Raw genomic sequence first — 133,047 nt, 5'->3', positions numbered from 1 at the left:
CTCAACCAAACACATGATATCAGATATGATACCTCAAACTCATACCAGCTTAACCCGATTCTTCATTCCAACCCGATATCACTCTTCGAACCAAACGACCCCTAATAGTTATTTGGCAAATTAATATTGAAGTGTAACATAGGTTTTAAATTAAATAAATTCATAACTAATTTGTCTTTGTTTTTTTGACCATGTCTTATGAGCTCTTTTTTCATGACTATAATCGGGACAATTGACAGTGAATTTATATTTTCGGTGGAGTTCTCGTTTGTGATAACAGTGTTACCACCATATTTTCATCTTTATAACAATCTCGTCAAGGCTAGATGTTAAATTAAAATTTAATTGTATTGATATGAATACGACTAGGGCTGTTATTCGGTCCGGGCGAGCCGAGTTTCGAGCCGGGTATAATTTGAGCAGAGTTTTATTTAATCGAGCCGAGCCGGCTCGTTTAAGAAAACGAGCCTAAATCTTTACTCGAACTCGACTCGTTAATTTATTTTCACGAGTTGAGTCGAGCTAGCTCGTTTAGCTAAACGAGCCAATTTCAACGAGTCGGGCGAGGCAGCTCCTTTAATTTAACACTAAATCGAGCCTAAAACGCTACCCGAATCCGACTCGTTAATTTTCACGAGTCGAGTCAAGGCAGCTCGTTTAACGAAACGAGCCAAAACCTCTGCCCGAACTCGAGCTCGTTTAACTAAACCAGCCGAGCCGAGCCCATCAAAACGAGTTCGAACCGGGCGAGCTCGCGAGCTGCCCGGATCAAATTACAACACTAAATACGACTAATATATAACATGGACTCATAGTTGCTCAGTTGTTTATACATCTATATCTCTTATCTCTTAGTTGCTCAGTTGTTGATAACAATTTGTGTATAGGTCGTAATTATAAGTTGAGTGAGAGGATGGGAGAAAGATGAAAGAGATATAAGGAGGGGGAGGCTGGTCTCATAGGATATTTGATATTGAAAAGAGAATGTGTATTTAATTAGTTGTTTTTAGTTGATTTCATGGTTGTTTTTAGTTGATTTCGTGGTTGCTTTCTTGATATTAGTAAGGCTCCGTAGGGTACTCATTTTCACATTTGCAACAACTTGCAACTTATTATGCAAATAACTATAATTTTTAACAGTTTTTTTCAAAATTGTTTTTGTGGTTGCATATGTGGTTGCTGCAGTTGCTGATATGGTTGCATATGCAACCACCGTATTTTTGCAAATATTTTCAAGAATGTATTATTTTTGCAATTTATTTTAAAAAATGACAGTATTTTTGCGAAAAATCGTTTAGACTTGGGTATTTATGAAAAAATCGTTGATAATTAAATTAGAGTTTTTTCCTAAATTAAATTGCTTGAGTTTTAAAAATTAAAACAAATAATTTTGTTGACAATGTAATTTTAGTCGTATAATCATTACACTACAAAGTTAAAACAAAATTATGATATATGTGAAAAAAATTCGTAATAGGACCAATTGCTAAGTAAAGAACTTATATGATAGTAACCAAATTTTGATAACCTGATATTTGCTATATTCTACTGAAAGGGGTTTCAAACATTATATGGATTTAATTGAATTGTTTCATAAATTAAAATATTTGAGTTTTAAAAATTAAAATGCATATATTTGTTAGCGATTTAACTTTATTGGTAGGATAGCTTTTACATTGCAAAATTCAAACCTAGAAGGTTTTTCATAATAATACAAGTGATAATTATAAAATCCTGACCAATATTGAAATCTTTTCTTAACAGTATAATATTTATAAAATTCTAATAAATAAAAAAATCTATTCTTAATAGTATAATGATTTATCAAAATGAATAATTTAATTAGCGAGGTGATTAGATAATGTCATCTTACAAAATTCTAATAGACGTCTTCTCATAATGATATATTATATAAAATCCTGATGAGTGTGAAAGTCTTCTCGCAATAGTATAATAATAATGATTATTATTAAATAAAAACTTATACGTCACGTGAACCAAATATATATACGATTTGAATTTATTGAATTTTTCATAAATTAAATTGTATGACTTTTAATTAAAATGAATAATATAATTAGTGATTTAACTATGTTGGCGGAATAACTGTTTCGTTACAAAATCCTAAGCACGGTGGAAGTCATTTTATAATAGCATAATATTGACTTATTTAATTATATAATCCTGATCAATATTAAAGTCTAATAATTAAAAAATCATCATCAATACGAAAATCATTTCATAATAGTATAATGATTATTATTAAATTAAGAAAAATTATATACAAAATCCTAATCACTATGGAGGTCTTTCATAATATTATAATAATAATTATAAAATCCTAGCTAATATTGAAGTATTTAATTATAAAATCATAATCAATATGAAAGTATTTTCATAATAATATAATACAATTATAAAATCTTAATCAATTTTTCATAATAGTATAATGATTATTATTATTAAATTAATAAAATTATATGCTCACAAATTTCTAATAACTATAAAAGTCATCTTTAGTTTTAATATCATAATCAATCTATGAATGTTATAAAATCCTTATTAATATATGTCTTTCAATCAGTGTTGTAAAAAGCGGGAATCAGACTTAGTCGGTGAATGCACCGTCTAGCGATTAATCGGATAATCGGGGATTAATCGGATCATTAATCATAATTAATTTAATATTATTTTTAAAATTATACATATCAATATAATTATATATACTATAAATTTATAGTCTTATAAAATCAAAAGATTAATGATTTTTTATAACACAAAACATGTCTTTATATATATATACAAGTCTAGTCATCTCATATTTAAATTTGAATTTGATTGAATCTGCGAAAGAAAATATTGCAGATTTTTGTAATTAGACTTTAGGGGCTAATATTGAAAGAGTAAGAGGTAATAAAAACAACTTTTACTTCTGTTATTTGTCGTTTCCATGCCTTTTGTTTTATTAGAAATTAAAATTTTATTTTTTACTTTTTATTTTGCATTTTTTTAAATTCACCGATTTTTGACCGACTTTTTCCCATTAATCCCGTCTTTTAACTGATTAATCCCGATTTTGAGAAAAAACGATTTTTTTTACCGATTAATGCTTAATCGAGACGGTGGTCGACCAAACAGTGATTAATCGGCGATAAATCCGGATTAATCGCTGACTTTTAGAACACTGCTTTCAATGGAAATATAATACTTTTAATAGAAGTATTATAATAATAATTAAATATAATATAAGATAACCAAATTTTGGTACTTTGGTATTTCAGATGTTTGACTGAAATGTGATTTCGCTTATTAATAAATGGTATGTATTTAAAACTTAGTATGTGTAAATTCATATAAATAATGTGGAAATTGTCCTATGAGACCAAGACAACATATTGGAAGGCATGCCTGTAAACGGATCGGATTTAGATCGGATCAAGCTAAATTCATATCCTAATCCATTTAATTTTATCGGATTCAGTCCGGATCGAATCAAAAGTCGGATATTTTACAAGTAAATCCATATCCGGTCCATTTGGATCGTAGATAATAGGATTGGAGATCCGATCCACTAAAAATTACGGAATATATTTTTTCATTGTGGACAATGTTTTAACTTCCATACAAAAAAAAAATGATATTTTCAAGCTATATTAATTCATGAATTTTAACGTAACAAACACAAAAAAAAATAATAATGAAGCAATAAAATAAAGTCTGTAACTTCATGTTATTAAGAAAAATGCAAGTGAAAAACTTTGTTGGTTGTTCGTGTAAAACCTTTAACATAGAATGTATCAAGTAAATAGAAAAATAATAAATAAGTTGTTTAATACTTTTAGAGTAAGCAAATTATAGTCTGCTCTTCTGTTTATAAAGACTAAAATCAATAAATATGTCTTAAATACTGAACCAGTCATTGAGGAGGTGTTAAGTGGAGAGGGATAATAAGAGTGAGAGCCAGGTCAAGACTTAGGAGCGACTGATCGGTTATAAAAAAATATGATTTAGGATTCTGCCTTGTATTTTTAGAATTTTTTTTTATATATAATATTTATTAATATAATATAATATATTATAATACAATATAATATAATATATTATAATACAATATAATATATAATATAGTTAAGTATGAATCGGATCAGATCGATTTGGCCATATTTATATTCATTTTTTATCGGGTCGGATTATTATTGGATCGGACTATTAGCAGATCGGATTTTTTTAATAAGGATTCATATCCATTTATTTAACCACTGATGAGATTGAACCCAGGGCCGGTGCTATTTGAAGGCCATTTAGGCGATCGCCTAAGGCCCCCGTCCGTAAGAGGCCCCAAAATTTATATTAGTATGTAATTATGTATATGCAAGAAAAATAATATTTATAGAAAAATTAAAAAAAGATTAAAATTACTATTTAAATTTTGTAGAAAAAAGATTGTGTGATCATTTTTTATCAAAAAATAATTAAAATACTAATATTAGCAGTATTAATTCTATTTTGTCCTCTGTACTGACTTAATAAATACTTGACCTGAATTTAAAATTTAAAAATATATAAATGATTGTTCTATGTGATGTAACCTAATTATATTGATTATATATGGTTAACATAAATTCTACTTCTAACCTGATTTTTAAGAACATGAATTATAGTTGTTAAAAAAAATTAGAGATTTTATTTTCAGTTTTCACTTCGGTTTATTTATTTTATAAGTTTTGATTTTAATAACATAATTATTTTCATTATTAGAAATTATCTAAATATTTAATAAAATTATCTCCAATTTATTTTACTTTATACATCTTATTTATTAATTTAAAAAAAACTTAATATTTATTAAACAATTAACATCAAAACCCTAGAATTAAATTTTGAATACTAAAATATAATAATTAAATAAAAATTCTTTTTTTGAAATGGAATCCCAAATAAATTATATAAATATTATATAATCAATTTAGTTTTAATATATATAGTATTTAATTGTGTTTGCTTCTGATTTCAATAAAATTATATATGTTTATTTAGAATAAATTGTTTATTTTATTCGTGCCTAATTTTAATATATTATTTAAATCGTTTTTATATTTCAAATTATAAATAAAAATATTAATTTTATATACTACTAGACATAATCAATAAAATTAATAGTTTAAGATATTATATATAATAATGTGTTGCGCGTGATTTTATGTTTGTAATATTTAAATATTGTAAAAATTTATATTTATATTATTAATAAAATATTAGATTTTTTGAAAAAATAGGCCTCACTTTTATAATTGGCCTAAGGCTTGAGCCGGCCCTGATTGGACCGGATCGGATCCGATGTCCGATCCATTTACAAGCTTATTAGAGGGTAGATCCGTGCATTTATATGGGCTTCATCTTTATATCCACGACAAAGCCTGGTTAACTAAATTCGAAGCCCGTAAAATATGGCACGAACTAGCCTTGTCCCCGCCAATTATGATCTGGGCTGCTCAGCAACCAAACCTGGACTACGGTTTAGTTAACTGATATAAAACGGTCTATATCAGTTAAATTGCAATTTATATATTTCAGATTTACTCTTTTTATACGAATTCAAATTATATTCATTATAACCTAGTCGAATCTGAATTCTAATTATTATCATTTGAATTCGTTTTTGGCCCTGCGAGTGTGTGTCAGAATGGAATACAATTTTTTTCAAGCCAAATTAACCGAGAATTCTTCTAGAACAACGTCGCCATAATTTTGACGGAATATGAGGAATGAGGATTCATCTCCTCTTTGTCGTGTAATCTCTTGCCACAAACAAAATTATCACATCCAAATAACTTTTAAAAGTTTTTAAAACAATTGAACATAATTCTTGTGTGATTTAAAACATTGATATATTTTATAAACTTCAAAAAATTGGCGGTACGTCTTTATAACCTTTTTGTGTGCTACTCTTCAACTTAACGAGCAATACTTTTCGGACAAAATAAAATATTTCAAGTAAGGATTGGTAATTGATCTTGAAATTTATATATTATAAAAATAAATAAAATTAACTTTTTTTTGAGAATAAATAAAATTAAATTAAAAATATTCATGAAAAGATTACGGTGTAACATACCATTATGACCTCAATACACAAAAACACGTATATACAACAAACATTAAATAGCTTATATAACGCGGAAAAAGGGTTAAAAAAAACAGGAGTAAGCATTAGATCCGGTGCCGATGTATCTTATGCAAAACAAGTCGATTACTTTCCAAGTGTCATGTCACCCGTGAGACTTTGTTGGTGAAGTATCAGTCGGCAAGAATGTTTAAACATTATTTCTAGCATCCATATTTTAATCATGTTGGTCAACAAGTAATTATCGTGTATATTATATAAAATTTATGTACATACGTTAGTAACTATTAACTAAACTTGATTTGTTGTCTTCTAATCAATCATCTAATGTATACTTAATCTTTCACAAGTTGTGTATAAAGACACAAGGACATGATGCATGGAACCCATCACTAAAGACATTGATCTTAGTTTGATTTTAGTATAGAACATGGCTAATTATATACAACTACACTTGCATTTTTCTAATCGTTGTTAAGAGTATAGAACCAAAATGAAAGTAGGTCAAAATCGTTTTATTATGGATCCTTGAGGGTCTATAATACGACTTTTTATCCGTTTTATGGAATTTAGTTGTAGCTAGCTTAGCTATATAAATATGAAGGAATCATTAGTTACGAGGGACTTTGCTAGAGAAATTTGTTCATGTGTATGTTCTAAAACGGCCCCGGCCGCTAAGAACATATGTAATATTGACAGCATTGAAGATAAAATATAAAGAGTATATAGAGAAGTAACATTTCTAATAAGAGATGATATTTTGTCTTAAGCTATTACTAATATAAGCAAATTAGTAATTTCTAACCAACATAAACAATTAGCAAATAATGTTATATAAATATTTTATAATCATAACAATTAACAAATAATAGCTTTAACCATAGCAACAACAAAATAATACTTTTATCAGTTTAATATTTTTAGCTATTAATTAAAAACATAAAGTTTTAGTTTTTCTTCGGTCCTAATCATGTTTTATATCTCTCACAATCTGATTTTTGAGACACACATATTTTATTTTTATGGATTTTGATCGTATATTTTTTAGATAAAAAATATTTAGGCATAAAAATTGACATTTCTCTAATAATAATCCTTATCATACAATGAAACTACATGTTAAAAATTAAAAAAGTTAATATTAAAATTGAGAGATCTAATTTTCAAATAAGTGCAGTGGATAGATAAACATATAATCGGTGGTCGCTTGGTGAATGTGGAGACCATGTACACATAATCAAATGTGAGTTTTCAAACTAACAAGTCTCATCCTTCTAATTAATTAATCGGTTTAGCTAACAAGTTAGCGACATAGTAACAATAAAATAAAAAAGATTAGTCACGTAGATCTTGGCATCTATTGCTCAAAATTGAAAATTTCAAATCCCACACCCACCAATGATAATTGTTCTCAAGAATGACAAACGGACAGAGAGAGACATCAATACTTTGTTGGATTTAAAAATGGACATCACTCGAATTCGTGATTATATAATGCATGCACACGATTAGATAATACATACACATAACTCGGGCAGAAAAGATAAAAGTTCTAAGTAGGAAAACTTACAGTTGCATACAGAGCTCGGTTTGCATGTATAGCATCAGCTGAATTTTACGTGAATATAGGTGACTTTTATTTTTATAAGTAAATAAATCAAGTTGAATTTTCTAATTAAATTGAACGAAAAATTATTTTTAGAGATTGTTTTGGTAAATTATGAGTCGTCTGATTAAAGAAAAATTGAGCCGGGTTTGAATTTGAGCTAAATATTAACTTTAATATGGAGTAATAATTAATGGTGTGCACCTGCGTGAGCAAACAATCTATTATCTGGTCCAACTGCACTGTATAAAATTCAACGTCGAACACTTTAAACCTTAAAGCTTTATTTGACGAAATATATGAACAGCGAATTTCAAGTACTTTCGTACTGTTATAACATAGCAGCGCAGTATTGAACTATCGAAGTTGTGTAATTTTTCTTCAGACTGCGTGGATATATACAATAACTGAAATCATCTCGATCTATCGGATAAAATAAATTGCAACTTTTTCAGTCTGGCACACTTTATAGGTTTATCACACTGTTGGATCAATCACATGAAAGTAACTCGTTCTCTAATGACACAGGAAATTAAGTTTGTACAGTAATGTTTTAATTAGTAATATTACATGAACATGAAACTCGTTGAACAATTTCTTGTTGAACCATTTTCCTAAACTATTTGACCACGGAAGTAGTGAAGGGACTAAGCTCGGGGAGAAGTTGTAGACTTGTAGTTACTTCTGGCAAGCAGAAACACTTTTAAAAATTAGAGAATGCTAACTTTTTTCTCAGAGTTTCTAATTTTTTTTTTAAATATTTTTTAATTTATTTACTTCTCATTTTTATTCTGCTTCTTTAATTTAAGCAAGAAGTGACTTCACTTTTAAAATTCCAATCACAGAAGAGGCTAAAGTTGAGCTTCCGGCTTTCGGCTTTGAAATATAGTAAACATATTTTAATGCATACATCAAAGTCATTTACAGGTTTATCCTGCATGGACTTGAAGTACATGACAGTTGCATGAGCTGACCATAAAGAGGACCCAAGAGTACTAGGAATACAACCAAAACCTGATAGCGACCACATAAAACACTGGAATAACTACACTGCAAGATCCAAACCAGACTACACTTGACCTTCCAAAGCCCCCCAGTCCATGACCTTTTCCTCTCCCCCCATAGATTCTCCTCACTACCTTTCATGCATTCTATTTTACATGTATTTTTCTATGCTTCTCTCCCCACTATAAATACACTCTTACCCTCTAACCTCAACTTACCAGAACTTCTCACCTTGTATATTTCTTTTAATGGAGCAATACTCACACTACTTGATGTGGATGAAGCACAGCAAGCAGTACCACCACATTCTCAATTCTTCACATTTTCGGGGTTCTTCGATGAAGTCATGGGAGGAGCAGGCTTTTGTGGAGGACTCACAAGGGCCTCTTGGGGGGTTCATTTGGCCTCCCAGGTCTTATTCTTGTAGCTTCTGTAAACGAGAGTTTAGGTCAGCTCAAGCTCTTGGTGGGCACATGAATGTCCACAGAAGAGATAGAGCTAGGTTAAAGCAGAGTAGCAATACCACAAATGGGTCCCAAGAAACCTCGGATTCTAACCCTAGCAACTTTGCTTCCTCGGCTCCTGCTAAGGCCAGTTCTTGTAAAGAAATTACAAATCTACCCCTCTTTCCAGAAGAGTCTAGAGTTGAAGGGCATGTGGAAACAAAGTTGTGTGTTGGCTTGAACTTTGGTGGTGGTGGTGATGGGAAGAAGCGGAAGAGAGAGGCTGTGATGCTGCCGTTTTTGTTGAAAGCTTGCTCGAATGAGAAGGAGATTGATCTTGAGCTGAGGCTTGGGGATTCGTCAGTAGTGAATTAAGTAGCTAGCTAGGGTCAAGACAATAAATTTTAGTATTGTACCTGTCAAGTGATGTTAAATCTTGATAAGAGAAGCAGGAAGATCTAATTGTTTCATGTACTTTGTGTACGTACTCGTCTGACCGGAATTTATACGATCCGGTGTACTAACACAACTACTGAATTGCTCATGAAGAGATTATTAGTCTTATAATATTTGCTAATGTTGACGATAGATTAATTTGTTCGGATTGAATTTGGTATGTAGTTCATGATAGACTTTTACTTTTACGAGTTTATGTGCAAGGTTTGTTGATTAACTTGGTCAAGTTTGTCGGAATTAAAAAAAGAGTATTTAGCACCGTACCTAACTCTAATATCAATGATTTAGTAGGGCTAAAGGGTCCAAGTATATTTGGTTCTTTGTTAGGAAGAAATGCAAAGAATTTTTTCTAATAATAATAAAAATTGTGAACAAATATTAGTCACGGGTACCGGTTAACAGATTAAGCATAGCAAATTAAACAAATATTTCTCCGGTATCGGTTAACTAATTAGTCGTATACATCGGTCGGAAAAAAAGAGTGATGCACTATAAAAGTTCTTACAATAAGCTAATTTTTTGTTGGATGACACTTAGCTCCATGCATCAAAAACTTAGAACTAAAATATCCAGCGGAAAAGAACAGCAAATATTTAAGATCAAGCCGTTTGACAGAAAAAACATCGAACACTTGGGCCGTCTAGCAAAAGAAAACAGCTAATATTATGTCATGACATTTGTATGTAAAAAACTCGGACCCGTGAACTATTTAGAGCCTGAACTTCGTTTCTCACCATAACAGTCAACGTTTGGTTTTCAAATGGGAGTAGCAACATATATATGATATGGTTATGATCGATGTTCACATAGTAGCAACATTTTCCCATCTGCAATAATTCCATTGTTTTGATGGCAGAGTTGCTGCACAGCTAACTGGCTAGCCAAGCCTGCCACAATAAACAACTCGACCGATTACATATCGAATATACGGGGTATGTTATATGTATACTTGAGCTTGACAAGATAGATCAATGTACATAGGAACACATATTTAGAAAATCTGAGAGAACTAAGCTACTACTAGACATTGAGTTCTGTGTGGTACATGCATGCATGCAGAGTGAAGCTTCTGCTTCACTGCGGCCTGCAGGCACTCCACCTAACCTTCTTCAATTGCACATCAAATGAAAACCCGGTTCAATTCGTCGATCTATTAAACCGAAAGCGATTGTATAATCGTGACATACCTGAGCCTGACATTTCTCACTAATATCCACAGAGCTCATAGTAATTTATATGCATCTCAGGTCCACAATATATATTCTTCTTCACCTACTTGTCATTATGCACTTTTACCAGTTCCGGTTCAGACTGCAGGCCAAACCCCTTGTTACCATTACATTAATACTCCAGCCTTTTGGACAATTTCGGATCCTCTGGTTTTTTAAATGTATAAACAAGTCGATTACATAATGAATATCTAGGGTTTGTTATGTATGTATGAGCTTGACATGATAGATCAATGTACATAGGATTGCATTTTTGGATAATTTTAGGGAATTAGCTAGACCAGGCAATGAATTCTGTGTGGTGCATGCATGCAGATGAATATACAAGTTTGCAACTGTAGTAGAGTAATGAATTCTCTTTTATGTGCACAGTATGTCTATTTAGCTCTGTATTGATTAACTGCGTTCTGGGTTTGTGACAGAAATGACATTATGTATTAGGATCAGTAGGACTAATTCCTCACAACTAATATACTATACACTAGTACTATACCACTTTAACATGCATTCTTCTTCACCTTAATTACTTGTCAAACAGCCGCTTTGCCCACATGATATTATTAAATTGCACCAATTCATGGAGTGTGAGAGCTGTCCCAGCGGAAACGGGACCTTGTCTTAATCCAAAAGTCACCGGTTCGATCCTCACCACCTCCCGGTCAACTTGAAGTATATACTTATCTACAATCTTCTCTCTTGAGAAAGAAAAATGGTACTCTATAAAATATGTTGGCACACCAATAATTTACTAAAAATTAACTATAATGAAAATAGATCAGCACCAAACCTAGCTAAAACAGTAGACTTAATTAGAGGGGGTTGAAGATAATTACCACCGGTTCTTGACATGTTGCAGGGAACACGGCAATTAAATGTGTTTTGGCAGCGTTACTCTAGCTATATATCTTGTTTTGGTATTTATATATGGGAGGCAATTAAATGTGTTTTGGCAGCGTTACTCTAGCTATATATCTTGTTTTGGTATTTATATATGGGAGGGATATAGATGTAACATGGTATTTTTGGCTTATTGGGTAATGCAGAGGAACCAGATCAAGATCATGTGTATAAATTATAGTAGTAATTAAAGTGATGGAGACGACCCGAAGAGCTTCTGATTCACATGTTAAAAAAGGAGAGGCACTGATAATATCCAGAAGATCGGCAGAGGTGTATTTACAGTTTGTCAAGTTAATTTTTATGTACAGAGGTATTACGGGTGGATGCAGAGACACAGAAGATGTCATTTTCTGGGTGTTTATGCGCCATCAGTCCACTCTGTGTAATTATTTAATGTAGTTTGCAGGCTCCCTTACGAAAGTAACCAGCTTGAACGTAAAATTTTCAAAATTAACCAGCCTACGTTCAACTTTTCAAAACTAACCCGTCTAAGGTACTGTTTGGTGTTGCTGTTGCAGACAGCAACAGCAGCTTTTTGCTGAAAAGCAGGTGAAAAACTGTTTGGTAAATTTAAAAGCAGCTTTTCTGAACAGCAGTTTTTAGCTGAAAAGCTGCTATTAGAAAAAGCAGGTCCTCCCATGCTTTTGGAAAAAGCTGCTTTTCAGCTTTTGCAGAATGCTATTATAGATTTCATTATAAAATGTCACCAAAATCATTATTTTTTTTATATTATAACTCAAAACAAGTAAATATCAAAAAAATTACCAAACAGTTATCTGATTTCTACAACAGCACTTATTTTACCAGCACTTTTTCTGACAGCACAGCTATTTTTAACAGCACTCCCAAACAGACCCTAATTCATTAGAACTCGGGCGACCCGAGCTGAAATTTTGCCACAGTATGGGTAGCCCCTCACAGGGGCGACCCTTACTGTATATTGTCACAGTATGGGTAGCCCTTCACAAGGGCGACCCATACTACTATATTTTTTTTTAAAATTTTGATATAATTGTATTACAATACGCCATTTAATGTTATTGTATTATATATTTCAGCTTTTATTTAAAATCAAATTTTAATTGTTTTGTGAAATTAATATAATTAATAAAATGAAATAATATATATCTTAGCACTAAACTTTACAAATTATGTACTCATTAATTTAATAATAAAATAAAAATAAAATAATATTTTTTTTGTTAATTAGACCAATTTTTGACTAAACATTACAAATTATCTACTCATTATTTTTAAAATCTGAAAGTTGCATATTAAAATAAAGTTGATAATTTTTTTATTATTTTTCTCAATTATTTGATACATGTGTAAAGTTCAGTCAAAATAAAGTCAATTACACTGGTTTCGAGAAAGATCAAGACTGTGTATCTGTGTTTTAGTGTTATGTCATTTATTATGTTATGTTAGGTTTACTTTATCGTCCTTATGAATTTGAATGCTTGAATCATTATACAACATTATGAGATAAGAAAGAAGCTTAGCACAAGTACTGCATAATAACGTAACAATCGATCTACTACACTCAGAGTACATAATCAGATCAAGAAATAAAAACGTACGAGTACATGGTCAGGTACATAAGCATAAACAAACTAGATACGAGGAAAAGCCTACTTTTTCTTATGCCCGAAGATGTGGCTTCCAGTGTGACATCTTCGACCTTTTCCCTTCGCAGCTCTAAGTGGCTGCTGTCGATGCTCATCCTCAGGTTGCTCCTCGGCCTCGGAGTGCCCTGGTACTGCTGTGGTGGGGAGAGCCCAAGGACTACTCTCACCAGTGTACGAAGCAAAAGTGGACATATGTATAGGAGTGGGAGTGGACCTCACTGGTGGCGGTGCGAATGGAAACGCGGGTGCCCCGAATATGTAGGACTGGCTACCAAATGACGGCACCGGGGCCTGTGGCGGAGGTGTGGTGTACTGATCCCTCAGGAAAGACATGTCAGGACAATAAACATCTGCATCCTGGAAGTGGTATGACTCCTCCTGTGGCTGACCTCCGACTATATGCTCACCCTCAGTCGACATGTTCTCGTCATCCTCTAATCTGACCGTAAACCCACCTGGACCACCCTCGTAGTCATCCCCTGCATATGTAGATAGCGGGACCGTCGACTTGGGCCAGGAGTCCCATCCATCCGCCCTAGAAGTACCCTCTACATCCCCAACCGACGAAGAAGAAGTGCCAACCAGGTGTGACCAGCCTCCCCTATCTGAGCTACTACTGCCCACATGAGTGTAGTACGTGCCTGGCTCCGGCTCAACTGGTGTAACTGGTGGCCGTCCTCTGTGTCTGGGAGGGTTTCTTGGACCCCTAAAACGTCCTAACAACCCCTGTAGAATTCTCTGTGCCCGACCAACATCCAAGGTAGCAGGGTCAATGGCACTCTCCATATCTAGAAGCTGATCATCCTGTTAACAGCCATGTGAAGACATAATCAGATGAAGAATAGTTATAACAAAACATATAGAAATAAGCTAGCATAATAATGGAAGGAAGTTAAAAGAACAGTTAGAAGGGAGTTTACCAGTGCCTGTGTGGCGCCCTGTGTGCCATGAAAAGCCTCTGCAGTCCTCCAAAAGACGGGGTTTACCATGTATCTGCGTGTCACTGCAAGAAACCAAGGCATGTATGCGGCAGTGCAACCCTCGCCAAGCATGGGTGGGGGAGATGTAAGAGCTCGGTCAATGGACCTATCCCATAGACGAGTGTAAGACTCCCTGGCGCCCTCCCAGTTAATGGACTCGTTGACCGTGTCGTGCAGGTCACTATGATTCGCACGTGGAGAGGATGTGGGTATGTCCTGCACGAACCCGAACTGCCTCGTCACCCTATCAGTATAACACCACTCAACATAGGCCATGTACATCAAAGGCGTAGGAGCAGTCCAACGCAGGTACAATCCATACTCAGGCTGATGCTCGTCATCTAAATCTGCATACGGCCTCCACCGAAAATTTGCCTCAATCATGTTATCCAGCTCGTACCGGGTGATACGACAGTGACCGTGCGGCACCTCAGTACGGGTAAACGGCCCTGTCCACCTACAACAAAATGTTTATATTATACGTGTGAACTAGTACATGTGCACAAACTGGAGGATATACAAACTTATTGCGATGACGAGAAGAGTAATATATTACAAACCTTATCGCAAGTGGGTAGGTGATCAGGGGTGTGGCCGTGTGTCGGGGAGCTAATGTAGGGAACCGCTCGTATATCCACACCTAGTATGAAGGTACATACATATATGTGCACATCAAAATATATATGAAGAAAAACGTGATAAATAAAATGATAGTAAATGCGTACCTGTACTAACGTGGCGTAGCCAATGAAGCCGACTGCGACTTTATGGGTGGAATCGCACATCTTCCTATAAAGGTATGCAAGAACAACACTCCCCCAGCTATAACCATCCAGGCTCTGCAAGTCACGTAGAATCCAAAAGAGGTTGAGATTCACATAGTTCCCGCTGCCATCAGGAAACAACGATCCAATAACACACAGTAGGTGTGCCCTGATGTGAAAGATAGTCTGCGCATCAAAATCCTCCGCAGATGAGTCCAACCGGGCACAGTTGCCAAAGTTACTGACCAACCAACCGATCCTCAAGCAGTTTTTCCTCACATCACCCTGCTCGGAAGTCAGTCCAAGAAGATCGCGTACCATGTCCTTCCTCTGGCGAGCTGTGGTGGTGAAGCCATGTAGAATAAATGGCCGGCTAGTGGTCCGTAAACCGAGAATGTGATGAACATCCTCCAGTGTGATGGTGGCCTCCCCGAAAGGTAGGTGGAAAGTGTGCGTCTCTGGACGCCACCTCTCGATAAAAGCTGTGATCAAGCCCCTGTCATGCTTGACCTGCCCCAACTTGAACACCCACTCAAAACCCGTGTCATTAATAGCATCCATTATCGCCTGAGGCGGCCTGGTTTCATCAACTACATTCCAGTACTCACCGAAGTTCGTCCTGACTCTAAGATCAGGAAGTGCCTGCCACAATTAAAAATACAGGTACCTGTCAGCAGTTTATAGCGAAGCAAACATTAACTTTTAATAAATAGCAGTCCATCAGGTCATTACCGTACTACTGTTCCACACAAAAGTGGACCTATGCGAGTCCTGCAATGTCAACAAATTGCCGTTGACCGGGCCGGGATGATAAGCTGCAGGATCCATCTGTGCCAACAAATTTCAGATATATTTATAATTCGAATTCAAAGCTTTTAATTTTAGTTCGAATTTCCTATTTATTTTAATTCTCTTAATTTCATAAATATTTTAATTCTCTTAATTTCATATATATCTTATTTTATAAAAAATTTAATATAATTCAAATTATTTATTAATATAATTCAAATTTTTATTAATATAGTTCGAATTTTTTATTTTAATTCGAATATTTTGTTTTATTTCGATTTTTTAATATAATTTTGTTTTATGCTAATAATATTAATATAAATCGAATTTTAATATAATTTCATCAAAAATTTAATTCTCTTCATTTCAAATATATTTTATTTTATGCTATTATTATATTTTTAATTCGAATATTTTATTTTATGGTATTAATATATTTTATTCGAATATTTTATTACGAATATTAATATAAGTCGAATATCTTTTTTATATTAATATTATTTTAATAATTTTTCACATTTAATGTTTTTTTTCCTACGAATATAAATTAAGTTTAAATTATATTATGTTTTGCTCAATTTTATTAATTTCGATTACTAATCATATTTCTAAATCTAAAAAGCGCATTACCCTTATATTAAAATATATTTTTTGTTTCCAACTAAATTAAATTTCTACCTACAAAATCTAAAATTCCAACATATTTCAAATGATTTTTATTTCAAATTTTACATATAATTCGAATTAATTTTTTTATACTCTTCATATTTTGATTTTATTTCGAATATTATATTATATTTTTTGTTTCTAACTAAATTAAATTGCTACCTACAAAATCTAACAAGCACAAAATCTAAAATTCCAACATATTAAATCTATAAATTAGCCTTAATTTCAATTATAAATCTTAAAAATATTTAACAAATTTAAAAATCAAAATGTAATAACAAATCTCAAGCCACAATCATGAAACTAACCGGATCTTATAACATACAACTCAAGTTAATCAAACAACAAATTAATCCAAATCAAGTCATTATATATATATACACTAATTTAGAGAGGATCAAGATAGTACCTTAAATAAGATTTCAGATTTGATTTGATATTAAGCCGCGCTAAATCTCGATTGTGAGCCTCGGGCGACCTCTATTTTCTCCCTCTTCTCCCTCTTTTCTCTTCTTCTCTTTTTCTTTTACTTCGGCCGAGTGAATGTTGTGTGTGTTTTGTGGCTGAATGGCTGGGGTTTTGTGTGGAAAAGGCAGGACAAGTGGTCGCCCGTGATAGGGCCGACCACGTCACCGTCTAACAGCAGGGGTCGCCCGTGTGTAGGGCGACCTGCACACTAGAAAAAACGAATGGGGGTCGCCCGTGTGTAGGGCGACCAGTACACGGGAAGATTTTCAACTTGGGTCGCCCGAGTTCTATTGATTTAGGCTGGTTAGTTTTGAAAAGTTGAACGTAGGCTGGTTAGTTTTGAAAACTTTACGTTCAAGCTGGTTACTTTCGTAAGGGAGCCGTAGTTTGCAAGATGTGACAGAGCAGTGATCAAATTCGAGACAGTAATTTTAGTTGATTCAGATTATTGAATATAATCTTTTTGTGTGATCATTAATATAATAGACTCGATCCTAATATAACATAAACAAACAATATTCGAAAGTTATTGAGTTTCATCCAATATGAGTTGCGTTTCTTGTAGACCAAGTTTAATATCGTTAGATTAATAGAGGTGTATTGGATTGAGATTTTAAAGATTTTTTTTCATTTATTAAATCTGAGGATATTTGATTGGGATTGTTTGAAATCCATTAAAATCTTGGGGTATTCAATTCGGATTTTAAATTATGCTACAAAATCTGATGGTATTCAATTAGAATTTTAAATTATCCTTTAAAATCCGATGGTATTCAAATATTGATGGATTTTTTTGGATTTCATAAAATGATGGATTTCGTGACATTCTTCGGTATATTTTAAGTTTTTTGAAATCCCACCAAAATACATGAGATTTTGAAACATTGTGCTTAAATCCTATCAACTCTGCGATATTTTATCAAGAATCCATACAAAATCAAAATCACATACAATCCATTAAAATCCGTAAGCTAAAAAAAATCATTTAAAATCACAATCGAATACACCCTTCTAAGATTGAATCAAACTATAGATCTACACGACATGTGATATTTGTTTTTTAACTAAAAAATTACTAGATATCTTCAAAGTGTAGGGTATTGTATATGTACAAGATCATAATCAACTGTTCTCCTAAATTTTCTCCTTTTAGTAACTTTCAAATTTTTGAGAGATAAACAGGGGATTGATGAATAAGTGCAAAACAATTGCGGAAGGAGTCTAATAATTGACTACATCTCACCCATTCCGGAATCGAATGCATAGTTTAGAACGACATCTTGACCACTATTACGATATCTCTTACACTCGTTAAATGAGTTAATTGAGTGTATTTGTGTAGTGCATTTTATTAGGAATAGGCAACTAGTATTAGACGCAAATCTACATTTTTTAGGTGCCAATCTTGTAGATGTACCGTGGACATTAAATTACCATCATGATTCATGTCATGAAATTCAATCCTTTTTTCCTTGCTGCTAGCCCATACTTTGGTGCGAGCCCCGTGTATATCTTGACTGGTTGAGCCCATCACGTTTCATTTGTTGCTATTATCATATTTCATAGGAATGTCGATGAAATTAAATGTGCTTCTAAATTTCCTTCTCTTAATTAATTCCAAGTTTCTGAGAGATCAACACGGGGTAGATAAATAACTTCAAAACAACTATGGAAAAAAGTCAAGTAAATGACTAAATCTCACGTATTTGCAGAACAACCAAAACATTGTTCTCGAACTACCATTCCATGATAATAGTCGGAAATAAAGAGAACTTTCTTCCATATTTTGGACCTTAGCTACCTGGAACAATAGGCTACTGCTGAAACACGGAAAAATTGAAATATTAGATCAAAACACTCTGTATGGATGGTATGAACTGCCTAAACAAGAATTCTTGAACAGCGAACAACCAATTCATATATTCACGACCAAGAAAAAAAGTACTGGATTTTCTTTTTATAAAAAAAGGGCGAAGGGTTTGGCAACAAGCAAACGGCTACAGAAAAGTGGGCCTTTTCCATCAACAGAACAAGAGACGACTTATGGATATACATGATGAGAGATAAGAGATTGAGGTACCATTTAAAATATATAATCAACCGATATATCCAATACCATCAAAACAAAATGTCTTACACGTCAAATAAATCTACTTATCTATACTATACTATAATAAGCCAACATGGGTATAATTTGTAGTCCAAGATTTTAGTTATATTTTTTAGTTTGGTACTCTCCTTTTGGTACTACAAGTCTACAAATGTGGAGTCCATTAGTATTATATTGTTAAACAGTTTCAAATACTAAAAACACTCATAACAATACATTATCATATAATATTTCATTAAAAAAATTATAATGATGTTATAAATAAAAGTATAAATATACAATTTTGAATATGTTTTTTTAACAAGAACCTTCATATAGATCTTTTTAATTTTAACGTGTTCTATTTCAATATAAACACGAACCATTACATAACTCTTTCTAACTCTAATCTTAAAAGTTATTGTCATAAAAAAAACTAAGATTACAAAATTATGTTTGAAGTTCGATTGATTAGACTACTGAATCTTTCAAAGGTATTACACGATCGGCTATGTTTGGAAAAGATTTGAATTTTCTCATTTTTTTTTATTTTTAAATCTACGTGTACTAAATTCAGATTAAATGTACCAATATATATAGGCACTTGCTCAAATGAGAACTTTGAGAACTTTTCTAATTTATCAATATCTCATTCATTTGAAAGGCCCCGCCAGGGGCACCTTCACAAAAAATGTATATAATTAAGGTCTCCACCTAGCTAGCCGGAAAAAAAAAAATCACTGATGACGTGGCAGTGGACTTTTTTTCTTGAATTTTTTTTTGACTAGTTAGGGAGAGACTAGTTTTATATACACTTTTTATATTAGGTACCCACTAGTTTGATGTTTAGATTAGTCAAAATATGATAAATTAAGGAAGTTCTCACGGTTCTCATTTTAAGAAGTTCTCACTAGAGTAACCCTCTATATATATATATATATCATATAGGAGGAAGATCCTAAGAAAACCCAGCTTATCAAGAAAACCGAGAAACCCACTTAATCACCGTTGATTTTATAAATTGTAATTTATCTAGAAAAATTAATCAAATCTAATTAATAAGGATAGTATGGTAATCTTCTACCTATATTTAATGCATTCAATCAATACTGTGTATTTAATGCATATAATCAATACATTTCCTTCTCCGAAAAGATTTGTACCAAATCTTACTTTGGTATTCACACTACAGCAATCAAACTTCTATATACTGATTATAATTTTAAAATATACACATTATTTGACTAACATAAATAATAAGTTATGCAATTAATTGATTTCCTTTTCTATATTATTCGTATCCTAATCAATCCGCCAGGCATTTAGTGTGTCTTAAATTTGAATTTCAAATTTTAAATTTCAAAAGATTCACCTTTATTTAGGTATTTATTTTTATCTATGATTTTCTGACGTAGGAAGTTTCTTTAAGTGTTCTTTTAGATATTATTATATTTTGTATCAAGATTCTTTTAAAAATTCGACTATATATTATTCGATTATATTTGAGCAAACATTTCACAATAATATAAATTTATTAAAATATCAATTTAAAGATTCTACTATATATTATTCTACAAATGTGAGTGAACATTTATCGGAATCTCATAATATTATAATATTTCAATGTTCAACTAAGTGTTCACGTGTCTTTTAATCTTTATTATTTTGTTGTATTCAACCAAACATTTTAAAGAATCTCCATATAAAAAAGGGTATCTTTAATAAAATCATAATCTAATTATTCTTTTTAATCTATAATAATAATAATAATAATAATTTAACATTACTTTAATGATTGAGCGAAAAAAATGATAATGAAATTAATATTTAGAGTAATGTATAAGTGAACATCTACTAGAATCTCAACATACTATTATGAGATAGATATAATTTTAAAATATACACATTTTTTGACTAACATAAATAATAAGTTATACAATTAATTGATTTCCTTTTCTATATTATTCGTATCTCAATCAATTAGACAGAGCATTTAGTGTGTCTTAAATTTGAATTTCAAAATTTGAATTTCAAAATTTGAATTTCAAAAGATTCACCTTTATTTAGGTATTTATTTTTATCTATAATTTTTTGACGTAGGAGGTTTCTTTAAGTGTTCCTTTAGATATTATTATAATTTTGTATGAGGATTCTTTTAAAAATTCGACTATATATTATTCGATTATATTTGAGCAAACATTTCACAATAATATAAATTTATTAAAATATCAATTTAAAGATTCTACTATATATTATTCTACAAATGTGAGTGAACATTTATCGGAATCTCATAATATTATCATATTTCAATGTTCAACTAAGTGTTCACGTGTCTTTTAATCTTTATTATTTTGTTGTATTCAACCAAACATTTTAAAGAATCTCCATATAAAAAAAGGGTATCTTTAATAAAATCATAATCTAATTATTCTTTTTAATCTATAATAATAATAATAATAATTTAACATTACTTTAATGATTGAGCGAAAAAAATGATAATGAAATTAATATTTAGAGTAATGTATAAGTGAACATCTACTAGAATCTCAACATACTATTATGAGATAGATATAATTTTAAAATATACACATTTTTTGACTAACATAAATAATAAGTTATGCAATTAATTGATTTCCTTTTCTATATTATTCGTATCTCAATCAATTAGCCAGAGCATTTAGTGTGTCTTAAATTTGAATTTCAAAATTTGAATTTCAAAAGATTCACCTTTATTTAGGTATTTATTTTTATCTATAATTTTTTGACGTAGGAGGTTTCTTTAAGTGTTCCTTTAGATATTATTATAATTTTGTATGAGGATTCTTTTAAAAATTCGACTATATATTATTCGATTATATTTGAGCAAACATTTCACAATAATATAAATTTATTAAAATATCAATTTAAAGATTCTACTATATATTATTCTACAAATGTGAGTGAACATTTATCGGAATCTCATAATATTATGATATTTTCATGTTCAACTAAGTGTTCACGTGTCTTTTAATCTTTATTATTTTGTTGTATTCAACCAAACATTTTAAAGAATCTCCATATAAAAAAAGGGTATCTTTAATAAAATCATAATCTAATTATTCTTTTTAATCTATAATAATAATAATAATAATTTAACATTACTTTAATGATTGAGCGAAAAAAATGATAATGAAATTAATATTTAGAGTAATGTATAAGTGAACATCTACTAGAATCTCAACATACTATTATGAGATAGATATAATTTTAAAATATACACATTTTTTGACTAACATAAATAATAAGTTATGCAATTAATTGATTTCCTTTTCTATATTATTCGTATCTCAATCAATGAGCCAGAGCATTTAGTGTGTCTTAAATTTGAATTTCAAAATTTGAATTTCAAAAGATTCACCTTTATTTAGGTATTTATTTTTATCTATAATTTTTTGACGTAGGAGGTTTCTTTAAGTGTTCCTTTAGATATTATTATAATGTTGTATGAGGATTCTTTTAAAAATTCGACTATATATTATTCGATTATATTTGAGCAAACATTTCACAATAATATAAATTTATTAAAATATCAATTTAACTATTCTACTATATATTATTCTACAAATTCGAGTGAACATTTATCGGAATCTCATAATATTATGATATTTTCATGTTCAACTAAGTGTTCACGTGTCTTTTAATCTTTATTATTTTGTTGTATTCAACCAAACATTTTTAAGAATCTTCATATAAAAAAATGGTATCTTTAATAAAATCATAATCTAATTATTCTTTTTAATCTGTAATAAAAATAATAATTTAATATTACTTTAATGATTGAGCGAAAAAAAATGATAATGAAATTAATATTTAGAGTAATGTATAAGTGAACATCTACTAGAATCTCAACATACTATTATGAGATAGATAGATTTAAGTAAAATTATAACTAAATTGGAAGTTGTTAGGTGTTCCGTTTATTGATCATATATAATATGTGTTCTTTTTAAATAAAAAAATAATTAAATTAACATAATTTATTTAATTAAGTGATAATTAATTAAGATTCTACTAATTAATATTATAATATTAATATTACAAATTTACTAAAAATTGTATACAATGACTTAAGTTATAATTTTACTTACTTCTATCTCATAACAGTATGTAGAGATTCTTGTAGATGTTCACTTGTACATTACTCTGAATATTTATTTCATATTAGAAAGTACAATTTGATCATGATTTTATTAAAGATATCATTTTTTTATATGAAGATTCTTTAAAATGTTTGGTTGAATATAATAAAATATTAAATATTAAAATACACGTGAACACTTAGTTAAATATTAAAATATTATAATATTATGAGATTCCGATAGATGTTCACTCAAATTTGTAGAATAGTGATCTATATTGTGATATTTGATGATATCAATCAAATCTAGTATATATGAAATCTTTTTGTAACATAAAAATACATTAAATTAATGACATTAATTTCATATTTGACGAGATCTTCCTCTTAAAGAATCTTTCAGTAAAATATTTCCTTAGTTACTTGATGTGGGTTGATGTGGGTTGGTCCTTCCAAGTTTAATTGACCAAATTTAATTTTTTCTAAATTAATATTTTTTGTCAACAAATTTATAGTACAAGCAAAATAAAAAAACACCTAATAAAAATTTCATTATACTTTTTAAATGTATAAAATTACTGAATTCGATTTTTTAAATGTATAAGATCTAATTGAATTCCTTTAGATGTTTATATTCATAATAATAAAATATAACTAGATTCCATTAACTATTTTATGCAGATTTTTGAAAAAAATAAAAGATATTGAGTTGTACAAGATATCATAAATAAAAGGTATGCAAATATTTGAATAAGATTCCGTCCAAGATTGTCTAGATTTTTGATTCGGGTAGAATTTGATTGATATTAGATTGACATTATTGAGTTGACATTATTGAGTTGTGCAGCATACCAAGAATAGAAGATATGCTGATATATAAATAAGATTATGTCCAAGATTGCCCCTCTAAATTTTAAATTAAATTTATTATTCTATTTTATAATCAACGGCATCTAAGAGGGTTTCTCGGTTTTCTTGATAACTGAGTTTTCTCTGGAACCTCACTCTATATATATATATATATATATATATATATATATATATATATATATATATATATATATATATATATATATATATATATATATATATATATATATATATATAATATAGTCAGTTGAATAATAAAATTTAATTAAAATTCAATCCATTAATACTAAAATACTAATAAAATGATGTCAAAATTTAAATTATAAATAATAAATTACGAACTATATACCCGCTCGTGCTTCGCACGGGTTAAAGGCTAGTATATATAATAAGACAACCAAGGGCAAAAATTGTCAAGAAAATGGTCGTGAAAAGTCGAATATACCCGTACTTATCTCATAATTACAGGAAAGCCATCAATTAATGCATTTATTACATTTAAACTATCAAATACTATTGAATAATTATATTCCTTTGTTATGTTAATTGTATTTATTACATTCATTACTCACTCATTTATAATAGCGTCATTATTTAATTAATTTTGACACATGGTTATATAGTCCTGATTAATTAATTTGCGCAAAAAATTTCTTTTCGAATTAGAATTATGTCATTAAACTCTACAATGCTCACTCCTATGTGTGTGACCTAAAATAGATCATAAAAAGAGGGTGAAAGAGTTCATCCATATACCGTTGATCAGTAAATAATTTAGTGATTCTGAATTGCACATTAAATTTATTTAGCTTAATAAGCCTATTGAGAATAAGTACTTAGACTTGAGAAATACAAGAATCAGAACGAGATGTATCAAACTTCACAAATATAGCCAAGTTTTGTGAAAGTGGCCAAAAGTTAGACTCAAAATCAAGTTACGTGTCATGCAAATAATGTAAAAATCAATTAGGAGATGATCTATCTTTGAATATCGACTGAGTAATTTCGTAACACCAAATCTAATAAATGAATGATAGATAAATAATCGTCATAAAAATTTCTTAAAGAAGCATGTAATATATAGATATGTTTTCATTAATAATGGAGCAATAGATGATCAATTAAAGGTGATGAATGTATCATCCAGTATGACAAACTGTAAGTATATACTAAGGAGTTTAAAATTAATACCGACTATGCATGTTCCCTAGATAAAGTTCAATTAATGATCATCTATCATATGATTATATCAAATCAATTTGACCTAATTTTAACTATCGAATTTCGATTAAATAATCTACAGGACAAATTAATCTCAGTATAAACGTCTCGTATACAAATTATGTTGTGTTAGTTCAAGTTGAATAAAAATATTATTAACATTATTAGTTGATTTTTAAAATAAACTTATATATATATAATTATAAATCAAATATATTATAAAAAAATTAAATTAAAATCAAAATACATAATTTTAATATAAATATTTATTATAAACTACGAGCCCGTGCCTCGCACGGGCTTTTATGCTAGTTTTACATAATGTCCTATAGATTCAATTTCGCCAACCAATTTTAGCAACCCTGTTGGAGATTCTCTTAGAGGATCTCCATATAGAATCCTTAGCTAAAAATCGTTAATAAATTATATAAATAAAAAATTGAGAGATATTTACAAAATTTTCAATTTTAATGGTATACACCCTTTGTCTATAAATACACCAATTTACTCATATTGACTATATTTATCGAATCTCTACAAACCTGTTAAAAATGTGTGAGAATAATATATACTCCCTCCGTCCCAGTCAATAGTATACATTGGGAGACGGGGGCGTGACACGGATTTTATAGCTTCAATAAAACATAGTTCTGCAGCTTATTTTTAAGATTTTCCTTTTCTGTATAAAAATATAACATTTATATTTTTATACAAAAAAAGAGAATCTTAAAAATAATTTGTTGAAATATGTTTTATAAGAGGCTTAAAATGCGTGTCGAGACAATTGACTGGACAGAAGGAGTATCATTTAATACCATGTTAAAGTTATATATTCAAAACATAATCAATACTATCAAAGTATAATATTTTATAATTTCAACACAAATTTTACAGAATGTCCAATGATGTAATATAGGCAACCAAAGCTAAACTTATCGAAGAAGTTGTCATATATACTTTAAGAGTTGCTCCAACTTTAAAATATTATGAGCCCGTTTGGGCTAACTTAAAAAAAATGACTTTTTGTTTAAAAAAAGTGGAGTAGAAGTGAAAAGTAAATAAGTGAATAAGTTAATAAATGAATAAGTTAATAGAGTTTTTGGAAAAGAATCAGAAACTCTGAGAGAAAAGTTAAGATTCTCAGTTTCTTAAAAGTGTTATACTTATATACACAAACGGGTCAAGAAAAACGGGAGTCAGAAGTAGCTCCGCCTTTTACTACCCAAACAGCCACTATACTTCATATATTTTCGATACGACGAATTCTGAGATAAAATTTTAGAACTAAACACAAAAATGATATGTCTCATATATGTTTCTTTTGTCCATCTCATTTATTTATTTGCATTGTTCGACATGCATTTTTTTTTTTTGAAATTGAGAATAAATCTCACAAATATGAACCGACAATTCACCGTGATAATTCTTTCATTCAAGAAAGCTTATTATCTAACCGTCGGACATGCAAGATGACCGGGGAAATTTAGACAATAAAACTTTAATGTCCGAAAAGAAAAACCCGTCTTCTTCCAAGAATCCTGAAAAATAAAACAAAGGAAACAAAAAATATAAGTCAATATATAACAATTATATATTATATATATTATAAAAAAATATATCCAATGATTAATTATTAATAAAATCACGTGTATATGCATGCGGTGTTTAAAATATTCACACAATTATGATAACTCATAATTGAGACAATTAAACTCTTAATTAAGGCACAATTAATAAAATATTAACGCCCTTAATTAAGACACAATTAACGCCCTCAAATAAGCCATTTTAACATGCATATAAAACATAGTTTCGTAATTGTTTTTGAAAATTTTCTTTTCTGTATACAATTTTAGATAGAAAATTTTTATTCAGAAAATATAAAAGTTCAAAATAATTTATAAGTTAGTTATAAGTGAGAAATAATTTTTAATTTATGTGTTTGGATAAATTTTTTGATATTCACAAATTATCGGGGTATAAAAATTATTAATATAATAATAAATTATTATATATCTTTTAAAATGGTCTTCTATATTTTTGCAAAATCAAAATTCAAAAATAAAAATAACTCGCTAGAAAAATTTAGGATTTTCAAATTTCCAAACTCTGACTTACAAGTCAGAAATTGACTTATACATCTTCCATGCAAACGATACAAATAAATTGTTTCCGACTTACAAATCCGAAAGCCGCTTTAGAAAAAACAAGCGAAAACCCTCATGATAAAATGGCTCCAAACAGCCCATATCACTCTAGGTATAACTTTATTTTATTCTATAGCTGAGATACGTTTTTTACATAATCAAAAACGGGAGTTGATTTCCTGACAGAAAAAAAAAAAAAAAAAACGGGAGTTAATTTGATAATACATGAAAGCTTAACTAGCATTCGATGAGCTAAAAGATTTTGATAAACTAAAAGGCCAGGCCCAATTACTATGATGGCAGCCCAATCTTGACAAGTCAATTAGGTAAAGTTGTAGAGTTCATAAATATAACTTCAAGTTGCATATTCATTATGTTATGAAAGCCCATTTCTCTTTATTGTTGTATTACTGTATCTTGAGGACTTTATTTCAAGTTCTGTTGGTCATAAAATTCAATATTTTTTATTGTGTATTTTTTTTCTTTGAGTAATTTCCTTTCCATCATAGACCATACAGACACCGTTAAACTACCATTTCTATTTTATTTTCTGACTTATTAAAACTTTTGTTTAGTAGACACAAGAGGATGGTTGCAAAACTACCCACCAATATATGGTGAGGTTCAGAATGACTTGAGCCCATCTATAGTTGACTCTTTTTTTCTGACCCAGGACCAGTCGACCAGAGGATGGACCACATTCTCTATGAAATTGCCATCTCAAAACATATCATGGCTTCCTGTTGACTGGATAACCCATATTCAGTGTATTTTATGATTTGACCTGTGCAGTTAGGGATGGGCATTCACCCCGCCCCGCTCGACCCCGATCCGATCCCCGCCCCGTTCGGGTCGGGGATTCGGGGAATTTTTCGGGGGCGGGGCGGGGATCGGGGAAAGTTTTAAAAAAAATTCGGGGATCGGGGCGGGGTCGGGGATTGATGTCTCCCCGCCCCGATCCCCGACCCCGATTGTGTATATATATAAATAATAATATATTTATATATATTATACTAAATATATTATTAAAAATAGATAAATTTTTTAATATAATAAAAATTAGAAAATGATCTTTATTTTTATTGATTGATTATAAATATATTGTAATATAATATATTTTAAATTGTCATTTATTTATATTATAAATCAATTTTAATATGATTTGATATTGAAAATATAAAATAATAATATTTTATTAGTATATTAGGAGTTAGTAGTTTGTTTGTTTATTAAAAAGTATATTATATATTATAAAGTTATAATTTTTTTATTAAAAACTAAAATTCCCCGAATCCCCGCGGGATCCCCGTTCCCCGTTCGGGGCGGGGATCGGAGAGGAAAATAATCCCCGTTCGGGGTTCGGGGCGGGGGCGGGGATGGGTATTCAATTCGGGGATCGGGGTCGGGGATAGCACTCCCCGCCCCCGAAGTGCCCCGTGCCCATCCCTATGTGCAGTGGGTCTTTTATTACTTCCTCCTTCTCATTTTAATAGTCCTATTTTAACTTTCAACGATCAAATTAATCAATTTTTTATCAACCATATAGAACAAATTTATTATTATTTTAAAAAAGTAAAAATTATGTTTTATAATATATTGTATGTACACTAGAATAATATAATTTTTTTTATTTTTTAAAATTATACTATATGCATAAATTTCAATCAACATTTGGTCAATTTGACCATTCAAAAGTCAAACTGGACAGTTAAAATGGGAAGGAGGGAGTAGCTCTCTCCCTCCGTCCCTTTTTAGTTGTCGCATTTCTTTATCGGTCAATTTGACTAACTTTTTACTAGAGATTATAAGTCACTCTTTCATTATTTTTAAAATCTGAAAATTACATCTTAAAATAGATTATAAGTTATTTCCAATGACATATTTTATTATTTTATCAATTGATAAAATATTAATAAATTACGATCAAACTTTGGTCAATTTGACCGGCACAAAACCAAATGTGACAACTAAAAAAAGACGGAGGGAGTAAGAGATTTATAAGAAAAAATTTAGTGCAAGAAGAGTCGCCTCCCATCTTTTGTTTTTTCCTTTTTCAAGTTAGTTGAGATGCTTTTATTGGTTTTTATCTAATAAAAAGTCCTATTTTTTTGTTTTCTTTCATTTTCGCTGATTTTATTTCAATAAATCCAATATTTTGGATGTCCGTGTGTCTCTATTTTTTGGAGTGGTTGTTTTGTGTCTCCTTTTGATTTTGTTATGTTTTTGTTTAATTATGATTGAGTGTATATGATGTTGGATTTCGATTCTATTGCTGTTTTTAGATATTTGGAAAGTCAGCGTCAAATTTGAGCCATGGATAATTTTGGAAATAGCTCACCTCTCATGTTCATCCATCAGCGGTTTACACTTTGGGCAATATCCGTCGTATAATAATTTTTATGTGATAGGTCAATTGTGATGTTTTGTGGGATGGTGTTGCAATTTGGGTCGCTTAAAATATTATTAGCTCATTTTAACTTTAAAAAATTTAAAATTTAAATGTTAAATGATTAGGAAACAAATCATCTAATTATTTTTATAGTTTGTTTTCCAATCTGGTTGTATCGGCAGCTGGAAATTTTATCCTTATTTTATTCAGGTTAATGGAAAGTGTTTTTCTTTTTGGAAATTTTTTTATTAAAAATTGGTTTGGATATCGGAAATATTCAAGAAATCATCTTAAATACTTGAAAATAAATAATTTTAGCTATATTAGAGATATGAATTATGTATCAAAATATTAAAAGTAATATAGCATGATATTATAAATTGATTCAATTAATTATATTCGTGTGGATATATAAACTTTATTATTGGTGTTAAAGTTATGATGGAAACATGGCATGTGTTAATTTATTTTATCTATTTTAAATGATAAAATTATAAAAGTAATCAAGAACTTTCCTGTACCGAATTTAAAACTAAAAAAGTACGGTTTGTTTCATTCCAACATCTATTAAATTTTTTAAAAAGATGATTTCGATTTCAATCCGGAAATAATTATAAAATATGAATTTATCAGAGACGTTAATCACAAAATAGTGGATTTGAAGTATTAAATGCTTTGGTAATTACTATATATTTAAGTTTGGGGCCGAACCATGTAATAAACAGATCGGATGATTAAAACAATATTTAAGATATGACATGCATAATTATATATTGTTTTTATTAGAAATTATATTTTACTCAAATAACCTTTTTATTTTTTATATTAATTAATATAATGTAGAGACAATAATATTATATATTTGAGTAGAATATAAATAAATTACTAGATTAGTTCGTAATCTATTACAGTAATATGTTTATTTTTTTATTATTAAAAAATAAATTGATAACTCACATGTAATAAATATTTGATAATATTTTAAAGACAACGTTAACAAGAAAATCGGTAGTATATTTTTACGAAAAGTTATAATTAATTTTCATTCTTATAACCTTTTGAGAATTGATGTGTTACCTAAAACTATTATAATACATTAGTAATTTTAAATATATATATATATATATATATATATATATATAGAGAGAGAGAGAGAGAGAGAGAGAGAGAGAGAGTTGGGCTCCTTAGAGTCTTGTTTTTTTGGAGGACTTGGAGACCTTATCCAACACCGTAGGATTAGAAGCAAATAAACAGCAGATCTGCAGTACACGTGTCTTGCACTTTCTACTAAAAAAAACATAATTAAAACGTATAGAGTACCGTATAGAGACACGATCATAATCCTGTAGGATACGCCTTGAATTTTACAGTTATCAGTACTATTGTCCTCCCAAAATTACTTCCTCATTACTATCCAAATCACCGAAGCTTTGTAGACGGCATAGAAGAAGAACAAGGGCAACATCACATTGTAAGCGTCATATAAACCGTGACCCAGCGTAGCAAATTTGGTTGAACAAGAAGAATGAGTTCAGGTATGTTGCTACACAAATTAATCAACTGAATCGGATTGACTAAGATTGTTTTCTTGTTCCTCGTGCTTAATATTGCCGAGATGTTGGTTGCATGTAATTTTAATTGAATAAAATCTCCCTGGTTAAGCAAATTGTTCTTGGCGAAATTGTCAAATTGTTTAGGGGTTTTGTTGTTTACAGAGCTTTGTCAATGTAGACATTGTGCAGAACAGGTCCACAAAGCGAATGCTAGTGTTCTTTGTGTTAGTTTTCTAGTTGATGGCTCTTTGTTGAACAAACCGAGTTCAAAATGCCGATTTTCACCAAATGTACGGCGACTTACCACAACGTTTGGTAAGTGAATTTATGTTCTTTTAATAACATGTTTATACTTTGCAATCCGGTTGAACTCACTTCTCCCATGTGTGTTGTAGTGATTCTCATTTTTTCCGACTTGTGCCTCAACTAATATTTACTATTTTTTATCCCGATGTTGTTCTGCATTCCATGGTCTTACATTTTCCGTTGTGGTAATTTTATTCTGCGCTACTTTTGTTCTATACTATTTATTGTTCTGCACTAGTTTTGTTCGGCACTATTTATTGTTCTGCACTAGTTTTGCTCTACCGTACTTTTCATTGAGTATTTTGGATTTGATTTGGTAGACATGATTCATGCTAAGTTTTGTTCTGCACTATTTATTGTTCTGCACTAGTTTTGCTCTACCGTACTTTTCATTGAGTATTTTGAATTTGATTTGGTAGCCATAGTTTAGCAGGACAATTTCTTATAATTTTCCCTACAATCTAATACTACAGGTTTTTGATTGTGCAAAAACATGACAATATACGGAAAGTTATAAAATAAATATAAATATCACTTATCCATCAGTCTCTAAGGAACCTAAGTAAATTAAATCAGTTATATATAGTGCATAGTACTAGTATAAAGTTAGGGTTGATACTGTGTAGTACATTTCATAGGCCTACCACAGAAAGTTGTCCTGACTACTTAATTTAGTGAAATCATTGGTAAATAAGGAGGTCTACTACAAAAGCACTTTGAGCTTTGCTATCTTATATGACATTAGCAAGATTCTGATATTTTATACTCATTTTATGTCTTAACAGCATGAATGCTTTTGCGACTGGATTTCAATTTACAACTTGCCCAAGTTTAGTGAAATTGTGAAGCTTCGACCGAGAGTGGTGAGACTCGGCTGGCAAAGTAACGAGAATTCTGTTGACTGTGGAATATTTACCATGCGACATATGGAAACGTGTATGGGATGTATTAGCGTCAAGGACCGGAATATGGACGGGATGTGAGATTTGTTTTTATTATATATTCATGTGAACCGGTGCTTTCTGCATTTCTTAAATGTGGTCATCTATTTCTTGCTGATTATGAACGTGTTGACTTTATAGGACAATCAGAAGTCTATACTGAACAAGTTGCAGGTAGACAAGGTCACAAAATCCTAACGTGGCAGAACAACAGTGAAAAGGACTTGGTGATGCGAGAGGCAACATATTTGGCGAATGGGAAGAAGATTGTAGAATAGAGAGTAGTGTAATATGGTCATATCCTATTAATTAAGTGTGGATTGAAACTTTTAGGAAAGCATCAGACTCCTATTTCCGATTGAATTTATGTTATGCTCTACTTAAATTGTCACATGACAAATGTTGACTATTTCCTTAATGCTTTTATTATTTTTGAAAATTATGGGCAGAGTTCTTAATTATACTATCACTCTATTCAGTAGGAATGTTGCTTGTTTTTAGTAAAATGTATGAGATTTAATTTCCAATACATCTTATTAGTGGTTACTCATGGCTTAGAGATCAAACTAGTGACAGTGACAAATTATTTGTTAAAGTCTTGTAATACAACTAAATAAGAGGTGTAAAGGGGACATAGGAATGAATTTAATTTCTTAAATTAACTGGGTAAACAGATTAAAAAGGTTGTGTGACCAAATAGGAAATTAAGATACTCCTCTAAAACAGGGCTGGAAGTTCAACAAAGAAACATTAAAACATGGACATTCAGCTCAGTGATTATAAACTCCAATAATAAGCTAGAAATTGAGGATATAAAAGGTGAAAAACACAAACATTTAAGTGAAATGGAATAACGGGGCATCCAATTTGAGGATAATATAACATAGCATGTAATCTTTTGGTAAAGCAACAATTCCAGCCTGTTAACTGACATGCATTATTCCTAGGTCTTAAGGGCTAACCACGGATTTTAAGGTGGCTAATAAAGAACCAACAAAGTACCTTACTAAACAAGTGCATGCCAAAGAAATATAAGAGCAAATCTTCCAAACAAAATCAAGTCTAGTAAAAGAAATACAATGACTAGCACAGTAAGTTATAAAGAATCATAAACAGTCTAGAATGTAAATTTGTTCACAATCTAAGCAAATAACTTATTGATGCTGGACTATGTTTTCTTGGGTTCAGGACATATCCGAGCATTATGCCGGACCATTTCTCCGCAGTTGCTGCACTTCCGTTTTTTCCTATCTTCCCTGGACAGTTCCCGGCTGTTTTTGATCCGACTACCACAACCCTTATTCTGACTAACTTCTGGATTCTGCACGGATATCTCTTCTTGTTCAGAGGGGCAAACAAACCTATCTACTCTTTTTGCAACCTTATTTGGTGATTGTATCCCAAACTTTTGCAACAATGAAGAATGGATGGTTTGCACACCACTTAAAATCAAATCGAGATGGTCTTCATCGTCATCGGCCATGTTCAAAAAGTTTTGAATTTCAAACCAAGCACGTCTTCTCTTTAACTTTATTCTTTCGCTTTGGCTGCAATCTTCACTAATGTGCGAGAATCCAAGAAATTGATGTTGTTCCTTGATTGCGTTCTTAGACCACCTAGGCTTAACAAATTGTCTGGATATCTGCTTCACTCTACACCGGTGCAGCGCCGCAAAAGAATGTCTGCATAGATAGCCTTTTCGGAAGAAAAATTTACAGCTACACGTGACATGGTTGTCACAGTGGCGAACTTTAACCTGTCAACATAAGTGAACAATTTATAAATGGTGCAGAACAAATGAAAAGATTTACAATTTCCCTATATCACCACAAATTAAAAAAATCAATTTATTCACAAAAATCTGCAGAACCAGTGTATGTAAACAACAAACATGAATGAACTACATGATTAATCATTTGCAGGACAAGAAGATAGAACAAAATTGTACAACAATATATGTCCACGCAGGGGTTCAGAACAAACACAAAGATGTTTAATTCCATAAATTACCACAAATTGAAAAATTAATTTATTCAATAAAATCTGCAGAACCAAAGTAGGTAAACAACATAATTGACTGAACTCCATCCTTAACCGTTTGGAGGACAAGAAGATAGAACAAAGCTATACAACAATATATGTCCTTGCCGGGGTGCAGAACAAATGAAAAGATGTTCAATTCTCTAAATTACCACAAATTGAAAAACTAATTTATTTACTAAACTGCAGAACAAAAGATTGTACACAGCGTACCTGACTGAACTCCATTATTAACCATTTGCAGGACAATAAAATAGAACAACGTCAACGAGATAAGATTGAACAGCAAATCGGCAAATCGACAAGATGATAGAACAACGTCGACGAGAGAAGAAAGGATGAAGAGATTAAGGATAAGTTTGAAGACACATTCTCTCCCAACTGCAAAACCGTCATCCTAAATTACCGCTCAGATGTAAGTAACGGTTGTGAGCCTAAAATACGGTTAAACAAATGACTACGTATACGCTCACAGAGATATACACATGATTTTTTTTTTAAAAAAAAAACTAAAATCTCACAGCCATTGGATTAGAACAAAACGAACGGTGTAGATGGAGGTCTCCAATACTCTAAATATTTGTGATCTCCATATAACTTGGACTATATATATATATATATTTATATTTCTCTAATTATTTTTTAAAAAATTTAATCTTATCACATAGGTATTTTTCGGAGGCAAACCTCCATTAGGTGGCATAATAGGCTGTTACTCCCTCGTTTTCTAGAAAATACATCCATTTATTCTCATAATGGAGAAAATACTCCTAGTTAGTTATGCAGCCAATTAAGGCACACTGTGTGAACTGACAAATTGAAAGTTTCTGTCTTTTGGGAAAACAATTTAAGATGAAACACGTGTAGCCATAATAACCAACCACGTAGTACTCAAATGGAGAACGTGTCGCGTACTAGCACCTGCGGACGTCACTGTCATTCGCACAAGTAAATAAAATAATTTATCATTTTAAATTTAATTTTCGAATTCAAATTTGCTAATCAATTTCCTTATTTGTTTTCTTTTTATAAAATTTTATCCAATACTCCTTAATAAATCTCAAAAAATTCATGGGTATCATATACATGGCTGTGCTAAAAATACGTATATTATTATTATATTATATTTTAACATTAAAAATGACTATGACATTAAAATAGAACTTATATTTTAATGAGTAGATTTAAAAAACCCTCAAACCATCTATATATAACAATATTTTACTCTTTATATTTTCAAATACATTACTTTATTTGGTAACACTATCTTAGATATTTATTAATTTTCTCACTTACATGTTCATGTGAAAGTTATAATAATATAAATTCTATATTTAGTATCAAAATAAAATATTTTACTCCTATTTTACATCATGTGAGTGAGATTTTTCATTTGGATATCATGTAAGAGAATATGACACCTTTATTGCCGACGCAAAAGGGTGACCATAGGCTATGATCGATTTGATACGATAAATGTCTCCGAACGGATTTTATATGAAGCTCGCCACCGGTTGCGTCAAAATCCTCGAGAACTTATTTCAGCCACTACAAACTAAATATATAGCATTTTACAGCATAACTATTCATATAACTTTACTTAATCATTTATAAAAAATTAATTTATTTTTTTACTTCAAAACCACTTCGAGTACTTTCACAATTGTCTCTAGTATTTTTCAAAAATAATTTCGGAATTATTAAAGCAATATAGCAATATAATTAAAAAAATATATAAATATATATATGTGTGTGTGTGTGAGAGATCATCCTAGATATGTTGTTTTATAAATTCACATATTATTTCGATCAATAGTTGAGATAATTATGAAAGTATTCGAAGTGGTTTTGTCGTAAAAGAATAAACGATTAATTTTTGATAAATGATTAAGTAAAATGTATGAATAGTGATATGGATGTAAAATGATATATAATTGATTTATAGTGGCTTAAATGTGTCGTGATGAGATGGGTGGATCAACTGAGATATTTTAGCGCAACAGGTAGACGTAAAACCTGTCTCAGAATTGCAAAGGAAACGGTAATCTGAACATGTTTAGGTAAATTAAATGAATAATTTATGACTATGAACGCTTATATAAAAGGAAAGAAGAAGAAAGAAAAAAGAAAACAAACTCTTTGAAATCTATTTATTAGAAAACTAATTAAAGCACATTCAACGAAATTAACTAAGAATGTTTTCAATCTTATAAAACAGTTAAAGGTTATTGATACATATTATAAACAAAAAATGTAAAAGTTGTGTTAAAAGAAAATTCAATTCCAATAGAGCATTCTTTTTTTTTGAAAGCACCAATAGAGCATTCTTGTTATCCATAATCCAATATTATGATATTGACTATATTTAGCAAATTCTAGAAAGGTGAGATTACATATTATTTATTATTATGTTAACACAAAATATTCCACTTATATTAATTTGAAATAAAAATTATATAAGTAACATTTTTAAAATATAGTCATTCATTGAAGCACAGAATATCCTACGGGTACATGTTCAATTTAGTAAATCATTTATAGTCAATAATGTTGATAATGCACTAAATGGTTGGTTAAATTGGATTATTATACATCATGAAATATTTATCCGACACGTAAGACATTGTGCTCTGAGAGGAGTGTCTATACTGATTGACTAAAAAATGATTGTTAGCGTGTGTTCATAGATACACAGTAGCAAAATTGTTTAAAAAATGGTATGTTATTATTATTTTGGCTGTTATAAATAGAATATATCAGTTTGATATGGTAATTGATGATGTGAAAAACTCCACAGATTGGCCAAATATAACCAACCATCTCATATTGGCTAAAAAATTTGCGAAGAGAAAATGACCCATTGGAGTGCCTGTTTCCTTACATATTATTTATATTTTTTTATTTATAAGAACAACTCCAAACTTGCGAAATCCTTAGTTAAAAAAAAGTTTGTATATCAAAAATAAAAAATATACATAATCTCCTCAAAAACTCACACTCCAACGCTATAGTCCCTTGTCTATAACTTCAGTCAAGCCCTTGTGGAAAATTATATTTGTCGAATGGTTAGAAATTCGTAGCAAATATCAAGATATTTATAACTGAAGACTGAAGAGTAGTTTGCTGTATAAGGATAAATGACACCTCGAAATAATATTTATATATACAAGTTGTTTAAGATACATCGGGACAATAGATTTAAAAATAAATCACTAATTTTTAAACGACCCACTCTCTGCACTAATCTCTCATCAGCACAATTTAAAAAGTTTTGACTAGATCCTATATATCTTAAAGACCAGATAACACGTAAAAGCATAATATAGACCGCGTAAATTACAAACATTAATATTTAATAAATATATTTTGTACATCAACTAAATTTAGTCATTCAAGTTGAAATATCACACACATGCGTATATTATATATATTATATATAAGAACAAAATAATATTTAGTTATTTATTTATTCAAAACCATATTTTTTAAAACTAAGATTTATTGTTTATTACAATATATTTTAAAAGAGGGCTTTTTCATAAATAACTAAGTGTAAAAGAATTTTTGTAAACATACTGTCACTTTTTAAAACAAATTGCAAAAATATTATATTTTCAGAAAATATTTACAAAAATACGGTGGTTGCATATGCAACCATATCTGCAACGGCTAGCAACCATATATGCAATCAGAAATGCAACTTTGAAAAAATCTTTTGAAAATAATATTTATTTGCATAATAAGTTGCAACCGGTTGCAAAGGCAGAAAAACACCTCGGCGGGGCCAATTTTAATAACAACATTGCAACCTAAAACTAAACGAAAACAACAAACTACAAATCAACTCAAAAGCAACCTACTTAGATAAATATTGCAACCTAAAAAGGAACTCAAATTATAAAAAACTACTTATTCAACCCCCCCCCCCCCCCAATCATTTTTGAAATCACTGGTAGTGGAAGAACTAAGTATATAGACACCATATGGTTATATGGGGTTGGAGCTTGACAGAACGCTAGATTGCAGCTCGATCATGGGAAAACAGAGTCCTTGTTCAATCAAGTCCTATAAAAGCAGTGAACCGGCAATCAAGTAAGAACGACAAAAGTGCGGAGAAAGTAGTGTGAGAGACCGCAGGAGAGACTCATCATCCGCCGTCGCTGTGTCGAAGTTTGTGGACGGGATAGTTAAGATGAAAAAGGAGAAGAAGGGAGAGAGTGTGGAACCGGAGATGGATAAGGATGAAGCAGAGAAAAAGTGAGAGAGTAAGAGAGAGTGAGGTGTGAGAGGAGGAGAGATAAGTGATAAAGAAATGAAAAGGTGAATTAGAGAAGATAGTATATTTGCAAATAAGATCCAAAAGATAGTATATTTTCAAGATTTTAGAGAAGGTAGTATATTTGCAAATAAGATCCAAAAAATAGTATACTTGGTAAATTCTCTTAAATATAATATGTTATTATTAGCTCAAGTTGTTATAAATAGAAAGTATTGTTTTAATATGTTAATTGACGACATGGCATTTGCTATAGGTCTACAGTGGTTCGAAATGTCAAATACCCCAAATTTCCCCCATAAAAGTTTCTCCGAATGCTGTTAGTATATAGATGGTAACTTTCTTAATAATAATATGAGACCCCACATGCATAGATATTCCTTATCAAATTAAAAATTTTGTAATTTGTAATGCAACATCATTTGGGGAATTTATTTGGGGTACCTAACACTGCTCCGACAAATAAAGTCATCTAATATTGAGCTTTACTAAAATTATAGATAAGGGGAGAGTCTGATTGGTGATTGGAGTTAGGCCCGATAATTTGACATGTAACACGCTAACAAGAAACGAAATGACACAAAAATGGATATGAGTTTTGATTTTTCATACACGAAAGCACACGAACACGAAATTACACGGACGATTTTGTGTCGGATTGGATTTTCATTTTGGGTACACGAAATACACGACATATTTGTACATAATTTTTATTATACATACATATATATGTGTGTGTGTGTGTGTGTGTGTGTGTGTTATAATCTATTAGATATATAATTGTGTAAAATATATATGTATATTTGTATGTATATGTAGATATATATTATAGATACATTGACAAATTTGTAGAGAACTGTATGCAATAATAGATATATCATTCATATTTAGTAAAATTATACAGAAAAATATTTATTAAAGTTATTTTTTGATCAAAATTATATTAATATTTTTTATATAATGCACACGAAGAATACACGAAACGTTTCGGATCGGATACAGGTTTCAAATTAAGTACACGAAATTAATAACATGCGGATACTGGTTTCACCTCCGACAACACGAAACACGAAAATACACGAAACGAAAGTATACGAAACTAAACGACCGACACCCCTGGTTGGAGTGTGATATTTTAATGAGATTGTCTATATTTTTTATATTTGGTGTGTCAAATCATTTTTAAGGTAAGGGTTTTTAAAAGTTACAGTTGTTCAAACACATTTTATTTCTATGGTACTGACTATATTTAAGGTGTAACATTTTATTATTATTATTTTAAGATGTTATGAATAGAATGTATTGTTCTAATATGATAATTGATGACGTAACATTTACTATAGATCCGTAGTGGTTTAACAAATATAGTCATTCATAGAAGTTTAGCTAAAATTTCAAACAAAGGAGAGTATGATTCGAGTGTGATATTTGAATTAAATTATCTATATTTTCTATTTTTGATATGCCAATCATTTTTTAGCTAATTTTTTTTCATAATTAGAGTTATTTTTATTAAATTTCTTCGTAGTTAATGATAATATATATATATATATATATATATATATATTAATGATTAATTACTTGCTAAAAGAAATGTTTATTTGAGAAAAGCTCCTCAGAATCACAATTTCAATGGATAATGTCCTAAATGGTAGTGTGTAGGAAAAAGGTCCTCATCGTCACTTCAAAACTCAAGTTGAAGTAGCGTTTCATAATTTATAATCAAACGCCACACGCATGCACGTTTTGTCATGTACAGTTTATAAACAAGTATAAACGTAACATAGAGTTACGTTTTACAACCTTGAAAAAAGACTTTAAATTAATCGTTATTAACATTTTAGGATTCATCTTTGGATTTTAGAATGATTAAATTATACTTGAAATTAAATCAACCGAGGGTTAGGCACTCCTTGATCACATCTAATTGATCAACGAACGGCTGAGTACTTTTTTTCTAATTTTCTGTTTGGATGGCGATCAATAGAACAATCGATCGATTCTCTGGCGGATCTCCTTTCTCATCACAATTCCGTTTCGATGGTGATTTTTGGACTTTATTTTAAAATCGGTAATATCTTTCCTTTTATTTTTTAAATCAAATCCTCTCCGTCTCTTTAAAAGGTACGTCTTTTCCTATGTTTGTTGTGTGTGTTTCGCTTGTTTTGTTGGCTTTTGTATTTTATTATGATTGTAGATGTACATTGTTGTATGTTTGTTTCTCTTCTCTTTTGATATAGAAGTTGTATAGGGTTTTTTTGGTGATCAAATTCATTTGTAACTTCGTTGGATCTTGTTCGGATTAGGTTGTGATTTTTGTTGAGTGTAATAGCTTATATTTTTCTAACTTGATTTATCTTAGCCGGATTTGATGTGGTCGTCGGTCACAATATTAGTCGAAAACGAGGTGTGTTCTTCGTAGTTCTTGATTTGTTGATGTGTTTCGTGTGTGTTTGATCTTCTACATTATAAATTTTAGATTTCAAAATTGTTTTTAGTTGCATGTACGGATAAATTATTGATTTTTTGATTTGAATATGAATTATTTTAATTATGGTATTCATTTATATATTGTGCATGTATATATGTTAGTGTGCAATAATTTTGGGTGGGAAGGAATTAATTACTTCAGTTATACATAAGGTATTAAATTTCATGTAAATGCGATTTATATTTACCCAAATTAGGGATTAATTGATTCCATTCATGTTTTTTGAAAAATTGTGTGTTTGGTAAGTGTTTATGTGCATTTATTCCACTTAATTGGCATATTAAATTTTTAATTTATTAATATTTATGAATATTTATTGGGTGCCATTATTGATGGCTTTTATTAGGTCTTGATAACGTTCAAGGAGTTTGTACCAATTTTGGTGGCCATAATTGGTGGCATATAATTTTGGACCAATTTTGGTTGGCATGATTATCGTCCTTTTGTCCTAAATGAATATTTTGCGGTTAATTTTGTTCTTGGATTAATAATTTGAATTTATTAATTCTTATACTTTGTGATGTTATGATAACCTTTTATTGACTTATTGGATTATTAAATTATTAATTTACGTTGATTGAGATATAAATATGATTTAATTTTTAATTTCCTTCTTTTCCTAACAAAAAACTTAAGTTTTTGTTTATGTATTTTTGTTCCCACAAGATTATATTAATATGTATTACGATTTCTTTATTTTGCGTGTCTAACCAAAGTTCTTACTTTGGTTAGACATTATCTCTTTTCATAATTGTATCGTATTTTTATTAGTTCTAAAATTTTTATTTTTGAGTAAGATGTTATATTATTATATTTATTTTTGTCAGGATTTATATGTCATTATTGGGTTTATTTTCCCCAAAATACTTTTTTCTTTAATTTATCATTCTTATGTTTGTTTTTGCTTGGTTTGTTTTTCAGGATCTTGGAGAGAGACCTTACGGGTTTTCTTATCAGACTTTAAAGTCTTATTATCTAAACGTCCGGAGATATCTTTGCGTATCTTTCGGTTAGATGATAAACTTTATTGGATGAAAGTAATCCCTGATGCGGCTATTGTATCTATGATACAACTCATCTACGAGTATGTAGATCCTGACAAAAAAAAAAAAAAAAATCAACTGAGGGTTAGGGTTTAGGGCCTTGAAGCCCTAAACACTCGAACCTAAACCCTAATTAATTCGAGACTTTAGGGCCGTGAGGCCCTAAAGCCGAGGAACCAGTGTAATAAAGTTAATACTGTATCCTAAAATAACAGTTGTTAACATTTAAGGGTTCACATTTTGGATTTCTAAAATGATTTATTTATACTTGAAATTAAATTGCTCGACGGTTAGGGTTTAGGATTTGAGGGTTTAGGGTTTAGGTCCTAAGCCCTCGAGCCTAAACCCTAATTAATGCGAGGCTTTAGGGCCGTGGGGCCCTAAAGCCGAGGAACCAGTGTAATAAACGTAATACTGTAACGTAAATTAACAATTATCAATATTTTAGGGCTCACCTTTGGGTTTTAGAATGATTTATCTATACTTGAAATTAAATCAACTGACAATTAGGGTTTAGGATTGAGGGCCCTAAAGGCTTGAGCGTAACCCTCAATTAATCTAAAAACATATATGAATAATTTTTAATATTTTAGGGTTCATATTTGGGTTTTAAAATGATTTATTTATACTTAAAACTAAAGTAATGTAAAAAGATTAAAAAAAATACATACAAAACGCAACTTAAAGTTGCGTTTAGGCTATAAGACACAACTTAAAAAGTGGCGTTTTGATTTTTTTAAAAATAATAAAAAAAAGTATTAACGTGTCATGAAGTCACGTTTAGGTTTTAAATGGAACTACATACAGCGTTTTAACTGGGAAACGTTTGAAGTTGTGTTTTTTTTTCTTAATTTTCAAAAATAATAAACGAAAGCATAAACGAGTCATGAAGCAACATTTTAATATTACAAACGGCAGTTTAAGTTTCATTTTTTTTAATATTTGAAAAAGATATTCTCAACGTGACATGAAATCACGTTTGCATATTAAACCAAAACTCAGAACGCCAATCATAGTGGCGTTTGGCAATAGACGTAACCTGAAATCACGTTTTGAAATGATAATTAAAGCCGTAATTAAAATACGTGATTAATAGGGTTGACCAACACTGTTTATTTGGTATAATGTCGTGATTTCCGGTCACTTCAAAATTTCTGCAAATAATTTTGATGATTCTCGCTGTCTTCTCAGTGTTATAAAAGTTCCACACGGATCGGCCCGATTCCAAAACATTGACATGCAAGACATTTTTATTTTATCTCCCTGTCCCATTACCTTTTTATCAGCAGGCAATAGAATTACCCCCCCTCCCTTCTCTTACAGAACATAACCAACCAGACACAAAACCCTTGACATATTTACTTACAAGACACACAATTTTGTTGTTTCATTAAACATGTCCGCACAAGGACGAGAACCGGGTCATAACCCGTTCAAATCCTTCAAACTATCCATTTTTTCGGACAAGCTCTCCGACATCATTGCGACGTCGTTTAAAGCCTTTCTGATCATTATTTTCATCCTCACCTCTGTTGTTCTTGTCTTCCACTCCTTTTTCGGGTCTCAAACACGTTGGTGGCCACGGTACCCGGACACTCTCCTCAACACAACCACAACCCGACCCGTTTGTGTCGACCCGAGCCGGACAGAAAACCCGACGAACCTCTCGCATATTGTGTTTGGCATTGGTGGGTCCACCGAAACATGGAGCCACCGGCAGAAATACAGTCGGCTGTGGTGGCGCGTGAACTCCACGCGCGGGTTTGTTTGGCTGGATGAGCAACCCGACCCGAATTCAACATGGCCCGAGAACTCACCACCCTATAAAGTGTCCTCAGACTGGACCAAATTTAGGTTTTCATCATCACAATCTGCGGTTCGGATAGCCCGGATAGTGTCCGAGTCATTTCGGGTCGGGTTACCTGATGTGAGATGGTTTGTGATGGGAGATGATGACACTGTATTTTTTGTAGATAATTTAGTTACGGTTTTACAAAAATATGATCACGAGAAAATGTATTATATTGGCGGCAATTCGGAGAGTGTGGAACAAAATGTGTTGCATTCTTATGGCATGGCATTTGGTGGTGGTGGATTTGCTATTAGTTATCCGTTAGCGGCGGAGTTGGCCAAGGCAATGGATGGCTGTCTCGACAGATATTATAATTTTTACGGTTCCGATCAAAGAATTTGGGCATGTGTTAGTGAGTTTGGTGTGTCACTTACAAATGAGCCCGGGTTCCATCAGGTAAATTCGATATTAGAATGTTGTTTTGTGTTAATTTTTCGCAAAATGTTTATTTTCTTGAAATTTGAATGTTAGGATTTTTTCTAGGTTTTTTAGTTTTGACGTGGCCATGATTAACAAACATGTAATGTTCTTGTTTGGTTTAGAGTAAAATGACATAATATTACTGGGAATGTGGCTCATTTACTGCGTTAAATTCACATTCCAAGAATGCGGATCATTAGCAGAAATCAGAACAATAGTTCGTGCATTGTTTGGGGTGTTGGTGAGTCATATTATATGATATGCATGAGCGATGAGTACTTGAAGGGAGAAAACTATTAGATTTTTTGAAATGCACATTTGTGTGATAGGCAACACCTCACGCAGGAGATTAAGGAGTATTTGATTTTCTAACGGGAGATGTTCCCCGTATGAAGTTCTCATGTGATATTGCAGACCGACATATCGAATTGTAAAATCAAAATTTGAAGAAAGCTACATAGAAGTCTTAAAATTTGAAGTTATTTTATTTTTTATGCTAATCATTTTGAATCATTTAGTTAAGTGAAATGAGACTCTCATAACATTAAACATTTCATATAGGGGATGAGATATATACCAGTATGACTATAGCAGCTTAGGGAACATAGTTGCTTTTTTATAGAATTATACGGGTGCATCAGTGCATGTGCAGGCCTACTTGTGTTTCTGGGTAATTAGTTACACTGACCTTTCCTTTTCCTCAATCTTACCCCACTGTTGTCCCTGTATTCTAATTTCTATGGTAAATAACACATTGGGCCAGTCCCCTTGATCATTGAGCTGTAAGCATACCTAGTTTATAGAATCAAAGCTTCTTTGTCTAATGCCTAAGCTCTGTAGTTTTCAAAAGGTAGAAACTTTGGACTGATTTCGTCTTTTGATGTTAAGAACTAAACCTCTATCTTTCAAAAACACAGAATGTTACCTAAAACATTTTTCTTTTTTCATTTCTTGACGGTGAACATCCAAAAAGGATCACATTTGTTGGTATGTATTGATGGTGAAGATACAATGGTCAAATTTGTTAGTGTTAGTGTCAGTATCTTTTGAAAAATTCCACTTTAGTGTGTGCCTCAAAGATACAGCATTTCCTTTGGCTTTGTTCAAGAACTGTCGACATAATAAATCAAAGTAGATTTTGCCCCGTCCATTTGTTGATAATTACCTAGCTTATCAGGGTATGGAATAAGGATTCGGCTCAACACCACTTGGTCACTATATAAGTTCAGATTGTAGCAATTAATTTTAGATCTACCGTCATTCATTTCTTACGTTCTGTGTCACAAAAACTAAACCGATCCCTTCTTAAGTACTGTAATATTTTCACTCTGAACTAGGAATAAGAAAATTTTATCACAAATTGGATTGGGGTGCTGTACTTGCAAAAAGCTACTGAATTTTTTTTACTCATTTCTTGTTTTGCCACCAATACCCCGCTTTTATGCATACAAATTCTCTCATAGTTTTGCCTATTTGTTTTACTTGTATATAGCAATAATAGCAGAGTTGAGCTTCCTACTGCATTTGGAGAAACTATTGGTTGGTACTTGTTAGGTGGGAGAGTTACTATCTCTGTGACTACTTTGAAAGGACAAAAATTTGAAAAAACATATTATTGTTTTCTTTCTTTTATGTGAAACACAATACTTATCAAATTTCTTTTTTTTCCCCAGAGTCTTAAATTAATATCGAAATATTCTTTCTGGAAACAATATACAGTATAGTATTATGTATTCTCGATTTAAGTTATCATATTCTTGGTGAATGACTATTGCTTTCAAAAATGTCCCTTTCAAGAAAATGGTTACTTTCCGCAGAATTACCAAAGTGATGATAAGGCTTATTTATTAAAGGCATGTGATTAGTCCTGGACTTTTCCCCTTGTCCCTTTACATGGTTCCCACTTTTAATGGTTGTGAAAGTTGTGCTTCTCCTTTGTTTTGACAGGTGTAGTCTTCCATAGGAAACTGCACCCTAAGGTGTCTTCTTTGTAGCCATTGATCTGGTAGGTTGTCTTCTTGTTAGCCTTTGATTTTAATATTCACATATCTTACTGACTACTAATAGCCAACCTTAAACGATGTAAGACTAAAGAATAAATAAGATGTACTATATATAATTATTTATGTTGCTAGCATCATGTTAAAATTGGCTTATTCCTTTTATTTTTTTCTTATCAATCTGGGGATTTCGTGGTGAGTTGGTGAATCCCGATCTATTAACATCTGTTTAGTCTTCTAAATTTTCCTTTATAATCGTATATTCTACACCACACATCGGACTTAAAATATCGGAGGCATGAAGATTCAAGGTCTGATTCTTGGTCTAAAGAGCGGGGAAGAGCTTTGCCAATAGTTTGAAGCATCAATATCTTATTGACCAGAAAAAATAGTATTTGTCAAGGATCTCCTAAGAATGATAAGATAGCTACTAGTATTCTTTATGGTACTTTAAAATTTTAGTTTGATCACTTTATCCATATCATACACTCGAACACCATGATTATTTCAAAATTTAAATAAAACTGAGGGACTTTGATATGAAATAAACATGCAATGAGAAAAGTAAAAGAGTAGACTAGTAAAGAAAGAAAAGGAGAAATTGAAGAGGAAGCCTCTTTGGTATTTGTTGTTATTAAATGTTATTATCTTACTGATAGCAATGTAATAGGCGTGAAAAGAAAACGACCTGTAATCTGCATAATTTTACGAAATTATGTATTAGTTGATAGTACTATGTTTGTTTTTTGATATTATAATTTATCTAATATAATTGTTTGATAATAAGTTGTCTTTAATTTTGAACATGGTTCCGTGTCCCCATTCTTTTAGAGATTTATAGTCAAATAGGCTCCGTGCCGGAGTCCGTGCAACATTGAAGAAAGCTTGTTTAGCAGTCCATTAGCCCTAGCTATGGAAATTCATTAGAACAGACAGTAGAGTAAGCCACCAATGTTACATGGTCATGATACCCCTAATGACTCATTAAAGCATAATAATTTCATTAAAAATCCAAAAATTGAATTTATCCTAATTTATGTCTTAAGGCTAATATTCTAATTTTACATATCATTTGCAGATGGATGTAAGAGGTAGTGCGTATGGTCTCCTAGCAACACATCCTGCGGCACCACTAGTAACACTACACCACCTTGATCATCTGGAACCGTTGTTTCCAAATCATACTCAGGATGAATCCTTAAATACTCTAATACAAGCTTACCAGCTTGACCCTGCCCGAACTTTGCAGCAATCTGTTTGCTACTACAAGAACTGGGGAGGAATATGGTCAATATCCATTTCATGGGGTTACACTATCCAGATTTACAATTCATTCTTACTTCCTCCGGATTTGCAGACACCGATTCAGACATTCAAAACATGGCGGTCATGGGCCAATGGACCGTTTACATTCAACACTCGACCCATCAGCCCTGACCCTTGCGAGCAGCCAATCATTTATTTTTTAGACTGGGCTCATGAGGCTAGCAAAAGAGAATCATTAACAAGTTACAAAAAATTTGGGGCTGAATCACCAAAAGAGTGCAAGGGCAAAGTTGATTATCGCCGTACAGTGGAGAAGATTCTTGTTTCTGCTCCGAAGATGGATTCCCAAGAATTTGCAAAGGTACCTTTTCTCTTTTGCATTTCTCGAAATCATTGGTATATTTACAGTGTTTGTTTTTGTTCAAGTCAGTACTATGATATTGGGTAAAAGACAACAAGTGGTTCTATAATTTTATTAATGGAAAAAGCATAGCCCGACTTTAAGTCATGGTAAAAGTCCTTCCATGCTACAGTATAAGACTTGAACAACAACAAATAATGGAAATGACGAGGTTTTTCTAAACTTTAGAAGGTCACAGACTGATATCTTCTTAATTTTGAATTGGCAGAAACCCCTGATTAAAAGTTTTATATTGCAAAAATTGAAGTCAGAGGACAACAACAAATAATGGAAATGACGAGGCTTTTCCTAAACTTTAGAAGGTCACAGACTGATATCTTCTTAATTTAGAATTGGCGGAAACCCCTGATTAAAAGTTTTATATTGCAAAAATTGAAGTCAGAGGTAGAGTTACGCTAATAATTAGCTTAAACGGGGAAGAGGTGATCACTAATGCTCTGAGAGTAGTGTCAATAAAGCCTCTAGGCAGATATTGCAATGCAAGAATAATAGGTTGAGGTTTTCATGTGTTAACCAGGTAAGAAATCATATGCTAAGAAAGAATGAAGAAAACAAAAAAGTTACAATAGTCTTCGCTATCATTGCCTAGAATTTAAGTAACTATTGGACAAGCTAGTTATAATTTTTATTAGATTAATATCGGATAAATACCTGTGGTCTCTGCACCAGGCCAAGAAATGAAAGTTCTGTTTTTCTTTGCTTATGTCTGTCTTTGCCACGATATACTTGCCAGCACTAATATAGATAACATGGATATGAATGTGCAGGCACCACGCAGACAATGCTGTGAAATTGAAAACTTCCAGTACGGGAAGATGAAGGTAAATGTCAAAAGCTGTGGCTTGTGAGTATATATAACCATTCAAAAGGCTACGAGTTACCTAATCATGTAGATAAATTTAGTCGTAGAGATGTAGAGCTGCACGATCAGTGAGTTTCTCCCATATATAGTCGTTATTTTATGTAGCTATATAGAATGTATCATAAATGACAGAGATAATTTTTAGAAGATCCTTGTGTACACGGGGTTCACGAAACACAATTTTGTTCTGTTGTATCATATTGTAAACCTGGTTCCTTGGGATTATGGATATCAGGTACCATTTACCAGAGCTTTTCTACCTTTCACCTCTTTTGTTCGTTGAAAAGAAGAAAAGGACCAAGGATGTCCACTGCAATTACCTTAGATTTGTCTTGGCTAATCTTTTAAAGCTTGGCCTTATATATTCATTCATTTATTTTGCTATTACCCCAACATTGAAATTTGGGTTTTGGTCGGGAGAAGATTAGAGAATTTATTCAAATGAAAAGTATAATATTTGCAATTAACAGACAGGAAACTTAATCCCGGAATCAAAATGCTCGCTTATGATTATCAGTGTTGTCCCAAACAGAATAAAAAACATGGCGCTCAAACTGCCTGTTCTTGCCTGTATTAAGTACAGCTACTTTGTTGTAGAGCACTTATTTACACAGCAGTGTGTCTCTTGTTTCATTTCCAGTGGTCGGATTCACCCTGACAAATATATGTCACATTAGAACAAATAAAAGTGATGGAAAAGCAAAGAGAGTTGGAAACAGAGTACCCATCGGCAACTTTACAAAGGTATTCCAATTGATCTCCCCTCAATGGTACATCAGTGAAGTCTGGGAAAGCACCAGTTGGAATTGGTGAGAATAATAAGTAACAAATGCTAAACAACTAATCCCTACCAAGCAGCATATATCTTCCAGAATGGACCAATGCCGTGCATGAAAAAACTGACTCGATCACAAACTAAATATTGACATTTAGATTTTAGCTAAAGCTAGATAGAGATAGCTCTTTGTAATTAGTTTAAGCCAAAACATTGTTAACAATATACAGCAAATGAGGGCCGGATCTTAGGTGGAAGCAATTTTGAATGGTATAATGAGTGGAAATGAGTATTTATCACATTAATATACAATGTAGGGCTGCTACACCCTATCTCCTTCCATTAACATTGCATGAAAACTAAATATTCAAATTTGTTCAGCTGATAATGACAAATTATGGATCATAGACCCCAGGGGATTAGTTCAAGTGGTACACCAACAGGCAGTGGTGGAATATGGATACATTTTATGTGTTAATGCCTTGGTTAAAAGAAAAAAAGTATATAGTTTAAGTGCTACATGCATGGTTATTGTCTTTCCAAACTTATCTCTAAATCTTTAGTCTGAGTTGCAACTCAGAGGTCCCATACAAATTATATGCATAGGACTAGGTAGTTCGCAATGAGATATTTAGCAATATATTAGTCGACTTCATATAACTGATCATCAAGCACATAAGCTTCAAAAAATGAAACTGGTTTTGGTTCTGCTTACCTGCGCCTGTTATGATCGATCCCTTGAAAGATGTGTTTCCAGTCGTAAGTGCGCCTTCCAAGTTAGCATTAGTCAAATTTACCTGCAGAAAGTGACTGTAAGTGGTCGTGGATAGCTGTAAAATTTTCGGCTGAGTATAAAGGGTGACATTCCTTAAAATATATCAATTTTAATTAGACTACCACATAAATTTTCTATTGCGTGGAGTGCACAGTTGCACGTCATTCTCAATAATATAGGAATAGTCTACAAAAATCAGGTTTCATTGTTGTAAATAATTGATATACTATAAGATGCTAACAGGATATCACGATATTAATTTCTATACCGATTATTATTGATAGTGACCTTTCTGACCAAAAAAAGGTAATTGAGGAACAAAAGTAAACTTCGCATACTTCACATTGGAAAAGAACCTAAATGTTGTTATTTATATAATTAACATGTATGTACTTCAATTTGCTAGGATTCTTACAGGAAATATGCCAAGTCGCCAGCCTACTGCCCGTAACAAGTATAAGAAGATACAGATCATGCTCCTTGTGAAGTTCTAACAATAGGGTAGACATGACTAGCAATGGTGTCAAGGTGGACGTGACCATCTAAATGGAAATGAGCTACTTCCTCCAAATTTGACCTCTTATTCCCACCAACATCTCACCAAGAAAAGTCATTTAAACTAAAACAATAACAAATAACAAATTTTACAGATTTGAGTTTATTAATAGATGTATAAATGTTGGGTGAGTGTCTAAGCATCTATCAACTTCTTTTAGAACTCTTCTATAAAGATTCCCTAGAATCTTAAGGCACCAACAATGTTACATGGATTGCATATGCTGAAAGAACCAAACCAGAAGAGGCTAGACAGGTGAAACAGTTCGCTGTGATGATCAGTTTGTGGAGTCATAAATCATTAAAATATAAATAAAATGTCAACAAGATGCCATATTTCCAGTTTTAAAATCTAGGTGAGCTTTATTATAGTAAATTCAGAAACAAAAGGAACTCTAGAAAGGTGCAACTTTAATTCACATTTCACTTTATCATGCATTTAATGGCCAGAAAATTATTGGAAAAAGAATCTAAGCTTGTAGTATATACAATCTACATCTAATTAGCAATGTATGTTAAAATGTAAGAAGTTCACAAACTGCACTTCAGTCGTGGCTCACAGATTTAGAAGGATTCTCATATGAAATAATGCCAACCCTGGTACTATCTAGTAACAAGAATATAAATACACTGATAACATTTATTGCAAAGTCATGTACACATTACTGGCAATGGTGCTAAGTTGGGAAGCCCCTTATATGAATCTAAACTAGTCATTTCCTTCAAATTTGACATTTTGACTTCTTATCCTAACTAAAGCCTCATCTACAGGAAATATCTAGTCCCAATGATAATTATAAGAGATAACAAATTTCGAATTCACTACTACAGAAAACTTATTGGATCCTAAATTACTAAACAAGCGTGAGTAAAATTGTCTAATCTCAGAACTTACAATTTTAATAGCAAGAAAACAATTGAACAGAGATATATAAGCAGGTAACTATTTTTAACAAATAAATTCACCGAAACAACCTTTGTTACATTTGCCAATGAAAAGTCTGCACCTCTAAGATCAGCATCTGATAGATCAGCCCCTGATAATAAAAAAAGACTGAGGATAATATAACCCTGGGAGATAGAGCGGACCACCAATATATGCATGTAACTTGTGCAGCATAATTTTTCTTTCTAAGAACGGCATGGATCTTCCAAATATTCCCTACTCAGATAGTTTTCAGGCATACGAACTACCATTGACTATCAAAGACATGCAAACAAAAACACATAAGCTACAGGTTGACCAGCGTCACTTTAAAACTGTATGCAGACAATAAATTGTTCTCCACTCTCTTCTCTACCCACTTTCCTAGTTTTGTTTATGTAGGATCTACAAGAGAAATTAGGTAGAATTGTCCACAGAAGCACACACTAATAACAAGGGGTAAGAGTCTGGAAAGGGAACCAATGGCAATTGGAGGAATAGATACTTTAGTTGCAGATAAAAACTAGTTTAAAAATATGAGTAAACCATATTTGTGTTGAATATAAAAGTAAACTTGCTAGACTTGATTGCGAACATGTTTCTTAAACTATATATCCAAGAGAGCTTCATATGCAATGTTTTATTTAATTGTTTCCTGGCAGCACGAATGTATGACTAATTACTTATGGCACATTTCTACTTGACATGAGCTATGAGAAGTTCCTAGACTGTCAATATTGCTCATTTCTAGTTCTCCTGAGTTTAATTACCACCTGTTCCCAAATTCCTAAAATACATGTGAACAACTCCTATATATGCCATTACAAACACATGTGAACAACTCCTATTTATGCCATTACATTGACAATCTTTTCTTCCATTCTTTGGCATTCAAGGAGATAATACAATATTCAATCACGACCCAACCATACTAGTTAGTAGTTACTACCACTTTCATAATACTTCGAACAAGTAATCAACATGGTATTCAATTATTCAAAATGTCTCAATCAGAAGTCAAATACCTGTTAAATCAGCATCAAAGAAACTAGCTCCTAGTAACTTTGCACCTTTAAAATTGGCTTGTCTCAATATTGACTGAAACTTAAAAAATCACTCATGAGCCTCTATTATCCAACAACCAATACAACACAAACACACCGTGTCTGCGCACAAATAACGTAACTTAATTGGATAAGACCTACCGTCTTAAAGTCTTGCTTGATCAAAGTCTTGCCACTAAAATCTCTTCCAGTTAAATCCTGTCCTCTTGTTACTTCAGAACCATAAGGACCCCCACCCTATTCACATTTTAATTATTCAAAAACCCCATCATAACTTAAACCAATATATATTTCAAGAATTCACAGCATGCCCACAAGACTCTAAAAATGTAGAATTTTCACCTTAAAAGCAAGTGCAGGATCAGATGCAAAGAAAAGAGAAGCAGAGATAAGACCCACAAAGCCAGCTTTAGCTACAAAATCTCCAAAAGAGTCTTCATTTATAACCTTGGCATTGGTGTTCTTCAGTTCCTGAAAAAAAAAAGAGATAGATAGATGTCAACAAGATAGAATTGTTGATGTATATGTATGTATAGAAATGGATATATATATGTTGTACTTTGGTAAAGGTGAGTGAAGATGAGAAGTGAAGAGAAGAAGAGTGATTGGATTTTGGAGGAAGTGGGTTGGAAAGACACATGTAGGAGAAGTTGAGAACTGCCATTGCATTACAAAACCAAAGCTCTTGTGTGTTTGTGTCACCAAACTAATTATCCATTACAACTTTAAAAGGTTGTCCTTTTCTTTTATTTTATTTGTAGATTTTAGAGTTTACAAAATCTAATTTAATTTAATATGAAATATAATTTTTTAACATATATTTCTAAATCATTTCATCGTATAGTTAAAATTATTATATATTTTAATTTTTCCTAATAAAAATAATTGATTAATATTAACATTCCAAAAAAAAATATAATAAAAATAATTTTACTATGCGATCAAAATACTTAAAGAAATATGTCGAAAAAATCAAACTAAATATTCCAAGGGAGTAATATCATCTGTTGTTTATATGGAAAACCTTATGGCCTCGAAGTTTTCTTCTTTTTTTTAAGATTCAAACAATCATGTTTTAACTGATAATTTGGAATGGTAAATAAGATTGACTTGCCTCTGTGGCTCTGTTTACATCGACTACAAGCAAAACCATTAAACTGTAGGAGGGTCTTGAACACACAAATTACCTTAATGTACAAATCACAAGTCCAAAAATGTTTAAGAAGCCTGTAGACAACTTAACACATTGTAACAAAGTATATAAATTTCTTACTTATAAAGACCCTATGGTATTTCACGCCATGATGAAAATATTTATTGTTTCTTCCTCTTGCGCAAAATGATGCAACAAGTTCCAGTGCAGGGGAACTACTTTACAACCAGAGAGAGACCTCAAGAATTTGTATACTACCAGAATACCTGATATCTCACCAAGGTTCCAAATTTCTACCATTCTCAATGCCAAGGGAAGAATCCACTTCAGCAGTCCAAAACACACCTTCCTTGTAAATCTCAAACAACTCGTCCCTCTGATTCTCATCATCATTGCTTCCAGAACCATAATCATCATCAGATTCAAATAAATTATCTAAATCATCCCCATACTCATCAGGTTCATCATCTGCATCATCAAATTCCACTTGTTGGAGGTCGATATGACGGTCAGTAGTGTCACCCTTTATCCTCCTTTCTCGCCTCATCCTCTTCCCTTCATTAACCAAGTCCAGTAATAGTTCTTTTGTCACCGTTGTTGCATCCCTCTCCAATAGTACACCCTTGTCATCATAGCCTTCTACTAGAAACACAGAGTCCCTTTGACCTTTCAGGCTCACATAAAACAACTCGGGATGCCTCACCAGCAAGCCCCTCAACTTGTTGGGAAGTCCAAAATCCCTCCGGAAGTGTGTTAAATGGTCAACCAAGGTCCTCTTCTCAACCGTCATTCCTAACACCTCCCTCACTACATCACAAGCTCTCTTTTCAGCCCTCAGTGACTCTTTTACCAAATCTCCCACTTTTGTATTATATGGGCATACATCCGTGAATTCTTCAAACTTGATCAGAAACTCTTGGTGGCGCCTCTTTACATTAAACCCCTTTCTCCGAATTCTCAAGCGATTGAATTTCAAGGGCCTGTCCACTATTAAATCATCACGTTTAACTACCTCTGGTGATGGCATACGTTTGGCCAAATGTGAGTCCCATGACACAAGCTCAAGAGCACGACCATACGAAGTGTCAACAACCTTAAACCGCTCTGGATGTTCATTACAGAGTCTAGCCCGAAAATCAACAGGAAGACCAAGGTCAGGGGCAAGGTGAACCAGCTTTGCTAACAGAAGCCGGTGATGCAACGATAGCATTAAAAGTTTCTGTAATTTTATAGCCAAATAAACAGCCATATCAGACTTAAGCTTACTTTCTTTCTTGGCAAGTGCTGTTGCCTCCGGGGTCAAACGTACACAAAGTTGAGTAAGTGGCTTCGTCGCATTGAGTGGCTTCGAAGGCATTGGAATCCAGAAAAGCTCAAAAATAGTTGGGTACCGATGAATCATGGAAATAATAGATTTCGGCTTAGAAACCGCTAAATAAGACCTACACTTACACAGGTCATTGAGATGCATAAATTGCTTAGGTTTCGAAAGCAATAGTGTTTTAAGTTTCTGTACAAACCTAAGCTTGTTTTGCTTCACTACATTCTTGTCCAAAGAAGGGTCTTTAACATGCTTAAAAGCGGAAACAATTGTCAAGTAATAATCCCCTCGACATTTCTTTCTCTTAATATTGTTACAGAATCTTTTACTTCCCGTGTTATCAGAGATGGGCGCTGGGAGAAAACATGATCTCAGAGCAACAACAGACTTTTTATCACTAGTAATATGTACAAGTTGTGGTAAAGGTGATATCACAGTGGCCATATTCGTGAATGAAAAGTTTAAGCACATAGAAATCACCTGCGCATTTGATCAAACAGTTTGTGAGCAAGACCCCGAGACATAGGACTTCGACAAGTATTCTCATGTACAAATAAATATAGAAAATTAGTTTTATTTGTATGTAAAAATATATAATTATTTATTTATACAAATAAACGTTATTATGATAATAAAAAGATTTATAATTTTTTATCTGATAAAATAAAATAACTTAATCAATAATATAATAATATTTAAAATTAAATTACCAACCTAATCAACCTGATCAGATTTCTTGTCCCTGCGTAAGGTTAACGAACTAAACGACCCCCAAACTATCTTCTATAAACTACACATAGCTATGGGCCTCTTAACCTTTTGGGCATAAAAGGTTTGAAATCTTCTGTGGATAATCAAAATATAACCAACAGAAGAATAAAGATTTAGGACCCAACAAACTCATGATAAAATTAAAGATCCTAATGCAATACTGGAAGAATACAAAGCCCAGCCAACATCGAACCACACTCTAATACACCGAAAGGAGTTCTTTTTTGGAAAAAAGGAAAAGGAATTCATTTTGGTGATCAAAAATTTCATTTTAACATCAGAATGCAAGATACTGAAAATGTGGTCAAAATATGGGAGATACATATCTTATTAGTTTTGGACTTGGTTTATGTAATTAATTTAACATATATATAATGTATATCATTTCTCAATTTTCATTTAAGTTTTTAGTTATTTTCATAATTGAAAATTAAATAAATGACGCCATACGTTTAAATTATTTGTCTAATCTGCAAATTAATTGATCAGACGGGTGCCGGGAGAAGGTGATGTGTAATTTTAACTGAAATAGATATAAAGGTCACATGCACAAACTTATATTGTTATAATCTTTTTTGTTAAAATGTTTATAATTTAATCCTTTTGAAATTATAGTGTAGATATCAATTGTTGGATTAATAAAGTTTAGGGAATTTATCAAAAATACTAATTTTTCTAAGTGTTTTTTGCGATTTTACTATATTTTTTAAAAAATTGCAGAAATACTAACTTTTTAAAAAATATTTGCAAATATGGTTGCAATCTGGTTGCAAGTAAGGATAGCATGTGGTTGCAACGGGTTGCATATAGTATTTTTACAAATATTTTAAAATTTGATATTTTTGCAAAATATTTTAAAAACAATTAGTGTTTTCGCAAAACAAAATTTAGATTTAGGTATTTATGAGAAAACCCCTAAAGTTTATTGATTTAATTTCTCAATAAATAAAATATTCACAAAATGATGATTATAATAAAACTCATTCTTAAAGGCAATAATTTGAAATTAAGTTTTACTAAATATTAATTTTTACAATATTTAAAAAAATATAATGGGGCCATCTGGGTGAGTTTAAAATAAGTACGTTTTGATTAAAGTAAAAAAATGAAATAGAAATTAAAAACAAGTTAAGATTTATAAAAGATTAAACTGTTTGAAAAAAAATAAAAATCCTGAAACAAGAGCTATTATTTCTAACTTTTTTTGAGTACTTCATGATATTTCACACAAACGTTAAGAAAAGTATTTTTAACTCATAAACCAAAAAGTCGAGCTTATATTTAGAGGCTGTTTGGATGAGTTTAAAATAAGTGCTTTTTGCTTAAAATAAAAAAGAGAAATAGAAGTCTGAAACAAGTTAAAACTTATAAGCGATTAAACTGTTTGACAAATAAGCGGAAGTCCTGAAACAAAAGTTAGTAATCTTAACTTTTTTTAAGTGCTTCTCTATTTTTTACACAAACAGTACACATAAGTGCTTATAACTTATAAGCTGAGAAATGGGCTTATATTTGCCTGTCAAACACCACATTAATCTAAAATTGAAATACATCGATGGTGACGAGATGCAACAGAGGATAAAGTAAAGGGCCGAGAGAACGATCGAGAGAGGATACATGTAACATGTGCATACACATGTTTGAATTCAAGAAAATGATGTGAGCACATGACACTACACCTTGCCCATCTTTCTTCTCTATACATTCTAAAGATTTTCATCTGTATTTTTGAGGATATATACGTGTAAATAAATGTATTTAAGAAGACTGTTTGGTTTGATTTAAAAAGAATATATATTATCTATGAATATAAAGTTAATCATAAGTAAGAAGTAATTTTTAATTTTTGTGTTTGGATATTTTTTTGATGTTTATAATTTGTTGGATATAAAATTATTAATATAATAATGATTTATTATAACTTATCTTTTAAAATGGTAATGCACATATTTATAAAATTAAATCTGAAAATTGAAAAAGTTATTAAAAGAGATCAGAAATTTCAATTTTTCGGATTTTAATTTATAAGTTAGAAATTTATTTATAAATATGTTATACAAACTATATCTGACTTATAAGTGCGGTGGTAGCTGAACTTATAAGCACATCCACACACCCGACGATGACTCTTGGCTCCTGCTCGTGAGTTTTATTGGGTGAGAAAACAAGTGAATGTAAGTGATAGCAAATGTGCTCATCTCATTTTTTGGGATGAAGCTATGTTATATTTGCATTCATTTTCATTTTGTTCTTTTAAAAAATTCGAAAGCACAGATAAAAGTGAAAATTATATAGTTTTACCTCCTTTTCATCGCTTTCCTTACTTTTTATAACTCGGGGAGTAGGCATCAGCCCTCATTATTTCCCTCATTTCTTTCTTGGGTTAATTATCAAATAGATCACTTATTACACTGGAAAATATTAAGTGGATCATTCGAAAATTTTTGGTCTCATTTGAATCACTATTGTCATGAAATATATCAAATAGATACCTCTAATATCTTTTCGAGAAGTAATTTTTTTTCCCATTGAGTTCCACACATTTTTCTTGGGTGTTACTATAATCAAATGAAAGGTTATGAATTCTAGTATTTATGATGATATATTCAGATTTTAAGAAATTTACTTATAATTTATTTTTAATTTTACAATATTTCTCTGAATTTACCCAACAATACCGGAACCTTTTGACATGTGGATCTTTGTTTTGAAATATTATATATTCATTTCAAAATAATAAACTAATTGGAGTACTTATACTTTGAATGTGTTTTCTCATATATTTCAACAAAATAATAATGATTTATAAATTTCAATAAAATTTGTTTATATTTTTATTTTTTGGAGTCACCCATAATTTAATTTATAGAATTTATTTAGGGTCTTAGGATTTAAGAGTAAATCAAATAAAATTATATTGACTATAATTTAAAATATTTAGAAATTATAAAAACATGTAATTCCTTCAAAATTTATCATATTCAAATTAACACACCAATTTTCAAAAATAATCAGCTCTATACATATATTATATGATAAAATATAATAAATCAATAATAGTTAATATTACTTTTTGACCGGACCACACCCTTATCATTTGAGTCAATTTTAATTAGTTTAAACAAGCTCAAATCGATTTTAGAAAAGTAAAAAGAAGTAACGTATTATTTATAAATTTGAATATGACTCTTTGTTAACGACCAACAAACAATATCAGAGGAAAAAATTATTTTATTATGCCTCTTATCACATTGAGAAGAGAGATTGAGACAAAAATTGGTAAAACTCTGCACTAACGTCACGAACCTATTCCAGTTCCAGAACGCAGTATGTTACCAGCTGCAGTAGGATGATCGGTTCAAATCAGAAGAATGAGAAATGGGAAATTTGTTGATACGGGACCGTCTGGGCAAGTTAAAAAAAAATTACTCCAAGTAAATAAGTCGATGAGGAGTGAGGACTAAATAAGTCAGTTTGGAAAAATATTTCTACTTATTTAGACAAATGGATCAAAAGAAGTAGAAGTCAAAAACAGTTTTTGTTTCCTTGAAACAAACATGACCATAGTTTCCTGAAATATATTTTTGATTTTGTATTTCTGCAAGTTGTTTTGATTATAAATTTTGAATTTTAAAATAGTATTAATAATCATATTATTTGCTGAAAATAATTTTACACGTCTAAAAATAAGAAACACTTTTAATTGTTTCAGTAATTTAAATTTAATGATAAATAAAACTTTAATACTCCCTCCATTTTAATTTACATGTCCACTTTTTAAAAAAAAAATTGTTTCAAATTAGTTGTCCACTTCAACTTCCAATACAAAATTATATTTCCAAAGTTAATTGCACTCCACATATCTCTTATTTATATTTCCTAGATCATTCTCATACCACATATTATGGTTATTTAATGCAATTAATTTGTAAACAACCACTTTTCTTAAACTGTGTGATTTTTTCAAAAGTGCACATGTAATTTGAAACTGAGAGAGTACATTAAATCCAACCTTTTATAGGAAGGGAAAATAGATTTTTTTGTCACCGAACTTATTATGCTTTTAGAAACTTGCCACTCAACTAAATTTTTTTTCCTTTTAGTCACTAATGTTAGGTTTGGATTTGTTTTTTAGTCACTAACTTAGGTTCGGACATGATTATTAGCATTGTGATAATTTTTTGTAGCATCATTAATACATAGTGATAGTATATAATTTTTTGATAATATGATGTATGTTTATATTTTTGTATATAGCAATAATAACATAAAATGAGGTGATATAATATTAAAATCAGGAAAAATCGTAATTAGAATTCTAGAAATTCATCAAATCATCAGTATGAAATCAATAACTTCAAATAATTTATGCTCTCCATGATAAAATAAAGTCTAATTGAGTGATACGATGCATCATCTTTCACTATTAAAGTTTCAATCACCTAGTTCAGACTAAGATCACTTTTAAATTTATCCTCATAATTTTTAATAACTTTATCTTATTATAATTTTCAAGATAAAGATAAATAAATAGGGAGGAAAACTTAATATTCGATGATTTATGAGATTTTCTTTTTGCGTATAAAAATTCAAACACTAAATTTTTATTCGGAAGAAAAAATAAAATAATTTATGAGAGTACACTTTTAGAAACCGTAAAATGCGTGTTTAACTCTTATCACCGAAGATAAACGATCTTGGGTACATAAAAGTAATATATATATATATAGAGGAAAGTTCTATGGAGACCGCTATTTCATCGGAGACCTCGGAGACCACGTATGTTCTGCAATCAAAACACTATAAAATATATTATTTTGTAAAATATGTTCTACAAATATCATGTATTCATTAAAATTGTTGAAAATCATCTATGTTTAATAAGGTGATAATGTATGTTCTGCAAGTTGAACAAATGTTCTGCATACTAAACATATTTCATAGAACAAAACATTTTGTAATGTTCCACATGTAAACTTATATGATATTCAAGATTTTAGATGAAATAATGATTTCGTAGAACATGATTCGCAAAATTAGAATGTTTTGCAATGTTTTTATGAAATATTTTACTTGCAGAACATATATGGTCTCCAGGTCTCCAATAAAAATATGGTCTCCATTGAACTTAACTCTATATATATATATATATAAAGATAGACATATATCAAATCATCAAAATATTACATGTTATCGCTACAATTTTAATAATACTACAAAGAATTAATATAATTGTAATAATCAAATCCGAACCTAACTTTAGTGGCAAAAAAAATTCCGAACCTAACATCAGTGACTAAAAGGAAAAAGAAATTAGTTGAGTGGCAAGTTTCTAAAAACATAATAAGTTCGGTGACAAAAAAATCTATTTTCCCTCGTAGGAACTATGATTCCGCATTTCCACCGATCCACCTGTGTTTCGCTAGCAAAAATTTGAAACACCAGGTGCCAGCCAATACCTCGAAACAACCCCACAAAACCAAATCAGTGGGAAAGAGAAGCTTAGCTTGTAGTAAAACCATAGTAAAAGTAAAGCACAACACAAAGCTGCAAAACCGCCATAGTTTTGTAGTAATTCGGACACAAACAAAGACACATGTATAAACACATACACATACTCTCGAGGTTACATATCCTTATCGTACGCCAGGTTAAAGTCCTTTTAACGTACACCAAACCCACAGTAACGTACACAAAATACACATAGCGAAAAAGCAAGAGAAAGAGCAAAAAAGTAAGTGTTCGAGGATTTCATCCATGTAAAACCCAGATGACCAACGATTCTTCTCAACCCTAAACACTTCGTACCAACTCAGTCAGTTTTTTTATGCCTAGCAGTACATTTTTACCTTCTTCTACACTCTTCTACAGTACTTTTGTGATGACTTTACACACTTACATAACATTTGTACTGCTTGGCACAGAGTTCCATGTAGTTTGTTTGACTAGAGCTATTAAAAGGACTATTCAGTAGACAATTTTTTTTATTTTTTTATTTTTAGTTTGGTTTTTTGGGTTTTGTTTTTATGTGAAAAATGGGAAAAAAATGGATCTGGGGGATGGGGATTTATTAGGGTTTTTGAAGATTTTGGTGTATCTATATTGAAATCTGGTGGATTTGGGGTGGGATTTATATTTATTTGGTTGTGTGCTTTTTTAAGTATAGAAAAGAGACAAAAGCCAAGGAGCAGAGATAAGGATAATTTTAAGGTCTATTTATGTACAAAAGTTGTCTTGTCTCTTCAAAGCAGAGAAAATATAGCAGCAGGAGCAGCTACTCAAATATTTGCATTTATTGTGGGTAAGACTTTGGGTTTGTCAAGATAGAGATAGATAGAGGATTCCGGAGAGAGAGAGAGAGAGAGAGATAGAGATTAGATTTCTGGGAGAGAGAGATTTTGGAGAGAGAGAGAGGGAGAGAGATTTTGGAGAGAGGGAGAGAGATATAATGGCTAACAGGTGGTGGACAGGGAACGTGGCGATGAACCCGATGTGTGAAGAAGAGCAAGATAAAGAAGGGTTGAATAGGCTTGGAGTTGGAGCCAGGAGAGAAGATCAAGAATTGATGGACAACACAGCTACAAACAGCCCCAGAGGCAGTGCTCCAAAGCAAGAAGATGAAGAGAGGAAGCAAGAGCATCATGAGGAGCATCAGGAGATGGAGATGGGGAATATTAGTGGAGCTCTTGTGATTTCTGATCTTGGTAGCTCAGGGAGCCGGCGTCCCAGAGGAAGGCCCCCGGGTTCGAAAAACAAGCCTAAGCCTCCTGTTGTGATAACCAAGGATAGCCCTAATGCTTTGAGAAGCCATGTGTTGGAGATTAGTAATGGGAGTGATGTTGTGGAGTGTATTGCTACTTTTGCGCAGCGCCGCCTTGTGGGGGTTTCGGTGCTTAGTGGGAGTGGGATTGTGAATAATGTGACACTGCGGCAGCCAGCGGCTCCTGGGGGTGTGATTACTCTACAGGGGAGATTTGAGATCTTGTCGCTTACCGGGGCTTTCTTGCCTGCTCCATCGCCGCCTCAAGCGAATGGATTGACTGTTTATTTGGCTGGGGGTCAGGGGCAGGTTGTGGGGGGGACTGTTATGGGAGCATTGGTTGCTTCGGGCCCGGTGATGGTTATCGCGGCGACGTTTATGAAGACTACTTATGAGCGTTTGCCTTTGGAAGAGGAGGTGCCGGAGGCTGGTGAAGGGGGAATGCAAGCGGGGAATCCGGGACATAGTGGTGGTGGAGGTGGTGGTAGTTCTGCTCAATCTCATGGAATGGCCGGTGATCCGGATGCTGCATCGCCTGTGCCTATGTACAGCTTACCACCGAATATGTTACCAAATGGGCAGATGCATCATGATGTGTTTTGGACACCTCCGCCGCGTCCCCCGCCGTCTTACTAGGTAGAATGAATGAGTTAAATTCGCAACTGATAGATTGTTCGAATGTCTTACTCTAGGAACTGATTGTGAGGTAGATGTAACCTTTTGCAATGGTTGTGAACTGCATTTTCTGCAGGTCTTTCAGTTATGTGTTTTTTTAGCTTATGTGACTTGGTACATTCTATTTAATCTTTCATAACTTTAAGGAGCTATTAGCATATCTGACTTGGTGCAATATATTTGATCTCCAATTTCTTTAAAGAGCTATGAGCTGATATATTGCCGCTATAGAATATATCTGCAAGTTGTGCAGGAGTGGAATTGATTAATCATCATGCTCGAATGAATTAATCATCCAAGCTAGATGAGGAGGCTTGACGATCGTTTGATGGTAAGCAAGTACATTCTTTGGATTCTTTATCTATGTCCTAGATTCCTTTCATTTGAAGTTGTGTTTTCTGTATAATAGATATACTTCATTATGCATGCATTATGATTACAATGAATATATCCTCGATAAATTATTTGGGTCTCTGATAAGGAAGCTAAGAAAGAGAAAGCGAAGCTAATCTTAGAGTTAGATTCATCTGTATTCTAGTAAATTCAGCCTTACAGCTTCAAGTTGGTTGAAAATAGGATATTGATTAAGACTGCATGCTCTTGTTGTCACATTATTGTAGTTTTTGTCATATGGTTGGTTCCTAAAATAGTGATTCAATTTGACTTGGTTTATTAACAACTCATTGTTGGCTGGTGGCTGGGGTATCAAGTGTTATGTGAGCTAGATGGAGGGGCCATGGATGCCAAATTAAGGTGACAAGTTGTAGGGGTTTGTGTATAACGAGTCATACTTCTATGTACGACATTGATTGCGGTCTTAAATGCACATATCTTCAACTATTGAAAATAGTATGTTTATATATGGAGTCAAATGTTGAATTTGCAAAAATTTACCAAATCACAAAACAAATGGGGGGAGGCGTATTTACACCTCTATTACAACTCTTCTAGAACATATGCTTTAACACCCCTCTATTTGGTAGTATTATGCACCTTCTGATTAGTATACCATCTCTTATCTTGTTTGAATGATTTGGTCTCATTAGTCACTACTCACATAAGGGTGTGTGAGTCACACACTCGCATCATAGTAAACAAATTAGGCCCCACTACCTTAGTTGATACGAATAAACTTATGCAAGTAGGATGCTTGATTCCTGGAAGATTTTCATGATAGTTCTTGTCTGTACGACGAACGAACTGCCCATAATTCACTTTCATTGCATCTGTATCAACTCTCTACCATTTGTAATTGTTAGGAAATAATTTGTAAGCTATGTTATGGTGGCAGTACCAGCTCAGCATGGTTGTTGCTGGTTAAGGCCTGGTTAGTAGTCGCTTACACCAGCTCGGCATGGTAGTTGCTGGTTAAGGCCTGGTTAGTGATCGCTTATACGTCTCCGACAAGGCTCAAACCTTGCATCATTTGGCACCACTAAAATAGGAGCATCAGTCTAGGCTGCTAAGTGCTAAGATGAACACTTTGGATTCTTTTCATATTGAATTCATGATGACAAACGAAGTGTTTTCTTGCACATCTGCATTATTTGTGTTTATCATGCATGGCACCACTATGTATTATCCTTGGTACAAAGCTGATATTTGATTCTTTCCTTCATTTCATGTGAAAGATGCAGCTGCAGAAAGTACCTGATTTTCATATTTTGCATCATGTACCTGATTGTGCTTCTTATTTTTTTCCTGTAAAGTTGCTTACAAATAGTACACTGATGGTATCATGTTGGTCTAATCTAGTTAGTGTACTTGTGGTTCGGGTTTAACTATTTACTGTAGTTCCTTACAAACTGCTTGATACGTACCTCTGTTTTCTTTACCGTTTTTCTCCTGTCTTATAAAATATAATTTCATAATTTATTTTTAAAATTTTCACATTTTTATAAAACTTGTACTTCATTCAGAAGATTTTTTTTTGCCATAATTTATAAAATTCTATTTTATAAGAGTTTTAAAATATGTTTCGAGTCTTTTCTTCCCTCCATCTCCTGGACTCCGTCCTCCTGGGAATGGAGTAGTGGAGTACTAGTCTGGTGCGAACTGCAATGTTTCACCATAGTTTAGTTGGAGTGTCTCTGGATTCTGGGCTCTGGGTAGGTAAATAATTAAAAAAATCACGATTCGTACTTTGTACTCGACATCGAGGACATATTAAATTGTTAAACGTAATCACCTTTTTTACACTGAGCATGTTTGTCGCATCATTTTTACGAAATTAAGGACCTGTTTTGAGGAAGGAATTTACATTTATATATTATTTTTTCCGTAATACATATTCAAATGTGTTTGTGATTCAGTGTGTATGAAAATAAGTTACTCATTTTAGAAAGAGTATACATTTACGTATTTTCACACATTTACATATTTTTCTGGAATTAAGTGAATTTTTCCGAAAAATAATTTCAAATCAAACTAGGCCTTTCGGAAGAGTAATTTTTCCGAAAAATTAAGGACTTATTTTGAAGATGATTTAGCGACCCTAAATACTTCACGAGCTAGTTGTTTGCGTCAAATTACATTCAAACGCGACGTTCAACATGTTCGTATTTTCTGATTTAATTTAAATTATGAAGGTGTTTGAATAATTTGTAGACAGAAATTCAGCTTTCATTTTATTACCAGTACTAGCATGGATAAGTAAGGACTCTGAGTGACCTGGTATTTGAATTTGTTGTGTTTTTAACAAACTTGTACACATTCTATTCTACTTTCAGCTCTTTAACATGTAAACATATGAACATGTCAATCTTAAGCTTTTTGGTGTGAATGATTGGTCAGAGCTTTCGGCTATTGCCATTCCGTTTGAAGCTTTCGGCTATCGCATGGCTCCTTTTGGTTGCTATTCAAATTCGGGTTAATTATCTAATTGGTCACTGAAGTGGGCTTAATGTATCAAGTTGGTTACTGAACACAAAACGGTATCAAGATGATCACTGAAGTGGCTATAAATATCAAACAAGTACCTTGAAATATGAATTTAAGCAGTAAAAATATTATTTATAAATTTTTACACAGTATTTTTGAATGTTACCAAAACCAAGTCAAAGGTTATGACTTCTAATATTTATGATAATATATCTAGATTTTATCAAGTTTATTTATTATTTATTTTTAATTAAAATAAAGAAAATAACTATATAATAATATATAAATAATAAATAAACTTGATAAAATATAAATATATTATTTTAAATACTAGAAGTCATAACCTTTTAGTTGATTGTGGTAACATTTAAAAAATAATGTGTAAATCTTTATAAATAATATTTTTAGTGCTTGAATTTATATTTCAAGATACTTGTTTGATATTTATGGCCACTTCAGTGACCATCTTGATACCGTTTTGAGTTCAGTGACCAACTTGATACATTACGCCCACTTCAGTGACCAATTAGATAATTAATTCTATTCAATTATTTGTGCTCTTAAATTTGCATTCCTGCCTTGAAATATTCCTGCATGTAAATATTTCTACCGTTTGATAGTAAATAGAGAAAATAAGCAAATATTAAAGTAGGTGCTGAGTGGAAATTAAGAAATTATGAACGCGATTAATAATAAAAGATAAATTTTGGACCAGTCATGACTATATGATACTCGAGAATATTTTATGTATGTCTTTACTATTGGGGGTGTTTGGAAGTTAGAGGTTTTGGGTAAAATTAGAGGTTTGGGGTGTTTTAGAGGTTTGACTATTTCAATCCGCTAATGTTAGTGTTTGGTAGTTAGCGGATTGAAATAGAGGTTTGATCTCAAAAAGCTAATTTTCAAAAAGCTAGTTTGAGGAGCTTTTTAGGTTAGCTGTTTGGGCATGTGTCACAAAAAGCTCATCAAACAGCTATTTACCAAACAGTTTTACAAGAAACCGCTAATTTAATCCGCTAGTCAAAACATCTATTTAAATCAGCTAGTCAAAACATCTAATTCAATTCGCTAACAGCTAACCGCTAATTCCCAAACAGGGCCATTATGTATTCAAATCGAATCATATTATAATTGATGGTTTTTTTTTTGGTTCATTTTTCTCTTTCTTCTTTTCCTTTTATTCTCTTCTAAGGGTGAACAGGCTCGTTTCAAATGGAAGGTATCTAGGTTGACTGTCCGGAGCCCAAAAAATTTAGAAGCCCAAAATTGTATAATCCATATAGTGTTAGAAGAAAAATAAGTTAAACTTTTTATTATTTTAACATCTTTGTGGTCATTGTGCCTATTTTATTCTAAGTGACTATGTCCTTATCTAAACTAATAGTATTATCAATCATGCACTCACATATAAATATTATCAAGCATTTTTTACAATCTTTTGTTTTGTACATCTAATACACACACTGAATCGACGAAGTTGTTTTTCATAATTTGTTGTTATTTGAATTATTGTTAAGACTTAAGTGTTTTTAAGTTTTTCTCCTACGAAAGTAGACTAAAATTTGAGTTTGCATTGATGTAAGTTATATTTTATCAAACTTAGTGAAGTAAAAAAAATTAGGGCCTATTTTTTCTCCTCTCCCTTGGGCCCTCAAAAGGTATACAACGGCCCTGAAGATGAATCGTGGTCTTCATCTCTTTTTTACGGGTCTTCTGCCATTTTATGACCACCTTGTTGTCATAAGTAGTTTTAATGACTCAAAACAGTAGTTAATTGTGTATAAAATCGTGATTTTTGTAATTATAAGTAATGATTATGGAATGATTTTTAATTTCTAGATCAATATCGATTTTTGTTTGATTACCTTCACACACATATGTATATACGTGTGTGGAGGGTATGTACACAAATTATTGATGATTGTGTTAATAGTCAATATGTATTATGATGATTATTTACGTTGTTAATCACTATCAATGATAATAATGAATTTTTTTATGAGGTGTCTTATAACATGGTATGATAACAATTTTGATCGTTCACCATGGGTGATCATATATAAGATTAAAAATAAAATATTTTTATTAGATTCAGGTGATAGTTTAGCATAAGACTATTTGCTAAAGTTTAAAAGTAAAAATGAATTTTTTTATTAAATTGATCAACCATGGTAAATATAATGAAGATTGTTGAGTTGGAGTGTGTAACAATGAAGACAATTAAATAATTAATTATAAATAGTTTTAAAAAATATTTATATGTCTAGAATTAATTGATATAAAAAATCGCTGCAGAGTCCGTTGAGTTAGAGTTGCCGTGGAAGTGAAGTTGAACTGAGTTTTTGTAACACTAAATGATGATATAATTATAAATAATTAAAAAATCACTTATATATTTAAATTAGTTGGTGTAAAAAATTGTTGTAGAGCTTGAGTGACAATTTCGATATAAAAAATAAAAAATCATTATAAAATCGGAGTCACAGTTTTAAGATTTATAACGGGCCGGGTACCCTGTTAACTAAAATATTATACCAATCAATACATTGCGGTTGCAATAATATAACGTAATATGGATAGATTTATTAGTTTTAATATGGCATGAATGTTCCCTCTTCGGCATGAATTTGATTATCTAAAATTCAGATACGAGAAGAACCGTATAAAAAAGGAATAACTTTACTCCCTTTTCCACTTTAAATAAGCACCTCTTATTATTTTTACGGCACAATCAGTCAATTCTAAGACAAATATAATTCAAACAAAACACAATAGCTCTCGAAACATAAAACTAAAGTTAGGGTTTTTGACATTCTGTCAGCCCACTCTCCACAAGCTCACCCAGCACACTCTCAAAGGTCAGTCTTTCTCCTTCTGTGTGTGTATCTATATGTGTATGTTTATGTATGTATATGACATTCATTAGCTTCTGCAAATAACATATGTTTAATGTTTTTTGCAGCTTGGTTAGCTAATGGCCGCTTCTTTAGAAATTTCAGCAGCTGAGTTTTTACAGGTGCGTGTATAATTTTTTGTCTTGTATTATGTATTTTTTGATGACCCATCAATTTATTTTATTTATTTTTTGTGTTTGTCAATTAAAGTTGTGATTTTTGGTGTTGAAATTGAGTGTGTGATATGGGTTTTGTTGGTACAGGGTTCTTGTAGGCAAAAATTGTTGTTGCCCAGATATTCACCAAAGCAGACTAATTGTTTGCTTTGGGGAAGTTTTAAGAATAAAGTTAAACCACTAAGAGTGTGTAAAGATAGAGTCTTTTCTGTGAGAGCTGTTGTTTCTGGTGATGTGGGTAGCTCTGTTGTTGATAAATTGAGTGAAGTTTCGAGTTCTGTTGGGAATGTGATTCATTTTTTCCGGGTTCCGTTGGTTCAAGATAGTGCTAATGATGAGTTACTTAAGTCGTTTCAGACTAAGGTTTCGAATCAGATAGTTGGGTTGAAGACTGAGCAGTGTTTTAATATTGGGATTAGTTCACCGCTGTCAACTGAGAAACTTTCTGTGCTTAGATGGCTTTTACAGGAGACTTTTGAGCCGGAGAATTTGGGGACAGAGAGTTTTCTTGATGAGGTGGAGGAAGGATTGGGGAGTGTGATGATTGAAGTTGGTCCGCGGTTGTCTTTTACCACAGCATGGTCTGCTAATGCTGTATCGATTTGTCAAGCATGTGGATTGACGGAAGTGAATAGAATGGAACGGTCGAGGAGGTACTTGTTGTATGTTAAGGGAGGAAGGGGAACATTGTCTGAAAGTCAAATTAATGAAATTGCTGCGATGGTTCATGATCGAATGACAGAATGTGTTTACACTCAGAGATTGAGATCATTTGAGACGAGTGTACTCCCGGAAGAGGTTCGTTATATACCGGTTATGGAGAAGGGGAGGAAAGCTTTAGAAGAAATTAATGTGGAAATGGGTTTGGCTTTTGATGAACAAGATTTGCAGTATTACACAAAGCTTTTTCAGGACGACATTAAGCGGAATCCATCGAATGTTGAGTTGTTTGATATTGCTCAGTCTAATAGTGAGCATAGCAGGCACTGGTTTTTTACTGGAAAAATTGTCATAGATGGTCAGCCCATGGATAGTACTCTGATGCAAATTGTTAAGAGCACATTGAAAGCAAACCCAAATAATTCTGTCATCGGTTTCAAGGATAATTCAAGTGCAATTGCTGGGTTTCAAGTGAGTCATTTGCGACCAGAGCAGCCTGGTTCAACTTGCCCGTTGAGTTCTATTAGCCGTGTCCTGGATATCTTATTCACAGCCGAGACACACAATTTCCCATGTGCAGTGGCACCATACCCTGGGGCAGAGACAGGTGCAGGGGGTCGAATTAGGGACACCCATGCAACTGGAAGTGGTTCATTTGTAGTTGCTTCTACATCTGGGTACTGTGTAGGAAACTTGTATATTGAGGGATCTTATGCTCCTTGGGAAGATCAGTCGTTCACATATCCATCAAACTTGGCACCGCCCTTGCAGATACTAATTGACGCAAGTAATGGCGCATCTGATTACGGAAACAAATTTGGCGAGCCAATGATTCAAGGTTATTTAAGAACTTTTGGAATGAGACTCTCAAACGGGGAACGGAGGGAATGGTTGAAGCCTATAATGTTTAGTGCAGGCATTGGGCAGATTGATCATAGTCATATCACCAAGGGAGAGCCTGATGTGGGAATGTTGGTTGTGAAGCTTGGTGGACCAGCCTATCGTATAGGAATGGGAGGTGGTGCCGCTTCGAGTATGGTTAGTGGCCAGAATGATGCAGAGCTTGATTTTAATGCTGTACAGCGTGGAGATGCAGAAATGTCACAAAAATTGTACCGGGTTGTCCGTGCTTGTATTGAAATGGGAGGGAACAATCCTATTATCAGCATTCATGACCAGGGTGCAGGTGGAAACTGTAATGTTGTCAAAGAAATCATATATCCAAAGGGTGCGGAGATTGATATAAGGGCAATTGTTGTCGGTGATCATACCATGTCTGTATTGGAGATATGGGGTGCAGAATATCAGGAGCAAGATGCAATACTGGTGAAGCCTGAAAGCCGCAGTCTATTGCAGTCAATTTGTGAAAGAGAAAGGGTCTCTATGGCTGTTATTGGTACAATAAGTGGTGAAGGGCGTGTTGTTTTGGTTGATAGTGTAGCCGTTGAAAAGTGCCGCTCAAGTGGTCTACCTCCGCCACCCCCTGCTGTGGATCTTGAGCTTGAAAAAGTATTGGGTGACATGCCACAAAAAACTTTTGAGTTCCATCGCGTTTCTAATGCACTAGAGCCACTAGATATTGCTCCCGGAATCACAATAATGGATACTCTGAAAAGGATATTAAGGCTTCCTTCAGTCGGTTCAAAGCGTTTCTTGACAACTAAAGTTGATAGGTGTGTAACAGGTCTTGTGGCACAGCAGCAAACAGTCGGTCCTTTACAAATTACTTTAGCCGATGTTGCTGTTATTGCCCAAACATATACTGACTTTACTGGTGGCGCTTGCTCTATAGGGGAGCAGCCAATTAAAGGTCTTCTGGATCCCAAGGCCATGGCACGACTTGCTGTTGGAGAAGCACTGACAAATCTTGTTTGGGCAAAGGTTACATCTCTTTCTGATGTTAAAGCAAGTGGGAACTGGATGTATGCTGCGAAATTAGATGGTGAAGGAGCAGCTATGTATGATGCTGCCATTGCTCTTTCAGAAGCTATGATTGAACTTGGAATTGCAATTGATGGGGGGAAAGATAGTCTTTCCATGGCAGCACATGTATCTGGAGAAGTAGTCAAAGCTCCAGGAAATCTCGTTATCAGTGCTTATGTCACTTGTCCTGATATAACTAAAACCGTGACTCCAGATCTGAAGCTGGGAGATGATGGTATACTACTTCATATTGATTTGGCAAAGGGGAAGCGGCGTTTAGGTGGATCTGCCCTTGCACAGGTCTTTGACCAAGTTGGGGATGATTGTCCAGATCTTGATGATGTTTCTTACCTTAAACGTGCTTTTGAAGGAGTACAAGACCTTCTTGAGGATGAACTGATCTCTGCTGGTCATGATATCAGTGATGGAGGGTTGATTGTCTGTCTCCTTGAGATGGCATTTGCTGGGAATTGTGGTGTGTGCTTGGACTTGGCATCACATTCCAATAGCCTGTTTGAAACATTTTTTGCAGAAGAGCTTGGTCTTGTTCTTGAGGTTAGCAAGCATAATTTGGATAAGGTTGTGGGCAAGCTAGCTGGTTTTGGCGTTTCTGCTGATATCATCGGACACGTAACTGCAGAACCTGTGGTGGAACTAATGGTTAATGGGGCGAGTCATTTAAGTGAGAAAACCTCTACTCTTCGGGACATGTGGGAAGAAACTAGTTTCCAGCTGGAAAAGCTCCAAAGGTTGGCTTCTTGCGTGGACTCGGAGAAGGATGGACTGAAGAATCGACAAGAACCTTCATGGTCATTGTCCTTCACCCCCACAGCTACTGATGAGAAATATATGACTGCCACTTCAAAACCAAAAGTAGCCGTGATCCGAGAGGAAGGAAGCAATGGTGACCGGGAGATGTCTGCAGCATTCTATGCAGCTGGATTTGAACCATGGGATGTTACAATGTCTGATCTACTTAATGGGGCCATTTCACTTGGTAAATTTCGTGGGATTGTGTTTGTTGGAGGTTTTAGCTATGCAGATGTGCTTGATTCAGCTAAAGGATGGTCAGCTTCTATACGGTTTAATCAGCCTCTTTTAAATCAGTTCCAAGAGTTTTACAATCGCCCTGATACATTTAGTCTTGGAGTATGCAACGGGTGCCAGCTGATGGCATTGTTAGGATGGGTTCCAGGACCTGAAGTTGGAGGTGTTCATGGCACAGGTGGAGATCCATCACAGCCTAGATTTGTACACAATGAGTCTGGGCGATTTGAATGCCGGTTTACAAGTGTTAAAATACAAGACTCGCCTGCTATAATGTTGAGAGGAATGGAGGGCAGCACGCTAGGTGTGTGGGCAGCTCATGGTGAGGGACGAGCATATTTCCCTGATAATGGTGTTCAGGAAAGTGTGCTTAACTCAAAATTGGCTCCTGTAAGATATTGCGATGATCAAGGAAATACAACCGAAGTATATCCTTTTAATCTTAATGGATCTCCCTTGGGTGTGGCGGCTATTTGTTCGCCAGATGGGAGGCATCTTGCTATGATGCCTCATCCAGAGCGTTGCTTCTTGATGTGGCAGTTTCCATGGTATCCTAAGCATTGGGATGTTAAGAAGAAAGGTCCTAGTCCATGGTTGCAAATGTTCCAGAATGCCAGAGCATGGTGTTTGCAGGAGGGGTTAGTTCTTTATACTTAGTTCTTTCGGTTTGTCCTTGCTTGATTGTATATTGATCTTCCTTTTTTGTTTTTCCCCTTTTTCTGAATATACAGAAGCTAGCTGCTCCACGAGGCATCGACATTTCTGTTCTTGAGACCCAGCTTTTTGGAGTTTGTGAGATTTCTTAGTTATGCATTTGATGGGTTGAATTAGGCAACAAGTACTTTCTTCCTATATTCCCCTGAAAATACAGATACAGAGATGAAACCTCTGTTTCAGAGGAGGCAAAACTTTTGATAGTTCCTGTAGGGTCTGATAATATTATGTTGTATCAATCTCTTTGGTGAAATGCATTATTGCTGAGAAAAGTTCAATCTTAATAAGAAAAAGTTGTTTCTTTATTAGCCTTGCCTTTTTAGTATTTCATTGCCCCAGTGAGAAGACAATAGGTTCTTTACTCATCTGGATATAGTTAATTTGGTTTACAAAGTGGCTATGCGCTTTTACGAACGGCACAGTTCTAGTTTCAAAACTTATAAATGGTTGTGGAAGTGTTAAAAATGAATTCAGTCCAAGGAAAAGGGGTTGGACATTAGTTTAATGCCTTTGCATGCCGTACAATCAGTTTTAGTATATTCCTCTTATGTTTATTTTGAAAAGATTATATTCCTCTATGTTAATAGCATTAGTAAACATAGCTGGTTCTTTTGTTAAGTCGGAAAATGTGTCAAGCCAGTGTCAAGCTGGTCTACTTCCGGGAAGAGTATCATATATGAATGTATGTATGACACATGTCCTCAGTCAGAGGGGAATATGTTGTAGGGGAATTATTTGCTTAAGATGGTTAACCATTCTGATAGTGTCAGGATTCCTTTTCAATTGTTGATTTCCTTCTGTTCACTCCCCAAATCTCTTCCTTTAGGAATTTTTACAGATACATTGCCTGAAGGTGTACCTTTATGTTCCAACAAACATATAAATGTATACACTGATTAAACATTATCTTTTTAATTTTGTAAACTCTTAAAAACTAACTGCAGACCCTCATGAATTCGTAGAGTATTCATGTAAGAATTTTAAACTGTGGTGGCATAGCACTACTAGTATGTTTTTCCACATCTAGGTTTACAGATGTGTGATCAGAACCATCCCAGGTTAGAGTTCCTTTCAAGATATTATGGTCACGAGAGGCCTCTGTCTGCAAACTGTAAATCTTGTTCACTTAAACTGCCATTAAAAGTGTTCTGTTTATCATATTTTTAAAGGTATTTCCGATGTCATAAGTTTCAGATCACCTTGCTGAGTTACTTATGAACGTTCTCAGCGCAAGGTGAAGTACAGGGAACTCAACGCAAGATGAACCTTAAGCTTCTATACCAGGTTTGCACTATTTGGCATCCTTGTGATTAAACCTTTTTTTGTTTTCCAGATACTAGTTTTACACTCTTTGGCTTCCTTATGATCGAACTTTTTCGTTTTCAAGAGACAATGATATTTGTGATGCATATGTATAGTGCTTGTCTCAGAAGCCGTAGTTCCTTCTCAAATAATTTTCATAGTGATGTAAAGGTCAATTTTGATAAACACTGTTCAGCCTGCGCTGTGCAATGACAAGGGCATCAAGCGAAGATGTGTGCAAATATAGATACAGTGGAACTTGATGAATACAAGTCTTTTGAAGTTCTCAAGGCTGTGAAATTGCTTCTTCTGCCAGGGATAATTGATGCCATAAACGTGAAATTGCTGAAGGTGGCAGATCTATTATGTCCAGTATAGGACGGATGAAAAAAGGAGGTAATATTGCCCTGACCAAATTTTTGAGGTGGTACACAGATCTTCTAGCATTACAAAATGAAGATGTATAAGTAAGTTGATAACCATCATATAAATTGTGAGCCTTGGTCTCTATAAGCTCTAATGGTTCTTATAGTCCAAATGACTGAAACTATGTATGAAGAGTTCAGCTTGAGCTAGCCGAAATAGCTTAGTCCAAAAAGATTTGCAGGGTTATACACTGTAATTGTAAGTGTTTGCATACCTCCGTATACTATGCATTGCGGCTACATTTGTTTATTGTATGAAGATTGATTTGAATCAACTTTCGAACAGGAATTATGTTGATCTGTCTTTATAATTCTTGCAAGTTGCTTGAAATATGACTCTTCGTTCTGCTTGTATGTTTTCATTGGTGATAGATGATAGATGTCAAAAACAAGTTTCTAGTCCACTGGGTATTCCTGGCTTTGAATATGAAGCGGTGTTGCTTCTGCGAACCCAAACTACCTGGGGTTGCCCTGCTGATCTATTTGATTTCATTGTCCCCTTTTTTCTAACCTTTCTGGTTTATTCCATTGTTCTTTTTATTAAATAGAATGTGAGTTTGCAAAATCTCAGAATCTTGAAATTATGTACGAGAGAATGTATAAGTTTCTATTTTCTTCGTCAGTATTTCTTAGAGAGTTTTCAACCAAAGTTTGGTGTTTCTGGATTTAAAAGTTATAATTAGCTTATTTGTATGTTTGTGAAAAAAATCTACAAGTCAATTTCTAACTTATAAGTTACAATTTGTGAAGTTGAAAATTTCCTCTCTTTTTTTTGGATGACTTACTTTAAATTTGATTTTACACAAATATAAAGGATTTTCTTATTAATACCCTCTCCGTTTCAATTTACATGTCCACTTTCAAAAAAAAACTTAGTTTCAAATTACTTGTCCACTTCAACTTTCAATGCAAAATTAAATTTTCAAAGTCAATTCTACTCCACATATCTCTTATTTATATTTCCTAGATTAATCTCAAACCACATATTATGGTCATTTAATGCAATTAATTTGTGAACAAACACTTTTCTTAAACTGTGTGATTTTTTGAAAGTGGACATCTAATTTGAAACGGAGGGAGTAATTTATTTTATTATTAGTAATTTTTAAATCTGATAATTTGTAATATAAAAAAAATAAAAATTATTTTTCACTTGTAAATAACTTATCCCTATTATTTTAGTGTCCGAGTAAAAACTATAGTCAGCATGTGACCTTATATTAAAATAATGTATAATTATAAGTTTCAAAAAAAGAAAAATATAATAATCTGTTAATGTTCTGAATAATCTTTTCCATTAATTCCCATTAATTACCAGAAGGTTACTCAAGTGGTCTAGTATGTCTAGGAATTTTTAAAATACCGGTTATAGATGATTCATTACCACGATAATCTTTACGTTTCCAGGCTCCCACATTTTCTAGTTTGTTGATGTTTCCATCAATTCCTCACCAGAAAAGCCGAAGAAGATAAAGCAAGTGCACCAAAAGGACAAAGAAGAACAGTGTAGAATGCTGTTGCAGAAAAATGTAGACTCCTTTAGAACAATGTAGAAGCCAATTATTGATAGAAGTTGTTTATATATAGCCCATATTTTTGTGGTTGTCAAGAACATACCCTCTTGTTCCTCTATCCCAAACCTCACATTTCTATTTGAGCATGGCTTTCACTTCTTCATGCAATCATCTTTCGCCACGTGGCTTCTTCTAATCTTGATTCTGTGGTTCTTACAAATTTGGAAAATATGAAATATTGTCGAAAATTTCTCTGTTTTTTAGTGTTGGTACCTAGTATAAATACTCATGATGATTCGATCAAGAAATATTACAACCACCTTGTAAATTAACATCTACCTAACTGTTTTTCGCTCTTGATCATCACCCTATCGATGGCAAACGCAGTCGCAACTGTCGGAACAGTGAATCGAGCTCCGGTAAGTAAGGCCAGCTTGCTTTTACCTACCACCTTTTGCTTAAATTTAAATTATTTTTGCAATATTATGATCGTTCATTTTATTACTGTTATATTTATAGAAAATAGTTTGTCATGGAACATGATCCCGTGATCCCGTATACATGCATCAGCTTTCTTTAAATCTGTCATGGTTCAGCTTGCTTTGTCCTTTTGGCTAACTAGGATTGTAAAAAGTAGTTTAACATGCACTTGATCCAGGGTATCTAGTTTGTTTAGCAAAAGGTTATAGTTTTCGATTTTCAGCTATGACAGCAATTTATTGTTGAAAAACACACCAAAAAAAAAAGATCGTGAAAAGATAATTGAACTCTGTCCGGAAAAATCTTACTACTAAACTTGTATCATTAGTATAAACGGGACTTTCATCGTCAGTTAAATAACTCCTAAAACGTCGATTAAGTGGTGTATTTATAGATAATAATTTTTAGTGTTGGTTAAGTAGACAACGTTATTGTCCAAACAATAGGAATGACGAAAAATAGTGATATAATCACGAAAAAAAATATGAAAGATCGGATTTCCTTTGTTTTTTTTATTTACCTTTTGAAATTAATTTACGGTACAGCTGAACTTAAATGGATCTGGAGTTGGAGCAGCATTAGTTCCAAGCTCGACTTTCATGGGCAGCAGCTTGAAGAAGGTGAAGTCCAGGTCTACAAGCCCCAAAGTTTCACCAGGGTGTTTCAAGATTGTTGCAGGCGATGTCGATGAAAAGAAACAGACCGATAAAGACAGATGGAGAGGGCTTGTCAGTGACATATCTGATGATCAGCAAGATATCACCAGAGGAAAGGGGATGGTGGACACTCTCTTCCAGGCTCCCAGTGGTGCTGGAACTCATGATGCCATCATGAGCTCTTATGAGTACTTGAGCACTGGTCTCCGAACGTACGTAAATTTTTATCTAAAATTGTCTATAAATCCTGTCATGTTGTTCTGTGATTGTGATGAAAGTTGGTGATTTATCCTACAGGTACATGGACAACAACATGGATGGTTTATACATCGCTCCGGCCTTCATGGATAAACTTGTTGTTCATATATGCAAGAACTTCATGACCTTGCCCAACATCAAGGTTCATATTGAAATAAATCACGTTTTTGTTTGAATGATTTTTAAATTGGCGAAAAAGATGATTTATTTGACTGAATTGTGCATTAGGTTCCTCTGATTTTGGGTATTTGGGGAGGTAAAGGTCAGGGAAAATCTTTCCAATGTGAACTTGTGTTTGCTAAGATGGGAATCACGTAAGTTAATTCACAATTTTGAGCTTTGTATTTTAGATTTGGATGATTATTTGATGAATAATGATGTTTTTGGTGATGAAACTGCAGCCCTATAATGATGAGTGCTGGAGAATTGGAAAGCGGAAATGCTGGAGAGCCTGCAAAATTGATTAGACAGAGGTACCGCGAGGCATCTGATATAATCACTAAGAAGGGAAAAATGTGTTGTCTCTTTATCAACGATCTTGATGCTGGAGCGGGTAGAATGGGGGGAACAACTCAATACACTGTAAATAACCAAATGGTTAATGCAACACTTATGAACATAGCTGATAATCCCACAAATGTCCAGCTCCCCGGGATGTACAACAAGGAGGAGAATGCTCGGGTGCCAATTATTGTCACCGGGAATGACTTTTCAACATTGTATGCTCCTCTCATCCGTGATGGGCGTATGGAGAAGTTCTACTGGGCGCCAACAAGAGAAGACAGAATTGGTGTTTGCAACGGCATCTTCCGTACTGATAACGTTCCTAAAGAAGACGTGATCAAGCTTGTGGACACATTCCCCGGTCAATCTATAGGTAAGTAGTTTTATCTTAAATCATCAAAAAGTGTAGTGAGAGCTTTGTGATTTGACATTGTTTCTGATTGAAATTTAAGTTGTTGTGCAGACTTTTTTGGTGCCTTAAGGTCGAGAGTGTACGACGATGAGGTGAGGAAGTGGATCAATGGTGTAGGAATTGAGAAGATCGGGAAGAGACTCGTGAACTCGAAGGAAGGACCCCCAACTTTTGAGCAACCGAAGATGAGCCTTGAAAAGCTGCTAGAGTATGGACAGATGCTTGTCCAGGAACAGGAGAATGTGAAGAGGGTGCAATTAGCTGACCAGTACTTGAAGGATGCTGCGCTTGGAGACGCAAACAGAGACGCTATGGCCAGAGGAACTTTCTACGGTGAGAACCCTCGATCCCTTTAGCCCTTATAGGAGGTTTTGCTGCAAAATCTTCATCATAATCTAGTAACGTTCTAAAGCTTTTTATGTATTAATTGATGCAGGCAAAGCAGCTCAACAAGTTAACGTTCCCATTCCAGAAGGCTGTACTGATCGAAGTGCAGAAAATTTTGATCCAGCAGCCAGGAGTGATGATGGGAGTTGCTTGTATACATTCTAAGCCTTTTTTAAGGATCTTAAAGTCCAGTATTTTTGAGTTTTGTAAAGGAAGTCAAATGCATATATAGAAGCATTATTTGTAGTCTGTTTTCATGGATTGATGAATATTATGTAATGTGCATTGTACTATGGACTTGGATTCATGATGAAGAAGTGTAAATTTGTCTTGCTTTAAACTTGTTCACAGTAAACATGCGAGGAAGCTTGGCACAATTTGAAGATTTGTTATGCCGGTTCCTCGCCTAAGAAGCCATAATTACAAGTGTAAAAATACTGTATACATATGATTTCATGAGACCGCATGCTCACAGAGGTAGCAGCGAAGATTGCTAATCAAATTACCCACGAGAATTGCTAATCCAAATACTAATAAAGCTTCAAACTGAGGTAGAAAACTTGAGCAATGGATTTCAATGCATAAAAGAGAAAATCAAATAGCTTCAATAATCTCAATGGATGATTTCTGTATATTGGGGTCAAGGACTTGAGGAATTGATTCATCCTTGAGCAAGTGGAACTCAAGAGTTTTGTTAGCCAGTTGATCCATGAGTTCACCTTATCGGTTGCCTTGGCCTGTGTATTAGACAAAAGCACATGCTGCAGTTGCAATTACCTTAAAGATGGTTACACACTATAAAGAGCAAAACCAAAACGACAACCTACGTTGTCGTTGTGAAGTGTCCAAGGAAAAACGAATATTACCTCATAGCTCATTTGTAGTGATTTCCACCTTGATTTTTAACGGAGCACTTTCTTCATTGTTTGACTGAAACAAATAATTAAGAAATAAATTTATTTTTGGTCTAAAGTTTTTGAAGATACTATAAAATATCTTATAAAGATTTTGAGACCGGATACCCATAGCGAATCATATTAGAATAATAATTAAGTCATCATTTTCACAAAAACCTGATGTTATTTTTACTAAAACCAGAAATGTGTAATGTTTATTAAATTAGGAGTAGCTTTTTAATATTTAACAAATTTCTACATATATATTATTATATGATCTTGCGAAAATAAAATAAAATGAATGATGATCCAAATCCGAATCCAAAATATCATGTTTGGAGCGTATTTCGGATCTGATTTTGGTTTAATACACAAAATATCCAAATTCAAATCCAAAATATTAGGATTGGCAATATCGAATTAGGTCCGAACAAGTCGGATATTCATCGAATGATATTGTTTTGCCATCCAAAACTCAACATTGGCGATTGACTAACTAGGTTAAATCTAAATCCAAACCAAAAGAGTAAGAAAAAAAAATCAGACGAATCAACACCGATTAATATAATCTAAATTGTATCTAAAATATATGAAATGGGAAAAATAAAAGACGAAGAGATAAAAATACACACCTTCTAATTATTCGTGTGTTGATGTCATCATCATGGCTGCCATAATTTTTCCAAACACTTCTAATGTTACAAATGGGATCCCCAAATTTTTTTTTAAACTCAGATGAAGAAAAACATACATAGAGCACTCGTAGAAATCTTAAATTCTTTCACAAGTCATGCACAATGATGGAGAAATATTTTTCTGAGAGACAAAGATATGTAGAATCATGTCCATTATTTATTCTCCTCAAATTATATATTAAATTTTGTTCGTATTGATTGTGCCAGCTATTAGGTAATAAATTTTGTTCATATTTATCGTGCCAACTGTTTCCATTGTACAATTTTTTATACTTGCCAACTGTTTATCATTATCCATTTGTTATTATATTTAAAAAAATATCTTGACAACTATTTTTCATTATCCATCTGTTATATATATATATATATATATATATATATATATATATATATATATGGTTCTACTCTAATAGAAACTACTAGAATAGAAACTAAATGGAAACCAATGCGATTAAATAGAATGATGCGGCTTTTGGGACCGGGGATGTGCCCCAAGATGGGCCTAGACGGGGTCTAAGTGGGGTCTAATAGGGCCGGGTCGGGGGCTAGTGGGATCGTGGTGGGGCCAAGGTTTGGCTCTTTAAGACTATCTGGAGCCTGTCCAGGGCCTGTGAGAAGCCTTGGCGAGGCCCTAGCGGGCCCGGGGTGGATTGATTGGGGTGCGAGTGGGCCCTAGGTGGGTGATGACATATAGGGGGTGAGTGAGGTCATTTAGGCATAGTTTCTCTTGGTTTCCATTTTAGTTTTTATTTTAGTAGTTTCTATTTGAGCAATTGCACACACACACACACACACACACATATATATATATATATATATATATATATATATATATATATATATAGAGAGAGAGAGAGAGAGAGAGAGAGAGAGTGAGTGAGAGAGCGCATTAAGCTCTTTGGAGTCATGGAGTCCTCATTCTACAAAATTATATTTTTATTAATCATAGACCAATAAAATGGAAACTCTAATATATGTAAAAGACACACAACACTACCAGAAAAAAGGCCTTAGACATCGGTTTTTAGCCGATATGTTTAATGATGTTAACCTCGGTCGTCTGACTAACCGATGTCTAAGCACCGATGTCGTAGGCAGCAATTCTAGTAGTGCAAATAGAAACTCTAATACAAACCAATAAAATACAACTAAATACAAATCAATGTAATTAAAAAGAATTGAAAGGGTTGTGGGCTTAAGAATGGATCCCGAGATTAGGTACAGTGGAATTAAGGTGGGCCAAAATTTGGGGTCTTCGATTGTCCATAATATGTCCAAAACTTGCTTGAAGTCTTGGTGAGGATCGAGTGTGTCGAGGAGACTAGGATGGATTGAAGAATTGAAGTAAGTGACGTCATAAGTGGAGAAAGTGATGTCATATAGTTGATTGATGATGTAATATATAAGTGATTTCTCCCTAATTTGTATCTTATTTATGTAATTGCAAATATGTGTGTGAAAATCCAACTATTTTACAAGGTGAATCATAATTAACGAGCTAGATAGATTGACGACGGAATTAAATTTTTTAAGTAAACCTTTGAGTCCGGTGGTCAAATATTTTTTAATATAATGTCGATTGAGTTTTTTTATCTGTCTATCCTTTAATAATTACAGTCAATTAAATATTATTATATATATATATATATATATATATATATATATATATATATATATATATATATATATATATAGAGTGAGGTTCCAGAGAAAACCTACGTATGAAGAAAACTGAGAAAACCAGTATTAATTACGTACATTGTACGGTATTCCTTTTTTAAATGCAATCAGAATATATCCAAATAGAAGGACAATCTTTGACAAAATCTTGTGAATATTTGCATATCTTTTATTTATGGCATTTCCAAAATTCTATTTTCTAGTATCAATTAATGTGACATACATTTCCAAAAATCAATCAATTACCATGAATTTTTGCACATATCATAATGAATATACTAACTTCTAATAAAGCACTTACTGGAATCAATTAAATTATAAATTTAGAAAACATAAGCTTTTACTAAATGTCATACTAATAAATACATTAAGATTCCATTATAGATTTTATTAATATTCTATCAAGTGTCATATGAGTGTTATTAAGATTCTACTAAGTAATTCGCTAATGACATTAGATTTCTGCTATTTAATATTCAATATATTTATTATATATTAAATTCTATTATATGATTCTTTTTTTTTGATGAATATTATATGATTCTTTAATTATATATTAAAATTGTAATAAGATTCTATTAACAATATAAAATTATTATAAGTTTCTAAATCATGTGGATGAGTTTATTTTATAGATATATTAAGATTCTAATAAAAACTTTCATAAGATGATTCGTTAGAACAATGGTTAAAGATTCGTTAGGAAAACAGGCAGAACACACTAAAAAAAATCTTGTATTATATATAATCAAACTAAAATTTGTGATAAAACTTTTAGCAGAATCTTAGTTTATATATTCAATAAGTTTGATAATTAAATTAATAATTAAAATAAATTAAATCACAAAATTAATAAAATTAGCTATAATTTATAATATGTTATATGTTAAACACTTAATAGAATCTTAATATTCTTAATATATATAGAAGATTCTCTAAAATATTTTATTATTTTTAGTAATAAATATTTGTATCGTGCAAGATTCTTTTTGAATATTTAATTTTTTTTATACAAATTATTCACCCTATAATATTCTTTGACTCTTCAAATATTTTCAAATTAATATTATTTTGAAGAATTACAAACTAATTAATGTTAAAGAATCCTAATTCAAAAATTATAATAATATTTAAAAGAACACTTCAAGAAACTTTCAAATGTTAAACGAATACTTAGTTCCCACTAGATTTTTCAAATATTTATTATTAGAAATAATAAAATATTTTAGAGAATCTTCAATATATATATTAATAATGTTAAGATTCTATTAAGTGTTTGACTTATAACATAATTAATAACGTTAAGATTCTATTACATTAATAATGTTAAGATTCTATTAAGTGTTTGATCTATAGCATAATTTAAATTTTAACTAATTTTATTAGTTTGATGATTTAATTTAATTTAATTATTAAGTTTATTATTAAACTTATTTAATAAATAAACTAAGATTCTGCTAAAGGTTTTATTATGAATTTTGATAGTTTGATTATATATAATACAAATATTTTTTTAATGTGTTCTACATGTGTTCCTAATGAATCTCTAACCATTGTTTTCACGAATCTTCTTATAATTTTTTTATTGGAATTTTAATGTATTTATAAAATATATTCATTCACATGATTTAGATACTTATGGTAATTTTATATTGTTAGTGTAATGTTATTATAATTTTAATAATATTGTTAAATATCTCCGATACGAGATTCTCCAATATATTCTATCATTCTGAATCAAGAATTTTTTTTAAATATGTATATACAAGATTCTCTGAGATATTCTGTTACAAATATTATATGTTAAATGTAAAGTAGTATTTTTTTAAGAAATATTTTCAAGGTGAATCTTTTAAAATTTGAAATTTGAAATTTGAAATTTGAAATTCGAATTGAATATACATTAAATGATTGATTGATTAAGATATGAAGAATCTATTTAAAGCTGGTATTAATGTGTGATTGATTTGAGATATATTTATGTTACAAAATTGCCCTGTATACGCTAGATTTGATTGACATGATTAATTATTACAATACAGTATATTATTAAATACGCATACGTGATCAACGGTGATTAGCAGGGTTTCTCGGTTTTCTTGATAAGCTGAGTTTTCTTAGGATCCTCCGCCTATATATATATATATATATATATATATATATATATATTAGTCAAATATTTTAAATTATTTTGTGAAAATATATTTTGAAATTCAATTTATTTTTTGAAAAGAGGAATTAATTTAATAATGAAAAGCCACACAATCGAAAACGGCTCTTCCGCTTATAAACGAAATGGTCCAAATGTTCTTAGAAATTATTGCTCCCATTGGACTATTTGTATCTATATGCATCAGGATACCGATTCGTGGATCTCTCGGTTCGAGAAATCAAAATAAGAGGATCAAATCATCTCTTCTGACTCTTTTTCGAATTCGATAAATGTTGGTTGATCATATATTTCATTTTAGTTCTATGATTCAGAGTATCCTTTTCTATTTGATCCCTTTGAATTTCATATTCAAACTTGCGATCGGATCTTTTCATTAAAAAGAATCGATTCAATATATTTAGGTTGTTGTTAGCAAATACCATTTTTTTGGTTTTGGATCTTTCAAAGCATTTACACAGGAGATCCAGACCCATTTTTTTTTTATGATCCTTCGATAAAAAGATTCATTCTCTTCATAAAGAAAAGGAGGTAAAGCCAATAAAGAATTTTTTTCCCGACAAAATAATCGAATTGAACAAATATAAAACGGATCATATCATTGATTAATCTTGTCTTTATGTATACACAATCAAGCAAATTGTTAAAGTTGATATGTACATGTATCAGCTTCACCACAACCATTTTGAGCTATCAACCGCAATTACATTATCATATAGATCTTTATTACTGAATCAAATTCTTGAAAATCTGGGAGATATAACGCTGTGGACGTTGAATCATACCAAGAAAAACAAAAAAATACACCAAGCTCCCACAAGGAGAGGATAAACGGAACTCAAATAAATTGGAACAAAACTCACCTAGAAATTTTTTTTATCAAACAAAGAATACAAAATCTAAAAATATAAAAATCCTTGCATGCAGAGTAGTATTATTGAAAAAAGAAGAACAAAATAATAAAAATAATTGATTCAAGACTTTTCGCCAGTGAAAAACAATGAAAGTCTCCGACAACTAGGAAAAGATGGGGAGAGAGATTGAGAGAGTTTTTTTTTTAAAGAATTTTGAGGGGTCAATAGATACTAAAAGCAACTTCAATAGCTTAGCTATTTGAGTCTTATACTAAAATATAAGAAATATGGAAAAAAATTCACTCCAACAATATCCTAATAAATCTTTAAATCACTAAAATATTCTTCTCGTTCTTTATCTTTAGCTAATCTATCTCATCTCATCACACTTATTTTATAATATATATTTGAAACAAACACTTTTCTCTCTTCATTTTATGTAATTAATGTTATTACTCCATCCGTTCCATTTTATTAGTCGCTTTGAATTTTTGCACGTATTTTGAGGTGTAATAAAAACGTATTTCTACACGTTATTTTTAATTTATTTTTTTTTGAATAAAAATATAGATGTCAAACTTTTATTCAGAAAAACAAAATTTGAAAAATAATACGTAGAAGTATATTTTTTGTACAACTCAAATTACGTGCACAAAATCAAAGCGACCATTATTTGGAAACGGAGGGAGTATCTTTTAATGGCAAAATATTACAGAAGGAATGAATATAAGGAATGATGTTGGAGATGAGAATAATAATAAATGTTTTAAGTTACTAGAATGTGATATCTTATATGAAACTTGAGAAATGAACTAAGATATTGTCAGAGTTGTTTCTAAAAAAAGATATTGTCGGAGTTGCTCTAAGTTAATAGCTGAAATTCATCTTACAAAAAAAAATAGCTGAAATTCAAAAAATTATTTTGAAAAGACGAGTAGAAATATTTTTTTAAGGACAAATTTTTTTTCGGAAAAAGTACAAATAAAAATGGACGGAGAAACGAGTTTCAAACCTAAAATCTACGCCAACCGTTTCTTCCTCTTTGTCTGCACCGAAATCGCAACAATATTGATCTCTCACAAGGAGGAGTTGCCACCTCGCATCATTCTCGTTTCTCATCCCATCAGCACTGTCATTTCTGCTCTACCATACTTTCAGAACTTCGCAAGTTCTCCGTATTTACTGCTCTTCTTTGACACAGTGTAAAAAACATTAGAAGTCAACGGGAATTAAATTAGGTTTGCTATCCAACTAACGAAATTCCACCGTCAAAGTACAAAATTCTTTGACTTCTGAGAACCTACTCCCTCTGTTTTTAACGTGTTTGACTTTTTGACACACACTTTGAAGTGCTTTGATTAGGTAGTTAAAAATATTATTTTTGAAATTTTTTTTCTAAATAAAAATATATAATCAAAATTTTAATTCATAAAAAAAAATCAACCAAAAATAAATTTTTTTAATATCCAATCAACTTACCTAAAAGTACGTGTCCAAGTCAAAAGTGACATATAAAAAAAACAGAGGGAGTAACTCACAATTTGTGTAATTACGGGACAGTTTGGGTTAGCTTAAAACAATTGATTTCTTACTTAAATTAGAGAAGTGGAGTAGAAGTGAGAAGTAAATAAGTTAATAAAGTAATAAGCGGAAGCTCTTAGAAAAGTTAGCATTCTCAGCTTTTTAAAAGTGTTTCTGCTTATTTACATAGGTTCCGTTTGGCTGAGTTTAAAACAAGTGCTTCTTGTTTAAAGTAAAGAAGTGAAGTATAAGTGAAAAGCAAGTTAAGACTTATAAGTGATTAAATTGTTTGAAAAAGAAGTAGAAGTCGTGAAACAAAAGTTAATATTCCTATCATTTTATAAGTGCTTCTTGATTTTTTACCCAAACGATACATAAATGCTTTTAACTTATAATCCCAAAAGCGGGGCTTTTGAACTCGGCCAAACACCCCTAAGTGGGTCGAGAAAAGCAGAAGTCGGAAGCCGTTCCTTCTTTTCGGAAACAAACACCCACTACGTAGTGAAAGATACATTTGGGCTTTAATTTTTCACGGAGGAAAAAGAAAAAAAAGGAAGATTAAGAAAAGTAGTTAGTATTTTAATTCGTAAAAAAATTAGAAAAGTCAATTTCAATTATATGATTAATGCAATTAAAATGTGTGGTGTTCTAAAAATCCTCGATTTTACCGATTATTCTCTTACAATGCGATCGATCGATTCGATTTTCAAAATTTGATCAGTCTTTATAAACTTTTCTTAATCGAAATATATATGATACTCCTACTTTATTAAAATTAAAATACTATATTCCTTTGAATACGAAGAATTGTAAAATTTATGATATAATAAATATATACTTGTTAATAAATAATTAATCTAATAATGATTAAATCCTTCAAATTAATCCTAAAATGATAAATCAACCGATTAGTCTCGATTCCTAATTTCTATAACACTGTGTATGTGTCAAAAAAATTTAATGCTACTTACCGAAAGTTTTAAACATTTTTAATTATTATTTATTTAATCTTGTTAATATTAAAAACCAACAACAAATTTAAAACATGCAATAAAAATCTTGTTTGTAATCGGAGATAAAATCTGAAATCCGTAACATGTGTGAAAGCTTTAAAGTTGGATGACCGGGGTTAAATCTTGAGCAACAAGAATATATTGTGGTCAACTTTTATAAAGAAAACAGAAGGCTTTTGGCAGAGGCCCCCCTTGCACGTCGTTTTCCAAGCCTCAAATTCCATTTACTAACATGATTATACAATTCTAATCCCTCTGTCCGCGAGCTGGTTTGGCCTATAAACGGATTTCGCACGTATTTTAATATTTTGTTAAAATATATTTTATAAATTATATTGTAAAACTTAAGTATATAAATGTTTATAGTATATAAAATTTTAAAAATAAATTATGAAATTATATTTATATACTGTACATATTAAAATATATATCAAATTATAAAAAAATCAGAAGGACGGAATGAATGCAGATTAGTGTACTGTCACATAAATCAGCATCTGACAGGACCCTGCACGCACCATGTTTCTTCTGATATCATTGTGCTTGTAAATTTGGTCAGGAATCCCATCTTCTCTATATTTGTGGACTTAGATTTCTCCATTAGAATTGGTAGTGTAAGAGCAAGTCCAACAATGTCCTAGTTAGAGCCCCAAATATAATATAAAATATGATGTCCTAGTGATTTAGGACATGGTTATGTAAGTTCAACTCCAACAATGTGCCTTATTTTCAATATATGTTTAATATTTTATTATTAAAGTCTTCATTTCATCATTAAAACACAATATAAATTAGAGAGAGAAAGAGGGTGAATATAAAATTTTATATTAAAATATCGGATAGGGCAAGGAGAGAGGTGCCCTATTAATAGGGCTTGAAGAGATTGTCCTAGTGATATAAGGCATCACTGGGACACTTTTGGATCAACATTTTTCATCAAGTGCCTTAAATTATAACTTAAGACCAGTGTTATGGAAAGCGCAAATCGGCTCTAGGCGGTGAAAGGACCTTCTAGCGCTTAAGCGGTAAAGCGGACGCTTAAGCGGAATCTTAAGCGGGCCAATAAGCGGATTAATAAAATATAATTAAATATTTAATTTTAATATTAATATATTCAAAAATAATGTTATATTGTGGTAAGAATTTAAATTTTTTAAAATATATATATATATTAGTTTTTTAATATAATTATAGTTATATTATATAAAAAAATATTTTAAAACTGAAAAATTAGCAAGTCAAAATCATTTTGACCGCTTAAGTACCGCTTAATCCGCTTAACGACCGCTTAATCCGCTTAATAGTCCGCTTAATTTTCAAAAACGCTTAAGAACCCGCTTAATACAAAATCGAGGCGTTTTAGGGCCGATTCCGCTTAGGCGGCCGTTTAAGCGGCCGCTTAATGCGCTTTTTAAAACACTGCTTAAGACAAGTTATAGGGCTTCTCTTGGACTTGCTCTAATGTTAGGACGGTGATGGGATGGGGAGGGGTTATTCAAGGAGGAGAGTGTGAAGTTTTTGCTTAAATTAGACATTTAATATGGAATAGTGACAATAAAATAAATTCAAATGGGGGTAATCAGAGACCCGAACTTGTCTCTTCTTTTAAAAAAAAAAATAAATAAATCTCATATGCATATATTAAAATTTTTCAAAAATAAGGTTAGACGTAAAAGTTAAAGCTGATACCATTTCATAAGATGGGGCATAGAATAAATAGTGTGCTAACAAATGAGCTATTTTATTCGCTGATTTATGGTTAAAAATCACCAACACCTTGTCAGAGTGTTTAAAATTTCAATATAATTTTAAACTGTAGGGTGGAAATCTAAGCCTCTGCTTCTCCTGAAGGCAGTCCCCCACTCTACTTGTTCGTGCCCTCATGAACTGACCATGCTTATCCCGTATTACATGAATCTTAATCCATCCTCGTGGAGGCTTGCACCATTACCCTGCGGAGTGCTCATGTCTCTTAAAAAAAAAAAGAGATGTGACTTGATAAATTGGTGTCCAACTGCGTATAAGTTAAGGAGATACTCTTGCACAATTACATAAGTGGGCAATTTGTTAATATACGCGCAATTCTTATTTGAAAGATTAAGATATTATATATTATATATTAATCACTCAAAAACAAATCACTAAAATATAAATCAAAATACAAATCAACAGAAATCACTTTCTATATTATTCTCACCTCCTACATGACATCACTCACTTATAATTTAACATTGCGACACTCAATGCATTTCGGATACACTAGGATCTTGTCAAGGTTCCGAATTGTCTTAAAAGTCAAAACTTGACTCCAATCTCACTAGGCCCCATCCGACTTTGTTTGGTCCTGTTATAGCCAAATTTGGCTAGGTCCTTGTTGGGCCAAGTATGTACTTAGTTTAACTAAGTAAGACATGAATTGGGCTAAGAGTCCTATATAAAGGAAGGACGCGTCCTCCTGCTTATAAAGTGAGGACGCGACCGACCCTTGGTGTTGCTTGAAAAGGACGCGTCCTCCGAGTCACAAGGAGGGACGCCTTACTTGAGAGTGTTGATGGAGAGACGCGACCGACCTCCGTCCACCCACGTCCTGTAATATGTGGAGGAGGGCACGCCCTCTTCGGAGGTGACCGAGGGGCGCGTCCCTTGTAAGAAGTTGACAATGAGATGAAGACCAAGGGCGTGCCTTTAACGGGGTGTCCTCGCCTCCCCGGGGGCGCGACCTCATGTTAAAGAAGGACCTGTCTGATGTGTTGTAAGAAGGCTCTTCTTATGAGAGAGTGTACATTCGCTGAGACAACCCTTCCGAGGGAGACGAAGACCGTCCCTCCGGGGATAGGAAGACCTACCCCTCCGGGGGGATATGACGACCCCTCCGGGGGATACGACGACTCTTCCGAGGTGTTGTAGCCGTTTTTGTATATCATGTGGAGGGGAGGACGCGCCCTCCCCAGACATGGCCCGGGAGGTGTGGTCTCTTGTCCAGTAAGGAGGATTGAAGACAAGATAAGGGAAGGACGCGCCCTCCCCAGACATGGCCCGGGAGGTGCGGTCTCTTGTCCAGTAAACAGGGATGAAGACGGGAATTGGGAAGGACACGTCCTCCCTATCAGGGCGCGTCCTTTGACTCAGAAGAGGCATAGTTATGAAATACATGATGAAAGAAAGAGGATGAGTGAGTCTCCGTGACAACCCTTCCGAGGGATATGAAGACTAGTTACCAAGCTCATTTGGTAGTTATCAGGCTCATCTGATAGTTCCCGGGCTCATCCGGGCATGATCTACAATCCTCAATCCTGCTATCTGCCGAGTTAACCCTCGTGTGGGGGCTTGAGGTGATCATGGCTCTTGAAGGCCCTCCGGGGTAACACGAAGGCCGATCATATGTCTGGATCCTGTATTCTGGTGAGTTAGCCCTCATCGGGGGATTGAGACGATCGTGTAATTCGGCTCCTTGTCTACCTTGTTTGAAGATGAAGACCTCACCGAGAGGTGAGGACATGTCCCTGCACCTCGAGGGGTTAGCCATGGCTCTCCCAGATAACTTCTCCATAAGAGTCGTGGTAGATGCTATCTCTCGTAGTGGAGATATCGTTGAATCCGTGATCTATTTGGATTAGGAGTCTGGGGTAGTCATACTCAAGACTAATTCTAACAGGAGTAGGATTCTCCAAGATGGGCCTTCGGCCTATCTCCGACCTTATCGCCAAGAGGCCTAGTCCTGATCAAACTAGGACTCTTGGTCCAATAGAACTACGTATGGCTTGATCCCCTATAAATAGGGGTACGTAGGCACATTGGGGGATCATGAGTTGAGAGCACGTGAGACCAACTCAAAACCCTAATCTCAGCCACCCCCTAAAACAAACAACCACCACTCTCCGGCGACCAAAACCACCGTCACGGATCTTGATTCCGGCCATGAACCTCATCTTTGTTGATTACCAAATTCCTCTATCAACAAATTGGCGCTAGAAGGAGGGGCTATTCAAGATCTTCATCTTAGGAGGAAGAGATGTCACACGACGGAGATTCGCACGTAGAGGAGGAGCGTTTTCCGGCAGGGCGATGGCTAGAGCACAAAAGAGGAGGAGACCTTCATCTACTTTTTCAGGAAAAGGACGATATCTCCATCGGGAGTTTGAAGGAGGACGATCATCAACGAAATTCTAGGAGGTAACCTAATTTGCGATCAGGGTTTTCTGGACCGGGAAGTCAGCGAAGGATGTGATTTTCGGAGACCTGACACCTACGAAGAGGGTACGCCTCCCCCGGACAGAGTACGCCTCCCCCGGACAGAGTACACCTCCCCCGGACAGGGTACACCTCCCCCTGACAGGGTACGCCTCCAAGTGATGTGGTGCTCGACTACCACCGTGAGGAACGAATTCCCTAACACCTCCGAAGAAGGCGCACCTCCGGGTAAGATTCTCACAATGCTTTCGCATGTTATTGCTAACAAGTCTGTTGTGGTTTGAGTCTTTACGAGAAGGAGATCGCCTCCCTGGAAGCCTCAACGGTTCTCTGAAGGGGCGCGCCCTCCCCAGAGCAAGTAATTTGAGGTTCGCGAGAGGCGCATGTTGAAGGCCTGACCACATGTGATGATATGAACGGGAAAGTTACGAAGGGCGAGCTATTGAGATGGAACCTAGCTCGAAAAGTCGTAAGGATGCGCGCCTTCCCCTGACCGGGCGCGCCCTCAGGTAAATACTAAACTCCCTCAGTATTTGGTTCCCTAAGACTACTACATGTGTAAATTCACAGGTAATATGGTGTTACCTTTAAGAGGAGTACACCTCTTCTCCATGAGGAGTAGTCGCACTTTCCTCCAACAAGGCGCGCCCTCCCGAAGAGACAAACATACTCAGGAAAGAGCTCACTAGTCTTGAAGAGGTCACGTCCCTCCCTAGGGCGCGCCCTCTCGGAAGTACTCATCACTTGAGGAAGCGCATGAAGGCGCGCCCCCAGGATAATAAGGTTGAGGAGGAATATGCTTCAAAGACGCACCTCCTCCTAGTTGGACGCACCCCGAGTTTCAAAGTCACGTTTCCAGGGTTGATAATTTGGGAGGACGCGTCTTCCCCCAACAGGGCGCGTCGTGAGGTAACACTGACCATCAGTATTAAGTCGTATACATGATAAAGTGCAGGTCAAGTCCAACATGCTAAAGGAGCTGTCCATCTTGATGAGGGCGCGCCCTCCGTTCTACAGGAACGTAGCATGATACCTGCAAGGTCTTTGATCAAGGTACACTTAAGGCCTTTCAAAGGTTACCAAATTATCCATGACCAGCTCTGGGTACTATGAATTTTAACCATCCATGATACGCTCTGGATGTCATCCACGATCTACTCTGGATGCTATGATTATTTACATATCCATGATACGCTCCGGATACTATATTTGCGCATCCATGATACGCTCTGGACATTATACTTGCGCATCCATGATACGCTCTGGATCTTACATATCCATGATATGCTCTGGATAACATTTTATACTATTCATTCCCCATTGATCTATGAGCTCTGGGACCTGTGCGATGCACCGGAGTTATGAAAACCACGATAAGATTCGTGATGCCCCATATGGGAAGATGTATGGACTGGGGAGTGGTCCTCTTGATTTTCTTAAGCAAGTGATTCACGCGTGAAAAAGTAAAGCTGCGCCAAAGGCCGCGCCCTCTACTTAATCCTTGGAAAAGATCAAAAGAGCCCACATTACAAGTAAGGCTGCGCCCTCTGCTTATACAGTCCTTGAAAGAAAAGAAATATTGCAAGGCAGCGCCATCAGCCGCGCCCTCTGCTTAGGCAATTCTTTAACAAAAAGAATTAAAAGGGGTCATGTTATAACAAGGCAGCGCCACTCTGTAAGTCGCGCCTTATATTTACTATTCCCAGGTACCATGGACACACTAAGGCTAAAAAAAAAAAACCCACAAACCTTCGCACAGCGAGGGCGCGCCCTTCTTTTGTTGAAGTTCATTGGCGCGAATGTTATGGTTGAATGTGTCCTTTGGAAGGAATAAGCGAAGCTGCGCCACTGTCAACAACAGATAGGCCGCGCCCCCTGTTTTCTTTTGTCTACATAAAGATTGCTTATTATTTATGAACACATCAAGAAGACGCGACAGCCTCATGCTTAGCAACTTTGCTAAATGATCAAAGACACCGACATTATATACATGCAAGGCTTGTGCACAGCCTGCATCTTGGAATGTCGAGGAATAGAAGTGGCTTACGTCACGCCTCTATGGGCGGACGCCCTCTCGGAAGAGGATGTGTGGTATGGAGTAAAAATTTCCCTGATATCTCCAATATCAAGAAAATTTGGGGAGTACTTGTTATAGCCAAATTTGGCTAGGTCCTTGTTGGGCCAAGTATGTACTTAGTTTAACTAAGTAAGACATGAATTGGGCTAAGAGTCCTATATAAAGGAAGGACGCGTCCTCCTGCTTATAAAGTGAGGACGCGACCGACCCTTGGTGTTGCTTGAAAAGGACGCGTCCTCCGAGTCACAAGGAGGGACGCCTTACTTGAGAGTGTTGATGGAGAGACGCGACCGACCTCCGTCCACCCACGTCCTGTAATATGTGGAGGAGGGCACGCCCTCTTCGGAGGTGACCGAGGGGCGCGTCCCTTGTAAGAAGTTGACAATGAGATGAAGACCAAGGGCGTGCCTTTAACGGGGTGTCCTCGCCTCCCCGGGGGCGCGACCTCATGTTAAAGAAGGACCTGTCTGATGTGTTGTAAGAAGGCTCTTCTTATGAGAGAGTGTACATTCGCTGAGACAACCCTTCCGAGGGAGACGAAGACCGTCCCTCCGGGGATAGGAAGACCTACCCCTCCGGGGGGATATGACGACCCCTCCGGGGGATACGACGACTCTTCCGAGGTGTTGTAGCCGTTTTTGTATATCATGTGGAGGGGAGGACGCGCCCTCCCCAGACATGGCCCGGGAGGTGTGGTCTCTTGTCCAGTAAGGAGGATTGAAGACAAGATAAGGGAAGGACGCGCCCTCCCCAGACATGGCCCGGGAGGTGCGGTCTCTTGTCCAGTAAACAGGGATGAAGACGGGAATTGGGAAGGACACGTCCTCCCTATCAGGGCGCGTCCTTTGACTCAGAAGAGGCATAGTTATGAAATACATGATGAAAGAAAGAGGATGAGTGAGTCTCCGTGACAACCCTTCCGAGGGATATGAAGACTAGTTACCAAGCTCATTTGGTAGTTATCAGGCTCATCTGATAGTTCCCGGGCTCATCCGGGCATGATCTACAATCCTCAATCCTGCTATCTGCCGAGTTAACCCTCGTGTGGGGGCTTGAGGTGATCATGGCTCTTGAAGGCCCTCCGGGGTAACACGAAGGCCGATCATATGTCTGGATCCTGTATTCTGGTGAGTTAGCCCTCATCGGGGGATTGAGACGATCGTGTAATTCGGCTCCTTGTCTACCTTGTTTGAAGATGAAGACCTCACCGAGAGGTGAGGACATGTCCCTGCACCTCGAGGGGTTAGCCATGGCTCTCCCAGATAACTTCTCCATAAGAGTCGTGGTAGATGCTATCTCTCGTAGTGGAGATATCGTTGAATCCGTGATCTATTTGGATTAGGAGTCTGGGGTAGTCATACTCAAGACTAATTCTAACAGGAGTAGGATTCTCCAAGATGGGCCTTCGGCCTATCTCCGACCTTATCGCCAAGAGGCCTAGTCCTGATCAAACTAGGACTCTTGGTCCAATAGAACTACGTATGGCTTGATCCCCTATAAATAGGGGTACGTAGGCACATTGGGGGATCATGAGTTGAGAGCACGTGAGACCAACTCAAAACCCTAATCTCAGCCACCCCCTAAAACAAACAACCACCACTCTCCGGCGACCAAAACCACCGTCACGGATCTTGATTCCGGCCATGAACCTCATCTTTGTTGATTACCAAATTCCTCTATCAACAGGTCCCATCCACGATTTATGAATGGCCATCTCAATATTTATCCTAGCGCCAAAATTCTTCGTATTCTACTTAATTATGTTGATTTATATTTAACTTAGATTTTAATAATTTGTATTATAATAAAATTTTATGTACACACGTGAATTTTAGAATACAATATATAATATGTAGCAAGTTGGCCGATTCAACTTCAGAGTTCCGCGAAGTTAGAATTATAATAGACACTTAAAAATAATCTTTCACAAATGTGATTTTTACACTGGTGTTATTCTAAATTAGTTTTTAATTTTTTTTACTATATTTGATTTTGGAATGAGTACAGGCTAGTGTTATCCCCAACTCCGACTTCGAATTTGTAATCGATTTCTGAACTAGGATTCTTTTATACCACAATCCCTCCAGATGAAAAATGAAAATTCTTGTACAGACTGGAGAAATTTAATATAAAATAATATGAAATAATATAATGAATAAAATGAATGAGATAATTGAAAGTTATATATAAATGCAATTTATTTATCATTAATATATGTATACATATATATATATATACATATATAGGGATAGGATCAAATAAAAACTTTTTTAACATACAAACTTACAAACTTTTTTTTATTCTCCCATCGTGTTAATCTTTAGTTATAGAAAGTATTCATATTGAAAATTCTTGAAAAAACATCACAATTCTTGAAAATAACGCATAAATAAATCGCGCATTCAACACATTTGTAACTTGGGTTCAGCATCAGATGTAGAACACTAATTATCATTATGTTGAATATATCTATAAAGTTACTTTTTTTTTTATAATATCTATAAAGTTACTTAAACTATACCTTTAGGGTCTGGGTGGGGTTTAGAACATACATATTAGTTATATAATACGTTTAAATTAGTTCTTACATTCAAAAATTAGTTTATGTACTTCTTTAACACAATTTTAATCGATGTTCAACAAAATATGTTAAAAAAATGTTGAACTCAAATTATATATGTGTTGAACACAGAAAGTTTGTAAGTTTGTACCAGAACTCACCCATATATATATATATATATATATATAGGCCAAAATTCTAGAGAGGGACATCTTATATAGAGTTACATAGTAAACTTTAAATTTAATATCCAGCGTTCATTTACATCTCATCCAACGGCTGATGACATTTGAATAAAAATAGAATTCTTACCCATTCCTGTTGTGATCAAACACGGTCTTTTCTCCTGTACTTTCTCTCTCTACACTCTCTCCCCTCTCTCCTCTCTCTGTATTCTTGCTCTCTGTGTTGCTTCTTCCTCCACTTTCGGTTGCTATCTCTGTCTCATTCGTTGTCGATATTCTTCTCTCTCTCTCGATCGATCTATTTATCTTCGATCTTTGTATCTAATGCAAGCAAACGAATTACAGATTCTTCTTTCAACGGATTTCAGATCCAAATCAGTTGGTGATGTTCGAAATTCATTTGATTTTTATGTTTATTCTCTTTGCTTTCACTGTTTTAAACTGCACAATCATTGTAATTTGTGGAAAGTTATGATTTTACAATCATAATTTGTTGTTCTGGTGCTTTTGAATGTGATTTGTGTTTTTATTGTTGAAGTTAAATACTAGATTTAGTTTAATTTAGATAATATATTTATGTTCTACTGTAGAATCATATTATATGTGAGATTTGTATTTTTTTTTTTTTTGATTAATTTTGTATTCTACAGTAGAATTGATCTGGTGATTTTCTAATTTTTTTTTGTGATTTTTTGTTGTGGATAATTTATGCTTCTACTAAGGAACCAAATTAGGCATATTATCTGTAACGTTATAATTTTTTATTCTACGGTGGAATATGATTTGTGGATGATTTGTTTTTGTTTTACTATAGAACAATATTATATATGAGTTTTGTTCGTGCATTTGTGTTTTATTAATTTCTATTTTACTATAGAATCATATATTTGATAAAGTTGTATTGCTTGATAGTTATTATACTCTTTGATGTAATATTTGTTATATTCTTGTTCAACTATTTTTTTCCAATATAGAACCATATAATGTTATTATTTTAATTATGCATTAGTAGTTTGAATATTGTTCTATGGTTATGATACATTTGTAGAATCTAGGCCTTGATTTTTGGTTGTTGTTTAGTGTTGTGGTTAGTGTTATTGTGGCTGTATTGGGGAAAATGTGTGTGGCCGTGCTTTTGTGGTAGTGTTCTGTGAACAAATGTCCTTGACATGAGTATAATTTTTTTGCTGGTAATTGCTAATATCACATTTGTGTGTGTGCGATATGGTATCTGATGGCTTCTTTTTTCATTTTTTTGTTGCATATTTGTAGTAGCGGATATACGAAAATTCCTTTAAATTTTGCGAGTTTGTAGCGAAGCGAGCAACAATTTATAGTTTAGATACTCTAACTTTAACTAAGACTATTGTGGTTAACTTGTTTTTTTCTAGTGTGGCTTCTTATAAAATTTATAATGGTAATCTAAAGCATTATTTAATGATTATTTAAGTATATTTTGTGAGTCCTGTAATAATATCTAAGTGTCTATGTGTTAAGGTTTTTAATTTATTTAATGATAGATTAATCTAAGTTTGTGTGGCTAGTTTTGTAGCGAACAAGAAGAGAGGATGAAGATCTATCCAGTATCAACCCGACATTATTATGCATTTAAACACTTATTTCTGAAGAAATTTCTTACAAGATGAAAGGTAATTGATATGTTTGTCTTTTTTTCTTTTGTTAATTGAACTGATTGTTTGTACTTGCTCTGTTTGGTTTACAATATAAATATAAATTAGGTATCTCTGATGGTTCTACTGTAGAATCGAAAATATAAATTTATTGAATCTCTAATTTTTATCTTCCAAATTTGTGTTATAGTTTCAGTTCCACTATAGAATCATATAATGTCTTGCAAATATCTACCATAGATTAAAGTATTGCTTATGAACATTGTATTCTTTTTAAAGTTATGCCTTTTAATCAGTTTTATAATAGAATCTAGGCCTTGTTAATATTATTAGTTATTATTGTTTAAATATTAAGAGTTTTTTTCACTAAAAAACCATATAAAATTTGGACTATACTTGTAGTGGAACCACTAATGTTACTGATATGAAACATGTGATTATTTACATAGGTTTTTGACATTAATCTAAATATGTTTATGCTTGTATGCATTTTAATATATTGAAATCTTTGCAGGGTGAGGATCTTGTTGTAGCTAATCTTGGTTATTCAAAAGTAGTTTTGGAAACGATTGGTTAGATATGGAATCCAGGTTGTTTAGTTAACCATTGACTTAAAACCATGTGTTCCTAGTAAGTATGTCTATCTCTATTTCATTCTCACCACTTTTTGCCTTGTTTCTAACACCTGAATCGGATTTTTAAACACTCTGATCAAATAAGCTGGGCGTACCTTGTGTTATGATTTTGTTGTTTGTGTTACTACCGAGGCAAAGAGAATCAGATCATGCAACGGTCGTGTGCTTACTTTGAAAGATGAATCACACGTTCAACAATTATAGTTGCATCATGAAGACTCTCCAATCTTAGCCATGTTTCGCGCTCTTAGAGATTTCATACTAAAAAATAATGTTGTAATTACCATTCCACATATCATGTATCATCATCTTAACATCTTCTGACCAGTTCGTGGTGCTTGCAAATAGAAAGAGTAAGCCTTCATTTCTCAAACAAGTAAAATTTATATCTTATGAGCAACAAAGAGCAAAGAAGCAGTAGCTAAGACAGCGATGATAAACTCTCTGTGAACTGGAGCTCCCAATAACTATATGTTAGCGGAGAAGCTATGATGGAACGTGTCACAAAGAAGGCGACAAGATTGTAACTTCTTTTGCAGATAATGTAGTTTATGTGATTAACTTTCAGATGTAAAATCATACTTTGATTGTATTAGCTTCTTTGTAGATAATATCATACTTATCTAGGTACATCTAGTCAGATACTAATTTAATGTTTTGTATGATGCATTTCTTAGTTTTGGTATTAAAGATCATTTTATTCATGATTATTAATTTCTATTTTTTTTTAAAAAAAAATGTGTTAAATTTCTTCTGTTGATTATAAGGCATTTGAGAATCCGACTTCTATAATGGGTTACATTACAATAGAACCTTAAGTTAAATATTGTCTCTGTATGTTATAAATATAAACTTTGATAAAAGTAATATAGGGTTATTGTTCTTTTACAATATGTTAGTCGTAAAAAAAGAATCTAGCCAACAAAAATCCACCTACATCATGCTAAAATAGAATTTGAATTCTACTTCATGATCTAATTTTTTTTATGCAAAAGTAAAATCATCAAACTACTATGTTTTTAGCAATTTAATTTTTTCGGATAAATGAAAACGACACCTCATATGAATTTTATAGATTAAACAATATATACAAACATGAGGAAAAAAAGCTCTTAAGTTCAACCAAAGTTTCAAGGAACACTCTCCAAGAAACCACCAACAAAAAACTAGAAAATGAAATAACAAGTTAAAGCAAAATTACAAGCATAAAAAATTATGATTTTTTTTTACTAAAAGTTACAATACTCCATCTGCAAGGGCCTGAAGGCACATAAACCATAAAACTCATATCCAGGAATCTAACTTCATCATTTTTACACCTCTGCCAGTAGCATGCAAATGTCCCGACAATCTCCACCAAGTCAAGGAGAAGCCGCAATAGTAAATAGCCAACAAATCCCTTGCAAAACATGAAAAAAAATACAGATTAGCATGCAGTAGAACAGCAGCAAACCTGAGTCACATAATTCTTTGACAGACACAAGCAAGAATCTGAGAGCACCACTCAGACTTCAGAAACCACCTAAAATCTACCATCAACTGAAATCATTCCTAGAGTTGCAGTAAAACGTGAACATCAAGGCCTTGAACACATACCCAACAAACAAAATACACATACAATTCCCCATGATGATCCATCAATTGAGCAAATAAGACACTCTTATACACTATTTAATTGGATCGAAGGAAGCTCACTGAAACACATCAATTGGATTTAATTGGATTCAAAATTTTAATCAATAAAATGATTATCAAATAGCTACTATAGAATTTAAAAAACATGTATTAGTAGAATATATTAAATAACATTTATAATACGCAAACAATTTGCTCTCTAGTTTATACAAAAAGTATTCAGTTATAGAATGTAAGCATAAAGCAATCACATTACACATGTAATCTACTCTCTATTATAAACAATAATTTATTTTAACATAGAATAAATTTGATAAACTTGATAAATTAGTAATATATTCTACTACATAAGTAATAATACTCCATTATATAAACAATAAAATTTATTCTACTGTATAACAAATTTGATAAACCAATACTATATTCTACTGCAGAAGCAAAAACGCTTTATCTTATAAACAATGAATTTATTCTACTAGAGAACAAGGAAGATGAAAAACAAGATTCCATAATAGAATCAAATAATATATATCTAAATAAAATAATAAATTTATGATATCTTCTAAAATTGCATATATTCTACAATATAATAAATCATGATTCCATAATAGAATCGAATTCATAGTAGAATTTAAGAATATACACAATATACACATAATCAGATTTATTCTATTATAGAACACACAGAAACTATATACAAATATATTCACAAAATCAGATTTATTCTATTGTAGAACAAAAATATATACAAAAATATATGAAATCAAATTTATTCTCATACCTTTTCGTCTTACATAATCTCTGATTCCTTCTATAAATCAACCTAAAACATGAAACAGTGAAAATAAGAGATTTACCTAAGAAACATCTTTGATTAAACATGAATTTAGAAGCTTTATGTTGGAACCCTAATTTGTCACAATGAAAGTTACATCGATTACCTTCTAGTAGCTTCATTTTTGTTCTTCAAAGCTTCGATTTGTTCTTGCAGCAAGCTCGATGCTTGCTCGATTTGTTCTTGGAGAATGAGTTTTCGATCTTCAATTTCGAGAGCTCGGTGCGTTATGTGTATCCTGTGTGTATTCTTCTCGATTGAAATGATGAGCTTATGTTTCTAATTCGTGTTAAATTTACGATAATAACCTTTAATCTTGTTCGTTAATTTGTTTTAAGAAAATCAATGGTTCAGATTGTGGTGTACTACATAACTCCATATAAGCAGCCCTCCCTGGAGTGCCACTCTCTCTCTCTCTCTCTCTCTATATATATATATATATATATATATATATATATATATATATATATATATATATATATATATCATATAATATTTATGTTATACATGAAATTTAGAGAACATCCAGAGAACATCCATGTATGACGGGACATGAGACACTAATCTCCAACACATTTATATAATAAATGTTTAATGTTCTTTATTGATTGAAAAAGAATTTATTGTTAAACAAATATATTTATATACTCTCTTGTCCTCCTAGGTAGTTTAGTTTGGGAGACGAGAGGGAAGGAGAGTTTGACACACATTCTAATGCTCTTTGAAAACATAGCTCCGGAACTTATTTTTTAATTTTGTTTCTTTTGAATAAAATTTTGATATTTGAAATTTTATACACAAAAAGAAAATCTCACAAAATAGTTACGAAAATATGTTATATAAGAAGCTTAAAACACTGGTCTAGCAGTGAAAAAAATTGTAAAAAAATGAGAGGGACGGAAAAAGTAGTCCCTTTTTTCAGAAAAAATTAATGATAATTTAGATGGTCAATATTTTGATGAGGTTGGGCACAGCATATTTAATTGCTCTCTATTTGGTCTGGTAAACTTGATTGCTCTTTTTTGTCAGGTATACTTATCTGGTAAAACAGTCGATTTCTCATATTTACTGTTTCACATGGATATAGATTTATACACAGTTGATCTCCACAGTACATAAACATGTAAGCTGTATCTATCAGGTTGACAACAATTGTTCTAACAAGAGGCCACCACCACAGAAATTGGCGTTACCACCTCCTTTCTCTTCCGACCAGCCAAACTTATTACACACATGTACATAAACTACACCTCTACTTTCACTTAACAAACGTGCCCACCACCACTTCAAAGCCCATATAAAATAAAATCTCTTTCCTTTATTATTCTCTCCAGATCTCATCTCTCTCATGGCCAACCCTCTCTTTATTCTCTTCTTCTTCAGTTTCCTCACAAACCCCTCTCTCTCTCAGCTTGATGACTTCAGTTTCAGTGGATTCAAGCATGTAAGCAACAATATGAGCTTGTCTGGGATATCCCAAATTCAAAATAATGGGATTCTTAGGCTTACAAATCATACATCAAGGCTTCAAGGCCATGCCTTTTACCCAAACCCCATCAAATTCAAGAACTCAAGGACTGGAAAGATGGTGTCTTTTTCTACTGCTTTTGCTTTTGCTATTGTTCCTGAGTATACAAAGCTTGGTGGGCATGGCTTGGCTTTCACAGTGGCTGCTGATAAAGAGCTCAATGGGTCTTTACCAAGTCAGTATTTAGGCCTGCTTAATGCTAATGATAATGGGAATTTTTCTAATCATGTTTTTGCAGTGGAGTTTGATACAGTTCAAGATTTTGAGTTTCATGATATTAATGATAATCACATTGGTGTTGATATTAATAGTTTGGTTTCCAATGTTTCTGTGAATGCTAGTTGTTTTAATAATGGGGGTTCTGTAAAAGAGGAGCTTTATCTTAAGAGTGGGAAGACAATTCAAGCTTGGATTGATTATGATTCCGGGAGAAATGAATTGAATGTTACTCTGTCTTTGACTTCTGTGAAGCCCAAGTTTGCAGTTTTGTCATATAATGTGGACTTGTCTCCAATTTTTCGAGATTATATGTATATAGGCTTTTCTTCATCAACTGGTTTGCTTGCGAGTTCTCATTATGTTTTTGGGTGGAGTTTTAAGATTAATGGGGAGGCCAAGTCCCTTGATCTTTCTGCTCTTCCCTCTTTACCGGGTCCGAAAAAGAATCACACCGCGTTGATTGTAGGTGTTTCTGTATCTGCTGTGGCTTTAGTTGTTCTTGCAGGTGTTTTGGCTTTGTATCTTGTTCATAAGATCAAAAACATGGACGTGATTGAAGATTGGGAGCTTGATGTTGGGCCACATAGGTTTTCTTATAAGGAACTAAAAAAAGCAACTAAGGGGTTTAGAGACAAAGGGCTACTCGGGTTTGGTGGTTTTGGTAGGGTGTACAAAGGAACCCTGCCGAATTCAGGAACCCTTGTGGCGGTTAAGCAAATATCTCATGAATCAAAACAGGGATTAAGAGAGTTTGCATCAGAGATTGCTAGTATTGGCCGTTTAAGGCACAGAAATTTGGTTCAGTTGTTAGGTTGGTGTCGAAAGAAAGGGGATTTATTACTTGTTTATGATTACATGCCTAATGGTAGCTTAGATAGATACATTTATGATGAACCCAAGATGATTCTTACTTGGGAACAGAGGTTTAAGATCATCAAAGGAGTAGCTTCTGGACTGCTATATTTGCACGAAGAATGGGAACAGGCTGTGATCCATAGAGATGTTAAAGCAGCAAATGTGCTGTTAGATGCAGAGTTAAATGGTCGTTTAGGTGATTTTGGACTGGCCAAGCTTTATGAGCATGGCGCAAATCCATCTACAACAAGAGTGGTGGGCACATTAGGTTATCTGGCACCAGAGCTTACACGCACAGGGAAGCCTACTACTAGCTCGGATGTTTTTGCATTTGGGGCCCTATTGCTGGAAGTGGCCTGTGGAAGGAGGCCTATTGAACCGAAAGCACTGCCTGAGGAACTTATTTTAGTAGATTGGGTGTGGGATAGGTGGAAAGAAGGGGGTATTCTAGACGTGGTGGACTCCAGATTAGGAGGTGTATATGATGAGGTAGAGGCTATCATGGTTCTAAAGCTTGGGTTGATGTGCTCTAATAACTCTCCCATGACACGGCCTACTATGAGGCAGGTAGTGATGTTCTTGGAGGGAGAGGTGGCGTTACCTACCGTGTTGGCGCCTCTAGATGAGTATGATAGCAGAAAAGATATTTCATTTCAGTTTGAAGATTATGTTCATTCATACGCAGCATCTTCTTATTTTGAGAAGGTGAGCTCATGGTCATCCATTGGTGATGGGAGTGGTGATGTCGATGTTGAAGCTGGTTCAACTTCGTCCCTCTGTGGCAAGGGGGACAGCAGATAGGCGATAGCCATAGATAATACCTTGGTGCAGCTTTTTAGTATCAGGTTTAGCAGTTTTTGTTTCTTTTTATCTTACATATAATGTCGATGTAATACCTACATCAGATTCATAGCAATGTAAATTAAGTAGGTAATCAAGGTTACCAGAGAATGGGATGATGCTAGTTTTGTGTACAGTTGTTTAGGATATAGAATGTAATACTGCAATATCAAATGATTAGTGGATTTATGATTATTAAAGGAGTCAACTGTCCATCTAATTTTTATTTTTTGTTAATATCTCACGAAATATTGGATTGATAGTTGCGGCATCCTGCAGATTCTTCTCTTAAGAAAAGATTATACAGTACATGGAGATAAAATTTTAAACCTTTGCTATGTTGAATTGTAAAGAGGCTGCATAAAGGTGCTTCAAGAAATTACAGCTAAAAGATTAGGTGCTTCTCTACAGCACAATGTTGGGTACTTCTGACTTGTCCATCTCCATTTGAGGTGGAAAGCTACAGATGACTATAGTGGAAAGCCAACTACAGAGACATGGCTTCAAATCAATCTGGCAGCATTATCATTTGGATTCTATTTCTAAGTGGCTTCATTCAATGTACATTGATCCCTCTGGTATGGACACACAAATCTCATGATGAACTTGATGGTCCTGCAGTATAATCATTTCAGTTTCTGCTTGCATTTTGCTGATAAAAGCAGCACTCATTTGTGGATATATAAACCTCATGGTCAAATAATTCCTAAATTCTTACACCTCATCCTAATAATGTGTTATTTACACTTATTAAACATGTGCTATTTTGTTTATCAAGGTCAAAAGCAAAAAACAATGATAATAATAAAATAATAGAAGAGAACAGTTCTGTCATCTAAGATAGAGCAGAAACCATTTTATCCTGTGAATGACTACCAAGGCTGCCTGAGTTATTGGAGTTCGATTCATATAATCTGAAATTTGACTATACCAGTAGATCTTACATCAAACTCAAATTAGTATGGTGAGGTCGTCAAGCAAACCAGGCCTAAACCTAATTGTTATACTCCCTCCGTCCCCCTGAGTAGTATACATTGGGGGACGGGGACGCGGCACGGACTTTAATGCTCCTGTAAAGTGTAGTTGTGTAATTTATTTTTAAAATTTTCTTTTTCTGAATTAAAGTTTGGATGTTATATTTTTATTCAGAAAAAGAAAATCTCAAAAATAAGTTACCGAACTATGTTTTATAAGAGCATTGAAATGCGTGTCGAGCAGTTGAAAAGAAACGTATACAATTAAATGGGACAGAGGGAGTATACTATATTAGAAATATACCAATTTATATAATTAATTTACAGTAATTTGTACTTTGCTCGAGTTGAGTTTGAGTCGAACTGAGTTGAGTTCAAGTCAAACTCGCTATATTCCGACTTCCGAGTCCGATAAAATTTGGACTCGGTACTTAAAAATTAAAATAAATCTTCAAGTCAAATTTATTATATTCCGAATTAAATCATCCAGAACGAGATTGAGTGTAATGAATCTTGATGGCGTCGGATATCAACTTCTTAAAATTTATGACTCAGTTGAATTCGAGCTCTGAAATTATCTAGAACTGAACACAACCTGGAGCAGAAGTCAAACAGTTTGTTAAAACAAAATTAGTTGGGACTGAATGACGGCAAAGTTGAACAAATCTCAACCTTTGTCAGCAGCTGAAAGCTATACAAATTTGTTGCGAAATCGTGCATATCTTCTGTCTGTGAGACTGTGACAGACTTTTTTAAGGTGTAAACAATCAAGTTCACAATGCAATACTGCATATTCACAAGACAAGGTCAATTGAGTGTTTAATCTTGTCAGTTTCAATTTGTCAATCTTCTCCCAAGTGATTATTCAGTTTGGCTTACAGTATCTTTAGACTATAACAAACTTACCAGCTCCATATGTTGACTGCAATCCCTCTGAAGCAACAAATTTAGTTTCCGAGAATGCGTTCATAAAATGACAATTCCAGTTAAAGTGTGATGAGTATTCTGTGTCATCAAATTGCACATCTTTGCAGTAAGACGATACAAAGACAATTTTAGCGTGAAAAATATACCAATGCCATGGCAAGGCATGACAGGCTGACTGGCTGAGAGAACTAGCTGACACTAGTCCGAAATTGAACTTCTAAAATTTCATTTCGTAGATTATCTATGAGAATTCCTAACAGGGGCCTATATAAACGAGAAAATTAAGCCCTGCAGTAGAAGGTTCAGTGGTTTTGTAAGAGAACATACCTATTGCAGAAACCTTGTGCATCAATTAGAACGCTTATGCTGGTTGATGAGTTAAAATATCCGAGGGAACTGTAATTATCAGGCTGTGTAATCCAACCAGCTGAAACACAAAGGCGAAAATAAGTTGCAAAATCCTGGATTTTTTTATTTTCGTTTCAGCACAATCAGGAATGTTTAAGAAACAAATTCCAGACGAAAACTCAAGGCCACATCTGTAATCATCTGCGATTGCATTTACTGGATATGCACAATAACAAATGTTTAAGAACCTGTGGTTCTCCAGGCAAGCAAATTCCATAACTACATAATAAATAATTCCTTGAAAAATGTTGATGTCAGATTCAAAATCCATCTTCACCATCTCCTATCAAATTACATATATCAGAACACTCCACTAAACAGTACTGACGGCTCCGGAAACCTTTCCTGAAAACCACCACTGGCCCCTTCAAACTAGGACTTTTTAAGGCATCACCCCTATGAAGACAAGCATTCACACACCTGACAGTGCAAGACTCTGCTTTCTTCGACTTTGGTCTCTGAATCCTAGGCTTTTTGCAGTCCTTGTCAGACTCACATTCGCCCGACAACATATCAGGTATGTTCAAAAAGGTCTCCACATCCTGTTGTGCTTGGATGTCGGCTGCATTAGCATCAACCACATATATTAAAACCGATGCCGCTGCTGCAACTGCAGTTGTTGCTAGTAAGGCATGAGTGCTGGTTTTGAGAGCTAGCCGAATGAAAAAATTTCGACTGCTGTTGTTAGCAGACTGAGCATTGACACTAAACATAAGCTTCTGGTTATAAAATATAGTTGCACATCTTGTCACACTAGTTGAAACTGCACCATAAACCACCATTCTATCTTCACAAGAATTGTTTGACTATACTAACATTTGCCATAAAGATGAGGGCCTTACTTGATTTGTCATAGTGGAATATACAGAATCTTGATTTAAGCTGGTTTCTTGAAGGTTTTGCTAGTAGTTTAGATTTTAGAGCAGATCTAATATTCACAAATAAGCATTATCTTAACATTGAATGGTCTAGTTGAGTCCAAGTATGCAAATGCAAATGCAAGTTTATTTGTGGTCCAAAGTAAAGGAGGAACTACAACAAAGAACATTTGAGTGGACAGAAGCAGGATATTAACTTCATTCTCTTTTGGTTTTTCATTCATGTTTTTATGGTTTATTGTGGAAGTCTGCAAGTTCTTGGACTTGAAATATAGGTTTCAACCAATCTGATGAAACAAAACTTGGGCCTAGAGCACATTTATTTTGAAAGAGAGCCTATACTACATCAATGATCAATTATAGGCATTTTCAATATTTCAAATTTATTTACCATATTAAACAATTTAATTGCACAATGAAGGAATGATTATGGCGACACTCATATTCGGTTTCAAATTTTTCCTGAAATTTTTAGATATCATTAAATATTGAATAATAACGATATATGGAATTTAATTGAAATTCACGAATGCCAGTCTCGATTATTTTTGTTCGAACCGGTCACGAACCTAGCTTAATAAATTCCAGAGCGGTACAAGAAGAATTTGAAGAGGATCTCGAATAAGTACTTCAAACCAGCTTTTAACTTTAAATTTGAAAAATATATGAGAAAATAGTGTTCGAGTGGTGACTCTTTAAACTATTTCTCCTTTTAAAGAGTATTTAGGTGCTTTTATTTATTATCATTAAATATGCTCCTTCCATTCCAATTTAAATGAGCCTTTTGCTCATTTCACACATATAACATATTAAGAAATATTAAATGATTGTTTTTTTCCATCCATGGTCATATTTATTGTGTTGACTTTCTATATTATTAGCTACTACTAGATGATATACATTAGAAATGATATATAATAAAGGATAAGAATGGAAGATTATTGATAAATGTGCATTGAAAAGATAGAGTATCAATTATTTTGAGATAAAATTTTTCTCAAAAAGATCGTCTAATATAAGATGGAGGGAGTAATATTTATTTCTCTTTGATTCTATTTATTTCTCTTCATTTCATTTCCAACTTTTTCCTAAATCAATCAGAAAGTGCATATAATAAATGAACTAGTAAATTAGAAAGCCTGCATAATTTGGCAGTGAAGAATATGCATGGCATGATCATACTTATACTTATATATAAATACCTGCAAGGTTTTGCAGAGAATGATGTGCATGTGATCTGTCGGCTATGAAATTAACAAACACAGCAGACACGATTCGAGTGTATATATTTTTTTAGCTGCCTAAGTTATGATCATAAGAAAGAGGTACCAAATAATTCAACGATTTATCATGGTGAAAATTGGAAATTGATTTTAGTAGATAGTACTTCTTTAGATGCTAAGTATTGTTAAGAACTCTGCAATTAGTTGCCAGTACTCATTAAATCTGGCCCCAGAACATTTATTTAATGTTACATGTAAATGCATAAAAACTTCATAGTTTTTGTGAATGACCAGCCGAAATGGGTAAAAAAATTTATTCGGTTTTTGAAGAGGGAAGAGCAACCGAAATTGAAGAGTTCTCGTTTGATTTTAAGTTAGGCTTCCAATTCGTACCAAGACTAGACAACTCTTTCTTTGAATTCATCTTGTGAGATTGTTTAGAACTTTTTAAGGACTTGATGTCCCATTACATGTATTTTGTGATCAGATGATCAGCGAATTAAGCGACTCATTTGATAGTAAAAACAGCTAGTTCTAAAACTTCGTGAGGAGTGGTTCCGAAAGTCTTCCTTCTTTGAGGAATTAAGATGTACTTGATCAAGATTTGAATTATTAATAATATTTGTTTTTTTTCCTGATTAAAAAAAAGATTGTCTTCATAAAAAAAATAAATACACTTTCTTTTTGTTTTCTTCAGAATTCTTATAGAATATTTATACATAAGATTTTGTTGTGAAATATTTACTGTTATTAAACATGAGTCGTGACGTAGAATACAAATGAGGAACTCTTCGAATTGACGATTATAACTGCATATTGTGCTTGACAAGTGTGTCTCCCGAATCGAATAAGAATATCCTAGAAGAGAGGAGAAGATTGGGCCAAGGAAAGACCAAAAGGAGTACAAGTTATAAAGTAAATAAAAAAAATGCTACAGACTAACGGAAACGAGTCACTTTAATGTATATACTATAGGCACCCACACAAGTTTCTAACCTACTCTCAACTTTTCTTTTCTTGCAAGCTTCTAGTTTGATTCGATGGAAAATCCAAAATTAGAAAGAACCCTCACCATTTTTTAATACGTGAACAAATCAATCATCTCGAAATGCCGAGGCTCCTTATGACAATGTTGTTAAGTAACCTAACACAGGTACTTATATTGTCACTTAAGACGACACAAAGTACAATATATTTTTCAATGTTTGGTGGGACCGCTTTGATATCTACATATTTGACGAAAGTAGGGTGATCAAATATTTGCGTGCTAGAGTTATCGTGGCGTATAATCCCACCGTTTTAGATATGGAGATCATCTACTCGCAAGAATAAAGACCACAAGTGAAATTTATAGTATAAATATGAAACCTAATATGTCTACTGAAGTAGTTGTAAACTGTTTAACTGCCTTGCTCATTCATGAGACAACAGTCAATACTACCTTCATCTTCCATTGCTAATTTAGATTTCTTAAAACTCGAAAAATTCTGAACTCTTAGTGCTAGTTTCTTTGAAAGAAAAGGATACAAGAATTGATCATCAAATGACAGAGAAAAGGCTAGAGAAAAATTTAAATGAATCCCTTGTGGTTTCGGAGTTGGAAGGAACTCTTTTGAAGGACAAAGATCCTTTCTCGTACTTCATGTTAGTCGCGTTCGAAGCCTCCGGGCTCATTCGGTTTGTGATCTTGTTATGTTTTTGGCCTGTTATTTGGTTGTTAGATGTGTGCGGGAAGCGTGATTACGGGCTGAAAATAGCGATATTTGTGGCCACGGTGGGGCTTCGTGTATCGGAGATTGAATCGGTGGCTAGAGCCGTTTTGCCCAAGTTTTACTTGGATGATCTTGATATGGAGGCTTGGAGGGTGTTTAGCTCGTATGACAAGAGAGTTCTTGTGACTAAAACGCCTAAGGTTATGGTAGAAAGGTTCCTGAAGGAGCATTTGTATGCGGATGAAGTGATTGGGACTGATCTTGCGGTGAACAGGTTCGGGTTCGCCACGGGGTTCGTCAAGGATGATCTTGGCTCTATAGCTCAATCTGTTTCCACGTATTTTGAGAATCAACAACCTTCTCTAGGGCTGGGAAGCCCTGGTTCTCAATTTTTATCCATATGCAAGGTTAGCTAAAATACGTTTACGTACTTTTTTTAAAATTAAGTGACTTATTTTTGAAAGATAAGATCAGTTATACGGGTCAATGATAGACTCATATGAGATTAATGTGCATGCAGGAACAATGTCATCCGCCATTCACACGCGACAACAAGCAAATCCACGACCACCACATCCGACCACTACCCGTGATCTTCCACGACGGACGCCTAGTGAAGCGTCCGACACCATTCACCTCGCTACTAATCATCTTATGGATTCCAATAGGCATTATGCTTGCAATAATCCGGATCCTCATGGGCATGGTTTTGCCAATGTGGGCTATTCCCTACATGTCACAACTATTCGGTGGCAGTGTTGTTGTCAAAGGAAAGCCGCCACCTCCACCCTCTCGCTCAAACTCCGGTGTCCTATTCGTCTGCACTCACCGAACCCTAATGGACCCTGTCGTCCTCTCCACTGTCCTTCGTCGTAGAATCCCCGCTGTCACGTACTCCATTTCAAGATTATCTGAAATCTTGTCACCAATTCCAACCGTCCGATTAACAAGAATTCGCCATGTAGATGCCGAAAAAATTAAACAAGAATTATCACACGGTGACCTAGTCGTTTGCCCCGAAGGAACAACTTGTAGGGAACCCTTCTTGCTAAGATTCAGTGCACTTTTTGCCGAATTAACAGACCGAATCGTCCCTGTGGCCATGAACTACAGGGTAGGATTTTTTCATGCAACCACAGCTAGGGGTTGGAAAGGATTGGACCCAATTTTTTTCTTCATGAACCCTAGGCCGATTTATGAGGTCACGTTCCTAAACCAGTTGCCTGCAGAGGCTACATGCTCTTCGGGTAAAAGCCCACACGACGTCGCGAATTATGTGCAGAGAATCCTGGCTGCAACCTTAGGGTTCGAATGTACGAACTTTACAAGGAAGGATAAGTACAGAGTGCTTGCTGGAAATGATGGAATTGTTTCCTACACTTCGATAACAGATAGTGCAAAGAACTTGGGAAGAACTGTGAAGCAAGTTGTGGGATCTTTTAAGCCTTTTATCAAATAAAAGAACTCTTATATCATAGGGTTTTTTCTATATATAACTATTTTCATCTTTGTATGATATTTTTTCTCAATTGTGTTTGGCTTGATCTGGTAGCGCTAATGTAAGTTTTGCTTGTATTCTTTCCTTCTTTGGTTTGTTGATATGAAGTACATTTTTCGAACATAAACATATTTTCTTCCTTAGAGCTTTTGAGATCCGACAAGATGTTACTCTGAAAAGTATTGTACATATATCATTTTTAAAATATAGACAATCAATAAAGTCAATATCATTATTATTAAATGTCGGGTATGACAAATTTTACGTAATATCTAATTTGATCAATTATGTATAATTAATCTGGTTGGAGATGCATCACAATAATAATTTTTTTGTAAACTTTTTTACAAACGATATCTATAAAGTAAAACTTATAAGTTAGAAGCTGGTTTTTAAAACTCTTCCTGAGACGATATCAAGATGGTTTGCTTAATATTAAGAATTTTTTTTCATCATATGTAAATGCAACTAGAGCTCTCTACTTTATTCAAAAAAAAAAAAAAAAAAAAAAGCCTAGAGCTCTCTACTGCGGTGTTAGAAGTTAGAACTCATGTCTGATCTGTTTGGCCAGTTTTTAGACAAGTGAAGATTTTAAACCGAAGTCCCGTTTTGGGCCTAAAGTCGGATTTCAGGCTATTTGGTTTGCTTCAAGCAAATAAGAGACATTCTTAAAAAACAATTTATAATAATTTTTGTACCTAACAAATTGTGAATATCAAAAAACATATTACTACACAAAAAAATAGAGTTAATTGCATATCGCACCCCAAAACGATATTATACCCATATTTTGAGAAACTCAACTCGCACCCCTTATTTTTACATTTCAAGAACGATACGCACCCCCTCCGTTAAATTCCGTTAACTTCCATTAAAATACACTCTCTGTCTCAATTTACATGTCCCTTTTGCTTTTCGAGGAGTCAAATTGACTAATTTTTGACCAAATATTTGAAAATATTTATTTATTATTTTAGAAAATAGAAAGTTACATATTAAAATAGACTAGATTTACTTTTTGATGATATTTTTTAAATTTTTGTTTAATTAAGTTATGCCCAAGTCAAAATGATTTTACATATCAAATGATTTTAAATTTTTAGTGATATGTGTATTAAGTACTTAAAATATACACTATATTAAATATAAAAAATAAATATTATGTGATATTTATTATAAATATATACATTTTTATTAAACAAAAATTTGATATGTAAAATCATTTTGAATTGGGGATAGCTTAATTAAACAAAAATATCATCAAAAAAGTAAAGCTAGTCTATTTTAATTGTAACTTTCTATTTCCTAAAATAATAAATAAATATTTTTTAATAGTTGATCAAAAATTAGTCAATTTGACTCCTCGAAAAGCAAAAGAGACATGTAAATTGAGACGGAGGGAGTATTTTAACGGAATTTAACGGAGGGGGTGCGTATCGTTCTTGAAATGTAAATATAGGGGGTGCGAGTTGAGTTTCTCAAAGTATGAGTACAATATCGTTTTTGAACGATAGTTAAGGGGTGCGATATGCAATTATCTCAAAAAATTACTTAATATAAGTTCTCACCTTATAAAATTAAGCACTTGTTTTAAATTAAGTCAAACGCTTCAAATTTAATTATATGAAGTAATTTTTCTCTTTTCTTCTAATACTTCCTCCATCTCAATTTGAGTGAGCTAGTTTGATTTTGATGGAGATTAAGAAAAAAATAAAGAGTTAATTTAATTGAAAAGTAAGTAAAACGGAGTACCTATAAAAATTTGTAGATCTGGGTCGGACTGGGACAGAGAATGCCATCCTTGAGTAAGGCGGGTGTCAGCAACATGTCATGCGTGCACAAGTGGCTTTTGTTCTTGCACAAAAAGAAATGCAATCGACCTGCTATTCAAAACCCGAAAGTTTGTCAAAAAATGTGAACTGTAATGGTGGATAAGAATTGTAAGGCTCGAGCTGTTACGGTTTTTCCATTGTGATTTTGACTTTTTCTGACAAAACAAATTTTGGCGCAAGCAAGTTAGCCCCGACATTGTGTTGTTTGTTAAACCTATAACACACGTTGCTTGTGGCCGTACTTCATGCATGTAGATTAGTCAAATCAACATATTCTAAATTTATGCTAGCATTGAGTTTCTTTCGGCCCTTCCAAAAGACCGATCTTACCCTTCCTTCTCTTTACAGCTTTACTTACAGTTAGACTACATGTGTATTTTAGACATTTTACTTATCCTTGGATCATCCACCTACAAACGGGTAGAACCCATATCTATTTCAGTTCTTTTTAGTGCTTGGGTTGGATTATCCGTGACCATACGGGTTATAACAGTTTTAAAAAAGCACGTAACTTTCATCTTATTTTTCTCCAACTGCCACCTTTCACGCACAACACTATTATCTTCTCTATCAGTTTGAAATTCAAATTCCTTGATTCGTGGAGGCTTGATTTGATACCTTCCAATCGTAGCCTTGGTTGCAACACTTTCCGGTGGCGTCCTTGCCGGCTTCTTCATCAACATGTCCGGTTGGTTATTTGCCTTCCACAGTTCACATTTATGTCATCTTCCTTCACGCACTGATGATCTCAACGTCCACTCCGTCTTTTGTCTCCTTCCGGGAGTAATGGTTAGTCTACTGCATACGATCTTCATTATCTTCTAATAATGTTATCTGTTTGTTCTTTGTTGTCAGAAAAACGTCGGCCTGAGCAACGGTGACGTGCAGATCAGAGGCACAATTTCAGAAAACTCGAATTCCAACATTCGAACATCAGGTTTTACGATCAATCTTTCTTGGCTTCACATTCTATGATGTGTCTCATTGGAGCATCATGCAGGTTATGTATTTGATTAATGAGTATATACGTTTAAACTGTGATGCCAATTTATTGTGTTTTGGAAATCTGCACGGCGTGTATAACAGGATTGTCTAGCCTTAACACACCTTCTCTGTATAAAGCTCATTCCCAATATGCTTTCAGTAGCGGTCTATCGTCATCGCCAAGTCACGTGAACATCTGGTGTTTTAGATTGTTAACTCCATGTTTATGGTTGATGTTCAAATTGGTGCATGGTTGCGTAACCCGATCCTCTGTCCATTGTATTGAATAGGATATGAAAGCATAGTCACGGATGAAGGCTCATTTTTGACTCCTCCGCAGTGGAAGCTACGTGCTCTACAATCTTCAGGTTTGTCTACATTGCCTGTTATTATGTTATCATGGTTCGCGTTTATATTACAGTGACATACAAACTACAATAATATTATGTCAGGAAATACCTATAACAGACCTCTCTCTGGGTAGGATTTTGGAACAAAGAGCAAGTAAAATTAATAAGCAGCATTCCCTTCCCTCAAGTACGCACGTAGAGACATATAGCAACATACTCCATCAGGTTGTAAAGCATGTATATTGTTCATTCATCGTTTAACAAATGAAATGTACATGAGTTCTAATGGGAATTTTTGTTTGTGCTCCATTGTAGATGTATGCTCTTCTGGTAGATCATTCCAGCTGCATGATCATCTCGCACCCAGGAATGGCGTGGCGACGGGGTCCTACCACATTTCCTGCAAAGATAGAAGGCTTGCCACATTTCTTGGTGACTTGAAGTACGCTTACAGCTTTGGTCACAATCCGACGAGACTTGCTTCTGCACTTTCTTGCAGCATGGATCTAACTTGGTAATAAAATTTTATGCTATTTCTCACCATTCCCAGTCACTTTTGTAGTCTATCCATCCATCCCTAAAACACATGTTCATTGTATTTAATTCAGTTTATTTTATATCTGATGGTTGGTGAAAACTTCCTTAAGATCCCGTAGTGTATCATGGCCATCACCGGAAGAGTCCTTTCTCTTGTGTTTTTTTTTACCTCTCCTTATCTTGCTCTTGCTTTTTCCTTTTATAATATGATGGAGATGAGTCATCTCCCTCTTTTCAGGGGCAAGTGACAAGTGTTTATGTTTGTAGATGTAGAGTAGGTGATGAGGGAAGACTAGGATTACAGGTGGCAAGCATTCCGGAAAATCTGGGATGACTAAGTGGAAGCAGGTGACGAAGAGGTGATGAGGGAGTGACGTGGCTGCCGTAGGGATATGGGGTTACGGCTGGAGTTGAGAGGAGTGAGCTTCCGGGAGGAACTGTAGGGAGGTCTGCTACAGGGAGGGAAACCATGCAGGGTAGTACGCCGTAGGGCATAAGGTATGGAGGGTTGTAAGACATATTGGAACGTACTTGCTATCACCCATAGTAGCTTCTTTTGTTGCTCTGGTCCTAGGATTTTCAAGTTGGTGCGTGGCATACTTACGGCATCATTGTACAGGGGTGCTAACGGCTTTTTCGCAGGCTGTATGGATATATAGCCGTAGCCATGACAGTTTTATAGGTTATCAATATCATTGATGGGAGCAGGTTTTCTGTTGAATGATATATCCAGACCGACCCATTTTTATAATATAGTCCATAAGGTTTTTAAAGGAAAGAATTTTAAAGTATTCAGATGAGTATAAGCTCTGTTCTTTTCGTTGATGTTGAAGTAGTCCGAGTTCGAGCATCAGCCTGCAACAGATAATACTATTTGTAGATTGATATTTTCATGTTCACGTTTTCTTAATGCACGATTTGTTAGTTCTATTCATCATAAATATAATTGAATTATATTTTTCATATAATGAAAATAAATAATTTTAAATTTATAAATATAATTGAATTATTATCAATTAAAGGAAAAATTTGTAATTTATTGCATTAAGTTATTCAATAATTTTGAATACAATACATTTTTAATATTGAAGTGCCTTTAATATTTGAAAATATAAGTAACATAATTTTATATGATATTTTGATGATAAAGTTTGAGAATTATTATGACTTTACTATGTTTCTCTACTTAGTATTTTCAATCCAATATATTTTACCAAAATAATATCAATAATGTGTGATTATTTAAATTTTTAATATCGAGTATAAGTTATAATTTAATACTTGAACATATATAAGATAGCCAAATATTAAAATTATTTTTCATAATAATTATTAATTTGTAGATTCATTATTTTATTTTCATATAAGAGCTAAAAAATGTGATACTTAAGTTATTTTTGATAATACTTCAACTCTATTGACGTTCTGGAATTTTGATGAAGCATGTAGGTCTTAGAAAATGAAAAATTCTCAACTTTGATACACACATTCATTAGTTAAAACATAGATTATATATTATTTCAATAAAAAAATAGCTTAATTAAAATTGAATCGCGTTGTATAGGATATGCGAGATGTTGCTAACAAGATGGTGAGAAATCACTTATGATATATTTAACTAATAAATAAATTATTTATTTATATTTGGGAAAAATTTATGTTCCGTATTTTATATAATTTTAGTTTCTGTTTTTAAAATTTATATCTATAATATGTAAATAAATATATTTTTTATTTAAAATACTTACAACTTATTTTATATAAAAAACATAAATAAAAAAACAAACATGTCATGAAAATAAAGAGCATAAAGAAAATACTAGACATTGTATGTTATATTTTTTAATTCTTCATTTTTTTTATTCGTACCAGTCTACAAAATTTATGGTACATGTTTGATGGGCAGAGTTTGGTTTTTTGAGATGGTAGTGGAAAAGTCCACAGATTTCACGAATTGTGCACCAAAAAAATTAAAATGATTAAATTATTTTTTGATTTTTTTTTAAATTTTGCATGATTACGTTTCTTGACGTAATTCTATGGTGACTATAACACTTTATTCTTCCAAGAAATCTAAGGAGGAAGATGGCACCTAACAACATCACAATTCTCCATTTTGAGGGGTAGAACCTATGAAGGATTTTTTTTTGATTATTTGTCTATTTTTTTCATTTGAATAGGTCCATGATTGTTTTCGGAAAATGATTGTCGTAGTGTGATGGTAAAAGTTTTGTTAATTTTTATTTCTACGTGTTTTCGACAAAGTTTGCAGCTGATTTGTTAGACATTATTTTATTTTATTTGAATTGATATGTGAAGTCCACACTACTTTGAGTTATATGTGTGATGCCTAATAATTAATTATTTACAGATTATTACGAGAAATAATTTATGACTGTGATATCTCTCACTAATATAATTTTTTGTCATCGTCGACAATTGATTAAAATTAAACTGAATAGAGCATAAAAAAATTTCGTGTGCGAAGCACGGGCATAAAGCTAGTACATGTATAAATATCAAACAATTCCCTCCTAATTTATACTCCCACTTATTTTTTTTTACAGTTTTTTTCACTGCTCGACACGTATTTTAAGACTTTTATAAAATAGAGATCCGTAACTTATTTTTGATATTTTTTTTTTCGTGTATAAAAATTCAAACATCAAATTTTTATTCAAAATAAAAAAAATAAAAAAGTAAGTTACGAAACTATGTTTTCTAGAAGCATTAGAATGTGTGTCCCTCTGTCCCAATCAATTCTATACAGTTTCCTTTGTGGGATGTCCAATCATTTCTCTACATTTCTAAAATAGCAACTTTTTATAATATAAAATACTAATACACCTACTACATTCTCTCACTATTACTATTCTATAATAATAAAAACACGATTACACCTACTACTTTCTTCCACTAACTCAAATCTATTATTAAAAAATATACGGTTCTATCACTTTACCCACTTTCCATTTAATTTTACTCATTTCTTACCATTTTTCTTGGTCTCTGTATCCAATCCCAATTTATATAATTCATTGGGATGGAGGGGTACAAAGAAAAGTACGGTCAGACGAACAAATACCGAGTTTTCGAGTTCAAATATGTTCTTAAATATACTGATTTGATCTGAGTTCTTCAATAGAACAAAAAGTTAGTTTAAAGATTTGCGCATTAATAAACAAGCTGAATACAAATGTGTTCACAAACAATTTGAGTCAAGTGAATTTGAATCAATTTAAGAGAAAATCAAGTTGCCCACAAGCATTTCCTTATAATTTTTAATATAACCGGTTCTCATTTATAAAATATAATTTATAATCTTACAAGTTATATTTATACTAATATCATAGTATTGTAATATTCACATACGTTTACACTCAGACTGTCAACAACCCAGACGTATCTTTTATTTGACCAATCCCAATTTGTATAATATAATTTATAATTTTACTCGTTATAACCAAGTCAGTATCTACCATTTATATATAATAACCATACATTTGTGCTCTACTCACAAGTAAAGTAGACACTTCTTTTATTTAAACAAAGGTGTTAATATAATAATAAAAAAGTCATACATTAAAGTATTATTATCTAAACGTTCGGAGATATCTTGCATATCTTTCGGTTAAATGATAATCTTTTTTGGATGATTGAAATCCCTTGTAGCGGCTATTGTATCTCGAGATACAACTCATCTACGAGTATGTAGAACCTGACCAAAAAAAAAAACATCTACACTAATCAGAGAGTCGAACAAAAAATAAATTATAATCTCATGGTCTCGTGAAAAGACAGTTAAACGATATTCTAAAAATAATATATGTATAAATAAAATTACCCACTTCATGCATTCTCGATGAATTATTTGTATGGTATTCATCATGCCCCGATGGATTTATCGTTTGTGTCATCGACCAAAACTGTGATGCCCGATGGATTTATCGTTTGTGTCATCGACCAAAACTGTGATTTCATATAAAATTTCATCACCTACCTATCAAAACTTCCGCTTACAATCAAAAAACTAAAACAAACCTCTCAGCGATGAGAGAAAAGAACCACTAGATAAACGATAAACTCTTGAATCCGATTAGCTCTGCTTGAATAAAAAAAAGCCCAAAGTTTTGATAACGTAGATCTAGAAAAAAACATGAGCAAAAGGATAGAATCAAAAGGATAGAAATCATTTCTTGAAGACAAAAATTATTGAAAAAAATAAATTAAATAAAATAGATAAAAAAGTTTGGTTGTTTGGGGGGTTGGAGTTCTAAGAATTTTGGTTTAAGAGTTTTGTTTTCTTTGTTAAAGTATAGACTTGTTATGCTTCATTTCATCTTTAATTAATGTCAAATTTTGTTGATAATGATTTGAAATTTTTGTTATAAAATATTTACATTATTCATTTTTTTTTGAGAATTCATATGTTTTATATTTTATAAAATTACACAAATTTTATTCGAGTGGGATCGCTAGTCCGAACCAAATAAAACTTTCATATATTATCTTTACATCCGTATTAACTATAAGAAAACAGCAGAGATTAAAACACAATCATTCAAAAGTAGGCATGATTAGCCCTCACTAAATTTCAACATCTCAAAATGACCAGACTTAAATTAGTTTCCAAAACCATGCATGGTGAAATACACGTATGCGTGAGCGTGGCATGTAAAAGCACAAACTCAGAAAAGAAGCTTAAAAAAGCAGGCACTTTGTCAAACATCGCATAAAATTAAAAGGCAGTAGAGAAAGAAACCGAATGTGGTTGAACCGCACAAAATTAATTCCAAAATCGACTTTCTTGTATATTATTTTGTTCGCCACTTCTGTGTGACACAACTAATCAGCTGCGACTTATTGTCACATGTGTGCTGCTGCTATTTTTGTACTATTTGCTTTATTCTACATTAATTAAGTGTAGATGCAGATGCGGATGCTGATGAGACAAGGCGTTGTGAATCAAGGACAGCCAAACGTGGATTCAATACTCCCTCCGTCCCAATAGGCAGTATACATTTAATGTGGACACGGAGACCAAGAAAAAGTGTAAAAAATGAGTGCATTTAGATGAAGAGTGAGTAAAGTGGCGGGATCCATTTATATTTAATTATAGATGTGTGATAGTGGGGGAAAATAGTGGGTGTAATAGTGTTTATATTATTATAAAATGAAGATAGTGGAAGAAAGTAGTTGGTGTAATAGTGTTTTACATTATTAAAATTTGCTATTTTGGGAATGTATAGAAATGATGGGACGTCCCAAAGAGGAAACTGTATAGAAATGACCGGGACGGAGGGAGTACAGGTTACATCGTCTTTATCGACCTCTCATTTTCGAATGTACTTGTTTCTTCCTTAGCTGAACTTGTTATTTATTGGGTACAATTATTAATGAAATGGGTGAATAAATTCACTAATTTGTGTAAAGACAATAGGAGCTCGTGTTTAAAAGACCAGCAGATTTAAGTAATTACTAACAGTTATGATTAGTGGAGTTTATGAATGATCAGTAGTGCGATTAAATATGTTGAAGTGCTTTAAAACCAAGATCTATAATAAATTTGTGGTGCTAATAAAGCAAGGTGATCACACTCGGGTCACTTTACTTATTTGTCATCAAAATAATCCCTTTTCTTTAATGCATTTAGTTCTTTATTAAGCAAGATCCTCAATCCTCATTGTTGAAAAAGAGTGAATTAATCAATTAATCTATCTATTCAGAATTTATTAAAGATTCATTGGAAAAAATTGATAATCACATCAGTACTAAATCAATAAAATATTTGTGGGTTATCTCTTCTAACTTGAAAAGCTATATTGTCTAAACATCCTAAGTATTTACATACTTTCGGTTAGATGATATACCTTCTTAAATGAAGGAAATTCTGTCCATCTGGATATTGTAATTTTCAATTTTTGTGTAATACAACCGTCTTATGACAAATAAATAAATAAATAAAATATTTTATTAAAATTAATACACGGTTTTTTAATATATCGATGATATTTAAAACTATGAGTATGACAATGTTTGCATATGTAAGTATTAAAAATACATTACAACTTTTATATAATTGAGATCGAATTTTTCTTTCTAATATTATTTCACCATATCAGTCGAAAACTCAAAACTGATCTGTTTCTCCTGATTTCTCCCACCCTATCAGGCTATCAGTGGAGACATTAAAGTTACACTACAGCATAATTTTGTAATCTAGCTGCATTAAAATTTTAAGAAACCGTAGATGAATATTCTTTCTTTTAACTCCATCAATCCAAAGTGGAGTATCCCTACATTTATTTACTATGCAGTGATTGTGTGGCTGCAGACTGGAGTGTCTTTGTTAAAGCAAAGCTTGTGGCCAAGAAGTTGCATGAGAATCCACATAATATTAAAAATTTATACTGCATGTATTTAACAAAGCGAGGAGGGCCGAGTAATTGATTCTGGGTCACAGAGACAACTCACAAGTCACACTCATAACCAAATTAACTAAAAAGGCTGTGGAATTGAAAGAACGTGGAATCTGAGTCAAATTTGTAACGTGTAAGTTGATAGCATGTTGTTTTGCCTTTTTTTAAACATTTTGATTCCACCAGAAAAGTAGAAACCGCAGGTTTTATGAATCGCAGTTTCCTTTAATGTTTAATGTGTTAAATGGATCCCTCAAGAAAAAAGATGACGCAAAAAATGGTGACCAGTTAAAAGATATAAGTACAGGCCGAATCGTGTTTTGGTAAAAGATTGGCGATCCATTGTATATATTAGGTTGTGAATGGATATTGATACCTATTAAAAAAAATATGATCCGTTAATAATCCGATCTGATAATAATTCGGTCCGATAAAAAATGGATATGGATATGGTCCAATCCGATCTGTTAACGATCCGATTCGATCCATGCTTAACTATATTATATATTTCATATTATATTATATTAATATAATACATACAATATAAAATTATTTAAAAATACAAGATAAAATCTTAAATCATATTTTCTTATAACCGATCGGCCGCTCCCAAGTATTGACCTGACTCTCACTCTTATTAGCTGGTTAATCTAATAATCACACTTTTTTGTGTAGAGTGAGTATAAACACAGGGGAGCTAAACTCTTCCACTTAACACCTCCTCAATCACATGGTTTTGTATTTAACACATATTTTCTTCCACTTAACACCTCCTCAATCACATGGTTTTGTATTTAACACATATTTATTGATTTTAATCCTTATTAATAGAGGAACATGCCATAATTAGCTTCCTCCAAAGATATTAAGTGACTTATTTATTATTTGACTTGATTACTAAGAATACCATACAACTATCATGTTTTTTTCAATGTAACCATAATAATATATTTATTGCGGGATGTTAGTAACTTTAAAAATTATATTTGAAAAATCCAATCTTATTAATCCATAACCATAATTAAGTTAATATTGAGATGTATGCCACATATATTGTCAAGTTATAAATTAATTAGTATATGAATTATTAATTTTTTACTATCTAGTTAAAAGGTCAAAATTCTAATTCATATTTTACACAAATATAGAGCGAATCATAAATTTTATATTTGAAGGCAGAGGACAATGTTAGCATGATTCTTATGAAACACCACTAGTCTATTGGGTACTTGTATATGATTGTATATTATTGTATTAATAATTTTTCATGTGATGTATGATATTTGTATCAAATTTATACATTTATTCGAACTCTTGATCGCTCTTTTAATCGTTGCTACTAATTTTGTCGATATATTACTGCAGCATGGATATGATAAATGTGTTTTGTTTGATACAATTTACACAAGCACATATAATATATATTGATATTTTGAACTTCTGCATGGTTTTTAGATGATTTTTAATAATTATTATAATTATTCTTTATGCATTTTGTTAGTAATTGTTTGGAAAATAAAACTTTATTGAACTAATATTCATTTAAAAAAACAAACAATTTATATGCTATAATTTTCGATAATAAATATAATTCTTCAACAATATTAATGTGTGTGTGTGTGTGTAATTTTTAAAATAAGATTAAATTCTTACTAATCAAAATAAAATGTAAACTAAATTAAATTAATTATTTATCCGACAATAATTTAAAATTATATTATGACAAACCCTAATAATTCAAATAAAAACTGATTGTTAAGTGTGTGTGTGTGTGTGTGTGTGTATAATGGATTATATAAACATTTAAAAGAAAATTATAAAAAAAAATGATATTTTAGTACTGACATCCATTTAGCCATGGTTAGAAATATTTTAAATTTGGGTTCTCTCAAATACGTTTTCTATTAGTTAGTTGCATTTTTCTGCAACAAAATTAGATTTATGGTTAAAATGAAAAAATCACAAAAGTTTAATAGTTTTTTCGGTAATTAAGTCTTATTATTTTTCTATTTACTTGATACATTCTATGTCGAAGGTTTTATAGCAAAAACCAATAAATTTTTCAGTTGCACTTTTATTAATAACATGAAGCTGCAGACTTTACTTTACTGCTTTATTAGTTTTTTTGTGCTTGGTACGTCAAAATTCATAAATTAATATAATTATAAAATATCACTTTTTTTCTATATGAAAGGTTAAAACATTGTCCACGGTGAAAAAAAATATTTCGTAATTTTTAGTAGATCGAATCTCCGATCCGATTATCCACGATCCGAATGGACCGAATATAGATTCACTTGTAAAATATCTGAATCCTGATCCGATCCGATAAAATTAAATGAATTAGAATATGAATTTAGCTAGATCCGATCCAAATCCGATCCGTTTACCGGTATAGTATATATCATGAGATTATAACTACATTACGATAAAAATGAGGAACATCACATCGTTTAGAATAATTTTTTTAACTTTCCGTGCACATGAATTAATAATTCCGACATGTGATAAGTTGTTGATTCAGGTATTCATTTAAATTTAGGATTTTATAAATGGTGTTAGAATGAGACCCAAACAAAAGTGAAAAACACCGATCAAATATATGAATTTTAACAAGGATATTGAATCTATAAAAAGGTGTTTGCAACATCTCACGTTTTAAAATAAAAAAATAAATTTGAAATGTATACCAAATTACTAATTATTTGGTATGCATCTGATATTAAATATATGCTAAAGTGCCATGTGGCATGACACTCTTGTTGGGTCTCCATTGCAGTGGAGGAAGTGCCAAGCAAAGTTGCCATCTTTTGGCACCATCCTAAAATATAAAAAAGTATTTTTTATCATCCTAAAGATATATAGGTTCGTATGTATCTTTCTGATGTGGGACTTGGACTGACACCCACTTAACAATACAACAATTAGAATAAGAAATGGATAAAAATAAATAGGATCAAACTTGAAGAGAGTTGTTGGAGTTAAACTCTACGTTTGCGCATTAAATGACTTAAGAGCTAATATGATAAAAAATTAATCGTAAGACATAAGTTACTTATAACTCACTTTTATTTTTTATTATTATATCAAAATTTTCCAAACAGATACGTTAACCTCCCATCTTATCACATAATTCACGCTAAGTCATAAGTCACACTAAGTCATAAGTCATAAGTTCAGCCAAACATACTTCTAATTCGGTCAAATTCTGAGGTTTTTCGTGAAATGGTATCCCACTTTGAAATTTCGTATTCAGAAATATCTAAATAATAATATTCAAATACAAATTCGAATAATTCATTTAATAATATATTTTTATGTTACATATATGATATGTCCTGGCTAATTAACTTGTTTAGTTTCAGAAATGCATATCAGAGTTTATCTGGAAATCTGAGTTTACGGCCTGCAGACGATATCAGAGTTTATGCTGATAAGAGAATAAAGGCGCCTGATTTCTAGGAGCGGATCTAGATTAATCAAGGAGGATAAATTTCAAGGAGATTGAACAGCTCAGGACAGCAGAAGATAGTTGCTGATTGATATATTTTAGGAAGCAGATTATTATTAAATCAATCAGAATTTATCATGTAACTATGTATATAAACACAGCTTAGGGTTTACTCTAGATGAGTTGAAGTACGAGGATATTTATCTTGTAGCCTAGCAGCTCTTAGTGATAAGAATATAAATCACTAAAAGCCGAGTTTAAGTCATTCTTTTGTGTTCGATTACTGTCTTGATTGTGTTCACTTTATACAGTTAAATAGTGTTAATTTACGACCTAACATTTTATACTGAGGAGTGTATTCAATGAATTGTTTTTTTCATGCATGAAATCTTGCTGGGGTTAAATGGCTTAAATATAATTGAACTCGTAGCTAACTTGCAAGTGGGTCACTGAACTGAAAAAGCTTGTGTTCGTCTAAGACAAGTCATTGTAACTTGAATTCGAGTGACTACACATAATTTTATTTGCATGTCTGTTAAGTAGGGTTGACTTGTAGTGGAGCCCCGTTTATTTGTGCCACTTGTACTGCCAACTGTTAAAAATGACCCGAAATACCAATAATCCTAACCCGATCCACCGATATAATCCAGTGTTTAAAACCCGATCCATCAATATAACCCAACCCGAACCTATGCACCTATATAAATGATAGATCATTTTAGTAGAATCAATTAACACCATAGGGTGATTCAGTGAGCAACACCGGTGACGCTGTGAAAATGAAGACGCGGCGACAAGGGCCGAAAAAACAAGATCTTCCAGCGAGTCACAATAAGTAATCGATTTAGTTGACTTTCAATATATTCGATTAGGGTTCAATTAAATCATTTTTTTTTCAAGATTATGGTTCAATTAAATTGATTCCTTTTCAATATTAGGGTTTAATTAAAGAGTTCTCCTATCTAATTTCTACAAGAAGAAGCTATATCTAATTTCTACAAGAAGAAGCTATATACAGTGAAAGTGAATTATGGTGGCCGCTTCAAACACCTCCCCGTCTTTAGCTACAGCAGCGATGAACACAAGACCTACACTGATGTCGACCTGGGGGAATTAAGTGTGCACGAAACAACTCACTCAATTACACAAAAACAGAAGGAAACAGGAAAAACCCAAATGGGCTTTTCAAGTTTTATTCCACAAAACTCGATTTTTTTGAATAAGAAACAAACAAAGAAGAAATTTATCAATTGAAAATTAAAAACAAGAAAAACGGTGTTTTGTGTATGAAAAAATTGTGACTAGGAATTGAGATTAGCATTAGAGAGAGAATTGAGATGGGAAGAAAAGGGATAGAGATGGAGATGGATAGAAGAGATGGAGTATTGAATCATTAATTTATGCTGTATATATGTATGACTCTAGTGTATATGGAAACTCAGAGTCAATAGTACTTTCACATATGTGTTTATGAGCATGCGAGGGTATTTAAACCGTGTCACACTAAAGCAATCATATTTCTGAAATTGATGCAAAAATTTTGAACATGTGACACATATGGATTACACAGATGTGTCAGACATGCTGTATAAAGTGTTACATAAGGCTCCTTCCGCACTGTACAAGATGATGATTGATAGATTATATCACTGAACCGGGTGAGTAAATATACGAATTTACTTTAATTGAAAATAATTCGCATGATTATATTAAAATAAACTTATAAATATATCCACCTAAATAGTATATTTAACGAGATATAATTGTGTTTTTAATTTGAGGATAAACAAACCTATGCCTTTGGTTGTTGAATTTTTCGGAAAAGAACAATGATGTGTTTAACAATTCTGCTACTTTACTGATATAATTGTTCCTACTTGAAATGAACAAAAAAAAAACTAATATTCATATTATGTAATTCTTTACCGTTTCACAATATAAATAAGTCATGTCCACCTTGATCAGAATGGTGAATACCAAAATGATGACATAGAAAATAAAATTTTGATATTCAGATTATGTAATTTTTTACTGTTGCACGACATTATGTAATTATATAAAATAAGCACGTACCAATCTTAATAACTACTTAAGTTTTTTAACTTAACATGTACCTTCCTTTTTCAATTCAATTTAACCTTTATTTTTGTGTAGCTAATTATTATCATATTGTCATGTGTACAAGTTCATTTTTTTTATCATAATGGTGTAAATATGATACATATATGATCATCGTGAAGTTTAAGTATATGTACCCCAACATTTTCACGACAGTGAATATTTCAAATTGAGGAACACGATGTAAAAAACCAAAGGCCTTAATGACATAAATCGGATGTACGCAGCTTCACCTCACATCAAAAACACTATTTTACATTTAACATTTAATATTTGTAATAAAATATCTCAGAAAATCTTGTATATACATATTTTAAAAAAATCTTGATACAGAATGATAGAATATATTGGAGAATCTCGTATCGGAGATATTTAACAATATTATTAAAACTGTAATAACATTATACTAACAATATAAAATTACCATAAGTTTCTAAATCATGTGAATGAATATATTTTATAAATACATTAAGATTCCAAAAAAAAAATTTATAAGAAGATTCGTTAAAACAATGGTTAGAGATTCGTTAGGAACACATGTAGAACACATTAAAAAAAGTATTGTATTATATATAATCAAACTATCAAAATTCATAATAAAACTTTTAGCAGAATCTTAGTTTATTTATTAACTAAGTTTAATAATAAACTTTATAATTAAATTAAATTAAATCATAAAACTAATAAAATTAGCTAAAATTTAAATTATGTTATATGTAAAATACTCAATAGAATCTTAACATTATTAATGTAATAGAATCTTAACATTATTAATTATGTTATAAGTCAAATACTTAATAGAATCTTAACATTATGATTAATATCTATTGAAGATTCTCTAAAATATTTTATTATTTTTAGTAATAAATATTTGAAAAATCTAGTGGGAACTAAGTATTCGTTTAACATTTGAAAGTTTCTTGAAGTGTTCTTTTAAATATTATTATAATTTTTGAATTAGAATTCTTTAACATTAATTAGTTTGTAATTCTTCAAAATAATATTCATTTGAAAATATTTGAAGAGTCAAAAGAATATTATAGGGTGAATAATTTGTATAAGAAAAATTAAATATTCAAAAAGAATCTTGCACGATACAAATATTTATTACTAAAAATAATAAAATATTTTAGAGAATCTTCTATATATGTTAGGATTCTATTAAGTGTTTAACATATAACATAATATAAATTATAGCTAATTTTATTAGTTTTGTGATTTAATTTATTTTAATTATTAATATTATTATTAAACTTATTTAATATATAAACTAAGATTCTACTAAAAGTTTTATTACAAATTTTAGTTTGATTATATATAATACAAGATTTTTTTTAATGTGTTCTACATGTTTTCCTAACGAATCTTTAACCATTGTTCTAACGAATCATCTTATAAAAGTTTTTATTAGAATCTTAATGTATCTATAAAATAAACTCATTCACATGATTTAGAAACTTATAATAATTTTATATTGTTAGTAGAATCTTATTACAATTTAAATATATAATTAAAGAATCAAATAATAGAAATTAATATATAATAAATATATTGAATATTAAATAGCAGAAATCTAATGTCATTAGCGAATTACTTAGTAGAATCTTAATAATACTCATATGATATTTGGTAGAATATTAATAAAATTTATAATAGAATCTTAATGTATTTATTAGTATGGCGTTTAGTAAAAGCTTATGTTTTCTAAATTTATAATTTAATTGATTCCACTAAGTGTTTTATTAGATGTTAGTATATTCATTTGCTCAAAAAAGATGTTAGTATATTCATTAAGATATGTGCAAAAATAATGTTAATTGATTGATTTTTGGAAATGTATGTCACATTAATTGATACAGAAAATTGAATTTTGGAAATACCATAAATAAAAGATATGCAAATATTCACAAGATTTTGTCCAAGATTGTCCTTCTATTTGGATATATTTTGATTGCAATTAAAAAAAGAATACCATACAATGTACGTAATTTATACTGGTTTTTTCCATTTTCTTGATACCCACGTTTTCTCTGGAACCTCAATCATATATATACATACACACACAGATATATATATATTACATTTATATACATTACTTATATCAGCTTAAATATTAATTAAATCAAAATTTTGATATCTCAATTTTAATTGTACAGTATCTAGATTGTTTAAGCTCACTGAATACAACTTTTTTTAAAGTATTTTGAATTTTATCTCATTTGGAAAGGGAAGAAAATCAGGTGGACAATGAGGGCAATGCCAAGTAAGTATTCCTTCCGTTTCAAATTAAATGTCCACTTTTAAATAATCGCATAGTTTAAGAAAATTAATATTTTGTAAAGCAGTTACATTAAATGACTCTAATATGTGGAATAAGCTTGATGTAGGAAATATAGATAACATATATGTGAAATAGAATTGATTTTGGAAATATAATTTTATATTAAAAGTTGAAGTGGACAATTAAATTGAAACAAATTTTATTTTTAGAAGTGGACATGTGAATTGAAACAGAGGTTGTATTAAATCCTTACAAATATAGAATCACATATATATAGGTAAAAAAGAAGATGACTTTAACTTTTTGTTTCATTTCGTCTTCTTTCACTAAGCGATACTTTTCTTCAACTTTCACTTTAAAATATCCCATGTTGGGATCGTCCCCAGCGTGAACACGCCACGCTTATAACCATGTTTTGAATTTTCAATCAGTAATCACTAATCAGTGTAATGACAGTTGCGTTTGGTGGGAACAAAACAAAGTTAGACGAGAATTATAAGTTGTTATATTTTAAATTTTTCTTTATCTTAAAATAATTGGTAGTTTTAAATAAAACGATCAGTCGGAAAAAAACACTAATCAATGAATAAAAATAACATTCACGTAGGATTATATGGTAGTCTCTCAGTCTCTTGAGTTGTATATCTTGAGAGACAGGAACGTGATACGAACTTCAATACTCCGTCCGTCCTCCTGAGTTGTATACACAGGAGGAACGACACACACTTTAATGCTTGTCTAAAGTATAATTCTATAACTTATTTTTATAATTTTTCTTTTTTGAATAAAAATTTAACTATTAAATTTTTATTCAGAAAAAAAAATTAAAAATAAGTTATAAGAACCATATATTATAGAAGCATTAAAAGGCGTGTCAAATAATAAACGTATAAAATTCAGAGGGCAGAGAGAGTAGTTCTATAAGAGAAAGTCTCAAAGATGCCTTATATGATGCTCTAAATTAAAATTTAAGAAATTTGATTAAAAAAATTGATCCAACAGAGTCCTAGTGATGCCTTATATCACTAAGACAACGTATTCAAATCTTATTTTGAAGGCATGTT

General features: G+C 32.7%; 11 protein-coding genes and 2 long non-coding RNA genes across 18 annotated transcripts; 8 read left to right on the top strand and 5 right to left on the bottom strand.

Annotated features, from left to right (window-relative positions):
- The first annotated feature begins 8,983 nt into the window (after positions 1–8,983).
- LOC108213880 (probable transcriptional regulator RABBIT EARS) lies at positions 8,984–9,553 on the top strand. Its single transcript, XM_017385670.2, has one exon. The coding sequence runs from the start codon at positions 8,984–8,986 to the stop codon at positions 9,551–9,553; it is 570 nt and encodes a 189-aa protein (XP_017241159.1).
- A 24,202-nt stretch (positions 9,554–33,755) lies between these two features.
- LOC108212695 (uncharacterized) lies at positions 33,756–35,161 on the bottom strand. Its single transcript, XM_017384415.2, has 2 exons — positions 34,948–35,161; positions 33,756–34,450 (listed from the first exon to the last, which is right to left on the bottom strand). The coding sequence occupies exons 1-2, from the start codon at positions 34,960–34,962 to the stop codon at positions 33,863–33,865; spliced, it is 603 nt and encodes a 200-aa protein (XP_017239904.1). The 5' UTR covers positions 34,963–35,161; the 3' UTR covers positions 33,756–33,862.
- An 8,619-nt stretch (positions 35,162–43,780) lies between these two features.
- Positions 43,781–49,631, top strand: LOC108214873 (uncharacterized). The gene is made up of 3 exons (XM_017387111.2): positions 43,781–44,792; positions 47,895–48,443; positions 49,271–49,631. Exons 1-3 carry the CDS (start codon positions 43,941–43,943, stop codon positions 49,349–49,351), a joined length of 1,482 nt encoding a protein of 493 aa, XP_017242600.1. The 5' UTR covers positions 43,781–43,940; the 3' UTR covers positions 49,352–49,631.
- Positions 49,632–49,853: 222 nt separating this feature from the next.
- On the bottom strand, positions 49,854–54,177 carry LOC108214874 (thylakoid lumenal 15 kDa protein 1, chloroplastic). Its single transcript, XM_017387113.2, has 8 exons — positions 54,019–54,177; positions 53,802–53,930; positions 53,601–53,696; positions 53,421–53,493; positions 52,446–52,507; positions 50,856–50,937; positions 50,090–50,150; positions 49,854–50,019 (listed from the first exon to the last, which is right to left on the bottom strand). Exons 1-8 carry the CDS (start codon positions 54,121–54,123, stop codon positions 49,968–49,970), a joined length of 660 nt encoding a protein of 219 aa, XP_017242602.1. The 5' UTR covers positions 54,124–54,177; the 3' UTR covers positions 49,854–49,967.
- A 452-nt stretch (positions 54,178–54,629) lies between these two features.
- Positions 54,630–56,988, bottom strand: LOC108211401 (protein WHAT'S THIS FACTOR 1 homolog, chloroplastic). Of its 2 annotated transcripts, none has more exons than XM_017382992.2 (2): positions 56,648–56,988; positions 54,630–56,413 (listed from the first exon to the last, which is right to left on the bottom strand). In XM_017382992.2, the coding sequence occupies exon 2, from the start codon at positions 56,402–56,404 to the stop codon at positions 54,887–54,889; it is 1,518 nt and encodes a 505-aa protein (XP_017238481.1). In that variant the 5' UTR covers positions 56,405–56,413; positions 56,648–56,988; the 3' UTR covers positions 54,630–54,886. The 2 variants fall into 2 exon arrangements, with proteins under 2 accessions (XP_017238481.1, XP_017238482.1); XM_017382993.2 differs by having other exon boundaries at positions 56,657–56,988.
- Positions 56,989–62,231: 5,243 nt separating this feature from the next.
- On the top strand, positions 62,232–64,301 carry LOC108211115 (AT-hook motif nuclear-localized protein 20). Its single transcript, XM_017382626.2, has one exon. It carries the CDS (start codon positions 63,153–63,155, stop codon positions 64,098–64,100), a length of 948 nt encoding a protein of 315 aa, XP_017238115.1. The 5' UTR covers positions 62,232–63,152; the 3' UTR covers positions 64,101–64,301.
- Positions 64,302–69,744: 5,443 nt separating this feature from the next.
- Positions 69,745–74,741, top strand: LOC108214233 (probable phosphoribosylformylglycinamidine synthase, chloroplastic/mitochondrial). The gene is made up of 4 exons (XM_017386111.2): positions 69,745–69,877; positions 69,982–70,035; positions 70,177–74,357; positions 74,451–74,741. Exons 2-4 carry the CDS (start codon positions 69,994–69,996, stop codon positions 74,455–74,457), a joined length of 4,230 nt encoding a protein of 1,409 aa, XP_017241600.1. The 5' UTR covers positions 69,745–69,877; positions 69,982–69,993; the 3' UTR covers positions 74,458–74,741.
- A 3,045-nt stretch (positions 74,742–77,786) lies between these two features.
- On the top strand, positions 77,787–80,711 carry LOC108210620 (ribulose bisphosphate carboxylase/oxygenase activase, chloroplastic). The gene is made up of 7 exons (XM_017381985.2): positions 77,787–78,093; positions 78,700–79,022; positions 79,108–79,210; positions 79,297–79,382; positions 79,470–79,945; positions 80,036–80,317; positions 80,421–80,711. Exons 1-7 carry the CDS (start codon positions 78,049–78,051, stop codon positions 80,534–80,536), a joined length of 1,431 nt encoding a protein of 476 aa, XP_017237474.1. The 5' UTR covers positions 77,787–78,048; the 3' UTR covers positions 80,537–80,711.
- Positions 80,679–82,092, bottom strand: LOC108210621 (uncharacterized). Of its 2 annotated transcripts, none has more exons than XR_001804880.2 (3): positions 81,900–82,092; positions 81,238–81,301; positions 80,679–81,132 (listed from the first exon to the last, which is right to left on the bottom strand). It is a non-coding gene; the product is annotated as an uncharacterized LOC108210621 (long non-coding RNA). The 2 variants fall into 2 exon arrangements; XR_010290102.1 differs by having other exon boundaries at positions 80,679–81,108.
- Positions 82,093–104,068: 21,976 nt separating this feature from the next.
- LOC108215363 (L-type lectin-domain containing receptor kinase S.4-like) lies at positions 104,069–106,599 on the top strand. Its single transcript, XM_017387837.2, has one exon. The coding sequence runs from the start codon at positions 104,298–104,300 to the stop codon at positions 106,350–106,352; it is 2,055 nt and encodes a 684-aa protein (XP_017243326.1). The 5' UTR covers positions 104,069–104,297; the 3' UTR covers positions 106,353–106,599.
- A 2,361-nt stretch (positions 106,600–108,960) lies between these two features.
- On the bottom strand, positions 108,961–109,482 carry LOC108215364 (uncharacterized). The gene has a single exon (XM_064090122.1). The coding sequence runs from the start codon at positions 109,480–109,482 to the stop codon at positions 108,961–108,963; it is 522 nt and encodes a 173-aa protein (XP_063946192.1).
- A 2,706-nt stretch (positions 109,483–112,188) lies between these two features.
- LOC108213362 (glycerol-3-phosphate acyltransferase 5) lies at positions 112,189–114,138 on the top strand. Its single transcript, XM_017385150.2, has 2 exons — positions 112,189–112,920; positions 113,034–114,138. The coding sequence occupies exons 1-2, from the start codon at positions 112,345–112,347 to the stop codon at positions 113,970–113,972; spliced, it is 1,515 nt and encodes a 504-aa protein (XP_017240639.1). The 5' UTR covers positions 112,189–112,344; the 3' UTR covers positions 113,973–114,138.
- Positions 114,139–116,136: 1,998 nt separating this feature from the next.
- Positions 116,137–118,505, top strand: LOC108213619 (uncharacterized). Of its 4 annotated transcripts, XR_010290101.1 has the most exons (6): positions 116,138–116,531; positions 116,699–116,780; positions 116,930–117,195; positions 117,280–117,402; positions 117,493–117,691; positions 117,982–118,505. It is a non-coding gene; the product is annotated as an uncharacterized LOC108213619 (long non-coding RNA). The 4 variants fall into 4 exon arrangements; XR_001805326.2 differs by having other exon boundaries at positions 116,137–116,531; positions 116,699–117,195; XR_001805327.2 differs by having other exon boundaries at positions 116,140–116,780.
- Positions 118,506–133,047: the final 14,542 nt, after the last annotated feature.

This window comes from Daucus carota, chromosome 3 (genome assembly GCF_001625215.2).
Source record: "Daucus carota subsp. sativus chromosome 3, DH1 v3.0, whole genome shotgun sequence".
In the NCBI taxonomy this organism is placed as follows: Eukaryota; Viridiplantae; Streptophyta; class Magnoliopsida; order Apiales; family Apiaceae; genus Daucus; species Daucus carota.
The sequence above is the reverse complement of the archived record's forward strand: the minus strand, read 5'-3'. Positions and strand labels throughout refer to the sequence as shown.

Bases quoted from the DNA above. Each gene is read 5' to 3' on its own strand.
- LOC108213880 (XM_017385670.2), top strand. From the start codon at position 8,984: ATGGAGCAATACTCACACTACTTGATGTGGATGAAGCACAGCAAGCAG.
- LOC108214873 (XM_017387111.2), top strand. From the start codon at position 43,941: ATGTCCGCACAAGGACGAGAACCGGGTCATAACCCGTTCAAATCCTTC. The intron at 44,793-47,894 runs GTAAATTCGATA...TATCATTTGCAG, and splicing joins ATGAGCCCGGGTTCCATCAG to ATGGATGTAAGAGGTAGTGC. The intron at 48,444-49,270 runs GTACCTTTTCTC...ATGAATGTGCAG, and splicing joins ATTCCCAAGAATTTGCAAAG to GCACCACGCAGACAATGCTG.
- LOC108214874 (XM_017387113.2), bottom strand. From the start codon at position 54,123: ATGGCAGTTCTCAACTTCTCCTACATGTGTCTTTCCAACCCACTTCCT. The intron at 53,697-53,801 runs GTGAAAATTCTA...AAATGTGAATAG, and splicing joins ATCCTGCACTTGCTTTTAAG to GGTGGGGGTCCTTATGGTTC. The intron at 50,020-50,089 runs GTACTCTGTTTC...TATATTTGTCAG, and splicing joins CTTTGTAAAGTTGCCGATGG to GGTGAATCCGACCACTGGAA.
- LOC108211401 (XM_017382992.2), bottom strand. From the start codon at position 56,404: ATGTGCTTAAACTTTTCATTCACGAATATGGCCACTGTGATATCACCT.
- LOC108211115 (XM_017382626.2), top strand. From the start codon at position 63,153: ATGGCTAACAGGTGGTGGACAGGGAACGTGGCGATGAACCCGATGTGT.
- LOC108214233 (XM_017386111.2), top strand. From the start codon at position 69,994: ATGGCCGCTTCTTTAGAAATTTCAGCAGCTGAGTTTTTACAG. The intron at 70,036-70,176 runs GTGCGTGTATAA...TTGTTGGTACAG, and splicing joins CAGCAGCTGAGTTTTTACAG to GGTTCTTGTAGGCAAAAATT.
- LOC108210620 (XM_017381985.2), top strand. From the start codon at position 78,049: ATGGCAAACGCAGTCGCAACTGTCGGAACAGTGAATCGAGCTCCG. The intron at 79,383-79,469 runs GTAAGTTAATTC...ATGAAACTGCAG, and splicing joins TTTGCTAAGATGGGAATCAC to CCCTATAATGATGAGTGCTG. The intron at 80,318-80,420 runs GTGAGAACCCTC...TAATTGATGCAG, and splicing joins GGCCAGAGGAACTTTCTACG to GCAAAGCAGCTCAACAAGTT.
- LOC108215363 (XM_017387837.2), top strand. From the start codon at position 104,298: ATGGCCAACCCTCTCTTTATTCTCTTCTTCTTCAGTTTCCTCACAAAC.
- LOC108215364 (XM_064090122.1), bottom strand. From the start codon at position 109,482: ATGGTGGTTTATGGTGCAGTTTCAACTAGTGTGACAAGATGTGCAACT.
- LOC108213362 (XM_017385150.2), top strand. From the start codon at position 112,345: ATGACAGAGAAAAGGCTAGAGAAAAATTTAAATGAATCCCTTGTGGTT. The intron at 112,921-113,033 runs GTTAGCTAAAAT...ATGTGCATGCAG, and splicing joins AATTTTTATCCATATGCAAG to GAACAATGTCATCCGCCATT.